Raw genomic sequence first — 114,083 nt, 5'->3', positions numbered from 1 at the left:
AACAAAACGATTGCTTGCCTTGTCTTCTTTACAGCTTCTTTGCAACCGGACTCTTTTCATGGCGCCGGGACCAAAATCAGTCTCCACTAGTAGCCGCTACCTTAAGCAGCCTTTTTTATTTTCTGCTTTTATTCCTGTGATGAACGACTGACCCAGATGCCTATCACAGAACAATGTGTTGCTATATATAATGCGGAACTGTGAGTGGCGTAGTACTGGTAACGTACAACCAGAGAGATACAATTTGATTTTTCATTTGGATTTGGATTTTCACACAATTTCACACAATTATTTTCTCCTCCAATGGGATTTATAAAGAGAAAAAAAGCCTGGTTCCTCCTGATACTACGACAGTCTTCCTCTTCTGGACCATGTCAATGTCTAGTGACTCAATATGTGGAAAATTGTGAGGCTAGCCTACGCATCCACCCATTTATGAGTCTATTTATAGCCACGGATGCAGAGGACCCTGAGGGAGATGGAAAAAAAAACTTCAATCATGACACAAGATCAAGCGTTATGGTTTTTTTTAGGTGCCTTGTGCGTTACGGTATGATGTTGACTGTGACGGTCAGCTCCAGGGGAAAGGTCACTGAATCAAGTAAAGGTGAAGTTTCCAATCACTGTCAGGAGCTTGGGAAAAGATACCATTCCCCCCCATATTGACAGGTTTAAAACATGAAGCAGGGTGAAGCTTGTGTTTCCCAAGTGGCCGCTGATTTTCCGTCGGTCATTTACCAGCACTCTGGAGTGTTTTTCCAAACACTCCCTCTCCCTCTGTGAGGAGTTTCCCAACTGCCGTGGCTATTATGAGACTATTTTGAGATATCAGAGATTTAACATTTGACTTTCCACACAACATTCTGTACATCTGAGGCTAAATTTCCACAGTACTCCTCGTTAAAACTGCTGAAGGAAACATTTCTAAAAGGAGAATCTTGAAGGAGCCCTGGTGTGTATTTCTATTCTATTTTTTTCCTTTTGTATCAGAGAGAATTGAATAGAAAACAAGTTATCATGAGAATAGGAATATCATGGAGGGGAAAAATGCTATTATGTTAATGCTGTTCAGAAATACAACAAATGTACAGTCAGTTTGTGTAACACAGCCACCCGTTCAAGACGTTTAAAAACATGTCTTCTTTCTCAATCTGATTTGACTCTTTAAAAAACTGAGAATCATTACAGAGCAGTTTCGGTCAGTAGAAGTAGTAGTAATGCAATCCCTATATAAATGGAAATGGAAATGATTCTTGTTTTATTTCGGAGTAATGGTACATACCACTTTGAATAACTTCAAAATGCAGGATATATTTCAATAGGATTGAATAAACCGATGTGCTTAAATCAGAGGTGACCACATTAGAAACTATAATGGTTGTGAGGGGCCAACATGCCAAAAGAAAGACAGCGATGACTACAAAATACAGTGACAAGGAACAAGGACAAAATGAACCAAAGAAGATGAAATGCCATTAAGGATATTAAGAAGTGTGAATATGCCATGAAACCTATTGAAATATTTCATTTTACATGCACTTAATTTGAATATGGATCAGCATACTGTAACTATGGACAAGATGTTTCCATGTTATTCCTTCAATGTATTTTGAGGAACAAGAAAAACACACAAAAATGGCCAATAAAACAAAAACTGGTGGTGGTGACTAAAAGAGCAAGAACCAAAAAAGGCAGAAAAACAGTATAGTTTTTGTCTGGTAACAAAAGGGACACGAAAATACAAACATGCGGCCGCATATGGCCCCCAGGCCGCACTTTGCCCAGTTCTGGCTTAAATGATTGTGATTTAAGAGACTGATATCTAAGGAATCTGCTCAATGAATATGATCAAAATTTCACACATTTATCTGACCATTCGTTCTGCATTTTAATAGTAATTTCAGGTAAAGAAGGAAATCAAAAAAGACAAACTGCATTGTACATTGCTTTTGTAACGCACAGTGAAGTGGTGGAGTCAGTGAAAGGTTTTCAAGTTTGTTTATCCAGACAGTGAAGGGTTAAACACATTTACAACATTATAAAGGCATTAATGGAACTAATGCCTTGCAATTATGAAAAGCATTTGCCCTTTTGGTAAATTGTGTTTGCTTAATGTGAATTGCTCAAAATCCCCGACCGCCAGGAAAAGGTCAGCGGCTGTTAGGCTTTTGCATGTCAACAGCCAAGCTGACCCACTGACAGGAAAAGTGCCACAAAAGCGCGACGCGGCTTACTGGCTCACTATGTTGCATCATTGTGTCTAAAGTGCTCCAGCCTCTTGTACCATAGCAACACTTCGAAAGATGCTTGAGATGATTTGGGGAAAGCCGCGAAAGGTTCCTGCTCTTGATGCTCTGACGGTAACTGATACTTGTCTTGACAAGAAATAAAAGCAGAAAGCGATTTAAAAATAGAATTTGGCCGAGCCGTTTTGACCGCTGGCGATTATAGAAGGCTGGTTTGTTTCACACTGACACTGACAGACAAGACATGAAAGCTGTTAATCCTTCTCCAACACAGATAAGAGCCTGTATTAACAAAGATAAAAGTGTAAAGCATGTGTTAAGACTGAAGTCTCTGGCTCTGTGGAAGACTTATTTATCACTATAGAAGTTTCCTTCCTTTGTTCATGTGGACGCTACCTACTGCCAAATTCAGTGGGAACAGTTTACTCAGCAAGTTCCAGCGAGTACAACAATCCACAACTGAGGGATTATGAGAAGGAAGGCTCATTTTAATTTTTCAAAGCTCAGCGAAAAGCAGTGAATTCCTCAACCACTCTATTGAGTCAATTAGATGAAGGCATCATAAAATGTCTTCTATATAAAACATCTCATTTCCTCTGATCCTGCTCAACATCACATACATTCAAAAAGTATAGTAGTAGTAGTAGTAGTAAGTAAAAGTACACTCATTAAAGTAGGATATATTAAATCCATCAGCACAAAAATATGGATAAATATTCAATAAAAAGAGACAGTTATTTATAAGATGGAAACACCTGGAAAAAATTGAGCACTTGTTCCTGTGTTGTTTATGGAAAACTGGGAGTAGCAGACTTTAGATATAAATGTGGAACTGAAGACACAACCAAATGTGGAAAGCATGGATAGAAATTAATTTGAATTGTGTGTCTGTGTTTATGGCAAGGTTATAATAGTTTGGGATTTTTGATTCATTAGTTTTAGTTTTTATATTGTTATATATATATATATTATTTAGTTATTTTTATAGAGGGGATGTTAGTTTTAGTGAGTTTTTGTTTGTTTTTCTAATATGGTGTATTTGTCATTTGCAAGATTGAAAAAAGGTAAAAATCCCCAAACCCAACAGTCTGAACACGCTCATGAACATAACAACGTGAACTCATTCATGAGTCATATCACATTGCTTGAGAGTCTCATGGAGCTCAGTCTGAGAAAACATACAAAGAGCCAACTGAAAAACCCAATACACTCTAAAAAAAAAAAGGTAGGAAATATATATGTTCCATTTTTTATTTCTAGAAAACACCACATTAACAAATGATTACTACACAATGTTTGGACAAATGTTTGGACTTGGCTTATGTGTGTGTGCGTCATCATGACCCCACTCACCAAAGTCCCCTGACTGGTCATCCTCCATGACACACTTCATCCTGCGCGTCTTTTCACCCTGTTCAAATGGACTTTCAGATTTTTTCCTTGAGTAGTGCTACACGTTCTATCAACCGCTTCCACTGCAGAGCACTTCTTCTATGTTTGATAGTCATTGGAAAGAAAAGAAAAACTGCATCATACTCGTCAGATGTACTGTACCATTGGACGCTTTGAGGTGCACGCTTCCGATAGATGTTTTAGATCCAGCCCAAATCAATAGGTTAAATCATACTTCTGTTAATTAATTTATTTCATTTAAGTTGTTTAAAAATGTTTTTTAAAATACTATTTTATTTTGTTCATTTTTTTATTATCTATAATAACCTTGATTTGTGCCGTGGAGATTTTCCAGAGAGGCAGATGTGATGTAAGGATGGATGTAAATGCCATAGCATAGCACACAACCTTTTATCCACGCTATCACCTTCTCTTCAATATCAATAATTATACCTTTATTTTTCTGATCTCCTTTTATTGAAATCTCACATAATTACATGCTTTTTACAGCATGTCCGTTGAGGGCTCTAAATGTCCTCCACTAGCAGGATATAGGGGAATTACGTGCAGCAGCATATACTCATGAGATCTGAAAATATGAAGCAGGAAAGCAAAAGTGGGCAAAACACGACTCTTCAGAGAACAAGATCAAACTGTCAGTCAAACCAAATGGACCACTGACAGTCTATTTATGGAACCCAAGAGGCTGCAATCAGCTGTACTTTTCAGAATGTCATGACAGGAAGCTGGAAATCAACAATTTGATTTAATATGCAGCTGGAATACATAAAAGCTCTGACGTCAGGACACGAATGGGCTGCTTCCTCTAACAAATGTCCACATTTAGACTTTGTCAGCCGTTGTGTATTGATGGACTGTTAACTGACAACATGAGTTGGAAACCCAAAGTGGTTCAAGCAGTAATAAATAAGTGTTCTGCAAATGAAAGGCGGTTGAATTGGCGTCGGTATCAGCTAATAGGATCAAGATATAGACAAAGCTTTAGGTTCATCCTGCAGCACTGTCAATGACCAACACAAGAGTTACCAGCTCAGTAGTGCACAAGAGTGGGAGGGAAGTTCTGTGGCTGCCAAGGTGCGTCCTGTCTCCGCTCCTTCTCCTGTACATGGACAGCTGGTTCCTTGGTCAAGCTTGTGAAGCTTTCACATTGAACAACTTTCATCTCACTCATCTTAGTCCTATTAAAGGTCAGTGGTCACATTTATAAGCTTGTTCGGCGATAGCAACAACCTGGGCGTCAAAACGAAAACAGAGAAGCTCATAGAGCGCACAGAGACACCCCCATCACCCTGAGTGACCCCACCTTCCGCCAGCTACCTACTTCACCTGAAATCTTGAAATGCTGATAAACATCTGCTCTCATCTGAAGAAGCCCGTACAGCAGCAGGAAATTCAACCTCATCCATCACCGTTTGGTGTTCTGCTGCAACTTGTGGTCAGCATCCTTCTGCGCCCAGGAATTTGTGGCGTGTAAGTAGAATTGGTGCTCACTTTCCTAGCCTGAAAAAAGAGCACATGATGGGGAACAACTGTTACTACTTTGTTGTTCTTGTTTTTTTGTTGTTGTTTTGCTTATCGTTATTTTGAATCCTCCTCTAGTATATCACACTTTTTTTTTTTTTTTAATGTTTTTGCACAGCCATTAACAACTTAAAAAAGACAAAAAAAAAACAAAACAAAAAAGAGAATCCTAAAATATTATAATATGTAATATTTACAGTGAAATTTTAAAAATGCATATGATTTTACAATGCATGAAATAGTAACTATATTTACTGGCCCTGCTCAGATCCCTCCAATGCTTTGGTCCCTTGCATTGTCTCACAAACAACATCCTGACAGTGCTTTATTTGATTATACCACAGTCAACTCTCACATTGACCCCAGTTTTTGCTCCTTTCTTAGGGTCGAGTGCATATTGTTGTTAATTTTTATCTAAGCTAAAATAAGTGCTCTCCAGCTTCTTGATGTTTTCCACTGCAGGTGAGGCTAAGTGTGACGTTACAATAATACCAACCAAATGGAACCACTTCTGATTCCAGAGTCAGAAGCTCTGACACACCCGAACTTCTTTGACAGATCAGAGCATTTTCTGAAATAAATCTGAAGAATAAAAATCAGGACATTTGCCGGGATTATTTGCAAAATCTATTTCAGACTTCAGGTTTGATAAATGTCATGCACCAGACAGAGCACATGAAAATGTCCTCTCAGACCCCCACACATTATCATCCACGTGCTCCGACACATCTTGATTCAAGCATTTCCATGATTGCACTTCTCGGAGAGAGAACATTGAACAGTTCAAGTGGTGCTAATAATACCTCACCCATCTCAACCAAAAGAAGCCGCGGGTGTCAGACGGGGCTGAGCTGGTTTCCCTTGGATTAAAAAATCTGTATTTTCATTAGAACCACAGAAAAGATGCACTCATGTCCGCAGTCCGCCTACACAGTCTCCAACGTGGTCTTTGCCCATGAAGTGACTCTTGAGTAGGAGGAAACCCACCATGCTAATGTGGGCAGACTTGGCTGGCAAAGTGGTGAGACGGAGGGAAGCTGGAGATGAGTGTGCAGTGGTGAAACTGTGTCCGTTTGAGAATAGATTTCATTGACTCAAGGTGTCACTTCTTGCAACTACTGGACCAACCCCAGGACAGTCTGCCACAGGAGACAGGAGCCAGTTTTTGAACATTCTGCCTTTTATGTGGTGGCAAAAGCAGGTTTCATCTTCTTTTTCTCTTTGTCTAAAACTTTATTCAATTGGTGAAGAAACTTTGCACATTATTATCGTTAAATGATTATTAAATTATGTCAAGAAAGTCAGGGAGTTGTTGAGATTATTGCAGATTATTTTGTTTGTAAAGTCACTCGTTCATTCTTGTCCATAACACACAACCCTACGGCGAAACTCAATGACCAGGAATCTTTCACATATCTTACTTCTCAATCAGAACTGGGAAACGTGCTGCCCTCATGAGATGAGAGTAGAAATATAAAACACTTCTTGGAACAATGCCTCCTTAAACTACTGTTCGCCACAAGTTCAACTCTAAAATAATGTAAAATGTATTCTTTTCATTTGTAGTTTTTGATAGTTGATGATATATGATGATGATACCATGACAAAATATATAATCTAATAACTATTGTATTAGATTGTATTCTACAACTACGCTTGCTTCTATCCTTACTTGCAACTTGGGAACAGATTAAGGCTCTTTTTCTTTATCCTTTATTTCTCTTGGCTGGACAGAACCTCCCAACAGTCACAATGTATAAACTGGCCCCTTAGGAAATTTGGTTACCCACCCCTGTTCTGGATTTAACCTCCTTCCTTGGAACTTGTCTCAAAGTCAAGTGAGCAAGCGGAAAAGTTTTTCAGGGTCATGTGGTCTGATCACAGCCTACTGTACCTCACAGGGGGCACAGTAGAATCCTACAAGCCTATGTGGATGCATTATCTCTGCTTCGAAACTGTCCATTCAATGTACAGATAACATTCATATCGGGAGGCCACTGAGAGACGATGAAATTACGCGATATGCTAATGCTAATGCTCTCATTTTTTCCCTTAGGGCAGTCGTAATTCCACACTTCTTACAGTCATTATTAGCATAGCAATTGAACAATCCCATCTTGCATTGGTTTTTTTGAAAAAAATATTGTCTCAGCATTAGAATTGGTAAACAACTTTGGGTAGAAGCCTTTTCGTAAATAAGGCAGGAAACCACGCAGTAATGCATATATATATATATATATATATATATATATATATATATATATATATATATATATATATATAGCAGGCACCTTTCTAGCACCATATTATTTCATATTATTCATTATTGTATTATTTGGCTTGGCCGGGTGCCACCACTGCACACACAAGTCCGGGGGTTTAACTGTTATGGCAAGTCTTAGGCATGTGGGAATTTCAAATCCCCTCACTTGAAAAACACACATATTTTCTCTCTCCTGAAATACATCAATCATCGTCATTATTATATTTTTTATGTACGAGCTGGCATTCTAATGAGACTCCCTGAAGATCATACACGTGACATTTATTTTCATGTGTTTCATTTGGTATTAGCAAGGTCTTATTGATCAAAATAGTGTATAAAGAACACATTGTACCATGGTAACTTACATGTAGATGTGCTTTGGGACCAAGTGAGGGAAAATGGCCTAAACCCTGGGCATATTGTTGGGATGGATTTGGGTTTCTGATCTAAATATACACCATACTGATCACACAAATGGATCTTATGCAACATGTGTCATCGGCTTATCTAGGATGTGAGGTATACCATGGCAACCAGACATGCGTGTAAACAGTGGATCTAATGCCACTGACATCATGACCTAGATGAGACCTAAAGCCAATAGTGATGTCTCGGTGTTTTGATAGCATTTAGAATTATTACAGTTCAGGTCAGTCTCATGAATAATTTAGCAATATTGTGCCCTGGTTATCCATCAACAAGCCAGAGGAGCAGAAGCACTAAGTGAATGGAAAGAATCCCGAGAGTAAGAATGGCCAGCCGGTTAACTCAGCAGCTGTTTGGCGGTTTGTTTCTTTATGAGATGTGGGCCGGCCTGCACTGATCACCTCCGTTACTCGACGGTTGCTTTCAAACATCGGCGCAGAGTTTAGCTCACATGAGACCAATTGAACGGTGACTGGAAATCTTTGCAAGTGCTGCTGTCAACACCAGCACATAAATAAAGCTAAAGATAGGGAGATGTGGCCTCGACCCAGGTCCCCCCGTGGTCCAGAGAGGCTTTTTATAGAAACACTCTGATTTATAAAAGGCTAGCGGGCTCTATTTTTGACCAGGTGGGGCTTGTGAGGGATCGAGATGATGGAAACTTGTGAGCGCATGACTGACCCCTCTGACTCAAATGTGTCGTGCAGTGGTCAGTTGTGAGAGTCGCAGCAGATAGCTGTCCAGATCAAAACAGCTGACTGCCTGTGAAGTTTTCTGGAAACAATCCAGACAGACTGAGGGGTGAACACACAGGACTCTCCCCATCAGAGCCATTAAGGGATCAGATAACAATGATCATGGCACACTTCTGACCACTGTCACCACTGTTTTAAACCTTCTGATTTAGCCATATAGTGTAGTGCATTTTACAAATAATCAACTTCATTTGAAGATACACACCCACAGATGAGGGTTTAGTTTTCAGTCGAATCTGACAAAGCAGTGATTGTTTGCAGGTTGGGGCATCCTGCGCGCTCATATTTGCCCTTAGGGCAGTCATCATTCCACACTTCATACAGTCAATGACCAGGGTCGGTCATCAATTGGAGTCTGCTCGAGCTGTTATGCTTAGCTGCTTATTAAGTTGCCCACCATCATCTCATTGGCATTACCCATTGATTTTTTTTTTTATCTTGCATTGGCTTTTTTTGAAAAAGAAAAAAATATTGCATTAGAGTATTAAAGTATTAGAATTGGTAAACAACTTTGGGTGGAAGCCGTTTCGTAACTAAGGTGGGAAAGCACACAGTAATATAAAATAATAACAATAATAAATAAAATAAGAAGAACAATACATACATTTGATGTGTTTTTGTCTTTTTTTAAACCAATGCCGGTGCAAGCAGGCACCATTCTAGCACCATATTATTTCATATTATTTGGAATGGCCAGATGCCACCACTGCACACAAGTCGGGGGGTTAAATTGTGATGGCAAGACTGAGGCATGTTGGAAGTTCAAATGCCCTCCACTTGAAAAACACTTTGATGGTGACTTTGACTTCGACCACACAACCCAATGGTACAAAATGACCTCTCCAAAGTGAAAAATAATCAAATGTATTTTGATACTATACCAGGTAGCATCAACATTATTATTCTCAGTGACATTCAAATCCAGCATTATGCTATTTTAATTCATAGCAGTATTTTGACTATTACAATGTTTGCAACTGAATCCATTTTTATCTGAGAGTAATTACAAAAGCATAGTGTACACAGGCAAATATGGGAAGACTGAGTCATATTGCAGTGGGGCCGCTTCTCCGTTGCCATGGACACGGTGCATAAACATTTGATCTGAGTGATTAGAGGGTCATTCATAAAGTTCCCTGAAGAGCTTGTTTGTGAGCTACAAATAAGTCATGGTTCAATTCTGGGTAACCTCGCTCTGTGCGGATCAGGTGTCAGGGGTCAGTGTGTGACTATCAGTCCCAAAATACACACCGTCGGCGTCTCAATTATGACAGGACGCCGATGCTGACTTACTATATTGAATGTATTTTTTGTACTTTAAGTCACACACGTTCAGCTCGAGGCCTGGGGTCCACTTCCAGCTGCGCAAGTCATTTTACGCGGCCCATGTCTGCTGTAAATAACAGTTGAAAACAAACCTAAATCAACCTATAAAGTGTGTTGATATCATGAAGTTCTAAGATTAGAGTTGTGCCCTTTGACACACTTGCCAGGGGAGATTATAATTATCAAGAATTGATCTTGAAAATTCCACTGACAGACGGGAAAGTAGATGAATGTTGGTGCTTCAATAAGTAAAACAGATTGTGCTGTGAGTCTGTGGTGGTGGAGGACCATTTATGAAGCTCACCACAGAGATGTTGTCTATAAAAAGAAGGGATGCTGACATCTCTCGCATCTCTCAAGTGAACGTAATCGGCCTGTGACTTGGTAAGAGTTAGAAATTCTGGCCCCAGAGGTCTGAGATAAGTGAACCTCATTTCCTCGTAGGTTTTGATTTATAATCCAGCCGGGGAGCCAAGGCCGCGCCGCATGGCAGCCAATATGAACCGGCGTAAACACAGCCATTAACAATGAGTAACATCTTTTACCTGAAGCCTAACCCTGAACCTGCACGAGGGTCATCGGCTCATATGGACGTTTGCTCATCAGGAAATGGGAGCAGGAGATGCACAAAATCTACTTCACCGGCGTAGAAATAACACATGCCGCTATATTAAGCCTGTAATGAAAAGACACATGTCAGTCTGAAGGCCTTCATAAGATATTTCTGAAGCATGATTTTATTATCTGACAGGGTGAGGGCGATAGATCACCGACTCATACATAAAGGAGGGGGAGAGATATGAGCTGGCCAGCAGTGTTGTGTTATATGTGATGCTTGTCTCCATGGTAACTGCACAGGGTCCATATCCCCCCTGATCGCAAGATAGCGTCACTGTCCTTGACTGTATTCAGGAAGGTGATTTAGGGGTGACGCTTCCTGCTCTCAGGCCAAAGAGTGTAGTTACAAGATCATCTCCCTCTGATCAGGAGAAGAAAAAACACACACACAAAAGAAGGTGAAAAGAAGGTGATGCGAAACCAGTCCCAATCTCATCTAAAAACACTTTTCGATTTGGAGAAAACACTTCTTGCAAAAGTCAGTTGATAATACCTTAGTAGTTAGAGAGAATGTTTTATTTATTTTTTATCTTTTAATTAATATTATTATTATTATCATTATTATTTATGTCATGCAGTCTAGCAGGGGAAGATCTGAGTCATTTTCTAGTCTCAAGAGACACTAAAGAAATACACACATGCAGGAAAACATAAACATTTAGAATTCATACTGCGTGTTTGGCACATTGTCCAATGACCAACAAACCTCCCATCATATGGTTTTAAATATTGAACGTGAAATCTTAAAATGAGATATATATTGCTGGGGTCATTTGTCAATGAAATTCACTACATGATATCAGCACGTGCAGGTCGTCGACTTCCTCTGACTCATGATGGAGCCTCATCCATCACGCGTTTAAAAGTTATTTTGTCTGGCCAGCTGCATCTCCGTCTTGTCATTTGACTCACGGCGGGTTTCTATTTCACAAATTGGTCAGAAATTGCAGCGTCTGAGAAAGATCACCACAACAAGCGCAGATATCATGATGCTAAAAATACACATGGCTGACTCTATTTCGGTGGCCTGGCAGATAGATCTGATTACATGGCGCATCGATTGTGGTCCAACATGATGTGTCCGCTCAGCTATTCTCAGCTGCAATGAAGCTCCCTGGTGCTATTTTGGGGTGCATATGCATGAGGATGTGTGAAGTATCCTTTACAGGGACATGTAAACCTTCATTTTTAATTCATAAACTTCCAAAATGATTTGTTTTTCACTAACATCAGCAAGTATGAGGAAACAAATCAAGGTCAAGAGACCCTAATATATATATATATATATATATATATATATATATATATATATATATATATATATATATGACATACATACATGTATATTATATATAATATGAAGTCATATATATTTTTATAATATAATATACATTCAGATATTATAACTATATAATCCATAATATACATTTAGATTATGTAAAATATATGATACACATGAAATATCCGAATGCTGTAAGTGTATTGTGTAATTCGTATGTAATATTCTACCAATTTTTTTGCCGTTGTCACGCCTTCTCACATCACAAGCTCAATACTACCATCTCTTGGTAGTGCAATGAAAACACAGTACAGTTGGCGACTTCACATAAATGATTATCATTTTTTTTGTTTTTTTTTTCTTTTTCTTCATAACGTTATGTAAGAGGAAAATTTGAAAGGCATGTAGCAGTTATTTTTTTCATTATTGCATTGTAAAGTTGTAGCAATGTTCAATACCTCCACAGAAGTGTTGTACAATTGCCCCTGAATTATTTTTGTTATATCATTTAGTTTTTCTTTCACCTTATATTTTTGATTAAATAAATAGAAGCACACTTTGAAATGGTACATTCAATAAAAAAAATAATAATAATAAAGGGCCATATTATTACCAATACATTGCTTTTGAAAATTCAATAAATATTATAGCTAAATATATAGCTAATTAGCTATCCAAATGCAAAAAAGATACCCTCTTGTTTAAAGGGATTTATGAAAAAAAATCTGCTTACGTTTCTGTGCATATTTAAAGACCGCAAATCATATTTGATTACATTTTAGGAAAGAATAAACTGGTTCATGAACTTTGTGTGCGGAGTGTGCTGAGTTAAACAGCTAAAGTTGCATTCCCCTGAAGTCCCTTGCTTTTGAATTCGCCAACATCAGACTGCTCACTTCGTCCCCTGGTGGCTTCACATATTTTCGCTTCAAAGCAGGCCTTAAATGGGCAAAAACGCATTGCACAGAGTTGAGACGAAGTTCCCACTGGTCCGGATACATTAAATAAAATAAATTAAATTAAATAAGAGGGAAGATCTCTTTCCAACTTCTGCAATGTTCAAAAATGTCCATGACAAGTATTTATACATATTTAAATGAGCTGCATTCCAATATGCTTTGTTTTTCACCCACCAAAATTGCACTTGGGCCATTTGAAAAAAGCCATTGAACACTTACAGATATAATCTGACAAAATGTGTGGCATGGCATGTGAGTGATTTGGCTTGTAAAGAAACAACACTGAAAATTGACTTATTAAAGTCAGATCTACCATTATCCAATGTCGATAGTTAAAACAATCGCTCTGCATTTTCATAATCTGAAAGACACCTTTGAAAAACAGTCAAACACGTACAAAAAACATTTACATTTAGGTTTTATTTAAATCAGTCAACATTGCATTTTATTACATTACAAAAAAAGTCCTGAAAGACATTGTTCAACTTGTTTTTGAAATAGACATGTGCAGCTACTGTCTGCCTATTGTTACATGAGCTCGACTTTGTTTTATTGCAGCCATAAATCAGTATTTTCACAATGATCCGAGGTGATATAAATAAGGATCAGGTTTAGCTCCCAAATCTAAAGGTTTTACTGTCTAGACGATGCATGTAGCGCCCAGTGGGCCCCGACACTGTAGAACCTAAGAAACATAATCAAGGTGGTATTTTTGAATACTTAAGAATAACCTTGATGGATGCGAATAGGTATCCGTCATCGACAGTACTCGAGGAGAATAATACTACAGTGCAGATCAACCTCCAGGGAGGATTGAAGGCCTGGAGGGGCTCTGCAGGTCAGAGATCATTATTGAAATGTTGGCGCACAAGAGGATCATTCAGGATCAGTCGAGAGTCTGAGGCCATTTGTCAAGCAGATACTTAAGTTACCACTCACACATTCATGGCAGAAATACATGACATCACCATCGACATGTGACTTGTAACATTTAAGCTCCATGAGTAAAATAATCTCAGCAGCCACGGGACACTAAATAAAAAGTTGCTTCCCTTTAATCGGTCTTCCTTAAAGCTTCGGACTGTGCGGCGCGTTGTCATACTAATTCCCTCTAATAACCTGTGCAAGGAAACCTCCTGAGCCAGGACTAACTACAGCGAGGTACTGGTGTTACTCATGTTTGCATTGATGGTGCCGTTGCTGCGCCTCACTGTCTTCAGGTAGCATTAGTTGGATGAACGCACTTTCCTGCCGTGCAGTGGCTGCGGAGGCCTGTAGTTGTTCTCCATGCGAAGCCTCTGATCCTCTTCCTCCCCAGTGAAGAGCAGCAGTCGAAATTTGCCCAACTACAGCCGGGGGAAAAAAGAAAAAAAAATCAATTACCACCTTTTTAAATACATAAACCTGTCATGAACTTTGTTCTAAAGTGGAGCTTGTAAGCCTGCTAAAGGATGAAGGGGATTATTCAGTTGGTGTTGGTGCACAAGTCCAATTAAGTGACACAACAACACAAAAATTGGCACTCATTGCCATGTCTGAATCGAGATCTGCTTATTTATATTAAAGCTACAACCCGCCATAAATGCTCCAATCGTCCATAAACTACCATAGAATTCCCACAATTCCACATTTAAGTTCAGACATCTGACTGAAATTATGTTCATTTCATCCTCCATGTAGTAATAGAAATGTTTCAGATGAAATATCAAAAGCAAAAGACAAAAGCATCACACACCAAAAAGTGTGAGCAACAAGATGTTTTGATTTAAAATCTGAAAAAGATTGAGTAAAGCCAATATCTCATAACACTCGATTTTGACCTCAACCAAGCAAAAAAGCCCAGTGGCATCTGATCTTTGTCCAATTTAGAACTGATGTCCAGCTTCTATGATCTCCATTCAGCACATGCTCCACGTGGGTTCATGGAGCATGCATTGCCTTTTTTAAATTAAAGAGGTGAAAATATATATATATATATAATAAATGAAAGAACCTGTAATACACGCCAATACAGAAAGTTCCACAGTGCATCAGTGTAAAAGTAGAAGCTCCTCTTAGTAACAATATCTAACTATAATACTTATAATGTACAGATTTGTGATTATATTTTCGGAATATTAATGGTGTTCATTGATTTGTGGATTGCACTTGTGACACTGGCTTTACAAAACTGTAAACAATTATTGAAATTTATTTTTCAATAGCATTAAAAAAAACAAAATCCTAAATGAATAAAAATCCATCTAGAACGACATGTGAGTGAGCCATGTCAAGTTACACAGCTCTTCCCTGCTGGGACTCCATGGGAGGCAATTCCCAATTAAAGCCGGCACTCTATTCATCCTCACGAGGATCAGCTGGAGGAGATCAAAAGCTTGAGCGGACGAGTCACAAGTGGAGGGGCCGGCTGGCAAGCTTACACCCCTCTGAGCACAGGTTTACTGGCCAGACACGGGGGAAATACATCCAAGCTTCCGCCATCACCACACTACCGTCTGCCTTTCTCTGGACTTCAAAACATGGAAGAAGAGAAGAAAAGATAAAGCAAGCTGCTGAGAATAATCCAGCATCTGACCAACAGGTGGGAGGGTTGAAGGAAGACATGTGCCGCCCTCATCCAGTTAGGAAGCTTAGCTTGTCGACAAGCCAGAGTCATCTGTCCCAAAGACACAGATTGCATATTCATCACAGCATCAGGGCGGATAAACTGTGAGGAACTGAGACACTGAAGGCCCTGACCCTAACCTCCATCAACCATCACAGTAATTTCACTGTAGGTCCCATTTTTAAAGTATATTATTAATATTTTTAATATCTCGTGATTGAATACAAATAGAAACTTGGTTTTGCGAAGGGTTTAGGGAGGCGCTTGCCTGTTTTTCGGACACAGTGATTGGCTCCTTGACGACAATCCAGATGACGCTTTCGTACAGAGGGGGCGTGGTCAGTGAGCCCAGGTAGGTCCAGTAGTGGAGACTGCTGGGAAGGAGGCACTTGGGGTTGAAACTTTTAAAATCAGTGACACTCCCCTGTGGTCAACAGAGAGCAGGTGTAAACGTCCAGAATGTAAGGAATGATTCCGTCAGATCTCACCTTGAACTTGACCATGTACAGAGCGTCTGTGACAGTGTGGAGCCACCTGTGGTCATCTCCTGTCTGACAGATTAGAGAGAGATTATAATGGCACTCACCGCGCAGAGTATTACACTGTACATGTACAAAATCACATTCATTTCTGCGTTGATATCAATGGATTATGAAGACATGAAGACAGACAAGGTGCCACACACTGCTTCACTAGACAGTAAGTTTCTTAAAAATTGTCCTGCTAATATTATCTTACTTCTAAAAAGATGCCAAGCACGGCGAGGCCATCAGGAGCTGTCGCAGCTTCTCCAAATGTCCTGTACTTGACAGCGTTCCAGTGCACTAAATGAAGCTGGAGAATCAAATAAGTTGCAGCAATATTAATCAAAAACAATCCAGACAGCACGGCATTGTCAATCCTGAACATTTAGACAAGTGAAAAGCAGAAATTTAAAAGTTTGGGTTTTTTTCCCCACAAAGAAATCTCAAGTGAACATCCCTTCAGTGACAGACTCAAATTTCGCGATACTTGATTGCACAATAGTGAATCGATATTAAAGTCGACAATCAATATATTTATGAAAGAAAAGCTTGGACATGTTTGTGAGTTTACTGAAGCTTCCGTCCAGAAAGTAATTCCACGGCACATTGTAACAAGACCTCACGAGTGCTGTGGCCCAAGTTGGAACAGCATCGTCCGCTAACCATTATAATGGTTGAATCTGAAGGGATGAGACCAATACCTGCGACATTCAAAGGGTGACAGACAATGTTTGTAGAGTCAAATACCCACGCGACTAATAGATGAACTCAGATCGATGTAGCATTTACTAATGGCTAACGTGGAATAAGTGGATGTAAATATTACAATATCACTTTCTATTGGCCAGATCCCTGTCAATACACAGCACTGACGCACAAGGTCTGTGATTGGGTGAATAAAATGTCTGCAATGATAACTAAAATAAAACAAAATATTGGAAAATTGGGGGGAAAAAATGCAATACAAACAAACCAAAAGATAACTGGAAGTTGTATGAAGAAGTGAGCCACCTCAGATGCGTAGCTTTTCCCGGCCACGGTGTGCTCCGAGCCATGGCAGCCTTTTCCACCCCAGTGGAAGTGAAACTGTTTCAGTCTGTACGGGTTCTCAAGAGGACCTCCCTGGATCACTGTGGGGGAGCAGAGTGGAGGGGATGGGTGGGAGGCGGGGCATATGAAAAAGGTGTAAAGGGTCCCAGTTAAACACAGGCCGCTCACAGAGAGTACATCATTTACAGAATAAAACAAACGTCAGCCAGCAGCGCTACTTTGATCCGCTCCTGTGGATATAAACTGGCCATCAATTATCTAGAGCTCGCGTGTCACGGAGACAGGCCAGCGCGGAGCGTTACACAAGCCTTTGCCACAGACAGCTGAGTATGGACTTCTTCTGGGCCACTCTAATCTGATGTAATTCATTCTGATGCTGCTGACAACCTCTAGATCAACACACCGCACTGGGATAGTTAGAAGGACAAGAAGAGGAGCCTTCAGAGCCAGGAATTAAATTAAATATGCTGGCAACAAAAATGGTCAATTTTGGAGTATATTTTGTGTCAATAATAAAAAAAAAAGGTGCATAATCAGGTGTTAGCATCTTGAAGCCATAGTTTGTTTCTATTCAAGGGTGACAGTCTTTTTTTAAAACCAGCTTTTCCATTGAGCAGAACCTGCCAATCACAGGATGACAAAGTGCAGCTCGGAGAGACCTCGGCAACACGTCGTATAAATAATGGAGTTTCCTGCACTTCTATTGACAAAAGCACATGACATTACAAAGCACCCACATTCAGAGCTCATCATTCTGGATAATGACTGGGCGGTTTACAAGGATCCTCCCAACTATAATGGACCATTCGCTCATAATAGCAGCTGGGATGACTTGTGGCTATTATTTTGCATCCACCATAATCGCTTGTTGATATTGTGGACAGAATTGTGTGGCATTTTCATTTATTATCCCCTTTATGAGGCAAGAATCTTAAATGGTTGTTTAATATAAATGAAGTTTGCAGAGTCTACTATTTTTTTAAGCTTGAATAGCAACAGATTCAAAGAGTAGTTCTAGAGCAGAGATGGGCAATTACATTTCCTGGGGCAGGGCTCAACAAAGACAGGAGAAATTAAAAACAACAGTTCTTAAAATGAAAGAGTCAAAAAAAAAAAATCAAATAAAAATATCAAATAAGGATACTAAAGTGTGATCATGCCATGACACTTAAAAAAAAAAAAAAAAAAAAAATATATATATATATATATATATATATATATATATATATATAGATATATATATAGATATAGCTTCCTTACAAATCAATACATGTAATTTAGTATTTATGTTTTTAATATCTGCATGCTAGAGTTTGGAACAAAGCATGAGACTTTGTTACTGTTTTTCGGGTAGAACAGTCAGAAAGAATGAAAGAAGTTAAATGAAGTTGTAAAGTAAATCCTCTTGTATTTGTCATTGAAATAGCATGACTCGTACTACAGGGCTTCTATAAAGCTCTCAGAAAGAGTTCTACATGATCATTTTCATAGGTTCACTCTGACGTGCCCCCCTCCAGGCTGCACTTCTCTAGAGAGAGGTTTTCTTCTTCGTGGCGCAAGTCACTTTGATTTGGCTGAAGTACAAAATATATATATATATATATATATATATATATATATATAAATAAATAAAATAAAAACATTTCCTTTTACTTACCTGACCGATCATCAGAGTCATCAAAGTCCACCAGCACAGAGTGTCCATTGTTGGTGATGTTGATGGAGGAGCAGTGATCGTAGTCCAGGACAATCGGGCTCAGGGTGGAGTCATGTGAAGCCTCATGAGGGTCAATGTCAATGGGAGACTGTCGGTTTCCCTCGGCAACGGGGTAGTTTTGGTGCCACACAGATGGCCCTTGTGATAAACAAAATAAAAAGGCACAATGTCCTGACTTGAGCGTTCAAACTCAGAATAATTGAGTTGGGTGACAATATAGTAGAAGTGATAGCGTTTGTTTCTCAAGAGGAAGAAGTTAAAAAAAAACCTTGTGGTCGCTGCTCTAAATCAACAGTGCGCTAGTTGGACTGTCTCAATTTGCATTTGTGTTTGCACAATTCAGGATCTGCAGCAAAAGACTCCCTCCACGTACTGCAGATCACTTGGAGGTGAAGAGCGGGATGCAAATGCTCAACACATTCAAATGTAAGTGAATCATAATAATAATCAAACATCACAGTAGTTATTTGATGGTTCATAATGAGTTAGTTTACATGTTACAGCTTGTTCACCGGTCACTTACAACTTTGCAGAATTTCTGCTATTTATTTTTGGCTCACCCTCCATTTACCTTGCTGCTGTAATGTTTGAATTACTCACGTGAGAGGAAGAAACAGGGGGAATGACTCGTTTGGCTTCTTTAAAAAGCCACAAACTGTGAAAGACCAAAGCCTTAAGGCTCAAAAAGTATGAGGTTTTAATTCCGACGCCATGGTCATGGGCAGGCAACAAGGAGTAATTGAAGTAAAAAGTGAAAGGTGATTTTGTAGCACTTACAGGAAATTGAAGGAACATTTCACCGGGTGACACAAACAGAGGAATGGTGACCAACATTATCGAATTAAAACTCCCATCCACTCTTGTAATACAATAGGATTAAAGTTAGCAATGCTCCTCCTGGACAAAAACAGTGGCAAATCCAGTGGTGGATTAAGGTGGTCGGGGGGCCCCTAAGCTATTCTTTGTGTGGGTCACCCCTCTTACTGGTGCTCTCTCAAAAAAAAAGACAGTAAAACATGGTTTATATTACACTCACAACACATACGTGAGCTGCTTTCAAAAAATACACTGACACTTATGATGAATATACGTGTTCACGTTGCATGCGGGGGAAGCCTCTAGTGACCAAGTGTATCCCGCCATTTTAGGAATTCGGCCGTCGTAGATCCCCCTGTTCTCTCAGCTGTTACGCAGTGATGTCATCTGATACATGCTTTAGGACAACTATGATACGAATATTGTAAACACAGCTGAATACTACAGCGACATGACAACAGCATGCATTTCTAAATGACACAATATGCTTTGTTTGGGGGACACATGCCCTGGTGAGGATGCACCAGTGACCAGAAAATATGAGGAGAGCATTTGGAAAGGAAATTGATGGACTGAATTGAACGGTGAATTTGTTCAATGAATTACGATGACAATGAGAACGGGGGATGTGAGAGGACTTCTGTCCAGACTGTAATGTTTGGCCCAGGAATCAGATCCTGGTTTGTCGCCTGTGTACTGTAAACATACATAGATTTTTTTTTTTTTGCTAAATTCACCTCCTAACCAGAGTATGACTTTCATCCAGCTATGCCTCTAAGATTATGATGTGTCAACCCCCCAAGTCCCAACCTGGATCCCACTCAGGCGCCACCGATATGGGCCTTAACACATGGGGCCCCACTGAGGCCTTGACCAGGCTGTGCTTTAATCCACACCATGACTTGTGACCAGTTGATCCAGAGTCAGTGACTGGAAACACAGGCCCTTTACATGTAAACATGGCTCTTGGCTTGAGTGGCAGCATGACCAAATTCTTAGACTCAGAGAGTGATACCTCCTGTTGCATTTGAAAGTTGGAGCTGATACATGGTTTTCTTTTTCTTTTTTTTTTTAATAAACTCGTGTAAACTGTGCTGTATACAGGTGATTCATTCTGTGATATGGGTTCAAGACAACTCTCCTAAACGAAGGTATCAGCAACATTATTGCAGCTAAAGAACAGCCACCTTTGCATGTAAATAAAAAATAAAAAAATAAAACACCATTCTAAGTCAGGTTGGGCGCTCGGCCGAGATCTCACCGTTCTCCTTCCCGTATCCCCAGTGGTTCCCGGTCATCGTGGCCGCGTCTGTCCGCAGGACTGTGCGAGTCTTCCGCGTCTTGCTGCTTCGGTAGCACCGGCGCGCACGTGTGAGCCGGACACGGACATCCAGCCGGTGCCGCTAATGATGAACGTTTTGAAGAGGCGGGAATAAGATCAATTATCCTCCTCTGGACACGCCCCCCCCCTCTCGTCACGCGCACACGCACCCACGCACGACTGACAGGTTAACCCAGCCGCATTATCCTCTGATAAATACTGACGCGAGTGCGCGACTCAAAACAATTTAAAAATAGGCAATGACATAGTGTGGTGTTAACGCTAGGGTTGTTTTTGAACATAGTATCATTTGAAACACCATATTATCGTTAAAAAAACTTTTCAAACTAATGGTTATTTGCTATAAATTTTTTTCAACCACTATTGATAAAATACCCAAATACAACTCAATATTTTGTTTAAATTAATAAACACATGGTTGCATAATAATTATTATCACTCATGGACATTTAAAAGCCAACATGACTTCTTAATAATAAAAAAAAATGTGTGGTATTGTCGAAAGTGCGGCTGCGTGAGCTGGTTTGTGTGGAATCTGTTGTTTGGTGCCGAATGTGCGGATTCGACTCGCCACACTCTCACCCGGCACCATGGCTGCAACTAAAGCCTCCAAAGAGCAGAAATATGATCGGCAGCTTAGGTAATAGTTTTCTCGGGAGTTGCGAGATTGTAACGACAAAATCTTGTAGTCAGTTCCCGGCTCTTAATATGAGCTGCACTTAGCCAGAGTGGTGAGCTGACGTTAGCTTACTAACGTTAGCAGCCGTGCTAAAACTGCGGCTAAACGTAAACATTACCGGCGAATGCCTGTTTGGAATATCTGCATGGCATTCCACATCGATACATAACCTCAGTTCAATAGCACGTGTTTTTATTTGTCTGTGGACATCAATTACGAAACAGTTTTGGTCATTGTGCTGGCTAATTTGAATGTGTTTGGTGCTGTCCTGTAGGCTGTGGGGTGATCATGGCCAGGAAGCGTTGGAAAATGCCCATGTCTGTTTAATAAACGCCACAGCGACTGGGACAGAAATCCTCAAGAATCTTGTTCTTCCAGGTACACGCCTGCTTTACTTACTTACTTACTTATTTATTATTTTTTTGCATCAATTGTTGATTTTGAGCTCGATTTCATTTTAGGTATTGGAGCGTTTACCATTGTAGATGGGCACACAGTGACAGGCGAAGACGTTGGAAACAAGTATGCTTTTGTTAAGCAAAGATGAATTATGACTTTTTACTTGTTCAAGTTTTTCACTCTTACTACTTTCTTCCCACAGTTTTTTCCTAACCCAAGATAGTATTGGAAAGGTAGCCCTCTTTAAGTAATGTATGAACAAGTTACCTGCTGAACATTTCTAAACTCATAATATGATTGTTTATTTATTTAGAACAGAGGACAGGCAGCTACTGAGCTTCTCCAAGAACTGAACAGTGATGTGTCTGGGAATTTTGTGGAGGAGGTCAGTGTTTGTTTTTGTCTGTGAAGCCCACACTTTTACATCATGCAGTTGTGTCATGTCTTTTCGATGTAATTGAAGCTGTGATGTGTGTGTGGATTTCAAAAGCAAATATTTGTCTAAGGGATCTTAATCATATGTATGTGTCTCTCGACAGATGCCAGACAAACTGTTGGACAGTGATGCTGAGTTTTTCCACAGGTTTTCTGTAGTCATCGGGGTCCAGTTACCAGAAAGGTAAGCTTTGTTTGTTGTGCTTTTTTTGTTTTTACTAAAATGTTCTTTTAAATAATAACCAGGTTGTTGGTGATTTTATCCTACACAGAAACTAGGGAGTTATAAATCGAGTATTTCTTGATGCATAATTCTTATCAGTGTCATGTTGCATGTAATTTGTTTACCCCAGTACTGAAAGTCTAACAGCACTTTTTTTTCCCTGACTTGCTGCAGCACCTGCTTAAGACTCGGCTCAGTTCTTTGGAGCGCCTCAGTCCCCTTTCTGGTTTGTAAAACATATGGCCTTATTGGCTACATGAGGCTGGTGGTGCAGGAACACACAGGTTTGTCAAACACCCCTTGAGGCCTACACAGTAGAGATGCGTTCATTTATCTAGCTGCTCAGTATTTTATGCCTTCATTTTTTCCAGCACTCAGGACTATTTTTTCTTGTCTGTCTTTCAGTAATTGAATCACACCCTGATAACGCTTTGGAAGACTTGAGGTTGGATCAGCCATTTTCAGAGTTGAGACACCACATTCAGTCCTACAATCTTGACAGCATGAATAAAAAGGTCAGCGTCATTGTTTATATGACATTTCTGTGCCTGTATTATTTTGACTTTTTTTTTCTATCTAGGACCATAGTCACACTCCATGGATCATCATTTTTGCCAAATATCTTGACAAGTGGCTTAATGAGGTAATGGAAGTTCCCCAGAGTCAAATCATCCTTTTGTCACTGAAAATGTCAGATGAAAGTGTTTTTATGTCCTCCAGCTCAAACAACAACCTCCAAAGAATTACAGAGAGAAAGAAGCCTTCAGAAATTTCATCCGGGAGGGTGTGTGCTGACTATACAGATCCAGTATATCCGTAATTATAACTTCCATAACGGAAAATTTCTTGGCTTGATGACCATTTTACTGCTGTGCAGGGATCCTTAAAAATGAGAACGGTGCTCCAGAGGATGAAGAGAACTTTGAGGAAGCTATTAAGAATGTGAATACTGCAGTAAATCCAAATAAGGTACTTGGACTGCAATATTATTTAACCGTCTTTTGTCAAAGTTGTTGGCAATAATCTGAAACTTCTTTTGGCAGATCCCAGGTGCTGTGGCCGACCTTTTCAATCACGAGCAGTGCAACCACATTACGTGCGAGGTATTGGCTTCTTTGTTATGTATTAAAACTAAAATATATTCATTGGGAACAATTGGGATGACCTCTTTCACCTTGTGCTTTCAAGACTTCGTCCTTCTGGGTGATGTTGCGAGCTGTCAAAGAGTTTGTGAGCAATGAAGGAAGTGGCTGCCTGCCTGTGCGGGGAACTATTCCGGACATGATCGCAGACTCTCAGAAGTTTGTCAGCCTCCAGAATGTGTAAGTATAGAGTCTCTTGCAAGCGAACTCCAGATTAGCATGTCTGTAAAAAAAATGAAAACAAATCTGTGAGTTGATTTCGAATAATTGTAAAAAATGTAAAATTTTGATGTCTTTTTTTGACAGTTACCGAACAAAATCCATGGAGGATGTTGCAGCTGTTTGTAAACACGTAGAAAGTCTGTTGCAGTCTGTGGGAAAGGTAATGGATGTTGTCTCTGTGCAAGTTATTACATATTGTATTATTATTGTTAGAATATAGGGAGTTCTTTGCATGAAGAAGTGAAGTGGTGTGTTTTAAAATGGTACACATTTTAGTAAGTTGCACATATCTCTTCCACCAGTCAGCAGACAGCATCCCTGAGAACGACATCAAGGTGTTCTGTAAGTACAAACTCACACAATGTCTTATTTGTAGCTTTAAGCGTAGTCTGGACATAATTCTTTCAGACCATTTTTGTCATAACCCTCATGAAACACTCTTGTTTTTATTTAGGCAAGAATGCTGCATTTCTGAGGGTGGTGCGCTGCAGGTCTCTGGCCGAAGAGTACAGTGTAGACACGGTGAATAGAGACGAGATCAGTGAGTGTCGTCAGTTTGTGATAGTAATGCTTTTTTTCATGGCATTTTGATGCTGACTCATCATTTATGCCCATAGCCTCATGCATGGACAACCCAGACAGCGAGATGGTCTTCTACCTGATGCTTCGTGCTGTTGATCGTTTCTATCAGCAGCACTCCCGCTGTCCAGGTAGGTGAAAGAATCATGGTTAGCCAACAGTATTTGAGCTATTGAGCTTTATAATGAAATGACTCAGATTTTAAACTGAATCCAGTATGTTCATTGTTGAGCATGTTGTGATCATAAAGAGGAACTCAAGTTCTGTCTTGGCAGGAGTTTATAACTACCAGGTAGAAGATGACATCAGCAAGCTGAAGGTCTGCGTCACCAGTCTGCTGCAGGAGTTCAACCTCAACGTCAACATCAAAGATGATTACATCCACGAGTTGTAAGTTGTCGACCCAAGCAATGAAAAGTAAAAGCTCCCTGAACATCATGTTGAACTATGACGTTCAACTTGAGTCTTGTTTTGCTGTTTCAGCTGTCGATGCGGAGCCGCAGAGCCGCACACTGTCGCTGCCTTTTTGGGAGGTAATGTCACAAATTGATAAGATGTTGCTGCGTCTGTGTGACACGAATAAAAATGGTTTCTTTCATCCCCTGACTGTGAAGGTTCAGCTGCACAAGAAGCCATCAAGATCATCAGTCACCAGTTTGTGCCCTTCAACAACACGTTCATTTACAACGCAATGTCTCAGACTTCTGCCACATTTCAGTTGTGAACACTTTTGTCTACCATTTCTATTGCGCATGGTAACATCGGTAGTGCTTTTGTACACTCGACCTAGGTGTAGATGAGGGTTTCATTATTTTTCACACAATATCTGGTGGAATTAACGTGTTTATACTTAGTACTTTATTTGTTGGCGTTTTCACCCTACATCTTTCACCTCTACACTCATTTGTAATCAGCACATGTCAAAGAAGATTTTGAAATCTATCCTTTGGGAATGAAATCACCTACATTGTTAATAAACAGTCGTCTTTTGTGTTGTGGAGGATCAATGTAGCCATTAAAAATGATAAATAATATCATCGAATGCATCTCCCCTTTGTCAACAGTAGAGGGCACTGTTGTATTCTCTATACGCATAACAGCAATTAAGGGGAATATCCGGCTTGAAATTTCGTCTGGATTTTAATGCAGAAAAAACGCAATAATTGTTTTTCTCTTATTTTAGCAGAGCTCTGTGTAAAGTTCGTTTTTGCTCAAACAGTATGTTAAAGTAACAGCAGCGCGGACAACGTTTAGCCAGGCCACTGATGGAGGTGGACCACTTGTGATTCGTTTTCCTGACGCTTGGTGATTGGAAATTTGCAGTCAGCATATCTGTTGATTTGAACTCCAGCAGTGTGATTATCTAAAGACGCACAGGCAATACTGACTGGCCACAGTCCAGAAAAGAGTGCAGTAACGCTGCCAAGATTGTGTCTGTGCATTTCCTATTTTGGAATCTGGTCAAAGACTTTGGAGCAAAGACATCTGAACACCTTCCTTGGACTGTGTTGTCAGAACAGGTGTAGACTGGTTTGGTTTGTGAAATACGGTGGATTCCTGTCTTTTTGTTTATTATTGTTATTATTGTTTTTTGGTCTTTTGATAACAGGTTTTATGATATGCGTATGTAATAACGGGTCAGAGGATACAGCAAGAAGCTCAAGTGAATGATGTCATCCGTGCCAGTGCAGGTGGCTGGTCTTTCCAAGTGCAGACTTAAAAAAAAACAGGGTGATTATAAATGGGTTTCAGTTTGGTTCAGAGTCCTGGTTAAGGTTAGCCATTTGTTTTGCATGGTACAGTGTAGGGTGAGAGGCTGGGGAAACTTTATGTCAATGAGAAACTTCACAATGTCCACACAAGGATAGAAAAACGTGTGTGTACATGTATCAATATTCATGTGTGGATCTTCTGCTTTGTGAGGACATTTTGGCCGGTCCACATAGAGTTTTGAGGGTGAAAACGTCAAAATAACAGGGTCATTATAATTGGGTTTAATTTTGGTTCAGAGTCCTGTTTCAGGTTAGCCATTTGTTTTGGATGGTTAAGTTAAGGGTGAGATGCTGGGGAAAGCACTATGGCAATGAGAGGTTCTCATAAGGACAGAGATACAAGTAAGTGTGTGTGTGTTATATGAATCAATAAATTTGATACAATTTTTTAAGATGTGGCTCAGTAGAATCTAAACCAGATCCTGAATGCCGCTGCTCAGACCGTCTCACAGAGGACAACTGAGGCCGCCACAGTCGCTCGGGATGTCGGAATTACATCACAGGTTGTTTGTGATCTCAGTCCTACATGGAGGTTTCAAAGAGCAAAAAGCCTTTCATGTACAGCAGAGTTATTGAAAGCTAAAATAAAACCTGGGAGGAGTTGGACGAGCGTGCTCTCGCTGCCGATGCAGAGTTGTGATCCCACTACACGCCAGTTGCATTAACATTCACCCTGCTCAGTTGCGTTTGTAGATTATCAAGCTCCCCGCTCACAGAGCTAGTAACTGCTTATCTGTGTGCCCCAGGAGAGTCTCAACAAAGGATGGTGTTTGTGCGAGGGGAGGGGTGGCCGTAAGTGCCAAAAAAAAAAAAAAAAGAAAAATCAATCAGTAAAAGTGAGGCGCGGCCTGAAGAAGGGCAACGAAGCCAGCAGTGGGTTTCACTGCCGGCTATAAAGCAGGGGGATGAGTCAGCTTTGGGAAATGAAGCAAAAATGTCAGAGTAAATTGTCTATTACTCCACATGAGCTCACTTTTTTTTTTTTTAATGAAAGGTGTGAGGGCGATGAGTAGTTCCTTTGAGTGTAATGGTTGTGCGACCCACCCACCCAGCGTCCAGCTGGCTCAGAATGATGAGGCTGAATTGAAATGGACCGCCAGTGTTTGAGGGGTGACTGCAGGAGGCTGGAATACTTGACGTCTCTCAGGGGGCCTCTCCTTTCTTGCGGCGCACAGATGGAGTGGTGACACTGGAATGTATACACACACAACACTCACTTGAGCAATAAGACTTGTTATTGTGATTCCAAAAACTGCAGTTGCATGTCATCTCTGTGCGCTACAGTGGTCCTTTACATGCGTTGTACACTTCAGCAACTTTCCAGCAAGGGAGCTGCCTCAGCTGCCAGATCATAATGAATTTATGCTTTCCAGATGGACTCTTAATATCCATGCGCAGCAAATGTGTAGTCAGATTTGCAGACAACCGTCATGCAACAAGCTGGTTTATGAGCCGGCTGAGGTTGCATTTGTACGGACGCTGCGGTGCAACACTTCACCATATTTCCGGACGTGTTTGGGACAGAACTATTCCAATAATTCTTCCCTTGCATAGCCTGAGTGGTACAATGAGCTGTTTAATATTTATAGCATACACACCTGTTCAAGAGAGACAGTTTTCTTATATTTGCCATTTACCTTCAGGGGACACAACAAGGTTTTATTCAACAGCACTTTATAGTTTTGCTCTTAGTTATAGGCACACTCTGGTATTTAGGAGGCAGAATTCCACACGGCTGCCTCGCATTTTCAGACTCTCAGTCGCACTCTAATAACTTGTCTTAGCTCTGCGTTAACGTTATTAACATTTCTTTTCTAATTCTAATTAGTCACGCGCTGGAATGTGACGGAGGAAAACGTGTTTAACAAAGTTTCAGTTGGAAAGAGGAGATATTCGTAAATTCTGCGAGGTCACAACAGCTTAACTTTTTTTTCTTGTTTTCTTATCTATCATCCATAACAATGGCATGTAATGATAAAGTAATGCTCATTATAATCTCGATCAGACTCCATCAGCAACACTAAAGCGTGGCCCGGGGGCCACATGCGGCCCTCTAGCTGTGTTTATGTGGTCCTCATAGCAGTTGAATATGTTTATGACAAACGTGAAATGCATTTTGTCTTGAACTTTTTTTTTATAGTATTCTTTACTTGTTCAACTCTAAATATAACTTGTGAAGGATTTTTCAATGTCATGTTCTTCCCAGTCTTCTTCTTCTTCTTTTCCAGTGTTTTTGTTCTTGTTTTTGTTTTTGTGGCTCTTTTTTCTTCTAGCGCCTCACAACAGTCACACTATGTAATGTGCCAATTAATAAGGACGATTATATATTTGCAAAAAAAATGAAGATGGATTTATTTCATTGGACTAGATCCGGGTGGTGTTCTTCAGTTTCCATGAAGGTTTTGAAAGAATCATCATTCTCTTGTATGGCAACTCACCGCTGGTGCTCATGTGCCCATCGCTGCCCAAAACCAGAGAGAAAAATCAATCAATCAATCACTAAATGAATGCACTATGAGGACACTGTATTTAAAATATGTCCAGTTACAGTGATTCTACAAAACATTTTTTGACACACATTTAAACACAACATCATTTTACATATTTGCAGTCGTGGTTTGCTCTCTTCATTTAATTTGTAAAATGATGTGGCTCATCTCATGTGGTTTAGAACCGTCATGGCCGCTACGGTGGTTGTGTAATAAGGGACCAGAAAACATGCTGGCTAATGGAAAATGTGTTCTCTTAAAAAAAAGTGACAAACTCTACGATGCACATATTTGTTCCCCCCTCAAGCTGGCCTCACAACCAAAAAGTGGGTCAATAGAAGACCCTCCATTTCAAGCCCCCCCACCCCTTCGCCCCCGGCCCTTTTGATGGGGTGTCCTCTCTGACGTTTTTTTTTTTTTTTTGTCTTGTTAGGTGTGACACCAGTTTACTGTCCGAATACATCTAATGAATGATTCATCTGGATTGGTGTTCTGCTACCCGCGGGGCCTTTAATGAGTCTGTATGTCTGTGGGTCCAGATGGGGTCAGAGACATGGTCTCCCCTGTGAGACAGTGGTGTCATATTACACACCGACACACCAGTAAGCACACACTGTGCGCACACAGTGACATATTGTCCGACGCGCTGGTTAAACATGAACAATAGAACGACGAAGGCACTTCCCGTGGACTCGTTCTTCACAGGTCAACCCAGAAATATCTCGTAAAAGTATGTTTGCTGAATTTTCTGGCATATAATTTACTCCAACATGCAGCGGGCCACATTCTCCAGGTGCCATTCTTATCTCTGTCGTCCAACTCTGGTATTCTCCTGGTCGTTAGATCAGTCAGAAACAGGCAGCTGGAATTCCATGCTACTCCCGAACACACTGTGTGCACTTTGGTCAAATAGTGAAAAACATTTCCTAAACTCAGACAACTGTTAACTTGAAAGGCAAACAGTGCGAGGATGCGGTCGTGACCATGGATTCCTTGGCTGTGAAAGGAATTCTGGAGCTTCATTTCTTGATAATCATTTGGAATGTCAAACAACACTGGACACTCTGGCATGTGTCACTTTTTGTCTCAACCTTTTTTTGTGGGGGGGTATTAATGAACACCACCTGTTGGGGAAGCCGTGCCTTTCGAAGACATAGAACTATGTCTGCAATGCAGGCACTCATTTTCAAGTTCCAGATGACGCTGGCAGTCTCTTATGGACATTGTTACAGCTTGACACTCTTGTGTGAGTTTTGTTTCTGCTTCTCATGAGGCGAAGCGGCAGCACACCACCATCCGTGTGTGTGTGTGTGTGAGCGCAGAGTCAGGCCTGCTCCACAGGGGAGTGTTTATGAAGAGGAGATGTTCAGGGTGAATTCCACTGATAAGTGGCATGGCCTCTCTCTGCTCCCTGCATGAAACAGAGCACGTCACTTCGTCGGCCGTACGTGGGAAACCTCAGGCTCGCTTGTGTGCACAGATGAGAGTATTATTGTATGTTGTCTTACATCAGTATAAGACAAAAGAAACCTGTGTTATGGATCACCTCCCTCTGCATAGAGTGATTCTTATTGGGGTGATGATATAAACTGCCGACTTATTGTGCAGGTTTGTTCCCTCGACTCGCTACTAATAGACATAAACAGTGGATTATAGCTGAAAGAACAGCATCCAGATTTGGCTGCCTGAGACATCTCTCAGAAGCTGCGCCATCCATCAAATTGAACTGAGGACTGTGGAGTCAGACGTAAAATTTTCCATTCTCTCCAGTCGATTCCGAGGCTGCCGTGGCCGAGGAAGAGGAATCTGTGATGAGACGTTTACTCAGCTGTTTGAGAGGATGAGTACATGCTGGCAGCCTCACTCCTAAAACAGGGGAGTAAACTTCAATCGACTCTCAAAGATCTGTTGGCAGAATCCCACAACCAACATTCACCTTCACCCATGCTCCTCCTGCCTAATCCTCATTGGTGAAATGACTCTCATCTTCTCTGACGTTTGTGTTTTTCTCTCTGTCTGAGCAAGCTTAAGGTGCAAATAGACAACAACAAGTGTGGCATTGATCCATTTCCTGAAACAGGGAGCACGTACAGAAGGATCCAGCATCTATGCAGAATCTTGCTCCCCCAGACATGTCACTCCGAAACTGTTGCACAATTTACTTCCGTTTTGTGGGTGTGTACGAAGTTCATCGAGGAAGGATTTCCAAACCTTCAGACAGCTTTACGCTTTCAAAAATGTCTGAATGTTGGAGAGCGGCTCGAAGATGACGGACTTATTAATGCTTTGACTCACGACATTCTTCACATTCTTGCCAGAGAGTCTAGTGACTTGACTCAAGTCACCTGACCAGGGACTTGTGACTTGCTCGACGAACAGTGGTAAATGACTTGACTTTGACTTGCATGCAATGACTTGATAAGTCATTGTTTTTTTTCTTTATCGAGGGAATTATTAAAAGCATATTGTGTATTGGTACTTTTTCAATTATATGCGCATGTTAGCCAACCTGTATGTACTGTATGATCATGTGACCGTCAGGGCCCACGTGTGAACCCAAGTGCAAGTGGTAACCAGCAGCATAGAGACTCAACCACGAGAATAAGATTAAGCAATTTATGAATGCACACAGTAACACAAATGAAGAGACAGAAGAACCGAGGGCGTCACAGAACTGGGAGCAAACAACCAGAACGGTGGAATAAATGTGGTTACAGAGAGCAAAGAGGAATCGGAACAGGCCAGTCACTTGCCAAGTACAAAAAAAGTCCAGAAACACAATATACTCAATCGTGGTAAAATACATCAGAAAGCAACATGGTGGTCAAAACTCACACACGGAGAAAACGGAGGAAATAAGTACAAACAAAAATAAGCTTGTTGTGAAAACACCCTCGGCTGAGAAAACAGGGAGAACAAAGGCAGAGCAAAAAAAGCAAGTATGTGGCAGAAACAGAACTGACTCAGGCATAAATTTAGCTATAAAAGTTCAAGGATCAGGACATGAAGGGAAAACAGACAAGAATAATGTCCAGCATGGAAGCAATGGCACTGAGGAACATAGCACTGGGACAGCAGAGTATAAGAGCAGGTGAAGTTGATTCCATAACCAGTGCCAGGTATGTGCCATTGACAGATCAAGCTCAGGTGGACACGGAGGGGAGGACACAGGAAATGAAAAGACAAAATAAAAGTGGCTCGCAGCGTGGCAACCATGGGAGAGCTGAACAATGGAAGGTGCAGGAGGTTTCATCGTTCCACACATCATTCACTTTAGCTTTAAACACTATAGGACGGACAACAAAAGACAAATCACTGTTGCTACAGCCTGTGGTTCAAGTATATTGTTATGATTTAATGGCTTGACTTGACTTGACCCCACAAAAAAATGACTCAACTTACTCAAGACTTGTTCCCTCCTCTGATTCATGGTGGGAATTAAGATGCAGGCGTCATATGTATCAACAATCCTGGACAACAAGATGATGATTTCAGTGAGTCCCTGTATAGTGTAATAGTTCATTCTTATGGGTAATTTAAATCTGAAAGCATTGAATAAACATCTTCTCTGACTTCCACTTGGAGGCCAATGGAGAGTGTTTTTAGTGCATGTTTGTGTTCCGTGTCAGTCAGCAGGCCCACATACGCAGCCCCTATTAAGCCACAGAGAGCCATAAACCAGCGGCGTGCCGGCTGCAGCAGGACAAGCAGAGAAGAAGGGTAACCCCAACAATATGTGGAGCATAATCCTCTCATTAGACAGCGGGGGCTGTTTGGTGCAATCAGCGTCTGCTGGCGGAGTGTGTTGCCTTGTCAGGGGAATCAGTCCAGCAACCCAAACAGGCTGCTGAGGAGAGGTATGTGGAGTTAAGAAGCTTTCAGCAGAAGATGAAACTTGCATTTGTGTGTATCAGGCTGTGAAAGCAAAGACACAGAAGCTTGGGTGACCTGGAATAGACGGAGAACTTTGACCACGGGATTATGTCAAATGATGGTCAGAATTTTGAAGGGCAGCACTTTGGGTTGGGTTTTTAGCTGTTACTGCTTCTACTAGTTTTTTTTTTTTTCCTGTAGTGGAACAGGTGGAACATAATTGAACAAAGCTCCGCGCTCAACTCCACCTCTTCCTCCAAAAGTGCTTTGAAGAAAACGCCCGGACATCGACTCAAAAGAGTGTGACATTCCATATTCAGCAGTAAGCAGCCACCAAAGCTGCGAACAATAGCTCTTTGTTTGTAGACTTTGTTATAATTAGCTCATATTAGGGGTTAAGCTGTTTAAACTGGACTTGCGAACTTCAACCATGCATGTATGAACTAATACAGTTCGGCTTTTATGTGCAATACGCAACATCTCTGGGGTCAGACCGGAGTCAGCTGCTTGGCTTGTAGCCGGGCTCTGCAGACTTTATGAAGGATATCTCATTGTTTTTTTCTAGGAAAGATATTTATTGCTATTCTTCCTGGGAGGTTGCTACTTTCAAGCTAGACACACACACACACACACACACACACTCAGCCACTGCAGTCTTCTCACTTTCTCTTCTCTCCCTGCAGCATCAGCTGAGTTTGCTCTTTTGCTAAGTAGTGCCAAGGAAGCTGTTTCTTCCTGGGCTCTAAGATGTCAGGAGATGTTAGGAGTGATGGAGGTCACTGACCTTCTTTCTCTGACACTTGTGCATCTCCAATTTACGACAGGTTTAGATCTAGGTCACATGACAACTCCACTGATGAGACAACTTCACCTTGTTGGCCGGTAAAGTTGCGCAGGAAAACACATATTTCCCTCAGAACTTGACTTCAAACTGTAACATAATGGGAATTAACGTCTCACATCTGCGAATAGATTTTTTTTAAATGGCGAAAACATTTTTCGTTATTTGGTCATTATCTATATCTTCATCTGCGGTGGCTGTTTATGAGGACTGTACACTGTATATTGTTTAGGGAAGGCACAGACACCACCAAGGAAATTGAATCAAGGCAGCCTCATGACATCTGAATGACCACTTAGTAACTTTGACTTTCGCATGGTCAAAACAGCATGTCACTGTGGGAATGTCCACCTGCATCAACCTGAATGTGTACACTTTCATTTGCGCTGCTTTTGATAACCGAAATCATTTATTGAGAAGCATAGCCACAGTGGAATAGTTATGGCCCTTGCCTCCTGCCCTGGGTAGCTTGGATATACTCCAGCTCCCTGTGACCTGTAAAAACATTAAAGAAGGAGTGTCCTCCACAACATGACTATCTTTATTTCCACCCTCTGCACCTCTGCTTCATATAAGTCACCCACGTTGTACTCAGATCAACTCACTGTGGTTGTGGCTGATGATTTAGTCCCGATTTGACTGACAAATCCCCCTCAATGCTGGTAAATGTCACAACTGCAGAACACACAAGCAACAGCCAGCTCGAGTAACTTTTGTTTCCCTTTCACTGTGAAAAGTGTGGACGATTCAACAAGTCATGGAGGTCTTATCTTCAGGACATTCATCATTCATTATCAGAATCATTGATTCTTGTAGACTTGGAAGGACAGTATCTTTGTAATGTGTAACAGTCAGTCCACCTTCAGTGCAAACGTAGCCATCTTTTAACCTCTGAAATGTAGGGAAAAGGAAAACTCCAATTGAAGTTTGCCAACAGAATGTTTACATTTTCAAGCAATACAAGTGAAATTTAAACCTTTGGCTCATGGAATGTTCACTTTCTACTCTCCACTACTGAGTGACGCAGCCTTTTTACTGAATTAAGTCACAGACCGTGGATTCATGTATTGTTTAAGGTACTTCAATATACATGGAGTTTGGCTGTAAACGGAATATATTTGTGCATGGATGGTTGCAATGTGAGTCAGTTCAAAGTCCCTTAGTATGCATCGATGATTGACACTAGTTTTTCAAATGCTCCGACCAACGAAAAAGTTCCACATGTCTCCTCCATCCAGGAATTATGATATATTGCTATTAATAAAGATCTCGAGATTCTGTGTAACCTATTGTAATTAAATATACAATGCAACTCCTGCTTTTAGTTCACCAAAATTGGCATTTTTTTGAATAATGTTCATATTTTAGACCAGACCTGGGCAAAGTGCGGCCCGGGGGCCATATGCGGCCCTTTGCCCGTGTTTTTGTGGCCCCCATGAGGTCAAACAAAAAATTATACTACTAATAAGTTGTCATTTTTTTATCCTGTTTCCGTTTTCTATTAGTAGTACTGTACTGTACTGTACTGTACAGTACTGGTTCAACAGCAAATGTAAGACATTCATGACTAAATTTTTGTTTCTTCTTTTCGTTTATCAGTCAGTCATTTTCTCAAAATTCATTGGAAGAAAATTCTAAATATATTTTGAAATAAATTGCCTTTTTATCTTAGATATTTGATCCATAGTTTTATTATGATTTATATTATAAGATGCATCTCAAATATTTTTTGTAGGTTTCATGCCATATTTGCACTTCTTAATATCCTTGCTTCCATTGAATATTTAATGGTTCATTTCGTCCACATTGCGTAAGATTTTTTTCTGTCACATTTCATAGTCATCACCGCCTTTCTTTTGGCACAATGGCCCCTCACAACAGTCACAGTTTATAATGTGTATAACTTAAGACAAGCATTAGTCCTGAGGTGGCTCACGCTCACAGGTTTGTTTTTTGAAGAACTATTAGAACGTACTCATCTGTTTACTTTTAGTCTGCACAAAGCTTTCAGTAACTCACTCTTTCTAAAACATTGTCCCAAAGTCATTTGAAAACAGTCAACCTATCTCTGATGCTAATGTTAACAACATTATAAAAAGTCTTCCTTCTCAACAGTAAGGTATGTGATTTTGTTTAACCTGTTTCCTTCTGTAATGCTGCTTGAAGTCAAGCACAGAGTGAAACTCAAACACGCCAAAGCTCCATCTTGGGACTTGCATTCCTGTGGATTCATAAATGAAAGCCAAATCCTCAAATATTTTATCTGCATTTTTGTCAACTACTCATCATCAGAATTTGTCACACTGTCTTAAATACAGAATATTTATTTTCAAATCCACTCTCACCCATATAAATAACTTTTACTTAGTTTTCGGTTGATCATTTTCATCGCTGTCATGGTTGCTATGACATCACATACCTTACATAAAAAAAAAAAAATCTCCTCATTAGTTTTGATCTTTTAGAAAGCAAGCATTCTCAATTGGAAAAAAAAGGGAGGGAAACATTATCGCTGCTGTGGATTGGAGTGGAATCCTCTCAACAGCTCAGACGGTTCTGGAGTCAAGCGCTTGTCACAGAAACAGGGGGCTGCCAGCGCCTCAGTGGTGGACATATGGCAGTGCCGGGGGGCAGGTGGCATCATTTGGGCATGTGGGCACCGTGCAATCTCTGTTAGTGCGCATGTGGCGATGAATCTGTGACAAAGTTTAATGAGGCGTGCAAGGGGTCACCGCAAGAAGGAGGCCCCGGCCCTTGTCCAGGGATCCTCATCCTGCATCTGGAGGAGGAGCCAGTTTAAAAAAAAAACCTTGTTGCTTAACTGAAACAGGAACCCCGCCTTCCCCCGACCCCCCCGACTCATCGCAGTTCTTTTGTCCAAAGCGCTCACTTCAGTTTCCCTTTTTAAGGGCCCACGTGCCCTCGACTCACACCCACCACAATTTACATAAGTTATTCTAAAACGGAGATGTACAATCAAATCTGACCAGGATGTCAGTGGCTCCATCTCTCTAGTGCTATTCCATCCATGAGTCTGGTGCGTTTGCTGGTGTAGTTGGACTCATTGTTGGGATTTGGAGGAAACCGCTCTCTTTGTCTTCCCCCCTCTCATCTGACATCCCTGACTCTGACAAGCTGGTATGATCTGACACACCACTTTAGCGTCCGTCTGATTGATTTGACACGGCACCACGAACACAAAGAAACGTTCCACAGCTGATGCAAAACGTTAGCACATGCATGATTTGATTTTACGACACACTTGCTCACACTCTTCATCCCTTCATCGACAACTTTTTGTCACTTAGTCAATGATGTGAGGGAAACAAAATAGAAGGTAAAAAGAATGTGTAGAAAGTCAAGAGGGTGGGTTTTTTTTTTCGGTGGCAGCAGCTGGAGGGTAAGTGACAGATGCTTCCAGCTGCTATTTTCAGTCAAAGCCTAAGAGAAGTTCTTTGCAGCTACATGTTAAAGAACCTGTTGACCTTCAAATAACAATAGTGAGCCGACATTTTGGTTTGTGGTGTCGTGCTGATTCTTTGTTCCTCCTCTACCAGAGCTGGATACTCATATGAGTTTTTTATATTTTGTTTTGTAATGCAGCATTGGAGGCCGTTCTGCGGCTCCGCTCCAGCATGTTCAAAACCACCCGCTTTCAGTAAAATCCTCTGATGGATATGGATCAGTTCAGTAGCCAGGAGCAGCACATTCACACATCAAGATCAATTATGGTCGCTTGACAATTCACTTTCAATCCAGCAGTAAAAACTGCATTCCACCTGTCAGTCATACAACTTAATTTAAAAACTCAAAACGGTAGGGCTGTTAATTTATTCAGATGAGATTGGACGGCCTTTATTCTTCCTACAAAAGGGCATTGGAAATATGAGCATTGCATGACATTTACTGGAGTGTATTTTTTTATTCTTCTTTTATATATCAACTATTCAGTTGTAACCCCAGGACAATAGATTCACTTCAACTTGACCAACATTTCAATGTGGACAGTTACTCAAAATGATCAGACTAAAGGCAGCATAGAATGAAGAAGCACAGAAGTACAGTGAGGCTAAAACTGCAATTTGGTTATTTGTGGATGCAATGGTGGGGAATCAATTCACAGAGTCAAGTGAAACAGCAGCAACAGATAGACATGTGGTCAGCACTTTCTGAAAGAGGAGACGGAATGAAAAATAAACAGGAGCCATGATGGTGAGAAGGATTTGCAGAGGTCCGATGGACTGAAATCAAACAGACGGAGCTGATCATCATCATGCTGTCCCTGGACACTGGCGGCCCTTCTTTTCGACACTAATACAGCTATCATGGTCAGGCACTTCTGAGGAGCCCACACATCACTCTATTTATCCTCCCCTCCTCCTATTCACAAGTACATTATACAATCAGATACTCTCACTATGTCTGTTTCCTCTCCGTCCTCCTGTCAGTCTCAGCCCAACCCCCTCTGTCTTTAGAGTGCCAGAGGTCATTTCATTTCACATATAAATTATTCACCAGGGGCCTTCCTGCTGCTGTCCAGCCACTGTTTTAAACAAGCAACACCTTTGATTTAGTTCTGCCACTGGAGGGACGGTGAAGGTCATTCGGACGTTCCCCAGCACAGCCACAATGGATTATGGTCTTTATAAAGTAGGGGGAGTATGTTTTTGATATTGGCTGAATTTTTGCTTCTGCAATTGATTCAGTAAGGTTCCACAAAATGATTTTCGGAATGGAAAATGCACACTACTTTCTTCTACATTAGATTCTGGTAGACACAGAGGTGCACGTATTACACAAGGAGAGTCGAAGTCGAACAGAGGAATGAACTTTTCACTGCGTGTTTCCTTGGAACCTGCAGAGCCTGGGGGCTCCAGCAAGGTGAATGCTCAGAGAATGATTTTCCATCTTTAATCTAAAACACACACACACAACCGACAGCAGCAGCACTCTATCAAACCTGACCAAGAAAACCTCTTCAATATTTTTCATGCCATTTATTGGTAAAGCCCATGGTCAGGCCCCAATAACACAATATTAAAACTGACAAATCTTTGTTTCATTTGCCGTTGTTGTTTTGTTTTCAGTTTTTCATGGGAATATGTTTACATATTTTGCGATTCAGACTTTTTTTTATCAGGATGCATTTTTCATCCTGATGTTTTGTCATTGCCAACTGACATTTGTATAATCTACTCGTATTCATATTGCTCATTTTAAAACACATATTTGAACTGTGTTTGTTCATCACATTGACTGGATTTTGAACCATTCATCTTTTTCTTTTTCTTCTATCATTTTTTTTTCAAATTCATTCAAGTTCTTCATTCGTCCTGGTGATCTGTTGGAGCTTCTTAAGTCATCTCAATAATGGAAGTTGAAGCTATTTTTCTTTTTCTCCACTAAATAAATGCCAGCCAACATGGTGATCTATTCATTTTTGTCAGCGGAATATTCTTGCACTCGCTCTTCATCATGTGACTGATGCAGAGGATTTCGTTAGATCCGAAAATGCAAGCAAACAAAAGTTATTATTAAATTCTTCTCCCACGTTGATGCTATCTTCATTAGAAGAACAAGAATTTATGATCAATAGCTTCATGGCATTTGTATGATGCTGTGATGCAAGGTCTGAAGGACAAAATGGATCTCATCCAATAAAAATCCTGGATCCCCGTTACACACCCAAACACAGAGTATATAACGGGCCCCAATGAAGTGCTCAGTCAGTGCAGCAGCTGCATCAGCAAAGAGATGAAATAGAAAGCAGGGTCTTTGTGTGTGTGGGGGGTGTGTGTGGGTGAGTGGATGCATGTGTCAGGAGTTAAGGGTGATGGGATCTTGGAGCAGACAAAGGGGAATCACTGCTACTCTCAGCATCCATTAGAGCAACCCTGAGGATCAATATTGATCTACCACAGAGCTCAGTCTAAGAGGCTTGTGCTCGTCCTGCTTCAATGACAGAATTAGTGCACATGTACAGATGGATGGTTTCGGGTGGAGGATGTTGGGAGAATCTCAATACGAACAAGAGACGGAGGGAGAATGAGAGAGGGAGTAAGATAAAGTGGCTAATGTGATTTATGAGAGCGAAGGAGAAAGGCGAGTCGACTCTGATCATGTAATCCGAGTCCGAAGGATGTAACAAGCATAAAAGTGTTTTCTTTACGCATGCAGAAAAAGAAGAAATATAATCTGCGTTTCTTCCTGCTGCTCTGCGGAACATGAAAATAGAGGAGATTTTGAAAACATTTTCCTCGCTTGTGCCTGGAATGACAAAAAGAGTGGAAAGGGTGGTTTTATTTTATTTTTTTCACCTAATCTTGAGTGTTTGCGTGCCTGCGCTTTTCCTCGGCTCCCTCAGGCGTGACTAACAAACAGTGATCAGCTGTTGCCGTAATCCAGCCACCTGACTCATGTTATCTACTCAGACGACCCAGTCGATATCATGAAGGAGGACGCTGTGTGTTACCGCTCATTGCCTGTGGTTTGTTTGCGCCGAGTGAAATGAAGAGATGAGGAATCAAGGCAGATGATTCCTCATCTCTCCTGCTCCAGTTCTGTCTCTGTATCCCGGACAGGAAGCCCTGAAATAACAATATTGAAAGAACTCACACAAGTCAATGCATCACTATACAGTCATGTTAAGTGAAAACACAATGTACCCATTCATGCAGGTGTTTACTGACTGAGTTTCCCATCAGAAGCTATTTGCCAATGAAGCTCTGAAAAAAACAACACTGAGACAAGAACCTTGAGAAAGCCAGAACCAGGGCCACTGGATACTCATTTACAGTTGGCATGAGGGAGGGGGAGAAAGATGGAGCAAAGAGAGGCAGAAGCGCTGAATGAAACACACGTAATTGGAAAAGCAGTGAGACGACGCACCAATGAGCTCCTTTAACATGACTTCATAAAACACATAAATCAATCAAATCGATAAAACTTTTTTGACACAGTTGCAAAAAATGGAGAACTACTGGATGGAGAATTGAATAGAAACTCTTACCACTAGGCCACTGTCACGGTAAACAATAACAGATTTTGTCAGCAAAATCAAATGAAAGTTGAGGCCTAACTCTACCCCTATGGAAAACTTCTTTTTAAACCCAGTTGGAGCTTAAGAAAACCTCAAAAAATGTAATCACCAGTTCCTTGTTCCACTATCAGTTTGAACAACAACAAACTGGTAAATCCAGTGCCTTTTTCGTCGAGTTCCATCCTTGGCTCGATCCCGAAGAAGGCATACAACATACACAGTTTCCTGCCTTGACTCCCCCTTCCACCTTGTTCTCATGTATTTCCTGGATTGCGCAGGTTTGATCTTGACACGTCAAGAGACAGTGAATCAGGAGTGTTGTATGATCTGATGGACAGTTCCACGTTTAGTGAGAAGTTCCATCCCAGTCCCTTCTTCAAACGTCATAATTGTACTTTCTTTCAATACTTTCTTCTTTAACAGCTTAAGATAAAGCACTGTGTGACAGTTTAGATACTAGTTCAGCATATATGTAAGTGGAAATTTGGAGCTGATAAATGCACATATACTACTCTGGATTTTCCTCACCAGCGACTATTCAAGTAATCTTACAGTACGACTTAGTTTGAAGACTGACGTGGTGACTGAGACTTTGGGCTTATGTGAGGTCTTGTGATGACTGTTAAGTACATGTGAATGAATCTCTGGTGATGTTGTTTCTATTCAGTGCTGCATCACTTAGGGGGATCAAGGAGCAGCTGGTATTCGCAAACTTGTGAGTTTCATTTTTGCATTGTCCACAGATACACAGGGAAACATTAGAGCAAGACTTGTCTCTCATTTAACTGGTGGTGAACAATAGCAGGGATCAGCTGCTGCCAGTTTACATGCAGTCAGCCTGTTATAAAATTGCGATAACCCAACCTTTTACGAGACTCTGTCCCAGAGCTGTTCTTGATGAGTGACTTTGAGTGACACAAAAAGGTGAATTTGTTTACATTAAGGTATGAAATAAATACAAATATCTTCTATATCATTCAACCAGCGAATGTCCTGACTCTTTAATGTGATATAATATCATTAAGTTTTGCTCGCACATTTATTTAAATATTCATGACCTTCAGTTAAAACCAAACCATTACAGCTTTGTTTTTCCAATCATAACTGAGCCTTTGGTTATCTGTCAGAGGCTTTGCACTTGGGTCCGCAGGGCATTATGGACAGAATGCTAGTGGTGGAGCACAGTCCCAGCATTGTGCAGGAGACTGCATATAGAGCCCATAGTGTTGGTGTAACCAGGCAGTGCAGCTGCGTTCCACAAATATGCTACTTTGGTGCAGTGTTTAAATCAAATGCAAGAAAAAACGACCCTTTTCTCCCGTGAAAACACTGAAGAAAGTGAGAGGAAATAGAGGCAAGGAATCATCATGTTTCAATCATGATTGATTTATTGCTATACATAAGTGATTGGCAATATAATAAGACAATTCATTGCTGAATCTTCATTTTGATTGGAATTATTAGGGTAAAACTGAGGCACCTGTTTTCAGAAAAGTTCATCATCATGTTGTGCATCTTAGATCAAATTCCAGACTGAACTATTACCTTTTCATCCTCTGTCATTTTGAATGTTATCACTTTGTTATTACAGAGTTTAACAACATAATTAATCATGAGAATGGAAGTTTAACTGCGTTTGCTGTGTCAAGAAAGTCTGTTCGGCTGCTGCTGCAAGTGATTGATCGCAGTTTGAATTGTCTTGTCTAGCTTGTTTAAGGGAGTGGGAGGGGCCACGGGGCAGACACTACAATTTACTCTCATCTACCAAGAATAGGAGCAGAATGGACACCATGAGGTGTTGGTTTAACCAAATTTAGCCATGCTTTTATTCATTCCTCGGCTGTATCAGACCATGTGAGCTGCAGTTAAAATGACAGTTGAAGTAAATGGCACTGTGAATCCAAATGAAAACACTAAATATAATATGTTTTCTGCTTTGTTGCTATTCTGGATTGCAACCTGAAGGATTGTGCTCTGTCTCACAAGGAAAACAAACAAGTCAGCAGTTCCGTCCTCCCCACTGGCCAAACCCCATTTGCAGCGTTCCTCCTGTAAATATGCACTGCCAACACTTTTTAAGAAACTAGACAACTGTTTGTGGACGTGCGAGAGAATATAATATTTTGTTTCCCGCATGCTAATAACCCTTCCATTCCAACACAGATCATTTAAAAGACTCTTATACTGGAAAAAGCATTAACACTATAATGGCAATGGCTCTCCAGCTTCAAGCACTGGTGTCAGCCTTTTGCTGTGAGGCAACAGGTAGATGCTATTCTCGTAAAGCACCTTGCAAACATAATTTGACAGAATCAATCTTCTGTGCTGTGAAGCTGCTTTCATCTCCAACCACCCCCACACGTTCTCCTTTACTCTTTGATGAATATTTCCCTTCCCCCACTTACTTCTCCTTGCCAGTATGGATCTCTGAAATGTTGCCAATGCACACTGATGTAGCAGTGAGCACCAGTCATCGCCATGGTGATGGGACCGGCGAAGAAGGACAACCCCCCCGCAACCCCGGACCTTTTATTTGCCTTATTATGACGTCGAGGTTCACCAGCTCTGTTGCAGCAACCAAAATATTTGCAGTGTGAGCTGTGACCCACAGGACGTTGCTCTATTTAAGATAAAAATGATCAACTCTCACCGACTTAACTGACCGTTTTTTTATAAATAGATTTTAATCCTACAAATCCGTCAAAAGAAAAGCCGAAAAATAAATATGAGAAAGCAATAGAAAAGGCATTGTTGGCTATAACAATCTCTTTTTATTCACTATTCCGTACAATCATTTGGAATATCAATCATTAGAAAAGGCCAAAAGGTTTATGTTACGTATCGACACATTGTAATAGAAAGGATATACGAAATACTAAACCGGTTAATATATTGAATGCACTAAACAATTTAATTATGCTTATCTGGCTCACACACACACAAAAGAACTTTACTCAATACCATAACAACGGTCCAGTCTTTGTGCCATTTGTACGTTCTGCGCACGTCCGCATCTCACAGCTCTCGCTCTCTAGCATCAAGTGGTCGTACTTTTGGTTGCTCAAGTCAAGTGTCATTTTGCTTCAGCGACCTTGAGAGATGGTTTTAGCATCTCCAAAAACCTTACTAGGATGAGGATTTTGCACCATCAGCTAACTCACAGATGTTTCAAGCTCAGACAGCCGGGGTGACCTCGGCGCTGATAGCATCCATCGCATCAGACTCTGGCGCCTCCTGGACGTCAGCAGCAAGTTTGATGTCCTTTTTAAGTTCGTACTCCTTGATGGGTGACTCAGCTGCATTGCCGTTGCCATTAACGCAGCCATTGTGTGCATCTACGTGGTTTTCACCGTTCACAGCTGGATGAGTCTCTTCTTCAGCCGCCTCATCTGGCACCGACGGTGTCTCGCTATCTCCATTCTCCATCTTGTTCTCCAGCTCTGGCTCGGGGAGAGGAACTTCGTTCGATGAATTCTCATCAGACACCTCAGTTTGGGAGACAGACATCTCAGGCACTGGTTCCGCTGATTCTGGTTCAGGTTCGACTGCCACATGTTCTTCTACTGGAGAGACTTCCTCGGATGCTTTTTCCTGGACTTCTGGCTCACCATTAACTGGTTCAGGTAATGTTTCCACCTCAATTTTATGTTGTTCTGGCTCGATTTCCTGATGTGGTTCTGTATCCTGTTCATGGTCTTTCACTGGTTCTGGCTCTTCTACCTCTGGCTCTTCTACCTCCGGCTCATTTTCCTGAACTTGTTCTGACTCCTGCTCTTGTTCTGGCTCTTTCTCTTGTTCAGGTTCTGGAACCAACTCTTCTTCTGGTTCTGAAACTTTCTCTGGTTCCGATTCGATTTCCTGTAACTGCTCGGGTTCTTGCTCTTTTTCTTCTACTGGCGCTGACTCTTTCTCTGGTTCTGGCTCCACTGATTCTGGCTCTTTCTCTGGTTCATGGTGCACTTGTTCTTCCAATTCAGGTTCATCTTCTGGCTCCGGCTGTGGCTCTGGCACTTGCTCAGCCGTTGTCTCTGCTGACTTGGCAACTTCTGCCTCTAGGATGGGGGCCGGTGCTGCTGCTGTTTCCTCAGCAGTGATCTCCGGCTCATTTGCTATGATTGGTTCTGGCTCTTCTTTGGGCTGCTCTTCTGTTGGCGCTGGTTCACACTCTAGCACAGACTGAACCGCGACAGTAGCCTCCTCAATCTGGGGTGTAGCCTCGGCTTCATCTACAGGTGGTTGGTTTGTCTCTGCTTGGGCCTCGACTGAAGGCGGTTCTTGCGGTGTTGGAGGTGATTCCACAATAACCGGTGAAGGTTCTACTACAGGAGGAGCTTCTTTTTCTTGGACTGCAGCTGATTCTTCTTTAACCTCCTTTTCTGTGACCGCGGGTGATTCCACCTGATTGGTTGCCGCTTCAGGTGAACCGGCGGCTGCACTCGGTTCTTCCGGAGGTGAGGCTGTTGGCTGCTCTGGAGCTGCTGCGGCTGCTTCGGTAGTGGCTGCAACATCTGAGACCACAGTCTCCTGGACTGCATTGGTGTCTTCTGAAGTCAATGGAGCTTCAGGGGGAGCAGCTTCCTCCTTGGAAGGAACTGCACTCTCACTTTTTTTGTCCTTAGGGTCACTCACGTCATACCCCTTCCTCTTCCTGCTGAGTTTGCCTCCCATGGTGTCTCCTGGAAATAACAGGAGAGCAGAGAAAATGGTTAGTCTTTGTTCAATATGGTTCTCAGAAATACTGGCCAAAGACTATGTAATAACACCAACCAAAACCTTCCCCACTTTAAGCAATATCTGTCACGTATGATCTGGAAGCAACCACTGATGGCGAAACGGCACCGAAAACCGTGTCAACCCAGATTCCTTGGCCAGAGATGGCACATATAACAAACAATATGATGAAACGCTTTGCCTTCTGGCAGCACGATTGTGAAAAAGCAAACCCCAAACTCATCCCTGCATACCACACGCCTCTCACTCTGGGACCCAAGCCATGGAAACCACTCAACATGTTCCAACTACATTCAAACTATGTTCAAAAGTTTCATAACTTTGTCTTTTCTTCCATCAGAGGGTCGCCCCTCCACTGCTAATGTGATTTCCCAGAGCAGTTATGAAAGTGGACTTCACCTGACTGGCCCTCATGTAGAAATGACAAGCTCGTGTTGAAGACGTCTGATAACTGAGTACAAGTTGAGCAACATCTTGATGTAAAACGCATGACAAACAGCAACAGCTTAACCATTATCATCACCCCCCGCAACAAAAAAATACACTTCAAGCAGCCTGATTTGCAAAATAAAAAGTGTAATTACATAACTGTTTAACACATTTTCTTTCACGCCAGCAGTCTGTTTAAGTAATAACTCTCAGGCAAAAGCAGTTAAAGTTGAAAACAAATGTACTTATATGGGAATGACTCCGCTGTGCTCCCCACCATGCCAGGAATGTTTGGTAAGGCTCACAGCCAAATGAACCCACAAATCATCCTGCTCATTGACGATAATGATAAGAAGCTATGTATCAATGTGGCCCTGACGTGCCAAGGCACAACGCGCTTGTAAATCTCAAGCGATGTAAGCAGTCCAGGTCCTGTCGTCACTTCACACAGTTATTTCCTGTTGCAGTTGTTACAAGACACTTGAACTGGGAAACTATTCTCCAACACAAATGCCATGTTGGACGAAAGAGACACTATTTCAGCGAGCTTCCTTTGAGTTAGCGAAAGAGGAACTCTGTACTTCATTGTACAGTTTGTGTTTCGCGTTGAATCCAAACAGTCAAAAGACTCATTTGACTAACAAAACAGGGGTTCTCCAAAGCATCCGATACAGTGTGTCCATTTGAGTGACTAAGAGAAGACAGAGATGTGACTATGGGGAATCTTTGGACATCAGAATGAGTGGCAGTAGCTTGGGGGATGGAGAAAGAAGTCAACCTGACGGGGGAGCCTTCAAAAAAGAATGAGACTCTGCAAAAGCCCTAATGCACTGCTCTCTGTGAAGTAATTCTGTCATTTTATGTCAAACATTACCTTCTTATCGTGTTGGCTCTGAATCAACACAGTGTCTGCCTCATAGAGGAAGCAACTGTCGGTACATTTGTTCTGCACAAAGATTTGGCCACTGATCTCTTTATATTAAAAGTAATGCATTGTGTTTTATTGTTCTCACTGCAAAAACTGACTAAATTAGGTAACGATTATATTTGCGACTCAAATTGTCAACCTGGGAACACGAGGTTGTGCGACTCAAATAGGTTTTCACTGTTGGGCATCATTTAGCATTTGTTGGTTGGTGGTACATGAACAACCAAGGAACTGTCCATAGTGCTACTGAAGCTATAATGGCAGACCCATCCACACCAAGATGGACCACACAGTCTACCATTGTACAAAAAAAAGGGGTGCTGAATATTGTACATTTAATTTTAATCATTTCTTAAATTCATTTTCTTCAAAATACTATTCCACCTGACTCGCCGTATTAAATTCCGTCTCCACAAAGCGAAGCAAATTTTTCGACGGCAGTTCACATTTTCCCGTTTTGGATAAATGAATTTCTCACAGTGTTCTGGAATAGAGCATTCCAGTCATGCGCATCTGCAGTATACCGGCACATTTGCTCTTGCTGAAGAGGATAAAGGAGCCCAGCTTGAGCATGTGCCAGGCGCTAACAAAGGATGAGGACTCAACCTCAGGCCCACACTGACTCAAGTCTCGCTTTTCTTACCTAAATTCACTGTTAAAGGCTGTACAAGGGAATACATGGAGATTAGACCGTACACCGGCTCAACACTCGAGTGATAAAAGCTTAAAAAGGGTCCTCCTTCCCCCAGCTCCCCACACCCACCCACCTCTGCTTCTCCCAGCTGCACTGGCTTTTTTGTTCTGGTAGAAAATGTGGTTTGCAGGGCAAAAATCTTCTTCTTTAAAATCATTTTCAGAATACAATTGGTCAACAAATTACTTTATCACCCCACCCCCTTTTTTCCTTTGCATTTTTGTGCGCATGACCCAAATGACCAAAATGATTAATTTTAGAATAAAGATGATCCTCTCTCTGTCACTACTAATATTACTGTACTTACATAATAATTACATCAAGAACAAAAGGGACACGGTTGTCACACTTTTCTTCCTTCCTCTATGCCTTTATTGAATTATTTCAACTGGTGAAAAAAAAACAAAAAACTGACCTGTCTTGTTCCAAGAGTTGGTTCTTTGAGTCCAGACTGGATGTAATAATGGAGGTGAGGCAACCAGAGGAGCGACAGCTGCAGATTCTTGCTCTCCAAACCTCAGAGTGGGACCACTTCACCGAAGCAAACCCTGCGCAGTTTTCCAGACATCTGTCGCTATCACAATCCAGCCAACCCCACCAGAGCTCAGACTGCAAGCTACACCCTCCCCGTCTTTAACCCTCCCCTTTTACGCTCACTCGCACAAAACCACTGACTCCCCCCCACACACTCCCCTCCCTTTCTCCCTTTGTATGAGTGCTGTACATGTGGGGGTCCACGCGGGTCAAGACTGACCTCGCCACCATTTGTCATTGCATTTTGCCAATGAAAACCTACGCAAATGACATGATCTAGGTTTCAATAAATTATAAAAAGTAGGCAATTGTAATCATATCAATGTTTACATATTGATTGACGTTTTGAATTTTTATTAAAAGCTGATCGCAGGAATGCTGAAATTGCGGCACTCTTTCAAAAGAAGGCTTCACGTTCAATAAATAGGTTACATTCAAAGGCTGAAGAGAAAACTGATATAACTGATACTTAACATTAGCGCTCGTAAAGTAGGAAGGTGAAGGGGCGACGTAGTTGTTGAGCCGAGGGCGCCCCCTGCCGTTCATTAGGTGTACAACGTTGAAAAGTGACAGGCTGGAAACATCATATAGTGAATTACTGTAATAGACAAAAAGAAAACCCCACAGTCTGCAAGACAAAGTAATGCAATTTGGGAGCATGAAGCTTTGAAATATTGTAGAAGAAAACTGGGGTCAAGGGGGCAGCAGCTGAGGTGACGAATGCTAGACTTTCTTCTCCCTACAGAAACCTTTTCCAGCTCTTAGAATCACTTGTGTAATGACAAGTGTATATTTTAACAATTAGCAACAAGGAGCAAAATGGATATTCTAAACCAATTAAATGTCCTAATGGGCCATTATTCGCATGATCATAAATACTGTGTGAATGTCTTAGTAAGTGAACGATGGGTAAAACATGTAAATAATGTTATAAAGGGCAAGAAATTATGAGAACTGTTCATTAAAAGACCCTAATTTCCATTTAAATATAACTGTTGATAGCGTTGCGGGAAGAAAAACAGAGACATGAAATGGGGAGGAAATATAGTAAACTAACTCTCAGGACCTAAAAATAACTTGCAAATTACATTTAGAATTCATTTCAAATGGAATTATGTTGTCATCAAAAATCTTGATTCGGATTACTGCTCAGAAAACATGAAATTAAAGGAGCTATTGGATTCCTAAAATAAATTCTATTGGGAACCGTAGATGCAAGCGCCTCATTGCTGTCCAACATTGCCACTTTGAATCATCATTGCTTGAAGCAGAGCAGCAGCATGACAAAGCAGAAGAAAGGGCTGAGTTTCACATGATGCAGAAACTTTGGGATTCAGTCCCACGAGTGCAACCACTATCCAAACCAGTCGCCCTGCCTCGCACCAACATGGGAAACAAAGGGAGGCCTCGAAATCCCCCAAAATACATCAGGCTTTTGACTCTTGTCTGCCTGCAAGAGCGATCCGTCCGCACGGAGGAGTGCAGATTTAGGGCAATGGAGAAAACAGGTGTGGGCCTCGACACACCTTTGTGGCCTGGTGCCATGTGCCATTGTAACATACGTTCTAAAAGCAGTGCCAGGAGAGGAGCGTTACATATTCAATCTTGTCGGTTTGACGTGGTGATGAGAACACATCCAGACGACCAGGTTAGAGGTCAAATAAATGCTTTCTCTTCATTAAACAGCAGCGCGGATTACAATTTCTAGTGTCTATTTTCATCTAGTGGACACTTGCTGTCATTACGACAAATGTTATTATAAACTTATAACGACGAGGAGCGAGGCTGCCACATCAGGGAGTGGGTAACAAACGAAAGAGAAATTGTGAGAGAGTGAACCCCCACAAAACCCGGAGCAAACAACTGAGCCCCAACGAAACACAAGGGCTGCTGGCTGGCGGGACGCAGCCGTCAGCAAATGCAACGTCTCCTCCGCTACTTGGAGGAGGGCGGTGTTAGCGGTGTCCGAGCAGCGGGGCGGTGCTAGCGGTGGCCGAGCAGCAGTAGCGGCAGGGCCTCGCCTTTTGTGGTTGTCGGAAGAAGAAGATGGCCCCTGTTCTGGAGAAACAGCAACCGGGTTCAACCGGAGTGGACAACAACAACGAAGATGAGGAAGGACAAAACCTTTGGCAAGTTCTTGTCTTCTTTCCGAAGCACAAATGTTGCCAGTTCCCCTCGAAAGTGTTGTGCTCTGTCACTGCTTGCTAGCCGTAACGTTAGCAACTCCCTGAGGCTGGGCGCCTGGTCTGCTAACACTGTCATAGCCATAAATGCTTCTTTAAGTGTGGTGAAAGCGTATATTTCTTGAATAAGATAAGAATCTAAGTCCCAGTGTTACGAAGCCATTCATTGTGCTTTTGCCGCTGGTGTTCCGAATCGCCAGTTTGGAGAAGTGTTGACATTTGCTAATATGACAGTGGCTAACTCTATGTATAATATATATATATTTTTTTGTAATTGACACACATTTTTCAAGCGGTAAAGGCGGGATAAAAAGTAGCGTACGGAAGTAATTGTCACTGCCCAATGTCTACATTAGATCATAGTCTACTTCAGCGCAGCGGTCAGCAGGGTGACGTCGTCTTTCCTGTCGGCTGTTCGGGCGGACTGGACCCAACACAGCCGTAGACATGCCAGTAGATTTTGGCAAATTATTTTCAACATATAAATGTGTGGCGTCACTGCCAAGCTCTCCCTGGAATTAAATGTCCAATATCTGTCGCAGGTCTTCCATACTGAGTGAAGTTTCAAACCAGTCCAGTTCCAAGTTGCCGTCAGGGAAAAACATCCTCGTGTTCGGTAAGTGTTACTTGAGCCACACTTGTGAAAGTCTGTTGCCGTGTTCATGATGTATCTTTGATAGGCTTTGCTCAATAAAGTTGCACAATCACGATTAAATCACAGTACTTCAGTGCTTGAACAAGATTGTTTATTTTGCTAACTGCCAGTGTGTTCAGTCTAATTCAGTTTTAATTCGTACTGGTAACTGTTTTTCCTCAGTGATGTTCTCAGTGGCTGCAAATAGTTTATTATTCAAAATGTATAACTCATAACATGCTGACCATAATTTTCCAGTACGTTGGGTATTGTATGCATAATAAACACTTAATAATGACATTTATATTGTGTTAAGGTGAGGATGGTTCGGGAAAGACGACGCTAATGTCTAAGCTTCAAGGAGCTGAACACAACAAGAAAGGAAGAGGTCTTGAATATCTTTACATAAATGTCCATGATGAGGATCGTGACGGTAAGAAGCTATTACTAATAATTTTGATGCTTTGAACCATTAATAAAATGCACTTACATTCATTTTTTTCTCCTGCAGATCACTCTCGTTGTAATGTCTGGATTTTGGATGGAGATCTCTATCATAAAGGCTTGCTGAAGTTTGCGGTTTCTCCTCAGACAATCGCTAACTGTCTAGCAGTGTTTGTTGTGGACATGTCTCGGCCTTGGACCATCATGGAATCACTTCAGAAATGGGCGAGCGTTCTGCGTGACCATGTGGACAAACTTAGGATTCCTCCGGAAGACATGAGAGAAATGGAGCAGAAGAGTAAGTGATTTTGCTATACCAGCACATAGATTTCCTTGTGCATGCTTTGCCATTTAGGGTGCTTAGTTGAAAATAAAGTGGTATTTATTATTATAATTTTTTAAAGAAATCTATTCATGCATAATCATAGTGTCAACTGTAGTGTCAACTAAGCACAGGGATAAGTTTAGATCACTTGTCACTCCTTCCAGTAGTCGTTCGTCATCACCAGGTTGCACAGAAACTCGCATAAAATTCAATGCTTGACTGACTCCCTGGAAAAAAAGGATTGGTTGCAGTGTGGCCTAGTAGCCAAGCGTTGTATAAAGTTACACATTAGGGTGGATGCTTCTGGGTCCTCATCTCAAGAAGCCCATGATCCTCAGCCGTGTGATCTTGCTGCAAGCTGATCGATGATAATGATACACACAGATGTTCTGCTGTTAATTTTAGATTTGGTCATCTCTTGTGTATGAACAGCTTCTTTGTGTGAGGAAGCCTACTAATCATTTTTCTCCATGGCTTATTTTATGTCATCTGTTCAATTCTTGAACCACGTGCCCATGCCGGTGACCTTTCAAAACTATTCTTTAGTATTGAATCCAGTTACACTTTATGTTGTAAATGTATCTGTAAAGTGTAATTGGCACTAAGAACAGACACTCTCAATTACTTGCTTACAGCTGTTTGGTTATCTGCTGTTTGTTAAAACATAATAGTGGAACTAGTTGCGGCGTCATTATGGCTGTTATGATTGTAATTAAGGTGAACTCTGCTCATGGTTATGATTGTCAATGTTCAAATTGTTTCACTGGAGATGGGTCATATTTTTGTATGATTAAAATCCACAATGACTTTTTGTCACTCACATTAGGAGTTCAAAAATGTCACTATTGTGGTTACATTTCAAATATGCTATTGAGCTCTTGTTTGTTGAAGAGGTCAACCTAGATAATCTATTAGTGAAAATGCTGAGGTGATGCAGAAAGATCAGAAGCTTGTGTCTGCGGGGCTTTTAGATGCAGGGAGTCTTGCACTGGTCTTGCATCATGGTTCCCTCCCCTCCAACAATAGCGTCACAGAAAGGAGGGGATGTAAATGCCTTGGTCTCCCAATTGCACTGGACTAGACGATTGACTGGCTATTGCAGTGGAGTCTTTGTGCTCATTGTTTGAAAGCACCATTGTTTTTAGCAGCAGAAAATGTATGTATATATTTTGAATATGTGCTTATTATTATTAGCATTGTCCATTGCGACAAGAATAGATAGAAAAAGTGTCATATATTTGTGTATGTATTTTATATATATATATATATACACACAAGCACACAATGGATAGCTGGACAACATCTGGATACTTGGAAGTTGGCCAATAGTACAAAGTTAATAAAATTTGCTGCAATAGTGTTGATTTTTGTGCTCTAGCGTTAGATTTACTCAACTGAATAGATCAAAATGATGTGACCTTGTTTTGCATACTCCCTAACGCTGCGTTGACAAGCTTGACTCTCTGGAATGCTTTTTTTGGGACACTCTTAAATCTGCTTTTTTAATTTGCCCCATGTTGGCCCAATGTGTCCACTCAAGCTAGTTTTGCCCAGCTGGATTTGTGTAATCCTCTCCACAGGAAGGGCTCCCTAATAGAAGCTTGTAACAGCAGTTGCCGCCCCATGTACCTAATCCCATGTTTCGAATGATAGGAATTTTGAGTTTGTGTGCTGCGACATTCCTGACTCTTCGAAGGATGTAGGCCAAAGCTTCCTGTACACCGATTTCTATTAACACAAGCAGTTCCCTTCTCATCGTCCTTGTACAATAATGTACAATAATAGCTTTATAGGTAAATTTCTAAGTGAAGTTGCTTTTACAGGAAATTAATAGAAGTTGTAAAAATATATACTTTCCCTACAAAATATTTTGGTTGTCCTGGAAGACCATTTTCCAACTTGTCTATTTTCTCTGTCCCAGTGGTCAAAGCGTTCCAAGAGTACACAGAACCAGAGGATGCCAACCAGACTTCTCCACAAAAGCGAGCAACAACAGTCGGGGATGAGGAGGCAGTTGTCTTGCCACTTGGAGAGAACACACTCACACACAACCTGGGCATTCCAGTGCTAATAGTTTGCACAAAGGTTTGTTCATTCTCCAAATCTAGCGGTGTCTTTTTCTGAACTATGAACAGTATTCAAGTGTCAGTGTGTTCTCTATGTATGTCCCTCGTGATCTCAATAGTACTACAATCGCATCTTGCCATATCATGAGACATTTACAGTTTTTTTCTGCAGCAAAATTCAACAGAGATGAGAAATTCCAATTCTATTTGTGGGGTTCTAGAGCAACACATTCTTCAGTTGTGGGAACATTGTTTTACATGAATGGATCAGTCAATAAATTGAGTTTGAAGAAAGTGAGAGAGACAAATGACATACATTATTGTTGCATTGTTATTTCACTTTGTCAAACAGAAGCATTTTACAAAAGCTCCTGCTTGTTATCAAATGGTTTCTGCTCTTTGTCATAGTGGAACCCCTGTTCTGTCTTGATGAAGCCCAGCTTTTGACTGGTATTTTTTTTCTTATCCCAAGTTTAGTTTTGGGACTGGCAGCTTTATTTAATAACACATCGTGAAAGAAGTTTACCTTCTGCCTACATAAATTAATCATCATATGTATAAGTAAAAAGTGGTTTTGCTAAAATACATCAACACAATTTTGTAACAGCAATATATTTGTTACGACTCAAATACAAAAAAAGAAATTTGTTATAACATAGCATAGCATTATTTATCTACCATGATGAAAATGTATGTATTCTCTAACTTTACAATACAGTAATTATTTTTTCTGTTATTATTTTTATTAATGATGATGTACATTTATGTTGTTTATGAATGTTGTATGTATGAATTCAACATAGAAAACTTTCCTATGGATATCTATTTGATTTGCTTCATGTGCTGGGACTCAGGAAGCATCCCTGCTGTGATAAGCACTGTCTGCACTTTCACGAAGATGCATGTTTTTGCTTGGCTGTCATCCTCTCAGATACTTGCCTCTATTGAAAGAGCCTATTATACAGGCCTGTTACCTGAAGGGAAAATTCAATTTAGAATTCTGAGGAAAGGCGTCAGCAGAGCCCCACATGCTGAAAGTGACCTTTCCTATATTTGTTTCCTCCATAATTTTCTCTGATGCTCTGTAAACGTCTTTTTGCACATAAAAATATTGGTATATATTTATGACATTGATATTTTAGCCCCTAAAATTTAAAAAGGTCCAGTGGATAAACTTGTGTTAAACAGCAATTGTTTTGTTAAAACTATTTTAATTATTGTATTCTCCTTGCCTTGTGATTGTAACTTCTGTTTTTTGTACATTAATTTGGTTTCAGTGTGATGCTGTCAGCGTATTGGAGAAGGAGCACGACTACAGAGAGGAGCATTTTGATTTCATACAGTCGCACATCAGGCGGTTTTGCTTACACTGTATCCTTTTCACGAGGTGATTAACGCACACAGTCCACGTTACCATTTCATTTCCAGTATAAGTTGGTGCCTTAATGAAACCGATCAGATGGAGCTGGCCTCATTTACACTTCTGTGAAGGAGGAAAAGAACCTGGATCTACTGTACAAATATTTAGTTCACAAGATATATGACTTCCAGTTCACCACACCTGCCTTAGTGGTGGAGAAGGATGCTGTGTTCATGTAAGTATGGAGCAATAGTTTTCAGTTTACCTGCTATTGATACCTTGGCATCGCATTTGGTTAACTGTGTTTGGTGATGGCGAATCTTTTAGCCCTTCTGGATGGGATAATGAAAAGAAAATTGGAATCTTGCATGAGAACTTCACAACTGTCAGGCCTGATGATCCATTTGAGGATTTTGTCACAAAGCCTCCTGTACGAAAGGTAAGGATCTCCTGAAGTGAAATTAATTTTTACTGATTTTGATGTCACAAACCCACTTCATTAACGTGTCTCCTCACAGCTGGTTCACGATAAAGAGATAAACGCAGAGGATGAGCAGGTTTTCTTGATGAAACAGCAGGTTTGTGTGTTGCTTGTTGTACATGCTTAAATGATAAGTATTGTTTGTGATAATGTGAGTTCAAATCTTGTTCACCAGTCATTGTTAGCGAAGCAGCCAGCCACACCAACCAGAGGAAGCACGGTAAGTCTTCTGAAAATGTTCATAGCCAATTGTATAAATTTGTCTTGGTTTTCAAATTTGCATTTCATGTGATGCAGGAATCTCCAGGACGAACAGCCTCTGGTTCCCCCAGACCAGCAGGTCGCGCTGGTCAACCCAGTGTGACCTCCAGCTCTCCGATAACAGCTGGCAAAAAGCCTGACCCCAACATAAAAGGTGAAATCTTTTTCATGAAGAGGATCAAACATTGAATTCTCAAAGGAAATGTCAGTATTGAAGTTTCTCAGTGAAGCATGTCTAAATTTGGTTTCTCTGCTTTCCTCCCGTTTTCAGCCGGTGCAGCGAATGAAGGAGTGCTGGCCAACTTCTTCAACAGCCTGTTGAGTAAAAAGACAGGAGCTCCTGGGAGTCCAGCTGGACCTGGAGTGCAGGGTTCAGCAAAGAAAACAGGTACAAGCGCAACATCCCCTCTTTTCCTTTTTTATGCCGAACTTGCTAAAATATCTTAAAACATCTTTGTGGTTCAAGTATTGTCCTAGAAAATATTTATGTAAAGTGACTATTCTATCTGTGGAGAGATGGTTTAGAAAAGGAAGAGGGGAGTGTGTGTTTTTAAATGCCCATGCAATGTCCAAATAGAAAGGCATGTATGTGGTAAATCTCTACTATTGTCCCTCCACCGCATGTTGACCTGCCGTGTGACTTGCTCTCCTCACTCCTTCCTGCTTGACATAAGGACACACGAGGGCTGGGCTGTAAGGGGCAGAGGGGGGCGAACCACGATACTGTCTTTCAAATCAGTTGCAGGGTTGCCGCCAGGATTAAAAAAAAAAAAGTGCTGCAAATGAAGAAAGTGGGGAACGTTTTGTCACTTACTGAATGGGAGACAGCTGTAAATCTGCCTCCAGTCCAAGCCGTCCTCACGTGGTCTGTCTTTTCATATGTCCGGCTGGAATGCACGGCTTGAGTTCCGTGATGACTTCAGTCATATGATTCCGGATTGTTCCACAAACATGTGTTATCCCTTTGTTTCAATGTTTCCACTTCATTTTAATACGTTTGATTAGGTGAGATTTCATCTTTAAAGAGATACATTTTCTGATGGCGTGGTGGCTCTCACACCGCGCTAACAATACATAGATCAATATATCGATATAAAAATTATTTTTGTCTTCTTAAATGTTCTCTTTCATCTTTTAAGTGGCAAAAGAAGACATCAGGTTTGAGGGAAACCTCTTTACCTTCCACTTGCTTCATTTTAGGCAGAAAATTTACCCCAAACTTGGATCGGCCACGGCTCCTGCTCTGAACACACTCTCATATCTCCGACACATGCCTGACCATTGTTCATAAACTTAAGATTTAAAAAATGTGAGCTTTTGGTCCAACTGCAGAGTTTACATGTACGTTTACCCTGCAAATTCACAAGCATGTATGTGGCCAGTATTGTGCACAAGTGGCAGTATAACTGCCCTGTGGCTCATTCACAGTCCAGCATGGTTAAATAAGCAGCGTTTGGCCATAACCTGAAACCTTGCTGAGGTGAAACGACTCCAAAATCTCGCGCCTCACAGAGGACCTATGCTATTTTTAAGTGACACCATTTCATTTTTGGTGGCTGCGTTGCCATGATGGCAGCACTTTCACAAAAAGCCAAGGCACAAATAAACAAGTTTAAAATGAATCTTAATGATGACATATATTTCTAGCCCCAGCTGACCCTGCAGTGTTTCAGTGGTCAGTTGTGAACTAGTGCATTCTATTGCATTTCTATGCATATGTTTTACTGCATTCACCTCTGCTGGACACTAAGAGGTCACGTTAGAATACTTATGCAGTACATTTGGAAGTTAAAATTCTCTTTTCTCAGTGAAATTGACATTATACCGTTATGGTTTTCATGTATTTGAGAAGGCAGACTGAAGGGTGGGAGGTGCGCCTTGACCACTGATCTCTAAAAGTGGGGAATGATGTCCATGTTTCCAACACATTAATGCATGAATCCATGTTGTCATCCACTAATGGGCTGCGTGCATGTGAACTCGAGCTGTCAGTCACTGGCATGGAATGAGCCAGTGGCCTCCGTCTCCTGGCCTGCTGACCGTTCAAAGCCATGGTTTATGAGCACACAGAAGCTACAGGAGATTACTTGTGGGCCTTGTCTCCTCTTTGTTTCCAAGGGCAGAAGCCGGGTTTGACTGACGTCCAGGCGGAGTTGGACAGGATGACTCGCAAACAGGACTCCATGGTTACGACTAACAACGAACAACCGCCAGCGGAGAACGAAGTGTGAAAAGGCAACAAACAAACAAAAAAACCCAGCTGCATCAATATGGCGTTAGTACTCTGGAACATCTACATGTGAGCAGTGAAAAAAACAAAAAGACAACGACCCGCGAGTTTTACCAAAATAAGGATGTGATTGGATATTTGTGTTCTGGTGAGGTGAGCAGGGAGACGGATGTGAGGAAGACAGGACAAGCTGAAGGCTGTGGGCTTGGCTTTACCCCTCAGGCCTTCTTCACGACGATGTTGGCTCATGCTCAGCCAGCCCGACGCTTCAACTGTGTCAATACATCCATGCTGTGGTTGCAGGCTCAGCTTTTCTCATAAAAGGAATTTGATAGTGATTTGAAAAGTTATGGAAAGTGATTATTCATCAAGGAAAATCTGAAAGATGCTAATGATTATTTGTAGTCTGTACAAAACATGTCGGATATCTTACTGATTTATTTATACAAAGATCCTTATTTTTTTGTTTCTATGGCTGTGTCATTGTTTTGGGTTCAGGAATCTGCATCCCACAGTTCCCACTCATGTCATGACCAACATGATGGTGTCTCCACTTCCTTGCACATCATTTGCTCCAGTCATCTCGAAGGATTCTGTAAATATTATTATAAAATTTTGTGCGGGAAAAAAAGAAATCTCAAGCATTTTGACGACACATTTAGAGACTTCGAGGTAGCAACTTCTGAAACTACATGTGTATATTCAGGGAGGGTTTCCTACTAAAACTCCCAAGTGCCTCGCACAGTTAGATTTTTGGTAGCGCCGTAAGAGGACATCCAAATAATTTATTGCTCTTCAATTGTTGTTTTGTTAATCCTCAACGAGCCTGTGGTTGCTGTATTTGTCGTCCAGATTCTTTGTCTTCATTAGAGCGTGAGACAGAGACATTCAAAGCATACAAGAGGAAGAACCCCATTTTTGGTGAACACCGAATGAGCACTTTCTGGCTGGTGAAACCACTTGCTCTGACTCTACTGATCCGCCGGGTCATATCGTTTCGTACAGCACTCTAGTTTTCTTTACTTGCATGTCTAAACATTCCCAGTCTCTACAGGAGGTCGCCTTACAGCCACTGCTGTAGTGAAACCTATTGTTTTGATCATTTTGTGCCCTAATACGACCTTTGCCTTTGATGTACCGCCCGCAGTTTTCAGAGTGGGCGCCTTGCCTTCACAGCATCGCTCCTTATTCAATTTCATGTCCTTAGTAATGTCGTTGAGGCTTGTGTTAGAACAATCCGTGAAACAACTGCGTCCTGGAATGTTTTTGTCGCTCTTTACTCCGTGTGCAAGGCTTGATCAAAGATTTAACGTGAGAGTAAACTACAGGATCAGCTGGTGACATTTGGAACGTGAACCAAAGATGCATTTTTCTACTTCTTACAGTGAATGAAATTTACAAGTTGCCATCTTCCTTTTTTGCTTACACTTGATGAGTTTATATTATGCAGATGAACAGTAAAAATGCCTTACTCCACTTGACTGTCTGGTTCATCTAAAAGAAGAGCACTGGTTGGAATCTTGCTCAGTGAGAAATACTGTACCCGAGGTCTCATTGTGCGACTTGAGGCAGACGCCTCTCTTTTCACTGTATCAAATTTGGTTCTTGCTCCCGGTGGAATGTGTCCCTGAGTGGATGGCAGACACTGTACTTGCTGTCAGATGTCAAAAAAAGCACTTTTCCTCCAACAGTTTCAGAGAATGCACATTTTCTTCGCCTTCTAAAATGTTTAATGAACACACCTTTATTCTGATGCACCATAAAACTGTGTGTATTGGTCTGCACTTGCTGCTGGAGACATTGAAGGGTAACTCTAGTGGTTAACAGTGGTATCTCTCTGTCTTCAACCCTCTATTGTAAACTGGTCCAGTCAGATTCAGCTGCAGGTTGGTCCTTGTAATGTCCCTTTTTTTGTTGTTGTTTACAGCTTCTTTTCCAATTGTCATTTTTGTTTTGATGCGTGAATTGACGCTCCTCTTTGGTAAATCGTTGACGCCGATCCCAATATCACCGTGATGTACAGTTTGTATTCGGAAGTCACTTGCTCCTCACATGTTGAATTATTGCCTTCGACCACTAATGTCGGCCTCTACCCGACTGTGAGCTTCTGCTTCCAGTTCCATCGGTAACCAGGAACGCTGTCAGCAGCAGCGCTGGCTGCATCTGGGCTCCGAATAGATTCAAAAGCTTGATTGTATAACTTTAACACAACTTTGTAGCCTCTAAGCTGCCATGTGGATTCTTGCTTTTTATGCTGACAACCATGAGGAATTATGCCCCAGACCCCCCGGCTTCAATAAAACAAAGAATCCAAACCTGACTCTTATTTTGTGTGTTTTATTTCACGGATCAAATCTATATCTTCCACTTGTGTTAAGGAGATATTCACATCCTGACCAAAACAAGGGTCCATGAGAGGACGCTTTGACACCAGTTACTGTACAAGTGTAATTCAATTCTGATGCCTTTTTTTTAAATAGTTACACTAAAAATTGACTTTAAATAAATGTGATTTGATGGTCTCATAACTTTTGTAAAAGTTCTTTTTGAAATACCTGATGTAAGAATTTAGTTTGGGGGAAATGGAAAAAAAACATTTAATGGGCAAATAAATATTGACACACCAATATTGGATGGCTTTGAATATGCTACATTGGTGATATACACTTTGCGTCGTTAAAAGTGATGCAGATTTATATTCAGCCACGCGGTGGCAGCAACGTCCCCCTAAACTCATTTTAAGGTGGAAAAAGTACGAGGCCTCATCTCGCTATAAAACACGGCAACTCTGTTTTGCATCCTTTTTGTAAGAACAAACGAGATACGGACACGTTCTTTTATTCTTTATATTGAGAATGTAGTTCGTTGAAGACATGAAACTCGCATCGAAGAATGTGTATTCAAGCGAGGGGCGGAGACAAGCTCCATCCCACACGGCTGCTCCTCCGCTGCGCTCTACAATAGGGAACAATCCGGTTAGCCTCGGTCCTTCTGGGCCGTGATGGGTGGCTGCACGCGGGCGTCCTACTAACCAGAAGAGACACTCAACAACAAGTGGCCCTGCTAACTTTGCTATCCCACCGTGGCCGGCGGGATTAAGCAGAGCTCCGGCTGTCTTGCTCGCCGTTCCCCCCGCGGGCTGCTGCTGGCCATGAGAAGCGCGCGATCCGGTCTGTTTCCTGCCTCCTCCTCCTCCTCCTCCAGCCTGCATGGGACAAAGTCTGTTCTCGGTCGCTTGACCCGAACTGGGAGGTAGAACAAGTCGGGTTTGGGCCCGTAAACGTTGCTGAGCAAGACTACCAGACACCACCATGAGGACCACCGAGGAGGCGGAGGGCTTTGACGGAGAGGCCTCCAACACCTCCATGATCTCCGGGGCCAGCAGCCCCTACCAGCCCACCACAGAGCCGGTCCTCTCCAGGAATGTCCTCGGAGGGATCCGCTGCGACATGGAGTACCTCAAGTCATACTTCGGCATCCTGAAGGTGGTGGAAGTGGTGAGTATCTGCTGCCGAAAACTTGTGTTTTAAATGAAAAAATAACCTTCTAGAGACAAAAGTAATGTTCGTGTTTAAAAACGTATGTCATTTCAAAGTTGTCTTCATCTTCACGTGAGTAAAATACACAAGAAAGACATCACTGCTTTCAACTGATGTCAGGTTACTAAATAGTTACTGTATGTCTGAAACAAGTGTTTTGAAATTCCACTTAAACCGTAGAGTTTGTAGTTATTTAAGAGTGTGAACTAAAACTCTACAGGTACTTTTATACAAGCTTTGTGTTTACCTAAAGTTATGTCAACAATGACAACATCATCGTTACGTAGTTACGACTTCGTTATTGCAGTTATGACTTGGTCATAAATATTTAACTGGACGGCAGAATTCGCATGTTCACGTTTCTGAAAGGACGAGCATGAAGCTGCCACTGCAACATTCAAAATGCTTTTCACAGATGGCCAAGTCTCATGAGGGGGCGGGTGTGTCCAGCGACATGGTTGACTGTCACTTATGTTGGTAAAAGGTGAGGGCCTGTGTTTTCAAACCAAATTGGGATTACGTTTTAAAAACATCTAAAAAAAAAAGGCTGAGGTTTTGAGCTGAAATCATGTTTATTTTAGTAATCTATTTTTGTACTTAACTTTCTTCTTCAAGAGAGGTGTGTAATTCCTACATTCATCTTGGCATCCCGCCTGCCTTCCTCAGACTTTATGTCTGAATTATTACTATATTATTATTATTATTATTATTACATGGATGTTTCATGGTATTTTAATAACTACGATCCATTATTAAGGACAAAAAAACTCTTGAAGCAATGACATTGAGCTTCGCTCCTATGATGTGACACCGTACACAATGGGCTTTTTCATGCATCTTTTAAGCAGATGTTTCAGTTCTAGGAAGCGAAGTTCTGTCTGCCAAAGCTCTAATAACCCAGAACACAGGAAATATCTGACTACAAATATCTGTTTGATCTGTTCTCATGCCAACTTGGACTGAGCAGCATCCGTGTGAATGTCTTTAATACAGTACCATAACCAAGAGAAACGCTTGTCACAAGGAAACATTTTAAAGATAAGAATAGATAAACGTGATTTTCTCAGGAGGGAAGTGAGTTGTGCCGGAACATTGCTGCACATGAAGGAGACTATCGGTTGGTCTCCCTCATGAGATACTGGGAGCACAGCAGCTTCAGAAGTTCCAAAATGATCACACCTCTAGCAAGTATTTAGTGAGTCTAAAACAAAGTCCATGGAAGAAAACGTTTCTATCATCTGCAGGGCAACAATGTATTTGACCTCTCCTCTTAATCTAAGGGCTCTTGAGTTGACTAGTCATGATGTCATGCCTCTCTTTTTTTGGCACAATTCACTGCAGGAGGAGGAGGAGAGGTTCCATGAACATCGCAACCCAAATGTTACTATTATTATTATTACTATGGTGGTCAACCAATAAACATCATGTCAGAATAACATATCAAGTTATTTAACAGAAGAGGAAGTATTTTCAGAGTTGCTTCTGCCACTCACCATTAATGAATCATTCCACCACCATTAAATGTAACTCGACACACTAACAAAGTCAGAATGTTATCTCAATAAAATAATCTCTTCATTGTTTAATATTTATGAGACCCAGATGGTGATTTGTTTGGAATATAAATCACCATAATCAGGAGAGACGCTTTGGAAACAACCGTAACAAACAACACAAGTAGCTTCAAAGCAAGCGGAAGAAGCACTGGAAGTCGTACAAGTTTATGTCCACGATCAGGAGGCCAGACATCAGTGCCAGATGTGGACTGCATTTTTCTGCTCTGTCCTCCAGCCATTGTCCCTATTTGCTCGTGGGTCTAGTAAGAGTTGGGATGAGGATGGGAAACATAAAAGCGGGGACCAGGCGCCCGGTGGACTGACATGGCGTATAATGTTTTTTAATAATGACGCAGTAAGTTTGGCAAATCCATTTCCTGCCGCCCCCCACGCAGCCTTTATCCAAACTTCCTCAGGGAAGTTTTTATTGCAGTTCCACACCCATGAGGCAGTTAGTTACACACCTCTGAGACATGCAGGAAGCTCTTTTTCTTTTTTGTTTTACAATATCACGTGAGGAAAAAAAGGTGCCACTCTGGTGCTGGTGGTTCTTTCTTGTAAACACATTATATTACAGTCTACAGTTTCCACAATTCCATGTGTGATGGTTTCACTTATTACACAGCTGATGAATGAATGAACAAACATTGGAAGAAAGAAAGCCTCTCATTTCATCCGACAACTCCAATGATGAAATGCTGGTGATATCCGTGTCATTTTCATTGTGACACTCACCATTTGAAAAACTAGACTTTCCTGTTCATTCCAGTTTTCAGCAACGGCCGACCCCGACTAATGCTGTTGGAAATTTGATCAAGGTGTGTCCAACCCAGCAGCAGGTTCCCGCCATTGTTTCCGCGGCAGAGCCCAGCTAATGCTCTCAGAGCCTGAATTTGAAACCAGCGGCAAGTTTGTTTAAAATCCTGGGACGCTGTTGCGGGCGAGGCGACACCTAACATTTTAATGGACAACCATCCGTTTCATGAGAACAAGCTGGACGTTAAACACCAGTCCAAAGTTGACCTGTGAGCAGATGCGCCCTCATGTTAGCGAGCACTTCCTGCCTCATGGTTGAAACATTACTTATTCAGAGCGCGTGCAGGGAAATGAAGATAACAGCACCACAGAGGGGGCCGGACGCTCCAGCATGCTGGTGCACAGCTTCACCTCTGGGCTGTAATTTAACCTGTGCATTTACAGTCGCTTGTTAGCAGCTGCCATGTTTTTTTTTAATCTCTTTCCTGCTTGAAGAACAAGAATTATTTTTAAACAACCAAATGACCCCAGATTTTCGTTTGCATGTAGTCAAATTGAAACTTTTAACCACCTTTAACGCACAGTCCTGCTGAAACAGTACACGTCCCGTCGAGCGGATTGTGTCCCGTTAATGATCGACATTAAACTGTTAGCGACAAGATTATCCAGTTAGCAGATTTGTGATCCGCCCACCTGCCACAGGGATTGAGGCGATGCTTGGGCTAAGCCTCACAAAGACTCTGTTTGGGTGGTGACAGAGTTCCATGTCTTCTTAAAGGTGTTGTGACGCTTTTCCTTGTTTTCTGGCTTAGCCCCAGTGAAACATCCCACGTTCACAGAGTTGCGATTCAAACTTGTGTTGACACGTTTTTTCCATTCACACGAAAATGTCAGCCTTCATTATCGTCTCATACTCTAACTGTTCTAGTGTAGAACTCATTGGGTTCAATGTCAAACAAGTACACTTCATTTCTAGTAAAAAAAAAAAGTCCTGGAATCCGCCAGATGCTGACGTTTGTCATCCATGTTTTCACAAAGCTGCTGGCCGTGTTGTATTTCACTGTTCAACTAGGATGTTTCTGGGTGTTACATTGCTGTGTGGAGTGTCTGTCTCCCCTTGTGGCGTTTTCTGTCATTACAAAAACACTGCTGACTGCACGCAGATGTTTTCTGCTTTAACCTTTTCTTTCTCAGCTCTGCAGTCCAACCGTCGTTGACAGATTATTTCAGAGCACAGCTCTTTGCGAAGAAGACGTCTGCTTTTAAATGTCAGTCACTGGAACTAAGAGGCTAAACAGAACAGTGTAAAATTGTAAGCTGGAGTTGAATGATGTTGAACAAAACCTTGAACTTTGGCCACTTCTATCTTCCTTGAGCAAGTATGTGACTGAAAGTGTGCCACTTTATTGTTTCATGGAAGCCAATTAAACCGTTAAATCCATGACATTGCTTTACCGCAGGCTGAAGTGGTCCGAGCTGGTTCGGCTTCCATGTCGCTGGCTTCTGTTTTGACTCTGTGTTTTGGAAAGTTCTTGGCCACTGTAGAGTCCCTGTGGTTTCGTCCGGGTCTGGATGGCAGGAGAACACCTAAATAGCAGAATTCCTCTCATACTGTGGTTTGCTGATGGATTTTGGCCAAAGGCAGTGATCACAGCCGGCTGCCGGGAGCAGGACTCCGCGATAGTTCGAAGGCTTGTGGCAGCTCATGCTCAGCAGTTTGTCTTTTCAAGATCTGGGGATTTTAGTGTTAAATAACCAGCCACAATATGAAGAATAAAATGACGACAGCACCAGAAGAGCATCTGTGGTTTCCGTCTCTATTTTACATCAACATAAACTAGATTGTTTTTTTAAAACTTGCTTATGTATGTGATGCGTCAAACTCAAGGCCAGAGGGCCAAATAAGGCATGATAAAGGCCCATTGTTGGTCAACGTTACGTACGGGTCTGGATACAGACGCAGACTACTTCCGTCTTCTGTGTTCATTTCATTCGTATTTCTGCATGCTTCCACAAAGCTTAGCGATACGGACCAAACAGAGCAGTACCACCGGAAACCATGAGGGCAGTGTTGCTGTTACTACCTGATACTTCACTCTAGTGAGACACAAAGAAGACACAACTACCGCGGAAATTCTCTGTGCTCCAGTTGCAATATAATTTACAGCCTCACCAACCACCCGCCAATGCTGCCTTCGTTTTTGTGCAAGAGGTACATTATCAATACTTCTTCCACAGTCGGCCTGTTGGTTTTGGAGTTTTGTCATAAAGTTTTGACTCTGGGCTGCTCCCCCTGGTGGATGGATTGGTGAACAGCAATACCAAGATCAATACTGCGTGTAAGCATGTGATCAGCCTCGGCAACATTATGGATATGGATACAATTTTGTACATAACGGAAGCATAAATGGGCCTCAAGTCATTTTATGGCACAAAATTGCAAATATATAGCCTAAAGTTGTTACTGCCTTACATAAGCAGATGGTGGACACTGTCAACTCTGAGCAACAGTTGTGGGCGTGTTTCTGTCCATAGTCGTACAGTAAACTTTACTCCAATTGTGGAGACAAGGGAGGAGTAGGAGCATGAGCGAGAGCCTGAGCAAACAAGATCAATACATCGCTTATTGTGGCAGAGATGGAAACGAAGCTGTGGGAGTAAATATTGCGATGCAGTGCTAGATGCAGCAGTGGAGTTCTCAATCCTGCTGTAAACAACAATGTTAATGCCCAGTCATCATCGTAGTTACTTGAGAGAAAAGGACGAGCATCACCAGTGGATCAGATCACAACACATCTATAAAAGTTATGTTATTCACTATGGCCACCATCTGAACAGTGATTTTTATGTCATTTACTGTATGCCTTTATCTCTACCATTTTCAAGCAACAACCTTTTAAAATCTATCAAGATTGAATATTTCATTGAAAAAACTGTAGCTCCACAATGGTTAACATGCACAGCTTACTGAACTACGGAACAAACTGGATGTGGAAGGAAGGGATTGGGATGCAGGCTGTTGATCTTTTTGCTTCAGGCTGAGAGCCCTTGTGTTATCAGGCTGAGTGTTTGGTTACGAAAGGCAAACACAGAGATAATTGTGTGATTAAAAATGAGTTTGACAATCTGGATCAAATTTCCTGTTAAGTAAGTGTCATCTCCAGAGCATCCAAAACATATAGCTTTAGCTTGGCTCATAACTTTTGTTCCTGATATGATACTACACATGTAAAAGTGTATTTCTGCTTACATTTGTTGTCACTACTTGACAATATTTGGGTGGTTTTGTGTTGGGGTCATGGCCTGCGCTTGACTGGTGTTTTCCCTGTCTCTCTCCAGATCCTGGCGTTCATCAGCTTCATCTGCATCGAGACCATCATGCTGTGTTCTCCATGTGGAGGGGTCTACTTCTTTGAGTTTGTCAGCTGCACTGCCTTCGTGGTGACTGGAGTCCTGCTCCTCATCTTTTGCCTGAACCTGCACACCAAGGTGCCGCACGTCAACTGGAACCTCACGGTTTGTACAAACACACTGCAGTGAAAAAGCATGTCGGTAATACCACCTCTGAAATATGCAAGCGTCACGTCGGTCGAAGTGGAGCATGATGGAGAACTTGCATTGTCACCAGTAATCCAATGAGCTGTTGTGAGTTCTGGTGGCTGTGGGTGTCGGTTGCCCACTCTGAGTGGCGGATAGTGGAAAACCGCTTCAACTTTCCAGAAGCTCGGCCGACTGACTGAAGCGCAGGGATGTAAATCCAGATGTCCTTATTCATCAGCAGATATCAGATTCCTTCATGGAAGCTCAGGCAGTGTATTCAGTCTCCGGCACCAAGAGGAGGGTGGTCTCCTGGCTTCGTTGGGATCCACCAGATGGAAGCGTGTAGCGCTCACGAGAAGCCAGGGGCAATTTCAGAGTGCTGAGGTAGTAACTTTAAACTGTGCTTCTGTGGACCATCCAAATGGCATTTCCACTCTGGTGGCAATGTCTCTGAAGGAAATATGTGTTCCTCTGAAGTGTTTCTACAAGTTCTAGTCGTAGTGTTGCATGGTCTTTTTCATCGTCCGTACTTTTACTGGAGGGTGAAGAAGAGGGTGCAGGCTTGGTGGAAGTTGGGGCACTCTGTGATCATAGGAGGGAAGCTGTATAGGACAGTGTTAAAAGAAGCCAGGTAAAAGAAGGACAGGAAGACAACTGTTCAGGTTTATGCATGTGATTCAGGAGGAGACTGACGCTCTGGCAACACCCGATGTAAAACACAGAAAGATGAAGAAACCATTTCATGTTTCCGGAAACTTTTGTTAAAGAGATAAAATAATCATATATCGCATACGATGCGGGTTCTGTTGAATTAGAATGCTAAATAAATGTAAAACTGAATTCAAATTCAGCTCAGTGCTGCACTAAGCACGAAGTGGAAAAGTACCTTGTTGACATCACAAGAGTAAGCACCTGCCGACACGGCCATTAGGTGCAGGTAAACAAGCTCTACAGTATTGCTCTTAAGTATAGATGAGATGTCGGACCTTCACCAGGCAACTGGATACACCACAGTTTTCAAACACTCAGGAACATACTGTATCATCAAAGCAGCAGAGAGGAGCCGCCGTGACAAAACTTGCCCAGAAAACACTAATGGTGCGTTCCAGTTGTGCTCTGACCTGGGAAATTCACGGTTACATCCCCAGTGACGTCACCTGACGCAAGATTTCCCAGTCTGAAAGTGCGTCCCACCCTGAGTACACAATCCAATATGGCTTCCCCAAACGTAAACAGGAATCATTCAAACAAATGGAATAAACACGCTTTGTGAATGTGTTCTTCAACCTGACAGTTTTGTTTGTTTTTAGTTGCTTATATCTGGACGAGGCTCATGTGAAAATAGCATTGCTAGACGTCTTGCACGGTCACTAGAAGGCAGCTTTTGTTTACCCACACAAATTATATATATTGTTCTGTAAATGAGAATATAACACCAAGTATATTTTCGTCTTTACTATTATATAACCATTCCCTATTACGGAGCCGATCGATCTAGCAAGCGCGAGTCACCCCTCTAGGATGACGTGGTTTGAAAATAATACATATTTCATTCACTTGAACCTACTCTTCTTCCTCACAAACTGCTGACAGATAAATATATTATAAAAATTTCCCACGACTTCCTCCACTTCTGTGCTTGTTGAAGTCGGTGCCTTCGGTTAGGTCACAAGATGGCACCGGTCTTAGTTATGACAACTAAACTTTGCACTCGTCCACATTACATTGTAATTTATAGAAGTGTATGTAAAATGAAAAAATGGAAAAATGAAAAGAATAATCTTAATTTTTTTAGACATTTAAAAAAACAAATCTGTTGTGTTCTGTTACTTCACCAGGTGGTAGTTCCACAGCTTTACAATAAGGAATTCAAAGAAAATGTTTTTAATTTTTGGGATCTGCACATCAAAGGACTTCCAGTGTATAAACGCTAACAGTTGCCTTTAAAAGATCTGATTAGTTTTGTGATTTTGATCGATCACGATGATGTCATCAAGTCTCACACCTGCAGCGACAAGAGGCTGCTTCTCTGTGATGTTACAGTCCTCATGCAGAGGGTGAGACAGGCTCTTGGATACCAGCCATTGTGCATGATCATGTCTGAGAGGTCATGATGGAGTCAGAGCCAGTGACTTGACATGGAGGTAATAGCAACAGCTCTAAATGATGCCATCAAAAGGCACAAAAGGACGCCTTTCTTATACAAAATCTGAGCGATGCGTGTTTACAAGACTCGCCTGACCCGTCTTATTCTGCCCGCCATGACCCCCACATCTCTCTCGGCACTGAAGCAGCTGCTGGACGAAGATTTCGTTTTCTCTTGTCATTAATCTATCATCGTCTGTGAGCGCAGACCACTCTCTGCTTCTATTTATTTAACCTACAAGCAGAATCCAATAAAAGCTTTTAAAAGGGGTTTGACATCACAAGTTTGCCACCCACATAGACAAAAGACAGCGACTACAGAGACTATATTTTTGCAGCCACATGTGGAGCCAGAGAAACCGTGAGGCCTCCTTTCCTTCTGTGACTTGCAGCGTGGAGAGCAGTTTTTAGTATTAGTGCTGAGACGTGTCCTTGGGGAGTCTCCATAGCTACAGCTCGGGAGGATTTGTAGTCCAACAGAAACCTGCTGCGTTGAACAAAAGAGAAATTTTGATATTCGCTATTTCATGTGGGAAATGGAACCACCGTCATCGACAAGTAAACCATATGTTCCCTGCATGTAGTGTGTGTCCTGTCAAATTCTGTTGCTTTTGTCCTGACGACTAAACAAAGAGGAAGTAGAATAAGGAACTGGATAAGCCAGACGCAATGGGTGCGTATCACTGTTGTTCAGTGTCAAGCTAAGAAGCAACAGACTGCAACTGGTTTGACGTGGAATTAACGTTGGTTTATGTTTTAAGGTTTTAATGTGCATATTATCTTCACTGTGTCATCTAAAACAATGATTCTTAACTATAGGGCCGAGGCCCATGGTTGGACCGTGAGCGCCCCCTAGAGGGCCGCTAGAAGTTTTGTGTTTCACTTGCCACTTATGGTGGTGGTGGTGGCAACTTCAAATTTGTCATAGTTACCAACTATGAAGAAAAAAGAAATTAAAAGAAAAAGCCACATTAGAAAATGTGATATTTAGTTGTTTTGTTATATTTATTTTATTCATGACATGCAGTTTTTCCAATTTTCTCAACAGTATCATCAAGGGTACTTTTTTCTTCTTTTTTTCTTGAACATTAACATGACTTGCACCTGGTTCTGCTGCTGGTTGGACTTTTCAATGTCAAATATCTCTGCACTGATCACATGGTTTCATGTCGTTTCACAAGGTTTTGGTCTCTTTACATGTGTAGTTATTGAACTGACTAAATCACAGATCCTTGAATGAGATCAAAAAGGTTAAGAACCCCCGGTCTAAAATGTTGTTCAAGACAACACAAGGATTTCTTGTTCAATGGGCCTCCTCTAATCATGTGACCATGTCATGTCTCTTCTCATCAATTCATTTTGAGTCTTAAGGCCTATTGACTTGTGTGAGTCAGTGTCACACCCTGTGAAGATTCTTTTGAAGCGTATCTTGTTTTGACAGTTTTCCGAACATTATTTATTCCCCACACATGCTGGAATGCAGAAGCAATGGCGTCAATGTGAAAAGAATCCAAAAATTCCTCTTAAATCAAGATGAAACTAGATGTGTTTCGATGAAAATAATTGTCCGTGTGACCTCATATCCTCATCCAGAAACAGTTCCTCTCGCTTGAGTCATATACAGTATAGAAACAAAAATATTCGACGGAATGAGCGTACAGAAGGATGTTTGCGGTTTCTTATCGGCTCACAGAGTCATGGTGTGAGGTGTATTTACACAGGGCGTTTGAACACTGCAGCAGAAGGAAAAGTGATTTGACTCCAACTACACCGCCACACACCTGAACAAGATCAATACATCCCTTAGGTATTTTTTGATGAAATCAAATGACAGTTTGTGATATTGAATATTGAATCTGGGGAAATACACAGAATGGCAAAAACACCTTGTAAAAATTACATGTATAAAAAGAAATCTTGCTTCATGTATGTTACTTACTTGAGTTGAAATCAGAAAGTTTGGCACGAACACGTAAAGCTCAACACAAAACTCTGTTGGTTGATAAATATAAGAGGGAGTGATGCAGAACGGGGGTTTGCTGAGGAATTTTCAGAGAAACTAGACTCAGGACAAATGTTTGCAGTGTTTGGAAACAGGCCTCTCAAACTAGATTATACAGTGTAACCTGTTTAACCGGTTTGTGTGTATGTGTGTGTGTGTGTGTGTGAGTGTGTGTGTGTGTGCGCGCTCACTGTCAGTTAGGGACTTTCTTTTTTAAATATGTGTGCAGAAGTTGTCATTTACATATCAATGAGTCTCTGATTAAACTGCAGAATCAATAGCAGTCGGTGGTGTTTCACACCCCGCAGAGTTTGTGTCTCAGTATTCAGAACATCGCCGCGTGTGTCACATGAGCCAGTGTGTCACGCATCTGATCATGAGGGTCACACTCCAGTCATGCTGCGCACTTGTTAACCCTTCGCTGACGGCACAGCCCAGTCTCCGGTTCCCTGGAGCCATCCGTGTGTGAGGGTGTGTGTCACGCTGCAAGGTGGTGTGAGGCTTTGAACCGAGCGCTTCTCCTCCCTCCTGCAGTTTAAACAGGGAACAGTGAAACAGCAGGGATGCTGCAGCGCTCGCAGGAATGGAGCCACTCATTTGCAGGCAATTTACATGTCAAGAATTAAAACTAAATCAACAATGCTACTCACAAACTGCCTTCTACTCATACACATGTGAACCGATAGTAAGAAGTAGCATGCAAATCGAGGAAAAGGTAACGTAGTTGTACACTCCTGTACACCATTTGAGCTTTTCCTTCTTTTTTTCTGGTTTGGTTATTTGAAATACCTGCGTATTGTTTTCTTAATGTTGTTGATGATTTTATTTCCTAACTTTTCCATCCATCCTCACACTCTCATATAGTCTCCTTCACTGGGGATGTTTTGGCAATGACGTCACAATGTATAATGTGGTGCACCTGGAATTAGTGTACTGGTGAATGGGCCGGTGATTTACAGGAAACCAGTAGTATGTGATGAAAGGGAGTTGACAAGTGCCTGACAAAATAAAACAGCGCATGGGAAATAAGGTTCTGGATCCAGCCCAGCCGAGTGTTGGTTCACCGCCTCTTCTTATTAGTGAAGATTTCTTCGCTGGCTGTATTCAGTCCGTCCTCCAGAGGGACGACCGTTGACTCGGACATTATCAATTTTTTTCTGTTGTTGCAGGATTTGGTGAACACGTGCGCCAGCACCGTCTTCTTCGCTCTGTCCACTCTGGTTCTGGCCTGCATCAACCACAACACGCAAGCCGAAATAGCCGCCGTGGTAAGTGGGACTCGTGAGAGTCCACTGAAAACACAGACGTTCATGAGAACTTGTCTGACACTTCTAACGCCTGGAGGTTCCCGAGTCTCACTGTGAGCCTTCTCAAATCCCCTGCAGGTGTTTGGTGCCCTGGTGACGTTCGTGTACGGCCTGAACAGCTACCTGGCTGTACGCAGGTGGCGCCGCGGCAACGCGGGTCAGGGAGCCACGACCGGCACCGACTACATGCGTGCGCGCACGGCATCCCGTGGAGAGATGGAGGGCCGTCCAGAACTGGCATGAGTGTCAGCGACAATCAGATGGACTGAAGGAGAAGAGATTACTGGCAGCTGACGGCCCAGCTCTCCTGAAGAGGGAATATTTGACTCTCTTCCTGCTTCTCCTTGTCCCAGACGGAGGGATTAGTCCGACAGATGAATCACAAAAGTGCTCCACCGTCACAAACTCCTTACTTTAAAATCACTCATGGAGCGTTACTAACTGACGAAGATGCACATCACCACTCCTTGTTTCTCTGTGAGTGAAGAACTCAAGGAACGATCACTGCCGTCTCCGGAGCCACCAGCACGTGATGTCCTCGCTCTTTCTCACTGACACTGCTGGGAGAATCTCCTAAAGGCCCGGCATTATTTAATACAACAATCCAAGGTTCTTGTGTCGCAGCTTTGCTTCGAACCTCTCATTTACAGGTTTGAAGGTAACAACCAGGAGCCGTAGTTGTTTTTTCTCTCTCGTAGCTGAAGTCCTCGGCCGTCATTGTGGCAGTAGCTCTCTTGTTTTTCACTCATTGCCATGAGACAAAACACTAAAGCGATTTTAAAAAACTAATTATTAGGTCGAATACAATGTGTGAAGTTTTGTTTTGAGGGTTGCTGTTCTAGAAAGGAGCTTCATAGAATCTACACATAATTACATTATAACAAAAACATATTTTACTATAACTCTGATCTACTTCATTACTCACCATTATTTATTATTATTGCATTTTTTTAATTGTGAGAATAATAACCTGAACAGTGCCACCCTTTTTATTAACAATGGAATTGAGCTGAATCAAATTTCTGCATTCATTTGTTATATGAATTTATCAAACCCTCCACAAACTCTGTTTACATTTTCATAGTTTGATGCCACTGAAACACCATTGTTGAATGAAAATATATTTCCTCCCAGCTGAAGTGATGCTGAACTTTTGGAGACGCTGTAGCAACCATGATGGCCCAAGACTCCAGGACAAGTTTTGAACTATGGACATCTGAAAGCGATGTCAACACATGACTAGTACGGTTTTTGAGGTCAACGCTTGGGGGCAGCACCAGCGACGACGCGGTGTTTCCTTCACAACTCGCCAGGCCGTTGCTCTGAGCGCTGACCTCCGCCCTGAATCACGCCGTGCCTCGACCCGAACACTGTATTTGTGCGATGTGTTTCACGCGGCATCTGACGCGCGCGTGTGAGGGTGTGAACGCACAGATGGAATCATGGTACATCTGAAGTGTAGATGCTTGTGTTTGCTGTGTTCTTGCACATAACTTATGTAGTAGCCAGCCTTCTAACAATACTGCGGGTAATATAGAATGTTTTCCCTTTAAAAGTCGTCTAACTCTCCGTAATGTTTTCACACTAACTGAATGTATTAGCGCACTATTCTACAACCCAGAAGAGCGTCGTCAGCATGGTAGTTACCCTTGTATTACCGCGGTGTGACGCTATAGCTACACCTAGCGGTCGTCTCTGAACCTTTATAAACTACGACGAAAGATCTTTTATTCACTAATAAAGCGACCCTGTGACCCATTCTTGAATAAGTGTATAAATTATACCACGTTTTGTACTGAAGTTGAACCTTCGACAATCACTTTTGTATTTATGTTAAGCTGATGAACTTATTTTCGATGTACAGCACGACATATAGATCTCTGTGTGCACCGGTAGGTACCATGTTTGATGAAGAATGAGTATTTATGAGCTGAATTTGAACTTTAGAACTGAAATCATGGTAGAATAAGTTATAGCAAAGGAGGGGGGGTTTGGATACATACATTCTGGTAAGTGTCAAACTGTCCTTTGTCATGGTGCTGTTTTGCTCCCAACTCCAACTGAGGAAGCAACAGTGACACATCTTGAGCAAACTAGGGAGATAATTCAATATAAAGGAGGAAACAGTGCTGGACTTCATGTTGTTTTGCATTCCAAAGAAGTGTGAATAAAGTGTTTCTGTGCTCTCAAACTCTCGTCATACTTCCGCTGCGTTTACTATGTGTTTTAAGAGTTAAAGAGAGTGTGGGGTCTTCACTTAAAGTGGCCTCCTGAGACCTTGCATTGTTACAATACAATCTGGGACAAACATGCAAACATCATTCCCCTTGGGATTCATAAAGTTTTTCTGATTCTGATTTCTGATTCTGGGACACTGCCCGCACCATCTTGGAGTGACGTGACAACATCCATTACACCCATTACAGTGAAAACAAGATGGTAGGAATATCAGCAAAAGGGTTCTACGGCAGCTGTCAGACGAAAATGTTCTGAACCAAAAATATTTTTATAGTTGTTACTGTGTAATTGTAACATTTCACTTGAGTGCTTTCTGTACAAATAGTTAAGAGATGCTTTCATCTTCTTATCCAGGATTTAAAAAAACAACAAAAAACACTCCAGAGAAATGTTGGTTGCACGTTTTGTTGCGCCACAGATATACTATAACACAAAGAAAGATACACCATATTTGGCGCCTTTCACAGGTAAAACTCTGAAGTGTGGTGTGTTCCAGTGTAAACATAGTGGATCTGCTCCTTGCTGCAGTCTTAGTTGATTTGTAACTTGTCTTTGTATATTTAGAGGCTTATTCTTCGCCCATTATTATTATTATTATTATTATTTTATCTGTATCGTGAAGAGGTTCTCAGATAAATGAATGTAATGAATTGGCAGCTCTGGTGTCTCAGTCTCAAGTGGTTTGGTTGTCCTGTCTTTGGATCCCGGCGTCTACCTGACCAACTGTCCCATCTGACCTGAATACCTTCATCGACATTTGCTGTGTCCCCAGCATTTCATCAGGCCTCATCTAAGTCCAGGGGGAGAGTCAGGTCTGGGTGGATTTGTAGTTATTATTCAAGAATGATGGACTGAACAGTGCCCAAAGAAATTTGGAAATCTACAAACTTCTCCACAACTTCAACCCCAAACTGTACATAGCACCACCAACGTGGTGTCAGCCAGGAGGTGACAGCCACTGTCTTTGTTGTACTCACCTGCGAAGCGCTGTGAAAAAGACTCCTCGACCATCACAAAATTCGGACATGCTTCCCACAAGAAACATAGTGGGAAAACATAACACATGGAAAGTCCCGGGAAGAAAACGGAGCAACAGAACATAGCCGCTCATAAAACTATTTATATCTGTCTGCAAACTTACAGTACCAAACACATGCTCTTGTTTTAAAAGTTGTGTGCAGAACAGAACCGTTGTTTTGAAGACAGTTGAAATTCAGTTTACATCTCTCCGATACTACTTACAAATAAAGAACGTACCTCACTGCAACTCAGAGTAGTTTATTTAAACGACAACTGCTCATTTGTGTTCACTTTCAACGGGCAAGAAAACAAAAGTAACCATGAGCTTTAATTCACACTTATTTCCGCACACGTCATAAACACGCTTCACAGGAACCAAATGATTAGTAAAAAGTTTAAGAAAGAAGATGTGCAACAGTTGAAACCAGCCAACACGCAGCATTACAAATGTGTGGATACATTTTGTGGTGTCAATTCAGATACTAAAAAGTGCATTCAATCTCTATCTGTAATATTTTGACCAGACTCCTTCAATATTGGTACAAATTTTGTTTCACAGCTTCATAAACATGCGGATGGAAAAAATGACAGTGAAAATTGTTGCATGTCTCTCTGCACATGAGTGGAAGGCCTGACCAACCCAGAGGCAGACGAAGATGTCCATGTAACAGCACGCAGTGTTGGTCCTCATGTGCAGGAGGGAGAGGACTGCGACGGCATCAGTCCGAGTCGGAGTCTGAAAACTCATCTGGAGAACCAAGTCATGTCAGTGATGGAGATGCAAGTGTTTGTTTGACAGTGAGTGACTCTCTACCTTGCTGTCTTGCTGGTTCTTCGCTGGTCTGTCCTCCCTGCTTCAGGAAGTCAGCCAGCTGGTTGAAAATGAGGTAAAAATCTAAAGCGAATACAACTGTGGCGACAAACCCGAACACCTGCGGAGAAAAGGCTTGTGTTACTGTAGGAAATAAAAAAGGCAGAAAAATGAAATGAGGTGTTGTTGTACCCCGGCAGCTTTGGAGGCACCATCCACGTATTTGGACACTGCGATTATGGAGACGATGAAATAGATGATGGAGGCGGTCACGCATCTCAAGAAGTCCTGCGGAGAAGCATTCCAGTTAGACTCATTCTGGGAGGTTTTGTGACTGCTGCAGTACGATACAGACCATCAGCGGCCAGAGGAATCCTGTAAACCTCTCGTTGAACTTGGTGGAGTAGGCAAAGAGCAGGAAGAGAGCAGCCAGGAACTCCAGCAGAGGCAGAGTCACGAAGGCGGCTGCCGTGGACGCCGCAAAGCAGATGAAGGAGATGAAGGACGACGCCTGCAGTGACAGACCACAACAGGTTGTTGAGGATTACGTATGTATGCGATGACACCTGAGATGAGCTTCAAGAACTAGCCTGCCTGGAACCAGACGTCCAAGTACCTAACAGTAAATCATTATAGGAAATCAGAGCGAGCAAAAAAATGTTGTTCAAATCATATGAAATTAAATCAAAAGATACAAAGAGAAACACGTGCTTTTCCTCTTAAAAACATATACCCATACGTAAAAGAGCCCACAAAACTATATCTATAGAGTAATATCTATCTATCTTTTTTTTGTATGGTTGCAGATTTATATATAGAACAATATAAAGGAGAAAACAGTGCTGGACTTGCATTTATTATGTGTTTTAAAAGTTAGAAAAGGCGTCCTGAAAACATGCATTAACAGCAGACACCACCAGACAAAAAAGTTAAAACACAAAGCTAAAACAAAAAAAACACTGGCAACAAAAAAACAACACAAGAAAACACATAGAGCCCAACCACTGCTCAAAATGCATAATTAAAAAAAAATAATAATAATAATAACAAAAACATATAAACCACGTTAATTACATTAAGGGTCACATAAAAACGTAAAAAATAAATAAAAAGGAATAAACCCAGAACAAAAAACACAAAATGAAATATGTACATCTCCTGACATGCACAAGAGAAACACACCTAAATGCAAACACGCAAGGTCAAGGTCAACTTTATTTATACAGCACATTTCCACAGCGAGTGCTGACCAAATTACAAATTCAGAAGAAACAAGAGTAAACATTGGCATTGTCATACAACCTCAGATAAAGGAATATAAAAGAAGACAAAAATAATGAAAACACAATGCAAAAAAAAAAAACAGTAAAAAAGATGCTCGGGTTGTATTAAAAGCCAGACTGTTGAGAGTCTTCCCACTGAAGTGTGAGCAGATACAGGATAGCTGTGAACCACTGGCCCTGACCTTCCACACACAAAAGTATTCGGGGCTCCTCATGTTGAAGTCTTGCAGCTTGCTTGCTTCCCTAAGTCCTGTGAGGAGACGTTGGTGGATTTGCTGAACACTGTGGGTCTGGCTCTCACCGAAACTCCTCGTTCACAGTGAAGCTGTGAACATGAAAGTAGTTGAGCTCCCACACGGCTGAAGTCTAATGTCTGAGGTTGTCATTCTGCACTGATGTGAGGTTGAAGCTTTCTCATCCCTCAGGCTGAAGACATCAGCGCTCACGTTCTCAACTTACAACAGGTCAGAGGCACGTTTGATTCAGAAGAACAATGTCTGGTCTCTGGCAGGAATGTGAACACCACACTTTTGTTTGTTCACCTTGAGATAAGGACCAGACCAGAAAGTGAGAGGATTCTAGAACCTCAGACCACCGGGGCAAGTGCCCGAACTTCACAGGCTTGTGACATGTTTCTTGCATTTTCAATCAACATGGTGCGTTTCTAACATCCATCATGTGATTTCCTGGTTGGGCTCTTGTTGGCAGTTACTAAACTGAACTTGCACTAAGTCAGTTTCTGAAGCTGCTGACTGAGCAGGATGTGTGTCAGACTGCTTCCAAGGCATTTTAACAACTATACGATGAGGAAAAATGAAACAACAGTATAACAAGAAGAAATGAAATGTGAGCAGAAAAGTTAAGAGCCAGTAATAAAATGTGCTCAAGGAGGTCATCAAGAGTGCAGTCCTTGTAAGTGACATACTTGAAATGCACTCCAGATAGTGAAGTGGTGCAGAAGGGCAGTAGCACATGGCTGCAGACACAAAACACTAGAAAACCTGATGCAAGAAAGACTAGCAGACGGAGAACATATGACAAAAATACTTAATACTTCAATACAATAATGAAGCACACATTTTATACATTAAAAAAGAAAAAAAAATACAATACCCACCATCAAAAAAAGATATACACACACATTCAAACAGTTTCTCTTAAAATAAACACAAGAAAAACTTAGCACAAAATATTCACAGAAATAAACAAGTGAATGAGTGAAAAATATGAATCTAATAATCATACTCAAAACATCCACACTCAATAGAACATACTCATGAAAAACACATAACAATACATGTTCTTTTATGCAAACACAAACATAAACACAAACATATACATTTGAAACATAGGACAAAACACAGACACACAGATTCACGTATCTCTGTCCTTATGGGGACCTCTCATTGCCATACTGCTTTCCCCAGCCTCTCACCCTTAACTTAACCATCCAAAACACATGGCCAACCTGAACCAGGACTCTGAACCAAACTTAAACCCAGTTATAATGACCCAGTTACTTTGATGTTTTCACCCTCAAAACTCTATGACCAGCCAAAAAATGTCCTGATAAGATCAGTGTCTTGTCAAGGATTGGTCCACACAAGAACATTAAACACATGTGCACACAGACATTAATGAGTTTATGCTTTATGGGGACCTCTCATTGACTTTCATGCTTCCCCCAGCCTCTCACCTTAAACCGAACCATCCGAAACACATGGCACCCCTGAACCAGGACTCTGAACCAAACCTGAATTCCATTGTAAGTACAGAGATGTTCTGAAGTCTTGAGCAGAAGGTCCCCACAAGGAGGTGAGTTTTCAAGAACTGGAAAGTCCGCACATACACAAGAAAAACAAGGAAAAAAACAAACAAAACAAAACAATAACTGCAAGAAAAAAATATCAAGCCACAAAACAGCAACACAAAATGTGTAAAGCACACAAGGAAACAAGCACAGCTTCCTCAATATGAACTTCAGAGTGAAACTCTGTGTGAAACTGCACTTCAGAAGTGACATCCATCGAGGAGGCGTGTTGTTGTTGGGCGCTACATTATAAATCACGAGAGCAAGAAAGTTCAGTGGCTACAAAGTCAGTATCAAGTAGACACAGCGTGGACGTGCAGCTCCGGAGCATGGAGAAGGTTAGTGGACTCATCCACGAGGCTAGAATAGGCACAGTGTGACCGGATGTCACGACAGCGTGACGGCGCAGAAGCGCGCGCTCCCGGCCCCACACGAGCTCGCGGTCACATGACGCTCTCCTCGGAGGACAGTTGAGTTGAGTCAGCGACTCCGAGCTGATGCCAGTACCGACCCGTCACGACACTGTGTTTTTGGGTCGAGTGGTTGGAAGAATCGACTCCAAGCGCGAGCTAAATACATCACGTCATTTCGGGATGACCCCTAAAGTCCGCTCATACCCTCTTAAATATCTCTGATGGAGAGTTTCTGGCGCTGATCATATGATCATGATGATAATGATAGCATCAGATTAAAGTTTGCTCCGAGCTCCAGGAGGCGCCATCGGTTCTTACCACTTCAGCCAGGAGCAGCATTCCTTTCCTGGAGGAGGCGAACTCTCTGCCGGGGAGCACAGACATCAGGACGCTGCCGCGCGAGCCCGCGGCCTCGACGTCCCCCATCGTTGGAAGAAGAAGTGGAGAAAGTTGCGGAGAGCGGAACGCACCCTCGGCTGGCGGCTCCACGGGGCGGGGGCGCGGGTCTGCTCGGAGTTGGAAGCGGAAACAATGAGTGGAGCGGCCCGAAGCTCCACATCTGCTCCCCCAGATGTGTAACGCGATGCTCCCTACAGGAGGAAACACCCCCCTCCAGCCCACCCCACCCACTCAGGAAGTGCACGAGATATCGCCGCATCAACCGAGCTACACGCCGGAGACGAATCCTTCACATTACAGCTGATAAACCAACAAGTTCATTACTAGTGAAGTTGACGCAAGTAGTAGTAGCTGCGTAGTACTAGCTGGTGACGTGTTATTTGTCATATCAGTAACATTATTGGCCACAATTGGTGTGAATAGTAGGGGTCGCAGTCTGTCTGCCTACCTGTCTGTCTGTCTGTCTGTCTGTCTGCCTACCTGTCTGTCTGTCTGTCTGCCTACCCGTCTGTCTGTCTGTCTGCCTGTCTGTCTGTCTGTCTGTCTGTCTGTCTGCCTACCTACCTACCTGTCTGTCTGTCTGTCTGTCTGTCTGCCTACCTACCTGTCTGTCTGTCTGTCTGCCTGTCTGTCTGTCTGCCTGCCTGCCTACCTACCTGTCTGTCTGTCTGTCTGCCTACCTACCTACCTGTCTGTCTGTCTGTCTGTCTGCCTGTCTGTCTGTCTGTCTGCCTACCTACCTGTCTGTCTGTCTGTCTGTCTGCCTACCTACCTGTCTGTCTGTCTGTCTGCCTACCTACCTGTCTGCCTGTCTGTCTGTCTGTCTGCCTGCCTGCCAGCCTGCCTGTCTGCCTACCTACCTGTCTGTCTGTCTGCCTATCTACCTGTCTGTCTGTTTGCCTACCTACCTGTCTGCCTGTCTGTCTGTCTGTCTGCCTGCCTACCTACCTACCTGTCTGTCTGTCTGTCTACCTGTCTGCCTACCTACCCGTCTGTCTGTCTGTCTGTCTGCCTGCCTGTCTGTCTGCCTGCCTGTCTGTCTGTCTGCCTGCCTACCTACCTGCCTGTCTGTCTGTCTGTCTGTCTGTCTGTCTGTCTGTCTGTCTGCCTACCTACCTGTCTGTCTGTCTGTCTGTCTGCCTGCCTACCTACCTGTCTGTCTGTCTGTCTGTCTGTCTGTCTGCCTACCTACCTGTCTGCCTGTCTGTCTGTCTGTCTGCCTGCCTGCCTGCCTGTCTGCCTACCTACCTGTCTGTCTGTCTGCCTACCTACCTGTCTGCCTACCTACCTGTCTGTCTGTCTGCCTACCTACCTGTCTGTCTGTCTGCCTGCCTACCTACCTACCTGTCTGTCTGTCTACCTGTCTGCCTACCTACCTGTCTGTCTGTCTGCCTACCTACCTGTCTGTCTGTCTGCCTACCTGTCTGTCTGTCTGTCTGCCTACCTGTCTGTCTGTCTGCCTGCCTGTCTGTCTGTCTGCCTGCCTACCTATCTACCTGTCTGTCTGTCTGTCTGCCTGCCTACCTACCTGTCTGTCTGCCTGTCTGCCTGCCTACCTACCTGTCTGTTTGTCTGCCTGTCTGTCTGCCTGCCTACCTACCTGTCTGTCTGTCTGCCTACCTACCTGTCTGTTTGTCTGCCTGTCTGTCTGCCTGTCTGCCTACCTACCTGTCTGTCTGTCTGTCTGTCTGTCTGCCTGCCTACCTGTCTGTCTGTCTGTCTGTCTGCCTGCCTACCTACCTGTCTACCTACCTGTCTGTCTGTCTGCCTGCCTACCTACCTGTCTGTCTGTCTGCCTGCCTACCTACCTGTCTGTCTGCCTGCCTGCCTGTCTGCCTGCCTGCCTGTCTGTCTGCCTGTCTGTCTGTCTGTCTGTCTGTCTGCCTGCCTACCTACCTACCTATCTGTCTATCTATACATATATAGTTCCATATATATGGAGTTCCTTCTATCTGACAGGCTCCTTCAGGAAGAAGTGAAATACCGCGACTGAAATGAGGTCAAGGCATGACGTGAGCTAAACAACCAACACAATAAACAGGAAGACAAGCAACAGAATCCACACATTTATTTTTTTATATTGTAAAATATTCTATGAAACCGTTTTTATGCATGGATTCATTTGTCACTTTGCCCGTCAGCTGGTCTCCGCGGCTGGTTGAGTGAGATGTTCTGATAGAGGATGAAGCCATCTGCACTCATGAGCGCCGTCACCACCAGGCCAAACACCTGTGGAGCAGAGCAGACGGATCCAGCCGCAGTTAGCCACCCGAGATTTGTCTCTGAACTGGTAATACATGTTAATATCAGTGCAGAATTGATAGATAGTAAATGAAACAGGTGAAGAATGTGTTAAAGGGTGGATTCCAGCTGTAATAAAACAGACAGGAACAAGTATGACTGAGCAGTCCATTGCCTTGTATTATATATATATATATATATATATATATATATATATATATATATATATATATATATATATAATTTTGCTATATAAGGAAGGGTTCTCACCCCTCCAACCAGAGTGGCAGTGACGTTGTACGTTGTCATGGCGATGATGCTCAAGACAAGAAAGTAGACAGCTGCAAACACTGAGTTGAAAACATCCTGAGAAAACAGTAAAAGATTTTTTTTTCTTTAAAGCGAAACACTTTGATGAAGAAGCATTGTCACATCAGTTATGTCACGTACGACTAACGGCCAAGAGAAGAGCGTGAGTTTCTTGTGGAGGTTGAGCAAGTACAATAACAGAAGAAGAGCGGTGATGACAGCCTCCAACACTGTGGCGGTTACATGTGTGTATCTGGGGGCGGCAGCGAAACACACAAAAGCCACCAACAGGGTCACCTAGAGGAGCAGAGCAGAGTTAGACGTTCAGTCGATAAACAGCGAGGAGATGATTCAGCATCGCATCAGGGCACTTGTCTCACTTGTTGAGCAACAGGAAGAGGCAGCTGCTAGCACTTCCCTCATGAACAGATCTAGCTTAACTACCCGACTCCTTCTGCTGACCACCACAGGCTTGTTTTTATTACCAGTGGATGAGAAGCGCACCCGCAGACTAGCTTTAAAGCTCCGCAGGTCCGGAGCAGTGCGAGGCATGAGAGTTTCAAGAGAAGAAAAGCACTCACAATCTCAGCAAGTTTGAGGAGCCCCCTCTTAGATCTGAGAAAAGCTTGGTTGACTCCTGCAGCCGCTTGGGTCTCCTCAGACATGACGCTGGTGACTAGTAGCTGAAGAGAGCTCGGTTTCCGGACACAAGTCATTTCCTTCAGTTGGTAAGGAAGTTAGTAAATGTGCAATATGTTCGCCACTCCTCCGTGCTCAGCTTTCCTATTGTCTAGATTGTTCTGTCGAACTGGTATTTACAGAGAAATAAGCATCCAGCAGGTTTACAATTTACATAAAGCGAGGCTTTGTTTTGTCGGCTTGGATTAATACGTCTTCATTTGTGTTTTAGTTTCCTTCTTTGTGCACCATTCTTTATCAGGATTCATTCATAATCTCTTGTTGTTGGAGAACAGGCTGCGTAGCAGCATTTGATTCATCCTTTTATAGTAATAATCTTTCATCCATTGTGTTTGCATTGTACTACATCATGTCACCTATAAAACATAAAGCCTTCTTGTTGCCACAACGCTGCCACGTTACCTGAATTCAGTCACAGCACTTCTTCTGCTTCCAATATAACAGATAACAGGAATGTATTTCTGCCATGGCACCAGACCATTGTTAACATATTGTAACTGTTTTGAGGTAAAAAAAAAAGTTTAATGTCAGATTACAACCAGGTTTTGAAGAAATGTGGTCGTATTCCACACAGTTCTTCTGTGTCTGACTGTAATTTAGAAGTGAGCTCTGAATGAATCTCAAGCTATATTTAACGTTCATTCATATCTGGAGATACCACTGCTCTAAACACATGAAAGAGCTCGATTTCAGAGTGACATGAAACGGTGTAAGAATGAACGAGTGGTGTTTAAAAGACACTTCATACTCAGAGACGAAGTGGCATTTGGTCGAATGGCCCTCAATCATGAGTGTGGATTTGAGTGTCGGCTGCTGATCCAACCACCAATCATTGTCCTTGTCTATTCTGTGTCGAGGGTGATGTGTCGACACTTATAAGTCATAACTTCACACCCAAATGATTTTTGGACTGGGGGAGGACACCACACTGCCACATACAAAGCCCACACAGGAAGTGTCCACGCAGTAAGGACACATGGCGGTAGGACATAGACTTGGGGTTCAAAACGTATCCTCTGAATATAGTGACATAAAAGGTGCCGAGTGTATGTGTGTGGTGTGAGAGGAGAGAGAGAGCGAGAACAAAAATAACCAAATATAATGTTAGAAATAATCTTTTTAATCTTTATCCGCATCATAATGGACTCATTTTCAAAGCATTTAAAAACACATACTTAGTTTGGAATGTTCTTAAAATCAAGCGTTTCAGACAGAGTGAAAGGTGCCGATAACACTTCATTCGCGGTCCTCAGTAAACAGATTGAAGCTGCAGCAGTTCTCAGTGGGGCCAGTCGCACTTCCAGGGAGCAGATTGTGGAGCTTTGAGACACTTTCCCAGCTTCTCACAGCCAGCTGGAGCCCAGTTCTGCAACAGAGCAGACAGTCTTTTGGTTTTTGTTCAGCCACCAATTCACATCTGTGCTTATTATAGTTCTACCTTCAATATGATCAATGTACTACTGGTTCATAGAACTTTTCATTCATTTGTCAACCAAAAGTGGAGCTCTCCCTTTCCCTTCGTGAAAGTGAGGGATAAAAAACAACAACTTGAACTTGTTGCATCCCTCTCATCCCGATAACTTTTTCTCTGTTAATATATGAAAGCCAAATGTGTTAAATGTGTCTTCAGCTACATTTCATATATAAAAGAGAACATTAACAGTATTTATAAAATTGGGATCATGGTTGTTTCCACAAAAGCTGGAGCGGTTAAAAATACATAATCGCTAAATAAATAAGAACAATATCTAATTCAATCACAAAGCTTTTTTTTAAAAAAACAACAACAACAAGCAATTTAATTCCAAACCGGTTATTGTTCACCATGACAATGAGCATGTGTGACTGCCAATTAAATTCACTTGCACTTTTTTTGCTACGGAAATAATCCCTGCAGCAGAAATTAATGCCGAATGCCCATTTAAAAAAATCCATTTAACAGACTAATGACTAAACGAAGCGCGTGCTATTAACAGACAATAAATCCACGATGGACTCAGTTGTGTCTTCACAATAGTTGGTTGCACAAACCCACCACATGGGGGCGCTGTTGTGTCACAGACGGTTCCCACCCTGCGGTCAGTGGTTCATTCAGGCAGCACTTGTGAGGTACAACGGTAAGAGTCCAATTACCTTGTTTTAAAAAAGTGTATTCAACTTGAAGCAACGTTCCTAAGTCTATTTCACAACACTTGATATGTTGAGGGAGGACTTTGCTCCTCACCATCACGGCCCTGTCGCACACGTTGAGCTGGGGAAGCCCTGGCAGCAGCATCCTCTTATGGCTCTCCACGACTGGGCGGATCCTCTCCAGAGCCTCCAGGTATTCCTCTGACAACACACTGGCAGAGCAGACAACACTCACCTCACATCATCCAAAATGTATTTTGTGAAAACTAAAACGAAAAACGTACAGAGGACACGACCAGTTTCTTGTGTTCATGGATGTTACTGACAAGTGTGTGCATTTAAAAATGTCTTCATTCATTTAATACATACATTTCTACACAATAGAAAAGTTTATCAACATGTTTTCATTTTTCATCGCTCTGCTTTTAATTAATCTTTTACTCGTCATACAGATTACTTTGTGCTATTGTAAGTATTGTGCTCCATCCTGATCTTAATGAACAAAATAACTGTTTGAATATTCAATTAAATCAGGTTAACGTGACATTATTATTATTATTATTGACACAAAAAAGAGAGGTAAAATACTAAAAAAAAAAAAAATCTAGTTTACTTAACAGTGCTAGTTTATTTATCTCTCCGCCTATCCACCTCTGAATGCCAACTCTTTTTATATATAAACAAACCATTTTGAGTATATGAACATGCGATAGAGCCACATTAATGGATAGAAAATGTATGTTTTTACATTTGTCTTTAAAATCTCTTTTTCATAATGGTGTAATTTGTGTGTTCACTTCTTGTCAAGGCTTTCCCATCAGACATCAGTGCACGCGCCGCTCGTCCACGCAGGCTCAGTCAGCAGGGGAAGGTGTGTGACCTCTGCCTCTTCCTCCGTCTCTCCATTACCAGCGTTGGACACCCGAGAGTCCCGGCACCTCTGTGCATTATTATATTCAGAGTGTAAAACACAGGGCCCCCTGAAGGCTTTCAAAGGAACGCTCTGGATAGGACCTGTAGGGTTTTAATGGGCTGCGTGCGTGTGTGTGTGTGTGTGTGTGTGTGTGTGTGTGTGTGTGTGTAGGGGAAGTGGGTGTCTGGTGGCGTGACACACACGTAGACAAATATCAGCAGTGCAATTACACCCCTGATACACACACACGCTCTCTCTCTGTCTCTCTCGCCGGCAGCACCTGTGCCAGCCCTCGGCCCTCGGCACGCCGCACGCTCATCCCCCTGATTGGCCTCTAGGGAACATGTTCATGTGTGCGAGGTGAAGTGTCAATTAAAGTAATAACCTGGGGCTCTGTCCGGCACACACCTACCCTCTGGCTCAGATCTCCCACTGGGCAGCAAGGCTTCCTCCATCATCTCGCACCTGCTCCTTCTCCGTGAGTCTTTACTCTGCGATAATTACCAAGTGCGGACGCCACAATTAGCCTTTTATCGAGAGCCCGATCGCGCCGCGACCCCAAGCAGCCGGGATGAAAAAGTTGTAAAAAAAAAAAAGAATTGTGAAATTGCCTCTGCTATCTAGAATCGCATATTCTGTCTGCTGATCTCAATCGGTTAGAAGGATATTGCATTCCTCTGTTATCTGCGGCTGCTGCAAGTGTTCACGATTAATACTGCGATAAGTGATGTGGCGACTTAATACATATAAATGTGACAGAGATTTATCAGAGAACTGCGTTCCACTGCGAGCAAAAAAAAAAAACTGTCTCCACAAAATAAAGTTCTGCAGAGTTTTTGCCAGAGCAGTGAAAAGCCCACAGTACGGAGCTCTACATCAAAACAACTAATAACACCATTTGTGTTTGGCGCTCGTGCAGACGAATACTTAAAAGCCCACTGTCAGCAAAGCTCATTATCACGAGTCGAACCCTTAGCTTAGTGGTGTGGAGGCAAATTCTGGAATAATAAGCAGGGCCGTATGCAAATGTGGACTTTTGATTTATAATTTATGGCACCCGAGGGGGTCAGGGGCATTGCTCAGGTGTGTCACTGCTCTGATTACCGATTCACAGCACTGTTCCTGGAGCAGGCGCGCACACAAACAAGCGCACCCTGGCAGAAGTTGGGGAGGGAGGGCAGCAAGGGGAGGCAATCAAATACATCTGTCCCGCCTGCCCCTCCCTCCCACCGGCGTCTCCTCCCCCACTGGAAATTGAGCATTTCGGAGAGGACTATTGATTGGAGACACAAGAGCTCGGCCGTATGCGGCAGATGAGGCCAGAGCTGCCCGCAGTGTTGGGACTACGCCGGCTCAGCCTCTGGGACATGGGACAGACATGGAGGTTGAGTTAACCTCACCGGAGACTCAACACTGACGCCCAGGTAGAGGTGCGTCATGCCAACGTGGGGAGCCGACTCATGATGATGATGGGGGTCATATATAGCATGTATGCTCCCCCCACCAGGCTCCTAGTGACCCCACAGAAGGGAATAAGAAAATAAAGAGTGGTTTAAAGTCATTTAGGGAAACACAAAGTTGGAGGTTTGGGAAGTCACACACCACAGGTCTTTTCCTTTTTGACCTCTCTACACAGTAGCATTTCCAAATATATAGATGGGATGGTTAGGGTTACACAAGTGAGGTAGAAATTTGCTTGAAACAAAAAAATCTAAAACATAAATCAAATAATAATAATGAGAATGAAAAATTATGCATCACACATACATATATTATTATTATTATTATTATAATAACTTATAATAATAAATATAAACAGCAATAACAATAATTGTTGTTATTATTATTGTTATTATTATAACAGCAATATAATAATAATAAGCATGTGATGCATTTAGTAATAATAATGATAATAATAATTGGTATATATTTTTATTCTTTATTACTATTTTTATTTTTAAATAAAGAGAGAGTAGGGAAAACACTTGAAATAAAAACACAAAATATCTTAAGTAAAATTATGAAAAAGTGTGATTAATGGAATAATTATTTGATTTTCAGATTTGTATTTTAGAGAAACAAATGGAAACATAAAGAGCACAGTAAAACTGATTCACGATGAGGGCCTGAGGGAGGCAGGATAAACAAAGACGGAGGGCGCCAGGGTCGTCATTTATGGAGCGACCTGTACTGTATTTTATGAATCTTTTTGTCCTGTCAAGAAATAAAGAGCTATGTGCTAAAGTGCTATGGTCCACCGCATAAGCTAAGTAACTCCAAATCAATGTGACTGTCGGATGCAAAAGGTCATATGACAAATGCAATACAACTCATCAGGACTTTCAGGTGGGCAGATCAATAGCTTTCTGCCCCCGTAACACTGTTTTACCTGAAATACATGACACATACAGTATATCACACCTCACCACCGACTGGTCGGTTTGGCATGTTGAGGGCACGTGCAACTGTTTGGAACATCACAGTCTGCCACAGCATGACGGCATGTGAGCAGACAGGCTCTACATCATCTTAAGTGGCTTTAGGTGGAGGCAGAGATTAATGACAGCTAAGATGCCAGTCCAGCAGGGGGAAGACAAGGAGCACGCGGGCAGAATACACACCAACACACTGGACAGACTTAACTAGGATGGAGGAGATGGATGCACAGAGTCCCGCGGGAGGCCGAGGGACAGGAGAGAATTGAGATGCATTAGACAGAGTGGACAGATTTAAAGTCAAGTGCTAAAATAAGGGGGGTTCATACACTCTCTTTCATTAGAATGGTGTGTTTTTGTGACATCTACAGAAGCAGTTCCTCACAATCAGATCACCTCAAATATTCAAAAGAAATAGCATATATCAATCAAAACCTCCATTTGTTCCAACAACGCAAGGCCACATATCATTTGGCTTCACAAATTGCTTTCACAAAGTTAAAATAATGTAAAAATCACCAGCATTTCTTTGTTTGTTTTAAATTCCACAGGGGGAAATTCAAAGTAGACTGCCATCTAGCGGTAGACTAGCAGAAGAACACTATGGACAAGCTGTTGAGGGTCTGGGGGGAAATGCAGCAAATTGAATTGCCAGCTCAGGACCTCAGGAGTGTAATGTTAAAAATGACTTGTAATAAAAACCATAGATACAGTAAGTGCCCAGCCTCTTATGTGAAGTACAACTTTGAATTACAGAACAAGTTTTAAAAAAGTTTCCAGTTTCCAGTGTCACTCTTTCCTGCTCATTTTTACAGTCAATTCATATTAAATTTATATTAAATGTGCGTCATTCATTATGAACATAAATGAATAAATAGATGAATTTATGTTCGTTTTAAACTCCAACAAACTCTTTATCCCTGCCCACATCCGCCAACAAGTCCGGGCCAGTGGGAGATGTAATCTCTCCACTGGTCTTGGTCAGCCCCGTGGTCTCCACCCACACAGGATGGTGACCAGGAGGCATCAAGACAACAAGATGCCCGAACCACCTCAACTCATTTTCAATGTGGAGGAGTGGTCCACACCCAGGATGCTAAACAGCATTCTCTGGTTTTTGTGTGTCATTTGCAGTTTACACAAAATCGGCTCAGTAAAAAGGTTCGGTTGGCTTCAGAAACCAAAGCCTTAATGAAAAACCTGCAAAACAATTGAATAGATACAAGCACAAAAATCTAATCTGAGACTGTGAAAAGTGAAACAGAGTCTTATCGAGTCTAATATTTAAACTGTGCTCAAAATTGTAAGTTATCAAACATAAAAGATTCCATTAAGATTTTTGGAGCGTCTAACACCACAAATAAGTAGTGTACTTTATCAGGATTCTAGTTTGTTGTTGCGGCGAAAGCATGAAAGCAATTCCTCTCAGAAATGTTTTCACTAAAGGGCGGGTTTGTGGGTCCAACCAACCGTCAATAACAACATTCCTTGTGGATTCATCCAGAGCTTTTTGAGTGACAGGCGAGGCCGACCGCCATTAATTAAAACATCAACGTGTTATCGTCCGGTCCCAAGCGGACGCAGTCTCAAGGCAACTCTTCCTCCCCGGTCACCTTTTCCCTTTAAACAGTGTTTGCTGGGATTATTAACCTGAGCCATTCATCTGGTGTTTGTACCTGCAGTGGCGCACTGGAGGGATCAGAGCCAGATACTTATCTGTTATTCAGGAGCTGTTTGCATTCACAAAGAGAATGTTGTAATCAGACGAGGTCTGGCTGAGCAGATCTTTTTTTTTTTTAAGCCTTTGAATCAGCATTGATCGCGCCATCCTTTCTTCTTCACTGAATTACCACGATTGAATTTTGAAGAAACATACCTCAGAGGAAATTTTTCACCGGGGTCGCGTCCCAGATGGAAAATGAGCGGCTGCTTGGTGTGCTCCTGTTGGACATGAGTGGTCACATTGGGCACCTCCTGACCTGGGCAGAAGTTAATTCCCTGACAAAATGGAAAGAAAAAGGAGTAAGCCTGCCGCCCGAGTGACTAAAGTCAACAGCATTTTGTTCAACAGAAGAAAATAGGATAAGTCATCTATTGCATCTATTCCCTTTATTTCAACGTAGTTATGCAGAATTTAAATCCAGAAATTCAAGATATGAGGATGTGTCTTTATTTTTCCACATGTGCCCAAACTCCCAGACTCCATTCTCAGGAGTCTGGGGGCAAACACGACCTGATTGAGTCACGCTCCCTCCTCCAGAGCCCCCCGGAGATATGCCACCCCCCTTCAGACACACACACAAGCATGCGCCTTGTCTGATGAGCCCAACTAATATTGAAAGAATCATTCATCTGTAAGGCAATGTAGCTGCCCCCCTCTGAGACCGCTCAACAGAGGACAACCAAATACATATAGACGAGAGAAAGAGAGACATGGGTAGATACCCCCTGCCCTGTAGGGGCCTCTCTCTGATCCACTCCCGTCTTTTGAAGCAAACAGCTTAGAAATGCAGAAAAGAAAATAATAAAGGAAAAAAAACCACACACACATCTCCGAGGAGCAGCAAGAAATTCCCGCTGTGTGTATCTCTTTGACTCAGTCTCTTGGACCAAAACATAGCAGCCAGCAGTCTGTGTCTCCTCTGACATTAATGATGTGGATACAAGTGCGTCCACAGGAGCCCGAGCAGCCACCATTACATGATAAGGTGCATCCAGGGGGCAGGGATGGATTTATGAGAAAAGCAACATGTGGCATCTATTTTTAAAAAATAAGCAGAATCCGGAATGATCATGTTATGTAGGTCACCAGTGAATTTCTAGCGACATATAATAACATGGGACCAGTTTGGCCGAGACATTGCTGGGCAGCTAACAACTATGGAGTCAGTGGATTTAGGACACATGATGACTGACAAACCTTCAGCGTTCAAGTGGTGTAGTTTTCATCAAAGAGTGGCGCATGAATGGAAACAGCGCCTCAGAGGTCGACTCACTTTAGACCTTTGGGTCACACGCACTGTGTTAAGTTTAAACCAAAAAATCATCTTTATATAATGACACTTATTAGAGTATTTAGTTTAGTTTTTAATGCTCTTTTTTTATAATGTTTTGGGGATCTATAGTCCACATATTCACAGTAGTAGCACAATGTTTTATGAAAATACACTAACTTAGCTTAAAAATTATTATACATTCTTGTGCTTGGTAAAGAGCAGAGGTAATTTTATTTTCTTTTTTCTTTATGAATTTGATTCTTTTCAAGTCATTCTCATTTTAACAGTATTTTGTCCCACAAAATAAACAAAGACTGACTAACTGTGTATTAGTAAATGCAAGTTTCAGAACAAAACACCTGTAACACCACAATAGAGATGTAGAGTATGCACATGTTATTGGAGCCGAACACATACTGTAAATTGACTTGATATAAGAGGAAGATAATGGAGCGTCTGCCACGATGAATGGCATGTGGAACTATTTTTGTACCCTGCCTCAAGTGGAAGTATAAGCTCCCGTGGCGAGTCAGTAAACCAGATAGAGCACCAAATGTGATAACAAAACAATTTTTAAATATGAGCTTCGCGACCCTCCCTGAAGCCAGTTTGATAAGAGCCACTTAAGCCTGTGAAATTTCTCATTTTCCTCTTGGCTGAGCTGCCGTCAGGACAGTGCAACAGTTATTAACCTGCAAGTCCATTCTTCCCCACACACTTACAGTACAGTCCCAGCTGTTTATTTACTACAAATGAGGACAAATAATAATTATATGAAAAGCTTTTGATTTTGAAGGCCGAAATCTCAAGGGAATCAGCTGCTGGGCAAATCACAAGGTGTGTTTCAGGGACACATGTACTACAATACATGTAGGAAGGAAGATAACAGACAAAATTGTGTGACCCCTTTTGGAGAAGCAAAAAAAACTGCACGTTTTCCCCGGACCACAGCAAGGCGTCAAAACACTTAATTTTGTCATGTTTTCTTTCTCTTGTGCTTTTATTTTGTTATTTCCTGTTTCCTTTCCCTTCTCTCTCCCCAGCTTCAGAGCAGCACAGCTGGATCCCATTCTACTGATCAGACTCCACAGATTTCTACACCTGAGTTCCAGTCAGCGCTGCCAGATGGTTGCTTCGCGTCCTCACTGTAAACTCTCTCTCGATCCTCCGTTCTCTCGTGCTCCTGTTGTATATTTCTAAATTCCGTGCATGCTTGATCTTCTTTCTGCTGCCTCCTCGCTCAGTTTTCTGTTTCTCACTTCTTGCTATTGGATTGTGTGAGAGTTCTTTATACAACTCACCTTTTGTTTTCCCCTCATCATAGTCATTTCCTTGTGTGTGTACGTGTGTGTGTGTGTAGAACCACCACGAGTGCTTTCTGTTATTTTGGGCCTTGTGAGTTAATTTCCAAGTGTGTTTACGTTGTCCCCATTAGTTAGACTTGATTATAATTCGCCTCTCTTCAATGTGAGGTTTTCCACTGCCCTTGAGTGTATTTCGTGCTCCATGTTCTGGTGTCGGCGCCCTTGGTTCAGCGTTCCTGTTCGTGTTTTTTGTTCTCGCGTAGTTGTAAACAAACCTTGTTAAATCTACCCTCCATTCTTTTTTACTATTGCATGCTATTCAATGCGCACATTAAACAAATACAAATTGATAAAATGGGATCAATATGCAAAACAAATAAATAAATGATCCAAATTTGGACCTTAGATGATGTTCTGGATTGTCATTAGGATGCCACTGAGTCTGTGTCTAGAGATAGGCTGGAGCTGACAATGCATCGGGACACGGCTCTGTGGCTTTCTTGAGCAGGCAGCGGATAAATGAGTGACAATGAGATGGCACAAAAGTAAATCCATTTCCGTCATAACAAATGATGGAGACACTTGTTTAACATTTCTGATCTCAGACATTTGGAGCATGATCTAGTGAATCCAACAGCTGCTCACCAAAACACGTCTTTATAGTAAACCAGCAACAATGAACATCTTATCCTTTCACCTTTGTCCTCTACGAGCATTTATGCACGCAGGCACACTCATTCAGCATGTGCACGCAGACACACACACACTAATCAATAAGCGCCTCACATGCAATCAGATGCCATTATTTGTGAAGTTCCACTTGAGTTCACATGAGTTGATAAAGGAGGCTGCTATTGATTCAGCGGCCCTGAAGGAGAGAGCAATTTAAGCGACCGATGGGGCATAAAACAAACTGAATCACAGGAAAGGCAGAGCTGAGGTGGGAGGACGGCAGAGCATGTTTTCATAGAAGGCAGAGATAAACAAGGAGCAAACAACCCTGTTTCAAATGAGTCAGATTCACCTCTGATACATGCAATCAGCAGAGTTAATATCATTGCAAGTAAGACAAAAGCCTATCGCTCTCCTTTCCTTTCAGCTCGGCAATACTCAACAAAAAATCTACCCAGGAAATGTTGCCATGCAAATGAGGAGGAAGAAAATCTCGGCTGGAGTTTGAACAAACAAGTCTACTGGTTGATGAATGATGTATGTTTGCTGATTTGGGGGCTCTTCATTAATATTCATTACACTCTAATACACGCAGCAGTCAACTGATGAGCCATTTTCAAGATAACACCAGCAGTGTTTGCCTAAGATCAGAGTAGACAAAGAGACTAGCAAATAAGTGCACAATGAGACCGGGGATAAAGTTATCTATTTAAAAGTCAATATCACCGTTTTGAATTGTTTCCACGAGTTGCTCCAGGTCCAGTAGTGGGCCTTGTACTCTCCCAGTCGCACCGCCATCATCTCATTTCCACGGTAGAAGAAGATCGGCCTTGAAGAGATCAGATAAAAGCTGAAGTGGGTTGATTCTAGTTTTCGCCTTGCAATGGGTATTCACATTTTTCAGGGGCCAACAGAAGACACAGGGTGTGTTTGTGAAGACGAATATGACATGTTGAGACCAGGCCTAGGGGCCAAAGTTTATGTGGCCCAAGAGAGTTTGAAACGCATAAAACTCTAATTCAATAGACTAGCAAAAAACGTACCTAGAATTCAGAAAACTTGATGCTAGTAAGAGGGAATTTGAGGGTGAAGGTGGATTAATGTTGGCGCCACAAGAAGAAAACGGCACTGTCTCGACCGTTGTGAGTCATTGGTTGAGGTAGGCAAGTTATGTGTTTTGAAGGAAACCACAGAAAATCCTTGTGCTAAAATTAGCATTCAATAATTAAAATGGACATATGGGCTACATTTCTCCTAACAGAGGATGCCAATGACATACTGTGCAAAAAATATTAATTTTGTTCAGCCCATTACTTGGTCAGTGTTTGAAAAGTTGGCCTCTTATAGGATTGAGTTTAGTAACCCCCGTCTTAAAGAACCAGTGTTCATGCTCATATATAAATCACTATAGCAATATATATATATATTGTTTACGAATAGACACTTTTTTCACTTTTCTGCTGGGTCGACAGCTCATTTTTTAAAGAAGGATAAACAAAACAAGTGAAATTAGAATGCCATTAAGTAAAGACACAGAATTGCAAGGGCAGGATGAAAATAAATATCTTGAGGAGAGTGTTGTGAAACATTGGTCAGTTTCAGAGCTGTCTAGACGTCTATGACGTCTGTCAAGCCAAAAGACAGCAGGGAAGAAATACAGTCGTAAATTTACGCCACATTTTGAGGCTAAATATTATAAAACAAGGAGAAAATAGGGAAAAGAAGGACAAAAAAAATCACAATAAATCAGAATTAATGGTGAATAACTCGGCGGCACTTAATCACAAGGTATGCAATACATTTTGCAAATTTACTTGAAAAAAAAATTAACATTAAAATGTTCTAAAAAAATGTAAATTACAATCAATTGCTCAGCAGGAAGAAAAACTGACACAAAAACAGGTAAAATTTTACAGTGAAGACAGAGAAAATATGAGTTTTACTTATAATTTAAATATTGGTGAATGATGATGTGCCACATAATAACAGCCAGGCGTGTGGGACCCGGGTCTAGTTAAATGATTTCAACTTAGCCCTACAATTTCTGGTGCCAACAAGACACACCCTGACCTTATTTTGATAAAAGATTGGTTCTTCATGTTTAGCCCACAGGCCACAGTTTGTCCACGTCCGTTTGGGATTACCTGTCTTGCAAAGTGTCGGAGGGATAGAGCAAAGTTGAAGTCAGGTCCAGACCATCCAGAATTCGATCATCGGGTGGTCTGATGCCAGCCAGGGCCAGACTGGTGGTAAAAAGGTCCATCACTGAGGCCAACTGGAAACTCACCTTCACACAAGGAAAAATAACGTCAGCCAGTAGCAGCGTGGCACAACGTGGGTGATCGAGTGCAGAGCTTGAAAACACAGTATGAATAACAGTGAGGAAAAACATCTCTTCTAAACATAAAAGAAAAAAATGGAATTCCTGTATATTCCTGTTAGACATGATGTGTAACAACACAAAGGCATGTTCTTTAAGTAGTTATTACAAATAAGCACCAGAAAACAGTGAAAACTGCAGCAAGAGAAGTTGTTCTTCTATGACAACGATGACAACTATTCATTCTTGAACAAACATGGCTACAAATATCAATAATGGAAACGTATATTAGACAAAGCTCATCCTTAAAAAAGAGACACATCCAAACCTTTAAAATTAGCCCTTGGCCACTTAAAGCGGGCTCGGAAACAGAAACCGTTTCTGGTCGAATGAGCCGCGTGAACGTACACCTGTAGGAATAGAGGTGCCATTTTTCACGCCGCCTAATCTCTGTGTGCAGGTATTTTTCAAACTACTAAATGTTTCTCTAAATTATGCGAGTGGAAAAGTGAAGAGGAAGTAGGAAGAGGACAAGGCCTGGGCTGCAGTGAGAGCAAGCCGTGGTTTTATCTCCCTCTCCCAGTCCCAGTGAAAAGCTTTATTTTATTTATAAACTTTGAACTATTTTCAGATAAAATGCCATTTTTTCGCTGTCATCCTTGATCTTCCATTCCATTCTTTCCTGAGCGAGCCTTAGAGGAAGACGGCACACTCACAATCAGATAGCACTATCAGGACTCTGCAGCCGCACCGCAATACGCCGCTCTGCTCCTATCAGCAGCCGGCATACATGTCGACACACACACACAAAGAATACAAACACACACACTCGTGCACCGACACATACATACATAGACATATACACAAGCTAAGTACTGAAATGAATTCTCTTTTCCCCTATTCTTACACAACTTGCCACCAAAAGGACTGGGAAAAGCAGTTTGATATATCTGCGCATCCAGACACTTCCACATTCACAGCACGCACCAACACACACGCACACAGTTCCTCATTCCTCCACAGACACATGCACATAAAGACCTCTCAAAATAAGACACTGAGAGACATTTAGTAGCTAAATAACAGGAGGCACAAAGAAAAGGAAAAAAAAAAGATATTCCAGGCTGCTTTAAAAAAGATTGATCACAGCATTGTTACCTTTTCTCTGATGCTTTTATTAGCGTTGACACTTCCTACCACAAACTTTCTGTCTTTTCCTCCCCTTTGACTCGTCTCTTTTTATTAACGTCACATTTCATTTTCCTACCTCTGGTCCTCTCTGGCTTTTATTGTGTCTGGTGAGAAGTGATGTCGGATATCTGAGGAGACAGTAGCTCGATCACAGAGTCTGCCAATCTGTGTGTCTGCCGTCTGATAAAACACAACAAAGGCGATTGTGACGCTCCGCGAGATTGTGGAGATGACACCCCAGCCGAGTCCTCATCTTTGTAACCCCCCCACTTCCTTCATCCACCTTCATCCTTGCCCCTTGTATTCCTCCGGGATAGGAGGTGCTGGATTCACACCTGCTTCACTTCGACCCACACACACACACACTCATTCCAGTACACAAACAAACCATTTCATCAGATACAAATGGCCCTGCTTTTGAATACAATGTAGTATTAAATGGTGGATTTTGGTCCTGATACTGACACGAATGACAAAATGGCTGTTTTACACAGGTGCCATTCACACTTGCTCCACAGACTCCTGAATACTGCTATTAATTATGAATATAATTTAGATAATTTGGATGAAAAAAACAAAACATCACTGCTTTATTACGGTGCAGTAACAAGTGTTCTTATGAAAATAAACACAAAAAAGCTCATTAATTCACTCTCCAAGAATTCAGTAAGACGTGACAGAAATCCCAGGCACACTTGAAAATAGTTGATCTTATAGCCACATACTACACATGGTAAAACAGACATCGCAAGACAAACATTAGTCACAATGCTGTTTTTTTCTTCTCCTTTTTCCTAAAGAAATTACAATAATAATAATAATAATAATAATAAATCCTCAGCTGTTAAGTTATGGTTCAGGGTTAGCATTTTTTAACTTATGAAGCCACATGATTGCAGTACACTGTGTTTATGTTGTCACTCACTTCATTTCCTTTAGTAGCAGTAGATATTAAAGAGGAGACAAACTGATGCAAATGCAAATGTAAAACTTTTGAGGCAAAATCATGACGCACTTGAGCGCTGGCACAAAAATTTCATCTCGGAAATGTAATGGAAAGCAATGGCAGTTTTGTATCAGACAAATATTTTTCAGTCATGTAGAATAAAGCCTCGGTACAGTATTAAAAACGTATGACCAGGTCAGTTCATAAGATAAGGTGAAAGAGGTACCTGTAAACTGCTACTCCTCAATAGAAGGCACAGTGTGTATCATGGTTTAGCAAGACAAAATCAGATGTGCAGGCTTAACCTACAGAACTAAGGACGATACAAGAGATCCATCATCACGTCCTTCAATTTTAGAACATTACAGACACTGAACAGCATTGGATTAAGTGAGTGGTCACCAGATATCCCCCCCATCTGACTTCTTTCAATGGAGATATGTGAAAGATGTCATGAATTGAACATAGATACAGGACATTGCTGCCTTAAAATAAAAGAATTCTGATGTCAGTGTCACCAATGAAGAGGCTGTACGACAGCAAACGTGGCAAGAAATCGTGTCCTGTCTCTATTATCATCAAATATTCAAATGAAGCATAACATACAGTCAATTCTCTACCTTTAATTCTGCATGATTATCCAGATACAAACTTACCGAAAGAAAAACATTATTTTTAAGTCTTAAAAAAGGATATTCACTAGAATTGCTCAGCTGCAACTGAGCCTGATCACTTAGATAAAGATAGTTAACATAGTTGAAAGTATTTCTTTTATTCAGAAACATTTTTATTTCAGCTGTAATGCAATACAATATTGAGCTCAACAGCTCCAGACACACACAATCATATAGAAATATAATATTGACATCTTGACATCTGCGACAACGCTGTTCATGTACAGTAGCTCGCATTGAAATCAGAATTCTAACTGATTTTATTTGCATCAGAATGCTCATTCTTAGGAAATCATTATGAAAGCACTCCTACATGACAGATGTGAGGCTCTTAAACCTCAGAAGGGGAAAAAGATGTCACACTGAACTACTACACTTTGGAACACCGGAAGCTCTTACGACAAGCATGAGCAGTTCCAAAGCCCGTCCCTTTAAGTAGGTCTTTGCATACAAATACTGTATTCATCTGTTTCCAACACAATAACTACATGCTAAGTCTCATCCAACAAAAGCTCCGAGTTGCTTTGTTGCCTTCAGCACTTTCCTCTGAAAAGCTTATGGACTTTTCAATGTGGAGATGGAAAGAGATTTCAGGAGCTCACACAATTACAGAGGGGACAACGATGTGCCCGGTCTATCCTCCCACCCAAGCAGTGGAGATTTAAAAACCCAAAGCTGTTGCGTACAGTAGTATTCAACAAAGCAGCTTTGTCATCATAACCATGGAGACCTTTAGGGAGGCTCGGCGGCTCTTAAAGCCAGGCCAATACAGCAACTACACACACTCTTTTGTGATGTTCGGCAGTTAGGTTTTTGTCATGGAGTGGATCAAATCCAACATTCAAACTGAAAATGTATGTTGGCAGGCTCCTAGAAATTACATGGACAGTTACACCGGGGACAATAATGATGTGGCAGGGGAGCAGCAAGTCCGCGCGCACAAAAATGTCGCTGGCAGCGTGGCACTGCCAGCATCTTTAGCATTCGTTCTCTCTACGACAGCCACGTATTTTACTTCTTCCTCACTTCCTTCCGCACAAACCACCGCCCCTTCCTCCCCTCCCCTTTATCCCGAGCGCCTGGCATATTCAGATACTGAAGTCCTCATTACGGCTCAATCCAACCTCAGCAAACACACAAACAGATTAGCCGCTTAAGACGCTCCCAATCCCCCTCTCCCTCGCTACTCTGCAGTGCTATCAGGCCTCAGCACACCCCTGTGAGATGAGCCAGGGGCGAAGCTTACTGCAGACTGCAGCCTCCACTCGCTCCTCCACCAAATCCCTCTGCGCCACAGCCCCGTGTCACAGCTGCCCCTAATACAATTAAAAGTCATTTGCAGAACGCACAGGCTTAGAGGATCGCAGTGTGGGTGGGGGGTTGAATTGGGTAAGAGGGAGGCAAAAAAAAGGGCCCAGGAAGAAACTCAGCCAAAAATTGACTTAACTACGAAAAAAAAAAAGAGTTAAAAAAAAGAAAATGTTGGGACCAAAAACACCCCCTCAGTCAACAGATGGCGGGACAGAAATGAAACAAATACTTGGGTTCACTGGATCTAAACATCAGGGGTATGGCTGTTTAATGTGAGGCTGTAAATAACATAGAAGGAACAAAAAGAACAAATTCACAACAGAGGATTAACAAATCAATTAACTATCCACATAGCAGTTTGTTTTCCCGCCTGAAGCTTTATAAAGAATGCTCCCTGGTACCTGTTGATCAGCCAAACCCACACAAACAATCAAGCCCTGCAAGACGCTGAGCCCTGTCTTTTGATCAAGTGAAGATGAAGCCTCATACCGTGCCTCCTTTCACGTGTCCAGGCCACCAGGCTATGGCCGGCTCCCTCATCCCCCCTTCAAAGGTGGTCTGCTTCCCGCACAGGAAGGGTCCGTTGCTGCCACCTGAAGCATCATGAAGTCATAAGATCACAATCTACATTCTTCATCCTGCTAATCCTAATGGTCACATTACTTTCATCTGGGCCCGATGTGAGAGCAGCGCCGTTGTCTGACGTGAAGAAGACGAAAGTGCTGTTATCGATCCTGAGGTTCTTCAGTAACGATAAAATCTGTCTGACACTGTCATCCAACTCCATGACTGCATCGCCGTATCTGCTCGAGAACAAGATTTTAATAGATTTTTTTAAATATACAGTGAACGGCGCTTCACTACCTTCCTCGCCGGCTCTTCCCCAGAAAGTTCTTCGAAGCATATACGGGAGCATGAGTGGCGTCGACGGCCCAGTATAGGAAGAAGGGATTTTTGGCTTGATTCTGTCTGACGATGAAGTCGAGGCCTTCCTGCAAAACACTTTACACTTTTATAAACTATAAAATCATGCTGACTCTGAGTTTCCAAAGACTCTGAGAGGATATTTCAGAGGAAGATACATACGCCAATGCTGCAAAGTAGAGGCTGACACAAAGAAACCATGAGCATTCGAAACAAAAAAAAATCAATCTCAGACACCGAGAAACTGGAAATGGATTTTCTTCTTCAGGAAATCAGGAAAGTTCATCGTGAGAATGGACCTCAAACAAATCCATCTAATCAAAAGTCAGGTTAATAAAAATAAAAGGTTAGGAGTGCATTTCAAGAGTGCTATTTTAATTTGGAATCAGATGCTGTCAACTCTGAACATGAGACCCAAAGAGCTGTCACTCTCATGAGGCAGAAAACAAAAATGAAAATAAATAAATGTGGTCAACTCAGCTGTTAGGAGAGAAGCTCAGCAACACCAAAAGACCCAGAACACCGAAAACAACTGTGATGGACAACTGAAGAAATGACTGAAGACCGCAGAAAAATGAAAAAAAAAAAAAAAAAAACACTTTCCAGGAGGACAGCATATGCACCAGGTACAGAACCCATATATGGGTGTTGCCCGTTTGCAATGAAATTCAGGCAAACCCAAGTTGATTTATCATTTTAAATTGTGTCCCACGTATAAACTGTTGAAATACCATTTGGACGAACCAAACCAACACCCTCAGATTGAAGCTGAAAGTCAGCAGTTAAAACATACGTTGCACGTGTCGTTTCAAATCCATTGTGGTGATGTTTATAGCCACAAAAATGAAAAATGTCGGCCATTTATGTTAACAGTGATGACACTTGTCACAATCTTTAGCTCCAGATCTTGTGTCACAAAATATCCTTACATGCAATTATTCATTCTACTTCGAGCTACATTATACACTTCAATTATGTATGTATGTATGTATATGCATTCACACATATATATTTCAACAGCATAATGTGTCTCATTAGCATGCTCTGACACCGATCTGGTCTCTTAAGTGTCTTCAGCGTTCTGCTCGACAGATCCTTGCTCTTCTTCTGATGACATATTACACCTCTCAAGCATGCAGTGCGTCTCCGCATGCTGCTTTTGATCCCTTCAGGAAGAGAAATGGGTGGCACAGTCGCTGGCAGAAGAGATAATCGGGCGAGAGTGTAGGTGAATTCAAACCCCACAGCTTTTGGTAATAAAGTCTGCCAACTTGATCGAATGTCCCAATTGGTCATTGATGGCATGGTTCTTGAGGTGAATCATTCAGATGATGTGGAAATGTTGAGTCCATAAAATGCATTCGAATGATGTTAAGACATTATTAACTCACTTTTAAGTAGATCTGTGTGAGATTTGACTCCCCAGTCTTACGGTTGATGGCAAACTCTTCAAACAACCTGTAAAAGAAAAAGCAGAAACGATAAGTTGCATCTTCACTTTAAAAATATAAAACAAGATAAACAACACATATTTCATTGCATGCATTTTTCATATGTATTTTGACTGTATAAATACCAGTTGAGCCCTTAATTTAGGTGAATATCTTGGAAACAAAACTATGGTTAAAACATGTAAATCTAAGACATACATGCACTTTTTTTTCCAAGTTAGTCACAAGTTTTTTTTGCAGTACTTAAATAGATCTAATAATTTTAATAGACATATCAATTTCTTTAGTAGTTTTGCTATCATCACACGAGGGCCGCACAAATACAGGGACAGTTTCTTTGTCTTTGCCGAGATCTTGTTCCATTACAGGCACCCTGTGACCCTCACTGATGATGACCTCAAGATTCAGCACCGTGTAATGTGAGGGGAAAAATAGATATTTCATGTGTTTTTAAAGAGTTTGGCAGAGAACATGGTTCTAGGTTGCTGCTGAAGCGTGGCAAAGCAAGCACAGACGCATTGACAGGCGTCTCCCATTCACATGCTTCACTTCCTCCAGGTGGGCCTGAACGCAGCGAATCCAACCTGCCGTCTCTTGAGGGCGTGAGTGTGTAGTGTTTCCAAAGACGACTGTGTGTGTTTGTCAATCCAGGACCCAGGTACGTCGCGCTGATTAAACTCGTGGCTAAGCGAGAAAACACACCCGGCTGCTAATTCCAGTGACCCTGAATGCACATATGGCTGATTTGGGTAAAACAAATAGGCGGAAAATGAAACACACAACCACAGCTGGGACGGAACGCTGAGAGGGGAGGGAGACACTGAGCTCATCCTGAGAAGCAGGAAGCTAAAAAATTCCACTGAGTCGTAGAAAATGCTGTGATGTGAGAGTACCTGCCAACCATTTCAGAGTTGTTGTAGACCGGGATGTTGGGTCTGTCACTGCTGCTGTAGGGTCCAAAGTGGCAGTTTGGTGCACCAAACCATTCATCGAAACCGTGTTCCAGAGGGAGGTGCTGTGGTCTGTGGCCAAGATGCCTGTAACAACACAATTACAGTCAGACATCTCGATTTGGACACCATTAGATTAACATTTTTAATATCAATTTAAGTCACACTAGAGCCGAGTTAATGCACGATTAATGGCCAATTGTTTCTGTTCAGAAGCTATCAAGACAAGAGTGGAAAAATAACGTTTACAATGTTTCACCAGCTCTGAGGTTCTCTGTTGTGCTGGGTTGTTGGAGTAAACGATCATTTTCATGGGAAACGGCCGCTCTTTAGTTAATAACATCTTCGGTTAAGCTACATTGAGGACAGATACATAGTGTGTGACAAACTGGCCATTAATCGCGAGTTAACTCAGCTCCAGTGCGATTAATTGAGCTGAAATAATGTTGTCTTTTGATAGCACTAATTGTTTTTGTTTGTTTGGTTGGTTTTTATTTGGCCAAAAACAGAGCACTTATTATGAAGTGATCGCAAGCAGGAGAAGAAATCAGAACATATAATAAATAAAAATGAGAGCAAAACCATTATGTGTTAGTTTTGTTCGTAAAATGGTAACCATTTGGTAAAAGCAGCTTCGTAACGCTGACTCTATTAGAAAATTAATTACCGTATTAGCTGTTTTTGACCGTGACACATGACACTGAAAATAACACAGAAAGTACGGGTAGAAAAATTTCCATTTTCATCCAACCTGATTACCGTCTGGCTAGTTAGATGCCTTATAATGTATGTATTTTTGGTGCCATTTTAAATTTGAAGTCTTAAAATTAGATAAGAGAATTAAAACATTTACCTCATAATAATAAAAAGGCAGCTGTGCTTACCATTTGCCAACAATCTTGCTGACATAGCCTTTCTCCTTCAACATCTTTGGCAATAAAATTTCATACTTGGAGATGCCTCCAACAATCTCCTGTGGTGTGTATGCTACAATCAAAATACAACAAAGAAAAAGAATATATACATGTAATAATAGCCATACGGAACAGAATCAAATACAAATCGATTGAACTAGTGAATGACTATTACAATTCCTGGCGTGGGCATTTGTTGTATAAAAGCCGTTCCTCACAGGCAGCCTTCCAGTGAGAAGCGCAGCTCGAGCTGAAACAGAATTATAATGAGATGTATTGAAAAACATTAATAACATGATTTAGCAATGACAGTGCTCTTAAAAAAAAACGTTCACAGCACAAAATGAGAAGTAAAACTCAGTTTTGTTGCATCACCGGAAGGAAAGAAATTATTTGTTCCAAATGTCGCAATGAACTGTAAAAGACACACTGCAAAAGCATAAATTTGCATTTGAAGATGAATTCAAGAATACTATTGCAAAGATTGGACCGGCACCAGAAGGCACTAAAATAACTGCAATGAAGAGTGAGCGCTTTACTAATGAAGGACCGACTGTGCTATTCACATGTTTGATGGGCTTCTGTTATTCATCATGAGTGCTTCAGATTGAAGTGTCTACTCTGATAATATTTATTAAGTGTTATTCAGGCAAAATCATCACACCAGTCCTTTTCATGTCCTTCATCACCTCTGTGAATCTGAATGTCCTCTTCCCACTGCTTACTGAGCCCAGTCCTTCCATGTAGCTCCTTTCACACTGCGCAAAATTCCCGTGATAAGTAGGACAATCCGCACAATATGAAAGAGTCCTGCTGTCTGGACCTGGGTCAAGAACCCTCCAAAGGACTTTGGTATTCATCACCACCAATTTGGTGACAAATTCTCATCCTACTATAACCATATAATTTCCCTCACTCTCAGATTTTATCACACAAACAGACTACATTGAATCTATGCAGTTTGAGAATCATATGTCTGAGCTTGTGTCTGCATGTGTGAGGGCTAATAGAACCTCCATTGTGTTATGAGTCAGTTGGACCTCAACACACATTTATCCCTACTAAAATTGCACTGCATAATCTAATACTGATCCTCCCAGTGCTATATGGGGAAGTGAGTGAGTGAAGCACTTTTTTACCTACGATGTTTAAGCGTTAAAACATGACCAAAAGAATACTTCATCGTGTGATTATTACTATTGGTTTCAATACATTCCACTCAAGGGTGACATTCTATGGCTTTAATTCAGAGAATAAAAATGCTACTTTTTTTAATGTGTCCAACCACGTCAAGTCAGATATCATTAAAATGAATACTTTAATGGGGAAGTGATAAAGACTTCTTCATTTATGGAAATACAGATACAACACAGGATGCACTTGCATGAACTGATAAGAAATTGTATATCAATGGCTTTTAGAAACAAGAAAACATAGGGTTGCCATTAGGAGACAATGAAACAACATATAATATATTACAGTACATGTCTCATTGCATAGTAGTGAGGGTACTTTCTGAAGCAGATGTACATTTATAATAACATAGCAATGATCTTTGATATTATTTTTGCCCTCATCATCATCAAAGTAATATTTCAAGGTGCACCATCAGATGATCCGGCAACACCTTAAACATACGACAACAAAACATAACAAAGAAACCTGGATAAGACCCAGGAAAACCAAGGTCATGTGTTTCCGAATCTGAGAGATGACTCACATGGAGAACAGAGAGGGTTTGCAGTGTAGAAGTTTGGAAACAACATGCCCTCCGCAGCCATCGAGTCAAGGTTTGGGGTTTCTCTTGAGGGCTGACCAAACACCCCAAGATCGCCCCAGCCCATCTAAACAACAATACGATGAAGCAAAGGGAAAGAAGCATTAAAGATGACGGCTTATTACTATCATAGTACGTTACAAAGAAAATACCGGTGAATCAAACTTTATTAGTGACTGACAAACAGCCAACAACCAGACGTTTACAAACGTAAAATAACTCACGTCATCCATGAGCATGATTATGATGTTCGGAGTTGAAGTTGTCGCTGGTCCTGCTGTCAAAGAACAACATATTGTTGCACTTAAAAAAGCTAAAATTAGTGTAAACATCACTCGTGCTGCGACGCTGTGCAGTGAAGTGTATTCAAGAGGAAGTGTCATCGCGCAGCTCTCAAGCGCAACATTTGCGCATACGTAAGGGCGCTGTCATTAAAACAAAAATATTTAATCTCGAGTACATTTTTAGATTTCACTATTAACATGAACCCTTGTCGCTATGATAGATTTGTTAAAAATCGCCTTTTAATACTCTTTAAAATGAAAAGTATTTCTTTCAATTTGTGAAAACAACATTAAGACAGCACGCACTAGCTAATGGTTTGTTTACAAATAAAAATGACTCGATAATAATTTTGCATCAATGAAGTTAAACCCTCGTCCGTGTAAATAATTCCCAAACCCTGTGTCTACGTCACGTCATGTGAATACGTCAGATTCAGGAAGCAGAAAAAAACAACATGGCCGTCTGCATCGCAGTGATCGCAAAAGAGGTAATTATTTGGCTTTTTTACGTGTTTCAAATGGTAATCGCGATTAATTCTGTTTTATGTAGACTCATTTTTGTTTCTTGTCATATGAGGATTGTTCCAGTGTGATCTCACGGGTGGACAATGGAGCTCCGGATGCTCGTTTTTTAGCAAAGACAGTGTGGTTTAATCTCAGCGATGTGTGTCTCTCCACAGAACTACCCTCTGTACATTCGTAGTGTCGCCTCCCAAAATGAGCTGAAATTTCACTACACGGTGCACACCTCCCTGGATGTGGTGGAGGAGAAGATCTCGACTGTGGGCAAGTCAATGGCAGACCAGAGAGAGCTGTACCTGGGTCTGCTTTATCCAACTGAGGACTATAAAGTGTATCCTTTTGTTTTGCAGAGGATCTGTGGCGTCTGTAGACAGTCCAAGTAATGCGGACAGCTCAAGGGAAATCACCAGAATGACTCATCTACTAGTATATTTTGGATATTGTTGAATGGAACTCGGGTATTTTAGACAAAACACATGATTTGTAAAAAGAAAGTGTTTAAGCCAACTATTTAATGTGCCCTTTTTTGACATATTGTCAGATTACATTCTTGACTCGCACATCAGGTACGGATATGTGACGAACTCTAAAGTGAAATTTGTCATCGTTGTGGACTCGTCGAATACTTCACTGCGGGATAATGAAATTAGAAGTGTAAGTAGTTTTAGAAACAAGGTTTTATGAATGTTATGCATTCACATTTAAACAAGCTGATGTTTTACTGTAGTATTTCCTGTTTCAAAGTCATTCTTCCATTCCTCTTCTGTCGGTTCTAGATGTTCAGGAAATTACACAACTCCTTCACAGATGTCATGTGCAATCCTTTCCACAATCCCGGCGATTCTATTAAGTCGAAGTAAGTGAACAAAGTGTCTCAAAGTACTTGGACAAACACTAATATCGTTTCTTCTTCAGGGCTTTTGACAGCATTGTCTCCGGAATGATGGTCCAAACTGGCTGACTATTTGTTCCTGTATTTATTTGACCCCACCCCTGTAAATACATCTTTGTTCCTGACCTGGTCAATAAAAAATAAAAAAAAGAAATGTGTGGGCCAATTCAAATATGTCCGTCATGATGAGAGCTTGGCTTCAACTCTTGACATCTTTGACAGCCTGGTCAGAATGAATTGCTGGATAATGTAAGAATGATGAGGCATTCAAGAGCTACACCTCAAGTTGATTACCAACCCTTGGATTTCACAATTATAGCAATCATCTTTAAGAAACATTCAATGCAAACTGTTGGTTTAGGATCCAAATTTTTGTTCATTTTATTTATTCACCGACATAGCAAAGACCTTCTGACTAACAACCACATGCAGACAACATCCACATCAGCTTTTAAAAACAGTAAGAAGCAACAGTCACATGCATTCACAAGTTTAAATTTCCAGATCTTAAAAAGACTCAAGCAACATTGCATCTTGCAAATTCAAATCTCAGAAGTGCTTAGAAACATTAGTTAATTCAAATAAGTTCATTCGCAGGCTGTTTTCAGAGCTATATTAACGCTGCTGTGCGTAGTGCGGCCCACTCAAGGCCTCCATCTCCTCAGACAGAGGGGTGATGTGAAGAAGATAAGGGTAACGCTGAGACATCTGATCATTGTAATCCACATGCTCCCACTGCCTTTTCCCCACTGGAGGGCCAGCGTGGTACGGATGCTGTGGCCTGGACGTCTGGTACCGGAGCCTTCCTCTGGAGTTGCTGTGGTGGTAGCGGGGTGGATGGAGACCCCGTCCTCTGCCTCTGACATGGCCCACGCCCCGACCTCCACGGTTTGTTGTGCTAATGCCTGGCATGTTTGTTCTTTTGGGTTTGACCTTAAAAAAAAAAAAAAAAAAAAAAGCTTTTAATGCATCCATGTAATTGGTTGCCATCATGGCTTTGGTGGTTAAGCAGTATAGTGCTCCAGGGATAAACTGCTACTTTAGTCATAAAAATTACAGTAATATTTGCACTGGTAACTATCCACGAAGTTGAACCCCATGTAAATCTCTCCACTATTAGCTTTGCTGCAGCCATTGTGAGGACTGCTTTTCTTATATTATTTATAACATGTAAAAACATACATTTCATTAAAAGCATTAGCCAGCTGAGACCGCAAGTTAAAAACAAAAAAACTCATGTTTTTTTCTCAATACCCCTCCTTTTTGAACCCATTCAAAGCAGTACTGAGATTCGAGTGGGAAGCCATCTTGTCCTTCCATTTTCTATTAAAAACACAACCCGCTAAACAAAATCTTACCTTCAGCACTCGTCCTCTGAATAATGTTGCATGCAAACCAATGGCACTCTGTACGGAGTCACGGTCGGAAAACTCAATGTAGGCGAACCTTTAAGAGTACATTAGACTCAATTAACATGTGACAATTCGGGTATTGAGGAAAATCCAGCTCACCCTTTGGGATGTCCCGAAAACCTGTCACAGAGAATGGTCACCCTGTTTACCGGCCCACAGCTATTGAAAAATATCTCCAGCTCTTGTGCAGTGGTTTCATAGTCAACCTGGGATCAGTCACACACAGATGAAGCGTGCAGGACGGAAGAAGAGATCAACAAGGCTTACATTTCCAACATAGATGGATCGGTTGTCTGCGTCTATCCGCTCCTCCGGGGTCATGTTGTAGAAGTGTCCTGGTGACATGGAACGCTGATAAATACATAATCACTAAAGACTTGCGAGACACAAATGCAACAACTAACATCCCCCTGATCTTTGACAGTGCGTGTCACAGAGTGTGACTGAATGATTACATCTGTTCTGGAGGAGGGACGCAGACAACATGGTGAGAGGAGAACCACACAGGCAGAAAATAGCCACAGGCAGTGGGAAGGTCCCTTCTGCTTCTCTGGGGGTTATCGCTCCATCTCATTGGGCAGTGATGAGTCACATCTGACTGCCAGAGTGAATAGACCCAGGTGCTGGCCAGATGTTGTTACCTCACCTGCCTGTAGGCTGCTGCACTGCACACCTGGCTAAAACATGCCACTTCCACAGTCGGCTCCAAGTGGCACAGCGAAGCCATGCAAAGCTGCGCACAGGACAGCTCAGCAGGAGCTCTCACCTGGCTGAGGGCTGCTGGTCAGCGGCTGGATCTCTGCCACGTCGCACCCTTCCTCCTCCTTCAGTTGGTCCATCTCTTCCTCCATTTCCATCTCTTGGACCCGGGCCTTGATGGCTGCAAGTTCCTAAAACGACAATATCAGCTATTAGTACTGGAAACAAATTTTGAAATTGAGAGCAAAAGAGCTTCACCATGCTTCCGATTGTGAATCTGACAATGAGCAACATACTTACAGGCAGGTGCTTAAACAAGTCAAGGAGCAACAGGATCAGTTTCACAAGGTTTGGTGGTGTCAAATGTTTGAACTTGGGTGAGTCAAACTAGATAAATATGGCTTGCAGGATCGTTCTGACTTCAGCCTACTTGCAGACGAAGGCATCTACTCTTTAGTGCTTTTTGCAAGTCATTCCAATCTCAGGATGCAACAGAGGCACTGAGGATTTTCTTGTGGTGACAGTCAAGAGACGCATCTTTTGCAGCAGTAGACACAGGTATGAGGGAAGAGCTAGTGTTGTAGTGGAAGCCACCAAACTGAACACAGAACAAACTAATGGTTTGTTCCAATGATAGTGGTTCTTAAATTATTTTTGAAAAAAAATGTACTTGCTCTGCGTGTATTCGACGGTCAGTTTGGCCTCACCCCCCTCAATGGTTTAAGCATCGGGTCCTAAAACTCTTGGTCTCTTTGGGGGAGGGAGGAGAAATAGTATTGGAGCAGAGCTCAAATAGTTTGGTACAACTTCCTTTAGATTTGCCTTTTGTGCTGTCAGGAAGGAGACTGGGGGCACATCAGATCATTTCTGCACTCTGACTCGGGAATCTACAAGAGTGGAATCCCATAATAGACAAGGCACATTGGTCACTGTGTTGCACCCCTCGATTAAAAACCTTTTGAACCCGCATATGTCAGTGTTTTTAAGCGGAAAATTATTCATGTTACTCGGTATATGCTAGCCGTTTCCATGCTACGACACAAATAACAAGACAGCGTAACAGCGTTACCTCATACTCAGGTGTGAACACGTCACGTCCCTAACGAGACCTTTCTGCAAACATGAGCGCACTCACCGGGTCTTCAGAGAAGTGGCCACCGGCGGACTCGCTCTCCATGTAGGGGTGATATTCCAGATGGTTGTCCGCCATGCTCGCTGCTCACATTGGTCATCTGCGTGGCGGAGTGCAGCAGAGCTCACTTAAGATCCCGCACTGGAGAGCGCCAGTTGGATCAGACGCAAACGCTCACACCTGATGGGGAAGCAGGGCTGATGGACCGCAGCTGTGTTTCTCTCTCGGTGATGGAGCTGCAGGAAGGTGGCTCCCTCCGTCAGTCGCAGTGGCGCAGCTCACGCAGGGGCGGCCCTGGCCACCAGATGCACGCGGGGAAAAAAAGGCAAAGAATGTCCACACACAATTCTAGGGTCGTCGGTGATTTGAATGCTGGAGTCGCCGTCTTTTATCAATTCATCCATATATGTATGTTATGATTATATTTATAAATATATATTTTCTTGAATGATAATAAAACTTTAAACGGACACAATGAAGGTGGACTGAAAAAGTAAGGAAAAGTGGAAAAAAAATGCACACGAAGACTACTCAATTGACGGAATATATAGATGTAGACAGTGTAAAAAAGTCGCCTAGAAACATGTCATTGCTTGTCTTATATTTTTCTATTGTTCTCTATTTTTATATTCTAACTGCTTTTGTTTGACAACAATCTGCTCTGTCATCCAATACACCTTTAGTAAAACTGGCTTTCAAACTAAATTAGTAGTTATTCCATTTAAAGGGGTCATATGCTGCTCTTTCCAAATGCAGATGAGTTCAAGCTTCATGTGCTACTTCCTGTCTGACAGGAAGTCTGCAAGCCATCGGGCTCGGTCTAAGTACCAAAAGTGTCTGTGGAGTGTGTCCTAGTGGTGATGTCACAGCCGGCTGCCACGGTTGGATTGTTTGGAAAGTTTTTCCTTCAAATGAAGGATCTGGAGGCACTTTCTACATGAAACATTTATGGCATCTTATAGCATTTTATAGCATGTTTTGATGGAGCATGTCAGACAATGAACGCATCAGATTGTCTAAGTCAGGCCAGGAAGTAGCCCTGGACTCAAACAGTTTGTTCATTGATCCACATTTCATTATAAATCTGTCTTCCTTGGTGTTTAATAATATCAATAACCTGTACATGTCAGCCAATCACAATGCATTCAGTCATCAGAGCAGGGCCACACGCTGAACCCAGCGACCTGCCTGACAGTGTTTTGCATGTGGTGCAAAGTGCCATTGAATCCTACATTTGAACTTTAATTTACTCATTAAAATGTTTGGAAAAATCTGATCACGACTGTCGGATGTGACAGCACCGGTAGGGCACGTTCCACCAGCAGCCACATTTGTACCTGCCCCGGCAGCTGGGAGGGTTTGTTTGTGTTTGGTGAAGCTTTGGGACAATGGTGACGAAGGTGAATGAGAAGTCATTGCAGAAGAACCCGTAATTGACAGCCTAAACGTGGATCATCAGAAAAATAACATTCAGATTGGACCAAACACAAGTAACTGAAGGACTGGATTCAGTGTGTGGATACAGATATCTCCGACTGATTCTCGATTGCCATGGTGGGAACCAATAATATGTTTCATCCATCATGGATTTTCCTTTTGGCTGTCTCCTCAAACACTTTTTTTTTTTTTTTTACTGGATTCTGGATTGTTTAACACTCTGTCATAACTGTAATTAATAACCATAACTAATTAATAACCAACTCTAGAAACAAAAACTGATGAGAGTAGGAGGCCCAATGACTTTCATATAACTACTAGCATTTCATGAATGAATGGTCTTCTATGTTTCATGGCTTTCCCTATCCTCCTCCTGCTTTACCTAGCTTGGAAGGTTCACTATCCAGAGTAACGGTCAGAAGGAAGTGAAGAGGAGAGTGCAGTCAGCGTTGAACTGTCAGGGGTGAAGAGAAGCAACATGGTATCTCTATAGCAGTAGTTCTCAGCCAGTGTGCCGCGTGCCTGCTGTGTGTGAGAGAGCGTCAAGTGTGCTGAGGGAAATGATCCAGTTTCACCAAATTTGTCTGGAGATAGAGGAGGGTGATATGATGACAATAAACCATGAACAATTGTGTTGACAATCTACCAACATGAGATCACGCGGTTTTGGTCACATTCTTTCTATACACTATAGATCTATAGTGTATAGAAAGATGTGTTGTCTTGTCCATCATTTGCAGCCTGTTCCCTTACACACTCACAGCAAAGAAGCCAGTCAATACACAAATGTGAGTTGTTTTCAAACCTGATGCCCCTCTAGAGTGACCACACACCATCACGACAGAATGATGGAGTGTTCCTTGTCAGACCCCC

The 114,083-nt window shown here is 41.9% G+C and overlaps 10 protein-coding genes across 13 annotated transcripts; 4 read left to right on the top strand and 6 right to left on the bottom strand.

Annotated features, from left to right (window-relative positions):
* Positions 1-13,231: 13,231 nt before the first annotated feature.
* On the bottom strand, positions 13,232-20,923 carry ca7 (carbonic anhydrase VII). 2 transcript variants are annotated; one of them, XM_053865881.1, is made up of 7 exons: positions 20,783-20,923; positions 18,646-18,843; positions 16,950-17,068; positions 16,153-16,248; positions 15,903-15,965; positions 15,683-15,838; positions 13,232-14,155 (listed from the first exon to the last, which is right to left on the bottom strand). In XM_053865881.1, the coding sequence occupies exons 1-7, from the start codon at positions 20,817-20,819 to the stop codon at positions 14,036-14,038; spliced, it is 789 nt and encodes a 262-aa protein (XP_053721856.1). In that variant the 5' UTR covers positions 20,820-20,923; the 3' UTR covers positions 13,232-14,035. The 2 variants fall into 2 exon arrangements, with proteins under 2 accessions (XP_053721856.1, XP_053721855.1); XM_053865880.1 differs by having other exon boundaries at positions 15,683-15,785.
* A 475-nt stretch (positions 20,924-21,398) lies between these two features.
* nae1 (nedd8 activating enzyme E1 subunit 1) lies at positions 21,399-26,706 on the top strand. Its single transcript, XM_053865879.1, has 20 exons — positions 21,399-21,503; positions 21,817-21,920; positions 22,004-22,064; positions 22,144-22,174; positions 22,255-22,326; positions 22,481-22,560; positions 22,774-22,883; positions 23,005-23,114; positions 23,180-23,242; positions 23,320-23,383; positions 23,477-23,568; positions 23,643-23,702; positions 23,788-23,921; positions 24,048-24,123; positions 24,266-24,305; positions 24,418-24,504; positions 24,581-24,673; positions 24,818-24,932; positions 25,026-25,075; positions 25,157-26,706. Exons 1-20 carry the CDS (start codon positions 21,454-21,456, stop codon positions 25,264-25,266), a joined length of 1,602 nt encoding a protein of 533 aa, XP_053721854.1. The 5' UTR covers positions 21,399-21,453; the 3' UTR covers positions 25,267-26,706.
* A 16,610-nt stretch (positions 26,707-43,316) lies between these two features.
* si:dkey-56m19.5 (fibrous sheath CABYR-binding protein) lies at positions 43,317-47,920 on the bottom strand. Its single transcript, XM_053865830.1, has 2 exons — positions 47,754-47,920; positions 43,317-45,232 (listed from the first exon to the last, which is right to left on the bottom strand). The coding sequence occupies exon 2, from the start codon at positions 45,222-45,224 to the stop codon at positions 43,731-43,733; it is 1,494 nt and encodes a 497-aa protein (XP_053721805.1). The 5' UTR covers positions 45,225-45,232; positions 47,754-47,920; the 3' UTR covers positions 43,317-43,730.
* Positions 47,921-49,835: 1,915 nt separating this feature from the next.
* dync1li2 (dynein, cytoplasmic 1, light intermediate chain 2) lies at positions 49,836-60,171 on the top strand. 2 transcript variants are annotated; one of them, XM_053866499.1, is made up of 13 exons: positions 49,836-50,001; positions 50,598-50,671; positions 51,006-51,122; positions 51,201-51,431; positions 53,380-53,543; positions 54,802-54,895; positions 54,984-55,119; positions 55,212-55,323; positions 55,403-55,462; positions 55,541-55,585; positions 55,663-55,780; positions 55,898-56,014; positions 57,750-60,171. In XM_053866499.1, exons 1-13 carry the CDS (start codon positions 49,919-49,921, stop codon positions 57,764-57,766), a joined length of 1,368 nt encoding a protein of 455 aa, XP_053722474.1. In that variant the 5' UTR covers positions 49,836-49,918; the 3' UTR covers positions 57,767-60,171. The 2 variants fall into 2 exon arrangements, with proteins under 2 accessions (XP_053722474.1, XP_053722473.1); XM_053866498.1 differs by having other exon boundaries at positions 57,745-60,171.
* A 621-nt stretch (positions 60,172-60,792) lies between these two features.
* Positions 60,793-74,892, top strand: cmtm4 (CKLF-like MARVEL transmembrane domain containing 4). Its single transcript, XM_053866673.1, has 4 exons — positions 60,793-61,353; positions 67,047-67,223; positions 72,564-72,662; positions 72,780-74,892. Exons 1-4 carry the CDS (start codon positions 61,168-61,170, stop codon positions 72,942-72,944), a joined length of 627 nt encoding a protein of 208 aa, XP_053722648.1. The 5' UTR covers positions 60,793-61,167; the 3' UTR covers positions 72,945-74,892.
* A 1,320-nt stretch (positions 74,893-76,212) lies between these two features.
* Positions 76,213-80,849, bottom strand: cmtm3 (CKLF-like MARVEL transmembrane domain containing 3). The gene is made up of 5 exons (XM_053866024.1): positions 80,595-80,849; positions 77,126-77,281; positions 76,963-77,058; positions 76,774-76,891; positions 76,213-76,707 (listed from the first exon to the last, which is right to left on the bottom strand). The coding sequence occupies exons 1-5, from the start codon at positions 80,700-80,702 to the stop codon at positions 76,679-76,681; spliced, it is 507 nt and encodes a 168-aa protein (XP_053721999.1). The 5' UTR covers positions 80,703-80,849; the 3' UTR covers positions 76,213-76,678.
* Positions 80,850-82,740: 1,891 nt separating this feature from the next.
* Positions 82,741-83,947, bottom strand: LOC128759399 (proteolipid protein 2). The gene is made up of 4 exons (XM_053866292.1): positions 83,807-83,947; positions 83,367-83,522; positions 83,187-83,282; positions 82,741-82,904 (listed from the first exon to the last, which is right to left on the bottom strand). Exons 1-4 carry the CDS (start codon positions 83,939-83,941, stop codon positions 82,794-82,796), a joined length of 498 nt encoding a protein of 165 aa, XP_053722267.1. The 5' UTR covers positions 83,942-83,947; the 3' UTR covers positions 82,741-82,793.
* Positions 83,948-84,825: 878 nt separating this feature from the next.
* On the bottom strand, positions 84,826-107,189 carry galns (galactosamine (N-acetyl)-6-sulfatase). The gene is made up of 14 exons (XM_053866749.1): positions 107,057-107,189; positions 106,776-106,899; positions 105,231-105,305; positions 105,026-105,128; positions 104,085-104,228; positions 103,132-103,198; positions 101,681-101,808; positions 101,480-101,619; positions 101,306-101,409; positions 96,519-96,661; positions 95,101-95,203; positions 91,279-91,400; positions 86,149-86,266; positions 84,826-85,290 (listed from the first exon to the last, which is right to left on the bottom strand). The coding sequence occupies exons 1-14, from the start codon at positions 107,162-107,164 to the stop codon at positions 85,204-85,206; spliced, it is 1,566 nt and encodes a 521-aa protein (XP_053722724.1). The 5' UTR covers positions 107,165-107,189; the 3' UTR covers positions 84,826-85,203.
* Positions 107,190-107,542: 353 nt separating this feature from the next.
* On the top strand, positions 107,543-108,710 carry trappc2l (trafficking protein particle complex subunit 2L). The gene is made up of 5 exons (XM_053865483.1): positions 107,543-107,604; positions 107,797-107,969; positions 108,205-108,292; positions 108,415-108,494; positions 108,554-108,710. Exons 1-5 carry the CDS (start codon positions 107,572-107,574, stop codon positions 108,597-108,599), a joined length of 420 nt encoding a protein of 139 aa, XP_053721458.1. The 5' UTR covers positions 107,543-107,571; the 3' UTR covers positions 108,600-108,710.
* A 160-nt stretch (positions 108,711-108,870) lies between these two features.
* On the bottom strand, positions 108,871-112,069 carry pabpn1l (PABPN1 like, cytoplasmic). 2 transcript variants are annotated; one of them, XM_053865482.1, is made up of 7 exons: positions 111,954-112,069; positions 111,777-111,873; positions 110,709-110,832; positions 110,210-110,277; positions 110,042-110,148; positions 109,889-109,976; positions 108,871-109,463 (listed from the first exon to the last, which is right to left on the bottom strand). In XM_053865482.1, exons 2-7 carry the CDS (start codon positions 111,849-111,851, stop codon positions 109,146-109,148), a joined length of 780 nt encoding a protein of 259 aa, XP_053721457.1. In that variant the 5' UTR covers positions 111,852-111,873; positions 111,954-112,069; the 3' UTR covers positions 108,871-109,145. The 2 variants fall into 2 exon arrangements, with proteins under 2 accessions (XP_053721457.1, XP_053721456.1); XM_053865481.1 differs by having other exon boundaries at positions 111,777-112,054.
* Positions 112,070-114,083: the final 2,014 nt, after the last annotated feature.

Source organism: Synchiropus splendidus, chromosome 5 (genome assembly GCF_027744825.2).
Source record: "Synchiropus splendidus isolate RoL2022-P1 chromosome 5, RoL_Sspl_1.0, whole genome shotgun sequence".
Lineage (NCBI taxonomy): Eukaryota > Metazoa > Chordata > Actinopteri > Syngnathiformes > Callionymidae > Synchiropus > Synchiropus splendidus.
Note: the sequence above shows the minus strand (reverse complement) of the source record. Positions and strands in the feature narration are given on the sequence as shown.

What these genes read in the sequence shown, in the direction of transcription:
- cmtm4 (XM_053866673.1), top strand. Translation starts at nt 61,168, where the DNA reads ATGAGGACCACCGAGGAGGCGGAGGGCTTTGACGGAGAGGCCTCCAAC. An exon ending in TCCTGAAGGTGGTGGAAGTG is followed by an intron (nt 61,354 to 67,046) that starts GTGAGTATCTGC and finishes GTCTCTCTCCAG; the next exon opens with ATCCTGGCGTTCATCAGCTT. An exon ending in ACGTCAACTGGAACCTCACG is followed by an intron (nt 67,224 to 72,563) that starts GTTTGTACAAAC and finishes CTGTTGTTGCAG; the next exon opens with GATTTGGTGAACACGTGCGC.
- dync1li2 (XM_053866498.1), top strand. Translation starts at nt 49,919, where the DNA reads ATGGCCCCTGTTCTGGAGAAACAGCAACCGGGTTCAACCGGAGTGGAC. An exon ending in GAGAGAAATGGAGCAGAAGA is followed by an intron (nt 51,432 to 53,379) that starts GTAAGTGATTTT and finishes TCTCTGTCCCAG; the next exon opens with TGGTCAAAGCGTTCCAAGAG. An exon ending in TGCTAATAGTTTGCACAAAG is followed by an intron (nt 53,544 to 54,801) that starts GTTTGTTCATTC and finishes ATTTGGTTTCAG; the next exon opens with TGTGATGCTGTCAGCGTATT.
- pabpn1l (XM_053865482.1), bottom strand. Translation starts at nt 111,851, where the DNA reads ATGGCGGACAACCATCTGGAATATCACCCCTACATGGAGAGCGAGTCC. An exon ending in GATCCATCTATGTTGGAAAT is followed by an intron (nt 110,149 to 110,209) that starts GTAAGCCTTGTT and finishes GACTGATCCCAG; the next exon opens with GTTGACTATGAAACCACTGC. An exon ending in TCAGAGGACGAGTGCTGAAG is followed by an intron (nt 109,464 to 109,888) that starts GTAAGATTTTGT and finishes TTTTTTTTTAAG; the next exon opens with GTCAAACCCAAAAGAACAAA.
- si:dkey-56m19.5 (XM_053865830.1), bottom strand. Translation starts at nt 45,224, where the DNA reads ATGGGAGGCAAACTCAGCAGGAAGAGGAAGGGGTATGACGTGAGTGAC.
- ca7 (XM_053865880.1), bottom strand. Translation starts at nt 20,819, where the DNA reads ATGACCGGGAACCACTGGGGATACGGGAAGGAGAACG. An exon ending in GGGATACGGGAAGGAGAACG is followed by an intron (nt 18,844 to 20,782) that starts GTGAGATCTCGG and finishes GTTTATCACAAG; the next exon opens with GGCCATCTGTGTGGCACCAA. An exon ending in GGAAAAGCTACGCATCTGAG is followed by an intron (nt 16,249 to 16,949) that starts GTGGCTCACTTC and finishes TTGATTCTCCAG; the next exon opens with CTTCATTTAGTGCACTGGAA.
- trappc2l (XM_053865483.1), top strand. Translation starts at nt 107,572, where the DNA reads ATGGCCGTCTGCATCGCAGTGATCGCAAAAGAG. An exon ending in TCGCAGTGATCGCAAAAGAG is followed by an intron (nt 107,605 to 107,796) that starts GTAATTATTTGG and finishes GTCTCTCCACAG; the next exon opens with AACTACCCTCTGTACATTCG. An exon ending in GGCGATTCTATTAAGTCGAA is followed by an intron (nt 108,495 to 108,553) that starts GTAAGTGAACAA and finishes TTTCTTCTTCAG; the next exon opens with GGCTTTTGACAGCATTGTCT.
- LOC128759399 (XM_053866292.1), bottom strand. Translation starts at nt 83,941, where the DNA reads ATGACTTGTGTCCGGAAACCGAGCTCTCTTCAGCTACTAGTCACCAGC. An exon ending in TCTTCTCTTGGCCGTTAGTC is followed by an intron (nt 83,283 to 83,366) that starts GTACGTGACATA and finishes CTGTTTTCTCAG; the next exon opens with GATGTTTTCAACTCAGTGTT. An exon ending in CTGCCACTCTGGTTGGAGGG is followed by an intron (nt 82,905 to 83,186) that starts GTGAGAACCCTT and finishes TCTGCTCCACAG; the next exon opens with GTGTTTGGCCTGGTGGTGAC.
- nae1 (XM_053865879.1), top strand. Translation starts at nt 21,454, where the DNA reads ATGGCTGCAACTAAAGCCTCCAAAGAGCAGAAATATGATCGGCAGCTT. An exon ending in CTGGGAATTTTGTGGAGGAG is followed by an intron (nt 22,327 to 22,480) that starts GTCAGTGTTTGT and finishes GTCTCTCGACAG; the next exon opens with ATGCCAGACAAACTGTTGGA. An exon ending in TTGACAAGTGGCTTAATGAG is followed by an intron (nt 23,243 to 23,319) that starts GTAATGGAAGTT and finishes TATGTCCTCCAG; the next exon opens with CTCAAACAACAACCTCCAAA.
- galns (XM_053866749.1), bottom strand. Translation starts at nt 107,164, where the DNA reads ATGTTTACACTAATTTTAGCTTTTTTAAGTGCAACAATATGTTGTTCT. An exon ending in AAATGCCCACGCCAGGAATT is followed by an intron (nt 105,129 to 105,230) that starts GTAATAGTCATT and finishes TTTTGATTGTAG; the next exon opens with CATACACACCACAGGAGATT. An exon ending in GGTGAAAAATTTCCTCTGAG is followed by an intron (nt 86,267 to 91,278) that starts GTATGTTTCTTC and finishes CTGCTCTGCCAG; the next exon opens with TGTGTTGTCAGAGGAATACC.
- cmtm3 (XM_053866024.1), bottom strand. Translation starts at nt 80,702, where the DNA reads ATGGGGGACGTCGAGGCCGCGGGCTCGCGCGGCAGCGTCCTGATGTCT. An exon ending in GATTCCTCTGGCCGCTGATG is followed by an intron (nt 77,059 to 77,125) that starts GTCTGTATCGTA and finishes GCTTCTCCGCAG; the next exon opens with GACTTCTTGAGATGCGTGAC. An exon ending in GTGCCTCCAAAGCTGCCGGG is followed by an intron (nt 76,892 to 76,962) that starts GTACAACAACAC and finishes TTTTCTCCGCAG; the next exon opens with GTGTTCGGGTTTGTCGCCAC.